This window comes from Populus alba, chromosome 1, assembly GCF_005239225.2.
Source record: "Populus alba chromosome 1, ASM523922v2, whole genome shotgun sequence".
Lineage (NCBI taxonomy): Eukaryota > Viridiplantae > Streptophyta > Magnoliopsida > Malpighiales > Salicaceae > Populus > Populus alba.
Window position 1 is genome coordinate 16,272,066 of NC_133284.1, and position 140,398 is coordinate 16,412,463.

General features: G+C 33.4%; 16 protein-coding genes and 1 long non-coding RNA gene across 33 annotated transcripts in view; 9 read left to right on the top strand and 8 right to left on the bottom strand.

Moving 5' to 3' along the window:
• Window positions 1–9,143: 9,143 nt before the first annotated feature.
• LOC118034916 (uncharacterized) lies at window positions 9,144–15,725 on the bottom strand. Its single transcript, XM_073407112.1, has 10 exons — window positions 15,432–15,725; window positions 14,091–14,217; window positions 13,330–13,416; window positions 12,789–12,874; window positions 12,511–12,702; window positions 10,998–11,182; window positions 10,530–10,688; window positions 10,346–10,426; window positions 10,177–10,231; window positions 9,144–9,589 (listed from the first exon to the last, which is right to left on the bottom strand). Exons 1-10 carry the CDS (start codon window positions 15,540–15,542, stop codon window positions 9,365–9,367), a joined length of 1,308 nt encoding a protein of 435 aa, XP_073263213.1. The 5' UTR covers window positions 15,543–15,725; the 3' UTR covers window positions 9,144–9,364.
• Window positions 15,726–24,470: 8,745 nt separating this feature from the next.
• LOC118034910 (uncharacterized) lies at window positions 24,471–25,243 on the bottom strand. The gene is made up of 3 exons (XM_035040352.2): window positions 25,184–25,243; window positions 24,920–25,018; window positions 24,471–24,632 (listed from the first exon to the last, which is right to left on the bottom strand). The coding sequence occupies exons 1-3, from the start codon at window positions 25,241–25,243 to the stop codon at window positions 24,471–24,473; spliced, it is 321 nt and encodes a 106-aa protein (XP_034896243.1).
• A 2,633-nt stretch (window positions 25,244–27,876) lies between these two features.
• On the top strand, window positions 27,877–28,763 carry LOC118034863 (uncharacterized). The gene is made up of 2 exons (XM_035040295.2): window positions 27,877–27,999; window positions 28,110–28,763. The coding sequence occupies exons 1-2, from the start codon at window positions 27,946–27,948 to the stop codon at window positions 28,476–28,478; spliced, it is 423 nt and encodes a 140-aa protein (XP_034896186.1). The 5' UTR covers window positions 27,877–27,945; the 3' UTR covers window positions 28,479–28,763.
• Window positions 28,764–31,088: 2,325 nt separating this feature from the next.
• On the bottom strand, window positions 31,089–34,609 carry LOC118034862 (uncharacterized). Its single transcript, XM_035040294.2, has 7 exons — window positions 34,254–34,609; window positions 34,068–34,172; window positions 32,941–33,182; window positions 32,660–32,742; window positions 32,292–32,403; window positions 31,819–31,893; window positions 31,089–31,724 (listed from the first exon to the last, which is right to left on the bottom strand). The coding sequence occupies exons 1-7, from the start codon at window positions 34,513–34,515 to the stop codon at window positions 31,542–31,544; spliced, it is 1,062 nt and encodes a 353-aa protein (XP_034896185.1). The 5' UTR covers window positions 34,516–34,609; the 3' UTR covers window positions 31,089–31,541.
• Window positions 34,610–42,222: 7,613 nt separating this feature from the next.
• Window positions 42,223–47,164, bottom strand: LOC118034816 (periodic tryptophan protein 2). Its single transcript, XM_035040232.2, has 7 exons — window positions 45,811–47,164; window positions 44,759–45,010; window positions 44,580–44,672; window positions 43,932–44,303; window positions 43,233–43,577; window positions 42,792–43,019; window positions 42,223–42,701 (listed from the first exon to the last, which is right to left on the bottom strand). Exons 1-7 carry the CDS (start codon window positions 47,029–47,031, stop codon window positions 42,534–42,536), a joined length of 2,679 nt encoding a protein of 892 aa, XP_034896123.1. The 5' UTR covers window positions 47,032–47,164; the 3' UTR covers window positions 42,223–42,533.
• Window positions 47,165–52,536: 5,372 nt separating this feature from the next.
• On the top strand, window positions 52,537–57,560 carry LOC118034885 (uncharacterized). Its single transcript, XM_035040318.2, has 7 exons — window positions 52,537–52,968; window positions 53,146–53,208; window positions 54,177–55,006; window positions 55,418–55,601; window positions 55,676–55,774; window positions 56,032–56,098; window positions 56,920–57,560. Exons 1-7 carry the CDS (start codon window positions 52,537–52,539, stop codon window positions 57,558–57,560), a joined length of 2,316 nt encoding a protein of 771 aa, XP_034896209.1.
• Window positions 57,561–58,186: 626 nt separating this feature from the next.
• Window positions 58,187–62,381, bottom strand: LOC118034909 (uncharacterized). The gene is made up of 9 exons (XM_035040351.2): window positions 61,772–62,381; window positions 61,462–61,576; window positions 60,390–60,426; window positions 60,159–60,228; window positions 59,935–60,039; window positions 59,452–59,602; window positions 59,198–59,280; window positions 58,660–58,753; window positions 58,187–58,572 (listed from the first exon to the last, which is right to left on the bottom strand). The coding sequence occupies exons 1-9, from the start codon at window positions 61,803–61,805 to the stop codon at window positions 58,485–58,487; spliced, it is 777 nt and encodes a 258-aa protein (XP_034896242.1). The 5' UTR covers window positions 61,806–62,381; the 3' UTR covers window positions 58,187–58,484.
• Window positions 62,382–66,976: 4,595 nt separating this feature from the next.
• On the bottom strand, window positions 66,977–70,928 carry LOC118034860 (cytochrome c oxidase subunit 5b-1, mitochondrial). The gene is made up of 6 exons (XM_035040293.2): window positions 70,624–70,928; window positions 70,158–70,243; window positions 69,762–69,812; window positions 68,154–68,220; window positions 67,941–68,020; window positions 66,977–67,487 (listed from the first exon to the last, which is right to left on the bottom strand). Exons 1-6 carry the CDS (start codon window positions 70,769–70,771, stop codon window positions 67,422–67,424), a joined length of 498 nt encoding a protein of 165 aa, XP_034896184.1. The 5' UTR covers window positions 70,772–70,928; the 3' UTR covers window positions 66,977–67,421.
• Window positions 70,929–77,648: 6,720 nt separating this feature from the next.
• LOC118034815 (protein AGENET DOMAIN (AGD)-CONTAINING P1) lies at window positions 77,649–82,454 on the top strand. Of its 15 annotated transcripts, none has more exons than XR_004685087.2 (5): window positions 77,649–77,805; window positions 78,301–78,742; window positions 79,296–81,630; window positions 81,717–81,795; window positions 82,172–82,454. XR_004685087.2 is itself a non-coding variant. In XM_035040231.2 (4 exons), exons 2-4 carry the CDS (start codon window positions 78,338–78,340, stop codon window positions 80,605–80,607), a joined length of 762 nt encoding a protein of 253 aa, XP_034896122.1. In that variant the 5' UTR covers window positions 77,649–77,805; window positions 78,301–78,337; the 3' UTR covers window positions 80,608–82,079. The 15 variants fall into 15 exon arrangements, 2 of the variants coding, with proteins under 2 accessions (XP_034896122.1, XP_034896120.1); XR_012171334.1 differs by having other exon boundaries at window positions 79,296–80,879; XR_012171336.1 differs by having other exon boundaries at window positions 79,296–80,717.
• Window positions 82,455–83,075: 621 nt separating this feature from the next.
• Window positions 83,076–98,999, top strand: LOC118034813 (peroxisomal ATPase PEX1). Of its 3 annotated transcripts, XR_004685081.2 has the most exons (18): window positions 83,076–83,708; window positions 83,826–83,999; window positions 84,070–84,169; window positions 85,928–86,413; window positions 86,615–87,355; window positions 88,240–88,331; window positions 89,736–89,809; window positions 90,003–90,225; window positions 90,476–90,569; window positions 90,686–90,840; window positions 91,713–91,943; window positions 93,597–93,797; window positions 94,899–95,024; window positions 95,106–95,167; window positions 95,907–96,024; window positions 97,930–98,214; window positions 98,308–98,646; window positions 98,743–98,999. XR_004685081.2 is itself a non-coding variant. In XM_035040227.2 (17 exons), exons 1-17 carry the CDS (start codon window positions 83,508–83,510, stop codon window positions 98,344–98,346), a joined length of 3,402 nt encoding a protein of 1,133 aa, XP_034896118.1. In that variant the 5' UTR covers window positions 83,076–83,507; the 3' UTR covers window positions 98,347–98,999. The 3 variants fall into 3 exon arrangements, 2 of the variants coding, with proteins under 2 accessions (XP_034896118.1, XP_034896119.1); XM_035040227.2 differs by having other exon boundaries at window positions 98,308–98,999; XM_035040228.2 differs by lacking the exon at window positions 83,076–83,708 and having other exon boundaries at window positions 83,982–83,999; window positions 84,070–84,165; window positions 98,308–98,999.
• A 3,034-nt stretch (window positions 99,000–102,033) lies between these two features.
• LOC140954343 (uncharacterized) lies at window positions 102,034–104,955 on the bottom strand. Its single transcript, XM_073403660.1, has 5 exons — window positions 104,322–104,955; window positions 104,036–104,227; window positions 103,818–103,901; window positions 102,865–103,007; window positions 102,034–102,411 (listed from the first exon to the last, which is right to left on the bottom strand). Exons 1-5 carry the CDS (start codon window positions 104,953–104,955, stop codon window positions 102,034–102,036), a joined length of 1,431 nt encoding a protein of 476 aa, XP_073259761.1.
• Window positions 104,956–106,011: 1,056 nt separating this feature from the next.
• LOC140955734 (uncharacterized) lies at window positions 106,012–107,459 on the top strand. Its single transcript, XR_012170211.1, has 5 exons — window positions 106,012–106,126; window positions 106,208–106,401; window positions 106,471–106,787; window positions 106,917–106,937; window positions 107,057–107,459. It is a non-coding gene; the product is annotated as an uncharacterized lncRNA (long non-coding RNA).
• Window positions 107,460–113,158: 5,699 nt separating this feature from the next.
• On the top strand, window positions 113,159–113,943 carry LOC118034884 (uncharacterized). Its single transcript, XM_035040317.2, has one exon. The coding sequence runs from the start codon at window positions 113,303–113,305 to the stop codon at window positions 113,696–113,698; it is 396 nt and encodes a 131-aa protein (XP_034896208.1). The 5' UTR covers window positions 113,159–113,302; the 3' UTR covers window positions 113,699–113,943.
• An 8,713-nt stretch (window positions 113,944–122,656) lies between these two features.
• LOC118034901 (protein DUF642 L-GALACTONO-1,4-LACTONE-RESPONSIVE GENE 2-like) lies at window positions 122,657–124,778 on the top strand. Its single transcript, XM_035040341.2, has 3 exons — window positions 122,657–123,000; window positions 123,438–123,950; window positions 124,050–124,778. The coding sequence occupies exons 1-3, from the start codon at window positions 122,883–122,885 to the stop codon at window positions 124,586–124,588; spliced, it is 1,170 nt and encodes a 389-aa protein (XP_034896232.1). The 5' UTR covers window positions 122,657–122,882; the 3' UTR covers window positions 124,589–124,778.
• Window positions 124,779–124,886: 108 nt separating this feature from the next.
• On the bottom strand, window positions 124,887–128,967 carry LOC118034900 (boron transporter 4-like). Its single transcript, XM_035040339.2, has 13 exons — window positions 128,862–128,967; window positions 128,698–128,780; window positions 128,124–128,316; window positions 127,894–128,032; window positions 127,614–127,779; window positions 127,353–127,519; window positions 127,048–127,221; window positions 126,862–126,957; window positions 126,655–126,771; window positions 126,202–126,509; window positions 125,654–125,933; window positions 125,417–125,548; window positions 124,887–125,226 (listed from the first exon to the last, which is right to left on the bottom strand). The coding sequence occupies exons 1-13, from the start codon at window positions 128,963–128,965 to the stop codon at window positions 125,194–125,196; spliced, it is 1,992 nt and encodes a 663-aa protein (XP_034896230.1). The 5' UTR covers window positions 128,966–128,967; the 3' UTR covers window positions 124,887–125,193.
• A 6,023-nt stretch (window positions 128,968–134,990) lies between these two features.
• Window positions 134,991–139,798, top strand: LOC118034904 (uncharacterized). The gene is made up of 7 exons (XM_035040345.2): window positions 134,991–135,456; window positions 136,141–136,276; window positions 136,517–136,598; window positions 137,452–137,627; window positions 139,030–139,167; window positions 139,253–139,392; window positions 139,658–139,798. The coding sequence occupies exons 1-7, from the start codon at window positions 135,339–135,341 to the stop codon at window positions 139,678–139,680; spliced, it is 813 nt and encodes a 270-aa protein (XP_034896236.1). The 5' UTR covers window positions 134,991–135,338; the 3' UTR covers window positions 139,681–139,798.
• Window positions 139,718–140,398, top strand: part of LOC118034902 (protein DUF642 L-GALACTONO-1,4-LACTONE-RESPONSIVE GENE 2-like) — a 1,831-nt gene continuing 1,150 nt past the window's right edge. The window contains exons 1-2 of the mRNA XM_035040342.2: window positions 139,718–139,851; window positions 140,126–140,398. The exon at window positions 140,126–140,398 is cut by the window's right edge and continues 240 nt beyond it. Of these exons, the coding sequence (XP_034896233.1) occupies window positions 139,734–139,851; window positions 140,126–140,398 (391 nt within the window). The 5' untranslated portion in view covers window positions 139,718–139,733. The remainder of the gene's footprint in view (window positions 139,852–140,125) is intronic.

Below are 140,398 nucleotides of genomic sequence, written 5' to 3' on the forward strand. Positions count from 1 at the left end.
TGTTATAAAACCCAAAACCACTTATATCTTAGATAAAAGAAAAGGAAGCATAATTTCATATGTATAAATGACTTCAAATGATTTCTTGATGAATATGCCTCAAATATATCTAGATTGATGAATTTAAATAAATACAAATTGTGTGGAATGAAGAGTCATGATTGTCATGGTTTATGCAAACACTTATTCTAATTGCTTATACGGAATTATTGCAAAAATATATATGTGATCCACTCACAAAGATATATATTTTTTTTAGAGATGTTTGCTTGAATAAGTTACATTCCCACCATATTGAGTAGCTAGAAATGAACATCATTAAGACAATCTACAAACTTGAAATGATCTTCCCTTCCTTATTCTTTGACTCAATAAAGCATCTGCCTATATATTTAGCATATGAAGTAAGAATTTAAGGGTATGTGTAATATAAATAGATGTATTCATTTGAGAGGTTACCTGAAAATTATCAAATAACAACTGAAAATAGTGATGAAGGGTTTTTCGTTGATCATTTTCAATGACAATAGCGATGAAAAATATCAATCTACAAATTCTAATGAAATTACCAACTGAAAGTTTTATGTCAGTAATTAATGATGAAATTTTCATTAGAATGAAAATAATAAAATAATAAAAAATATGTTAGTGATTCTATCAGTAAAATGAAACATCATTATTTTCCTACTTAATCACCAAGGAAAGAATTCCATTGCTAGTGTTCGTTGAAAATTCTATTTGCAAATATAAAAGTGTTATAACCTATAGTAGCCCCATCCCTCTTTCTTTTTCTTCTTCTTTTATCGTAAAAAACATCTCCTCCCCTTATTTTGCCACAAATCTAGCCCCATCCTCACAAATTTCACCACTCAAACACTTAGTAGTGTTAGCATCATTGTTTTGTTTGATTTTTTTTTCTTCTAAATATTCCCTACACCAAGTAAGCAAACCTACCCATTTAAATTTTAGGTTAATTTATTGATATTTTTATATAATATTTATAGTTTGCTTGTATATTTATGTGTTTTACATCCTTTTCATATACAATTTTGTTATATTTAAGTATGATTTGTATGTTAGGATTTGTTTGGAATTTGAAAAAAATTAAATTTGTTTGTAATATGATGAAAGTGACTTTGATTTTGTGACTTATATGTGTTATACTAGAATAAATGATGGGTTATTTAATAGGTATTAATCACATTTGATCAATTTTATTATTAAGTTTAGAATTTTGGGAAAATTGATTTTTTATAGAGTTGATAACAATTAAATGGTACGAGTTTAGATTGAATACGTTTGAATTGAATAAATAATAGATAATTAGTTGGGGGTACCTATTACTTGTTGTTAATTTGATTTATTTAGTTCACATTTTAACATAACTTTGAATTTTATACAAATAATAATTGGTTATTAGTTGGGAATTCATTTTTAATTTCCAAAGTTAATTTATGATTTGATGGTTACATTATTAATAAATGTTGTCATTAATATTCTATATAGATTTTCTAAGTAATGGATGATTGTTTTTGGATATATCGAGATTCACCCCAAAGGTTGTATAGGAAAGATTATTGTAAAAATGTTAATGGTTTTATTAATTTCACACCTTCAAATCTAAAAACTATTAATGGGGGCATAATTAAATGTCTATATGTGAAGTGTAAAACTAAAAAGTTCCAACAATTATATGTTTTGATGATGCATCTTCTAAAAAAAGGGTTTATAGAGAAATACTTGTATTGGTTTGCATACGGAGAACCCCATGTTCCTTATGAGACCATATTAAAAAGGATTGTTGGCTCAACATCTATTTTTAGAAATATACATGAAGGTTTAGATGATAATACATAGTAGTCATTATAGAAATATGATGATGGATGTAATGGAAATGAATCATGGTTATTCAGGTGAAGGTTCATGTGTAAATGAAGAATCAAATATAAATGCAGCTAGGTGTTTTGAACTTTTTAAAGATTTTGATGAATCATTATGGGATGGGTGCACAAACCATAGTAATTTGTCAGCCATTACAAGAGTTTTTATTATCATGTTAGAATATGGGTTAAGTGAGACCCATTATGTTAGTATTATTGAATAAGCAAAAAACATTTTTCTAAAATAGAAAAAAGTTAAAAAAAACTTCTATATTGCAAAATCCATGATGAAACAAACCATTTGGCTTATGATAAATAAATGATATATGCCCAAACTTTTGCATATTATATGATAGTAAAGATGCAGATTTATTCGAGTATAAAACCTGCAGGCATGCTTGGTATAAACCCAATACTAGTAGAGGAAATACATCTATCGCATATTAAGATACTTTATAATCATTTCTAGGTTGTAAAGGTTATTTATGTTTTTGAAGAAAATCAAGCATGTGACATGACATCATACACATGATACAATGGATGAAGTCATGGCCCACCCTTCTAACGATGAAACTTGAAAGCAATTTAATAAGGTACTGTTTTAGTTTTTAATGGAACCACAAAACATGCATCTTAGTTTGTGTACCTATGAGTTTAATATATTTAAGTCAATTGCTACATTTTATTCTTGTTGGCCAGTCATACTAACAATTTAAACTTTCTTTGAGGGATATTAATGTTGGAATTCATGTTCTTATCTATGGTTATACAAGGTCCTAGTAGTTCAGGTAGAAATATTGATGTTTACCTTCAACTATTGATTAATAAGTTGAATCACTTATGGTCATCTAGGGCTTTGATGTGTGATATCTTAAAGAAATAAAATTCTTAAATGAAGACAACTTTAATGTGGACCATAAATAATTTTTTTATATGTTGAATGATTTTTAGATAGAGCATATATGAAAAATTAGCATGTATTGTACTTCACCTTAATGAATGGTGATAAAGATTTTTTTTTTATTTCAATTGCAAGTCCTTGTCAAGTCATCATCTATATAGAAGTAACAAAAAGAAATTTTTGGAAGGTAAAGCTGAAAGAGATATTGCACCACTCGTACTATCGGGTGAAGAATTGTATGATGTAGTCTCGTAGTTTGAAGATATTGTATTTGGTTTTCAATATGGTAAACATAAGTTTTTTAGTTTTGGTGTGATTCATAATTAGGTTAAACAGAGAATTTTTCAAAAGCTTTCTTATTAAAAGATTAATATCATTTGCTATAATTTGGATATCATGCATATTAAAAAAATATGTTTAAAAATATTTTTAACACAGTCATAAATGTCAAAGAAAAAACAAATGAAAATATAAAAGCTAAATTGGATATAACTTATTGAAGCTTAAGTTTTTTAATTAAAAGATGAACAATTGGCCATGTAATTTTAAACACAAGTATATAATAATTTATAAATCTAATAAGAATATGTTTACTTAACTTTTTTTATTGACCGTTAATGGATGTTATCTTTAACCAGGTGTATAATATAAGAGGCAATGCTAAAAGTTTGAAATTACTATCCTTGGATCCTGAAAGAAATTAGTATTATAACGGATATTTCATCAATGAATATGTTTTTCATATTAAAGAGTATGGAGAGGGTGAGAATACCTACAATAATGGAGTTTATGATGTTAATGGATCAATTTTCAATGAGTTTGAATTTGATTAGTATGGAAAGTTAGAAAAGGTGATTTAATTGCAATAACATAGGGCATAAAATATAATACTTTTATTCAAATGCTATTGGTATGATACCTATAGAGGAATTAAAGTAGATTTTCACAGTGGTTTGGTCAAAATTGATAAAAGAGGTAGAGTTATCAATATCAATGATGTTTTTGTATTTGCCAAACAATACCAACAAGTGAATTATACATACACTCATTCATTTAAAAAGAATCATAATAAAGTCGATTGGTTATCCGTTATGAAAACCATATTAGGAGTCATACTTAAGTTGTTAAAAAAGGTAATGATAAACTAATTGGGGGATAAAATGTATTTTAACTTGATAAGTTAGTTGATTCATATCGAGTTGCTCCATCAACCAAGTTAGAAGAAAATTTAAATTTTTATTTCACTAAGAATACTTATGTTCATGTTGATGTTAAATGATATATTGAGTACCAATGGACATATAAAAGTAGATAAAGATGGAAAGATAGAACATCTTCAGTTCAACAAAAAAGATGATGATGGAAATAAAGATGAGGAGGATTCAAATTAAAAATGATTTGAATTGATTTTAAATGTAAATGTCATTGTGTAATTAAGATATTTGATGTCGTTTTATAATGCATTATATATATATATATATATATATATATATATATATAATATTTATCAAGCATTTATTGTTGTGGTTGTAGTCATAATGAATGTTGTAACCCATTTTCGGGTCCCCATAAAAAATAAAATTTTTACAAAAAAATAAAAAAAATAAATAAATAATATATATAAAAATAATAATATAAAAAAAAATAATAAAATAAATAGCCAAAAGAGATTAAAATAATAATAATAATAATAATAATAATAGGAGGCGGAAACACTCAGAAAATGGTCAGAAAAATTAGTTAAGAGGGTTACAAATACAAGATGGAATTTTTGACAGTATATTCTTGAATGATGAGAGCCATGTTGGAAAAGAAAACTTGAATTTTGAGGAGAAAAGTCCAAATTTAGATGTTTATGGACTTAATTGGATTTTATTTAAGGTTTAATTGAATTTATAAGGGATTTGATTGCAAGAAAAATTGATTTTAAGTCAATTTGGGCTTTAATTAGAAGAAATTAAAGTTCTGGGGCCAAATTATAATTTTTAGGAATTTATTAGGTCAAATCAGGGGCTTAATTGCATAAATATTAAAGTTTAATGGCCAATTAGGGACTTAATTGAGAAAATCCGAAACCGAGGACCAAATTGGAAAAGGCGCGTAAATAAAGGGGCTGTAATTGATTGATTCAGGGGCTTAATTGAAAAAATTAAAAGTTTATTGCTCAATTGAGGGCTCAATTGCATAAGTCAGAGGACAAGGACCGAAGTGAAAAACGCAGCCAACTGTAGGGGCGGCGACCGAAATTGGCAGAGGTGCAATTGAATTAATTGTTAAAATCAGAATCACATTGTGAGGACTTAAAAGAATAAAGGATAAATTAAGGATTGATTTGAAAAAGATGCTAACGCCACCTTTAAATGAAATGGCGTGTTTTGTATAAAACGGCGTCGTTTCATGTAAAAAAAAAAAGGGAGCAAAACAGTGTCGTTTTGAGTGACACTGTTCCCCTTTCTCCTTTCCCTAGACGTGCAGCAGGGGAAGGTTATTTTTTCTCCTTTCTTCAACCCCACACGCCAACGCCTGCCACCTCCCGAAACCCCACACACCATCATGATGATGCACTAAGGGAATCGTGCCCTGCCAGCCACGCCCACTGACCAGCCAACCCGGTGTTGTGGCAGGGCAGCCAGACCTCCTCCCCATGCACTGCCATAGGTTGGCAATAAGGACGCCTCCGCTCCCTATTGCCCTATAAATTCCTCCCCACAACGCCAGCGCAAGGAAAAAAGAAAAAGAAAAGGGGAGAACCGAGAGAGAGAGAGAGAGAGCAAAAAGACAAAAAAAAAGGAAAAGGGAAAGGAAATCGGGAAAACACACCGAGAGAGACAATGAGAAGTAAAGGAAAGGGGACCGTGAGAGTTAAGGAAAAACAACATTGACACTGTAAGCATTCGGGTTTGAAAAACCATATCTAAACGGAACCAAAGGAAAAGGAAACGCAGCAGAAGAAGAGGAGGAAAACGCAGGGGAAGGGAAGAACATAAGTCGTTTTCTCCATCGCCTGAAACCGTAACATCACTGTTTGGAGTCGCCGTCCGTGAGCCAAGACACCGCCACCGGCCTCCACCGCTTCACCGCCGCATCGCTAGGAAAGCAGCCAGACCAGCAACGCACCACCACCTCCACGCCAGGTAATCCTTCTCCCCCCCTTATTTTTGCGTTTCTGTTGTTTTTTTTCCTGCATGCAGAACGAATAGCGTTCTTCATGCAAGAGGGTGGGGGGAAAATAATTCCCCCCGCCATCTTTGCGGCTGGGCCAGGCTGATGCTGGCCCAGCGTTAATCATTTTGTTCTTGGGCCATAACGGTTTTGGCCCATTCATTTTGTTTCTGGGCCAGATTGGTTCTGGCCCAGCCCTACTTTCTGGGTCGTGTCTGGCCTAGAATAAAAGGGAGTCTTGTTAGGCCGAGATCGGCCCAACCCCTTTTGGGCCGAGTCCGGCCCAATCCTTTGGGCTAAGTCTGGCCCAGTAAGTTGGGCCGGCCCAACCCACCTAATATTATATATTATTTATTATAATGTGTTAAATTATTTGTATATATAGATATATATCCACAAAAAAAAAAATTTAATTAAAAAATATTCTGAAAAATCCTTGAAAAATATTGTTGATTTTCCTGCATATTTTTATCAAAATGGCTTAATATTGGTTTGTATTTTTATACCGTAAAGATACAAATCTAGTATTAAAATACCCAGTTTTCGTCAAAAACATCAAAAAATTTTTAAAAATAAAAAATATTTTGCTTTCAAAAATTATGAAAAATCCTTAAAAATATTGTTGATTTTCCTGCATATTTTTATCAAAAATGACTTAATATTGGTATGTATTTTTATACCATAAAGATACAAAATCCAATATTAAAATACTCGTTTTTCGTCAAGAAAAAAAGTTGATATAAAAAAAATATTTTGTTTTCATGCATATGGCCTAGTCTCTTCAAAAAAAAGAAAAAATCATCACATCATATTTTTCATACAACAAAAGAAATTTCAAAAAATATATGTATTAGCATGCATTTTGGCTTTAACAACAAGTTTGTTAGAACCACGAGAACTAGGCCAATATTTTAAAAATTCTAAAAAAATCTTTTAGTTTTCTTTTAGTATTTGATATTACGAATTTATACGTAAAACGTATTCCTAATATTAAAAATAAAGTTTTTGTAAAGACGTTAGAACGATTAGGATTTTACCCGATAAGATAAAGACCTCCTTACCAAGGAGGATTTTTCTTGAACCATGGACTAACCAATAACTAGAAATACAATAACACCTTAGCTTTTATTAGACAATCAAACAATGCAGCTTACCTTAGGTAAGGCATATTTGGGGTGCTAATACCTTCCCTTTACGCAACCAGTCCCTGTACCTAATCTCTGAGACCAGTTAGGGTTCCTAGTGACCAAAATACTAGGTGACGACTCCCATTCCATCAATAAACAACAAGAATTTCTTGTCTCCCCATATTTGCCAAATAGAGATAGATTTACATTGTAGATTAAAAAATGGAAAACATATAATTTCGCCGCGACGCTGCACACGTGCGACAATGAATAAGTTCTAAATGCTGTTGTTTAATTAGGTTGGATATGAATTATAATCAATATATAAGAAAATATGTTTTTTAACTTCACCGATGGAATCACCAACATAAAAAAAAATATAAATAATTAAATATTCATTGGTGAATCTGTTGGTGAAGTAAAATAATAGTAAATTATCAATGAACTCATTGACATATGTTAAATGGTCAAAGAATCACATAAATTTTGGCAAGAAATGCATAAAATTGGAATCGATCAATGGAATGACCGACAACATGAAATCTATCAGTGAAATTTATGCTTGCCAATAAACTCATCGATGGACTCTAAAATAGTCGGAGAATTACAAAGAGTTTAGGAAATAATTCACGAATTTGGATTTATTGGTGGAAATAAATATGAATGAAAAATCATTGGTGAGTTTGAGGGGTTTTCAAGATTTTTTAGAAATTCTTAAAATGATCAATGGACTCACTAATCGATTTAAAAATTTATATTGGTGAGTCTGTCGGTGATGTTTTGACATTGTAAATCACCAATAGACCCACTAATAGAATTTTTTATCGGTAAATTTAAACCTAGATATGCCCAAACAATCCCTAATTTCCCCTAAGATTCCTTGTTTTCCCCCCTCTCTCTCTCTCACCTCTCTCTTTCTTTTTTATCGGTGGCTAACCTTCTTGTTATCTCTTTACCACTTAAGGTTTGATATTTTTTTCTTAGATTTATTGGTTTTTTCAAGTTTGCTAATTTATTGTGTGTTGTTTTTGAAATGGAAAGAAAAAAATGCATAAAATAAATTGTGAATACTTTGCTAAAAATTATTAAATGTGTTAAATTTGATTAAGTATATGAGGGTGGAAATTGTTGGATTATATGGTATTGGATATTTTAGATTTGGTACAAGGGTTTGGATTAAACGTGGAGTGATGAGGATTGAATTTAAAAATAGTTGACTAAATAAAAGGTGAAAGGTGTGGGTGTGGGTGTGGGTGTGTGTTGTAATGTAAAATATGCTGAAATTATTGTTAATGTTTCAATATAAATGAATAAGAATGAAATTATGGTTTAATGTATGTTGGTATGTTAGATATGTCGGAAGGTGTTAGAATGAGGTTGAAAGCCATGATATTGAAATATAAAAGGAACAAGTATGAAAATAAAAGATTTAAAGGGTGTTGGTAATAAGAAAAATAAATAAATTGGGACATAAAAACAAGATAAGAACAGTTAGTTTTATAATTGGTAAATTGATGGATATAAAGGGAAAATAAATGGATGCCATAATTTTATATGAATATTATTTGAGATTGTTACTTGCTATGATATTATGATTGGTTATGTACTAATAAAGTTTGAAAATTTATTAATGTTGTTTCATGAAAATTAAATAATTAGTAGTGAGAAGTTTGAAAATGGGTCAATATATTAGAGAATTAAGTGGGTATGATCTTATATAGAAGAAGTGCTACTAAAATCTTATTAAAAATATATAGACACACTAAAACAAAACCTCATAAAATATAGATTAAGAATTTAATTAAAAATGCTTAATTATTTAGATGTCAAGAAAAAGTTTAAAATCGAACAAAACGGTTATACTTCTTAAGTAGCAATGTTTCTAAGCTTGCGTTGCATTTAGGTGCTGATCATAAAAATGGATAAACTCAAGTGGTTGTGCCGGGAAAATTAAGCATGCCAAGTCAAATTCTATATTATATTTTCCGGCTGTTTCACTAGGTCTGCTGGTCGGTGAAAGTAGTAGACATAGCATGGGAGGTGGAGCTCTTACTTGATCATCCAAGAAATTGCTTAAACTATAAAATTACACATTAGTTTCTCCATTTCTTAAATTAATGCATGTCCTATTGAATACAGGTTTGAAGGCCAAAGGAGCACAGGAGTTTCATAATTTTAACTGCATTTGCATCATCTATCAATTACAAATTGCAAACACGAAAACAAAGACAGCATATTTAACATCCAAAAGTCACACTTACAAAATGCATTAAAATGCGGTTTAGTTCTGAGCTCTAAGAGGAGCTTGTTCTGCTTCGGCTGCCAGGGCTGGCAACGGTCCTCGAACTAAAAGATTCTGATGAACCATGAAAGTCCCTCTGACCAGACAAAGCACTTCCTCGAAGTCCAGGAGATGGAACTTGCCGGGGAGATCTGGAACTTGATGGGGATATCTGTAACTCACTCCCTTTAGCGGTTTCCATCTCCAACATCTTGGCTTCATCAGCAAGTGTTGCTAACTGTTTCATAAAGGCAGTTGAGTGTAGAAACATGTAACTTGGAATAAAAGGTATGATGTAATTAAGTGGATCAACACAAAAATGCTGTATGGCACCGAATGTTAGAAGGGAGGGAGAAAGGGATTGAAGGAATCAAAGGTGTGACATGCAAATCATTTGCAGATATATCAGAGAGAAGCAGCTACATGACAAGATACACCAGTTGGAACACAGAGATTGCAACTTGGAAAACTTGGAATTTTGGCCTCCAAAGAAAAAAAGCTCTAAAATCCAACACTGGTCAAACTAAAACAGAGTGTCGAATCTATACAAATTCCATTATAAATGCCATTACTCAGTTACTGTCCAACCAAAGCAGGATCTCTAGAAACATTACTATCTTTCAACACTGTTTGATAAAGGAGTCTGAGGCCTCAACCTGCAACCGTAGTTGCAGCCCAAGACTTTACCGCTGGACAAAAAAATAGTCCTTTGAAATTGAAAAGACTTGCTATAACAATCATAAGCCCCCTTTTTTTTCCTCCAGGAGATAATCATAAGCCTTTCTGATTGCCAATCAAATGCATGCATTTTATTTAATTATATACCCGAATATCATTCTCTCTCAAGCGGCCCTGGAGTGAATTTATGGCAGGACTTAGACTGCAAGTTTCAAGTAAAAATAATATCAATAGAAAATAATATAAACAAAAGTTCTAAAAGGAAAAAGAGTGACAACAAAAAGTTGATTAGAAGGGAAGTTTGATTGTTCCTAACCAGTATTCAATCAATTTGCACATGGAAGCCTGATATGTTGCTGTGTGGTGAATGAAAGTCAAGGGATGTACTTTTCCATTCCTAATAAAATGCAGCACATCAGAAAGAGAATAAATGGTCAAAGTAACCGTACAAACATGAAAAAGAGAAGGTAAACAATAAGTTTCTACACCATCATGATTACCTCATATTCTGCAAGATGGCTTGGTTGTATGCTCCACGCTCCTCTTCATATAACACACGTTGCAAATCACCAAATGACATTAGAGGTGAATCAAGCTTAAGCAGAGAGCATGTGGGCAAAACATGAAGAGGAATTTCTCTTCTGGAATACTCCGCACCACTATCAACATATAGAAGCAATTTTAGAATTTGCAATTGAGGATTGCCTTATGCTAACTTGCAAAATGACAGGACATTGTTAATCTGTGAATATAAAATACCACTACCAAATGATACCAGATAATAACTTCAACTATAACAAAATGGAAAAGAGAAACCTTCTCAATCTAACACACATTATAAGAGAACTGACGCCACTTCAACAACATCAGCCGGTTGCTGTTTTTGCAACAATAACATATAAAAACTTGAAACAATTAGAAGAAAGGGTGTGAGAGAACCAACTGACAAAGAACACACTCAAGAATACCTCATGTCCAAATTTGAGCGGTGCATAGCTTCCTGCATACTCTCTGACATGTCCATGGGGTCTATATCAGTTATCTTATCACCTGAATTGCTGCTATAGTAGTTTCCTCCAATTCTTTCTCTCCCAACATAGTTGGCATCAGCATTAGCAAAGAAATCCCCAAGACCCAAAGATCTTGCCCCACCCTAGTCAATAGTATATTCACAGATTTAGAAAAGAAACTGTGAAGTATAACAATTTTTCTTTTGATTTAAGGGGCAAGGGGGTTCAGCAATGGAGATCACCAAGTGAAAATAGTAGTAGCATTGAAAGATCAGGACCTCTGGAGCATAAATATGAAAAAAAAAATTAATCTGTATCATATCATTCAAAGATTTAAAGCACAAAGACAAGAAAACCTTGTGTTAATTAACACTTTTTTGGCACAGAGAAAGAAATCACACAATCTATTGCAACCCAGCCAGCAACCAGATACACTTAACAAACAATAAATGCCCACTATACCAATTTTTTTTTTTTATCAAATTAAGAATTTTGCAACAAAAGAATACATCGAATACAACTTTTATCTTCTTCTCTTGTTGCCCCCCCCCCCCCCCAAAGAACAACTGCTCTACAAAGCAGACACTTCCATTTCCATCTTTTTTCTTATAAATAACAAACCTGTTTATGCTGTTCAAGAGATTTTCAAACTTCTAATGCTAATCAGAAAGCACCAAATTTCCATTAATAGGCATAATATAAGAGTCAGAAGCAGTTTGTCACATCTCACAATGACCCCCTTTATCTACAGCAGGCCTGACTTGCTGTTTCCTCTCTTTTCTATTTCTCTATGAATTTATATGTGCACCACCATTCCCCTACCTCCCTCCTCTGTATGACAAAGTCAAGCATGATGACATGCAGCAGCCCCTTGAGATGCTACAGTATATGTAATGCTTGGAAAAGAAGAGTATCTAGGCTGGATCTTAAAATAAATAAATAAATAAACCGTTATAAATGGTCTTCATGCTAATGCACATGAGCCTAACCTAGCTGTATTTATACAGCATTGCAGCTTTACATGCAATTATTTAGCAACCTGGAGTAGAAAAACTAAAAATATTTGACAAGAACTTTAATATGATGATACACTGCATATTAGCCAGACTCCACATAGAGTGTGATCCGAGACAGCATAAAAGGGCATAGTAGCTATCTAAAAATGGAAAAAACCAAGTTACAGAGCACTAGGGTCACCAGAAGAACATGTCTGGATGTGTCCGGCAAGAGGAAATTTCCATAGTCTTGGTAGTAGAGAGAATGATGATGAAATTGTAAGAGCTTGGAAAATCACAATCAGTATAATAATGCTGCCCATGTGCAATGCCTTCTATCCAATGTTTAACAGAACACTGATAGAGCATATAGGTAACATCATGAAACATCTACATCATCCATTATTTTTGTGAACTTTTTTATTTTTTTACCAATTAACATGGCCAGACTCAATTTCAAGAAACAAAGATCGTACCTTACTGGATCCTGCAGCTGCTCTTGAATCAGCAGTGTCCAGTTCAGGGCCCTCCAGACTCGCAATATCTGAGGAAGATGAATCAAGCTCTATTATTGAACTTTTATTTACAGGCATTGCAGAAACAGGTCTTAACATGTTATTCTGTTTCCCATCTGAGGACTGGAAAGCAATGACTTGGATTCTTCCAACCTGAAATAATTCAGATTAAGATATGTTTCAGCCAGGCCACAAAAGTTTTCAAAAGACTACCTACATAGCATACATCTAATGCAGACCTTATTGACATCCTCATTAAAACAGGAAAATATCAGACCGATAAACCCAGGATCTAGAAGTTGGTACATTGCCTGGGTCCTCACATCTGCACAGGGTAAGGGACAAGAGCGAGTTAATTTCCAGTGACCATTTGTAACAAGTATAAAACATGTATCAACTAGTCAACAAAAAATTGGGAAATTGTATTATTGCAATGTTTTAGTTGATGAGAAGTAAATCAAGAATAAAGTGTGCTTCATGAGAAAACAGCATGGCGTGCAGTAGAAAATTAAGAATAAAAAACATTAATAAGAACAGCCAATGTTACGTGAGAGATTTATTTGAGTAAAAAAATTACAAATTTAGGTTTGTGTAAATAGTCCTCAAAACAAAAGGCTGTTCTAATAAATTAAATGACACTTTAAGATAAAATAAGATTTTGTGTTTGTCCACAAAAGAGATAAAGCATGCAAAAAAATTAGAATTGGTGTGTGCATGCGTGTAAACAATATTAAATGCTCTTCATGGTTTTCATCCAACTTTGTGAACTTTGAAACATACCAACATGAGAAGGAAGTACAGTAATATGAGGGTGTGAATGATACCACCCTATCACTCTTGTTGTTCGTCCTGTTGATGCAGTCATTCTGTGCTATAAAGTTAACTATACAACATTACCAAAAATCTTCAACATGCCCATGCATATGCATCATGCAAGCTAGACTACCCCTTTCAATCATCAGCAGTAATGAAGCAAAAGCAGATCTAAATGTCAATTTGAAGTAGTGACCCTAAAGGGCATTGTTATCCAAATCTGTGTTGGAAAGTCATGACTCAAGAATGCAAATGAACTGCATGGCTTTAAAGAACCTCTATTAATGTCAAAATTTAAGTTTGCGGCAATCATGTCAATGAAATGACAATCTGTGAAGAATCTACAGAAACCCATCCTACTGGGAAAAAAAAAAAAAACAAGACAAATAGGAAAAATAAAAGGCATGGTATTGCACAGAATTTTGTTTATGGAGAGTGGATTTCATTTCCTGTGACTCGTCAAGTAGACCTTTCAGTAAAAATTCACATGTGACTTATGAGGTCACAAAAAAGAACAATCAGAAATTACTTTGTAAAATATGAAAAGTCTAAATTTATAAAGCAATGAAGTCATAAATTTATAAGCAACAGTGGAAATATTATTGGAAGTTTAAGCTAGTTTCATTTATCAACAGCATGAAGTTTTCCTATTATGGAAAATATAAATTTTCAGGTATATATTACGCCATTCAAAACAGATAGAATTATCACACGAGCAGTAAAGGATATCTCAGCTTGAGCTGATGCTGCAGCCAACTGTTCTGGTTTTGTCTCTACCCGGTCCTTTCTCCTATCAGATCTTGACTGAGGTGAGGCTCCCCATATTAATGCAGTAACATTGCCATCTTTCGCATACTGATATTCCAACATCAAAACCAAACAACCATACACAAAAATATAAGCAATACGATGTACATGTGCACAAACACAAAAAAATGAGCAAACATGTACAAAGAACCAAGCATAGACACAGCACACTTTCCAGATCCTTGAAATAAAAGTAGAATCCTAGTCAGTGGCCTTGGGCTCTAAAGCAAATGTCAAATCACAAGACGAAAGAAAGAGCATAAGTTACAGACATGGTCGTTCCAGAATGAGTATAATGACATTAATATAGGAAAAGGAGGTTTAAAACTCCAAAAATAAATTGCGTCAATCCCAACTTTCAGTCTATTCAAACTGACCCTGAAGTGCTACAATTCCGTTTTCCATGTAACACATTCACAGAACACCTAATAAAAATGTTCAAAATGAAAGGTATTAAGTAGAGACTAATCCAAACTTTTTTCAACCAAAATAAAAAAAAAAGGATATGATTTGAAAAAGAAGAATCCATTAAAAATTTAAAATTAAGCAAAACATAAGCAAAACACACAAAAACAAGACTTTTTCAACAGCATTACAGAGAAGTTTTGGAAAAATTAGCTACAGTTTAAAAAACAGGTTCCCCACTGACAAATAAACAAAACACATTTAGTAACAATTCAAAGGGAGAAAGACGATATAGAGTCGATGATTATATTAAAGAAGGAACTTTTCTACAGTCCAGTTCAATAAAATTGCAGAAAGAGAACAAAAGACTAGAATTTATCAAAAAATAATTGTATATGCATAAAAAAAAGGACTTGACAAGTTTTTATGCAAAAAAGCAGCAATGGCTGAATTTGAGAAATGTATATAATGAGAAAAGGAGAGAATGGAAGGAAAACTAGAATTACAGCTCATGATCCATAAAAACCAACCCTTATAAATCCCATTTCCATTGAAAGAACAAAATAAAAAAGAAATACAATATACAAGACAATTGACAATCTCAAATTTTGGAAAACGGGAATCAAAACATTTGAACAGATTCCTAAAAGCCCCATCAAAGCCCAGAACTAAAAAAAAACAAATTCAATTCCATTTCCATTTAAACAAGTAGTTAAAAAAGAATTACACAATTTCAAAGAATAACCCAAGAACACAGCGCAACCGATAAAAAATACAAACATAAAACACATGTAATAAATAAAGAATTGAAAAGGTAAAGCTTGATTATTATGCAAACTAAAAATAAAAATAAAAACCTCAATATCACCAAGGAGGAGGCCAAGGATTTCTTCGGTCTCGGTAGACAACGCATGGGTGAGACATGTTAACCAGACTTCCTCTGTCATCTTCACGCTCGTTAAAGACATGATGCTTCTTTAAATTGTGTCTTCCTTCTTCTTCTCTTTTTTTTTTTTTGTCTTTTAGAGATTCCGAATAAGGTTTGTTTCTCTAACGTTCTGTCTGTCCTCCACTTGAGAGTAAAGAGAGGGTTTTCGGGTTTAGAGAGAGAGGGAGGGGTAGATTTTGTGTTTTGACAGAGGGGCCGATGATGCAATTTACCATCGACGCTATATAAATTAAATATTTTAATTTATATATATATTTTTTTAAAAAATAGATATTATTAATATTTATTTATTAGCATATATAAATTATTTTCTAAACTCATCTTGATGCTCGACTTGATCCAAATATTTTAAATTAATTCTAATTAAATATCTTTTTAAATATTATAATAGATTCAATTATCACTTCTAATGAATCTATTGATGATATTTGTTGATTTTCATCTATTTTTCTCTTACAACACCTTCATATTTATCATCTCCAAATCTCATATAAACATAAAATGTGCAGGCTTGATTCATCGGATAGCCTGAATAAGGGTGTTCTTGTTTTCACTATGGATTTGTTCTGCAAACATTCGTGATCTCCAAACCCATCAGTCCATCTTCAAAATTGAAAGACTTTAATTTAATGGGGTTTTTTACATAGAATCTCATTAATAATATATTTTTAAAATACAATGCGAAACACTGCCTTACTTCAAAATAAAAACTAACATTCCCTTGATGTTCTACAACAAGACATTTATCACCAATTCACTATTTTTTTTTTTTTTTTATTTCTCTAAAACAAAGCTCACCATCAATTATCCCCACCACTCATGTTTGTGAGCTGTAACTTCATTTTTGGAAACCTAATTGATTGTGCCCTCAACATTATACATAGTCCCTAATTGCAAATATAAAAGCTCTCTCTCTCTCTCTCTCTCTCTCTGTGGGAGTATGATAATTGATGAAAGAAGCACTGAAAATGATATAAGGAAAATAAATGGAGGAAGTTGCTTGAACAACACAAATGTTTTAACCACAGGCTCTCAGTGCTGGTACTAAGAACCTCTTTGTTTGAATAAAAACTCGTTGGCTCGATGAAACCCTAACACATTGTGTTTCGAGAGTGGAAAAAGTGGGACAGAGGAATTAGAGAGGAATGGAGATGACGGTCAAAAGTTACTCTCCATTGTTTGAGAGGAAGGAAAATTTTCCCATGAATTAAGCCACCAAAAATCAATCTCTCCATTTTGGAGAGAGAGTTAGGGAAATATCGTTAATCTAAATTTTGATTTATTTTTTAAAGGGTTTGGGACATGTGTCAACTTCTTATTGATTCCAATTTTAGAAACAAATCAAAAAATATTTTGTTAAAGTTTTTCCCCAAATTTTTATTTATTTATAGATAGAATATATTTCATAAGTTATTTACTTACGTTGGAAATTCTTCTACTTTATTTAAAAAAGACAAAAACAAAATGATCATATCCCTTTTTGTTAGTTTCTCATTAATTAATGCTGGATTTTTCTTAATAAGAAAAATCCAGCATTAATTGATGAATAATTAAAGTTCTTAATTATTTCTATCCTAATATTTTTATTTCGTCTTTGAAAATCGAATGCAAAATCATATCAAAAAATATGAAATAAAATAAAAAATTTCCAGCATAAATTGATGAAATATATATATATATATATATAAATTAACATTTTTTAAATAAAGAGAAAAATTATGAAAAAAGTAATTCCTAGAAATAAATAAACACAAATTTTGCAAAAATTCTTAACAACATTTTTTGATTTTCTAATCAGTTTTTCTATAATTGAAGCTAATATGAAGATGATATGTGACTCCCCTCCTTTTATTAAAAAAAAGTTCATGAAAAACTGAATTGACTCTAAACTTAAAGATCTTTGGTGCATAAAGGACCAGAATATAAGGAATTAATTGCTTAAATTAAATCCATAAGGATTTTTTTTTTTTGTTAAATGGGATCTCAATTGTAATTTAGCTGTTTTCATACTCGTTGAAATCTCAACTTCTTGTGTGTGAATTAAAATTTATATTTTTTAAATTTGGGATAAAAAAAAATTTTAGTTTAAATACTTCAACTAAAAAGAATAATACCTTTTATATATATATACTCTATGTTTCAAAGAAAAAAATCATGTTTTTTCAATGTGGGATAAAAAAAACTTTTTGGTTTAAATACTTGAACTTAAAAGGATAACATAATATTTTTTCAATGTGGGATTTGAAACTCTTTTGTATATATACTCTATATTTCCATGATACTTCAACTTAAAAGGATAATATAGTAGCTTTTCAATGTAAGATTTGAAACCCTTTTATATATCTACTCTATGTTCCCATGAAAGAAATTATGATTTTCAATGTGGGATAAAAAAACTTTTTTGATTTAAATACTTTAACTTAAAAGCTTAACATGATATATTTTTAATGTAGGATAATGTTTTTTTAAAAATATTCTTTTAAACTTCATTGTTTACAATATGTATAACCTATATTTACATGGATTTTTTCATATGAAATATTGTGTATATATATATATATATATTTTCCGAATTAACTCGGGTTGACCCATGAAACCCAGGACCCGGCTTCTTGGCCGGGTCAACCTCCGGGCCGGATTTAATAACTATGCTTCGATCTATGGTTAATCTAAATTTTGATTTATTTTTTAAAGGGTTTGGGACATGTGTCAACTTCTTATTGATTCCAATTTTAGAAAAATTCAAAAAATTAAAAAAAAAATTGTTAAAGTTTTTCCCCAAATTTTTATTTATTTATACATAGAATATTTTTCATAAGTTCTTTACGTACGTTGGAAATTCTTCTACTTTATTTTAAAAAGACAAAAAAAAAAATGATCATATTCCTTTTTGTTAGTTTCTCATGAATTAATGCTGGACTTTTCTTTATAAGAAAAATCCAGCATTAATTGATGAATAATTAAAGTTCTTAATTATTTCTATCCTAATATTTTTATTTCGTCTTTGAAAATCAAATGCAAAATCATGTAAAAAATATGAAAAAAATAAAAAAAATTCCAGCATAAATTGATGAAAAATATGTTTTAAAAAAAATTAACATTTTTTAAATAAGGAGAAAAATTATGAAAAAAGTAATTCCTAGAAATAAATAAACACAAATTTTGCAAAAATTCTTAACAACATTTTTTGATTTTCTAATAAGTTTTTCTCTTTCTTTGTTTTTCTATAATTGAAACTAGGCTCCGTTTGTTTGCTGGAAAATAGTTTTCTTTTGGAAAGTGAATTCCGAGAAAATATTTTTCGATGTTTAGTAGTGTAACGGAAAATGAATTGGAAAACACTTTCTAGTATTTGGTTATGTCATGGAAAATGAGCTGAAAAATAACTTATTAATATTTTATTTTTCTCAAGTTTATTAAAATAATGAGGAACAAATCTTACAAATTAAAAGGTTGAATGAGAATGAAATTGAAAAAAAAATATAATTTCATAAATTATCTCAAATAAAATAAATAATAATTAAAATAATAGAGATCAAATCTAAAAGATTAAAAAAAATGAAAGATGAAGAAATTAAAATAATAATAATCAACATTTCATAAATTATTTCAAATAAAATAAGTAACAATCAAAAGAATGAGGACCAAATTTGATAGATAAAAAATTTCAATAAAAATATGATAAGAAAAAAGCAAATAACAATTATAAAAATAAGAACCAAAGTTAATATAAAAATAAAATTTTAAAAGATTAAATTAAAAAATAAATATTCAAAACAAAATATATATAGCAATTAAAAGTTTGAGGATCAAATTTGATATAATCAGCAAATAATTACATTTTTAAATTTTTCATAACTTCCGGAAAGTGTTTTCCCCCCAAATTTTTCAGGAAAATACTTTCCTGAAAACCAAGTCAAATTTTTCTTTTACTGGAAAGTGTTTTCCATTGACTAACTTTCCTACTGGCAAACAAACACAAGAAATTTTAGAAAGCAATTTTCCGGAAACTACTTTCCAGAAAACAAACACAGCTAAAAGGAAAACACTTTCTTGAAAACCAAGTCAAATTTTTCTTTGACTGAAATTTACCGGAAAGTGTTTTCTGTTAACTAGAAAATATTTTTTGTTGACCAACTTTTCTAATAACAAACAAACACAGAAAAGTTTAAAAAATAATTTTTTAAAAACTACTTTTTGGGAAAAAACATATACTAATACGAAGATATTGATAGGCGGCTCCCCTCCTTTTATTAAAAAAAGATAACGAAAAACTGAGTTGACTCTAAACGTAAAGATCTTTGGTGAATAAAGGACCAGAATATAAGGAATTAATTGCTTAAATTAAATCCATAAGGATGTTTTTTTTTTCGTCAAATGGGATCTCAATTGTAATTTAGCTGTTTTCATACTCGTTGAAATCTGAACTTCTTGTGTGTGGAACGCAGGGGAGCTAGCACCCAACTTCCCTGGACAACCTAGAATTGTTATGGTAGTGAAAGGATTATGAACTCTCATTGCAGATCCATGTCCTTGTCTGGCACTGGACTGGACCTCTCAACTTCCCTATAAAAACACTTGAAGATCCATGTTTTCATGAATAGATAATTTCTTAAGAGCTACTGCTATGGGTTTGGCCGAGCTCCGTCGACATGGGAGTGCGATCGAGGTTCACAAGGTAAGTTCATGGAGAGGACTTTCCAACACAAGTTAACAAGCCAACCATTCCTTAATTTGGGATTAAATGGAAACATCAAGCAGTACAAAATACAAATTAACGAGAGAGATATTCCCTTTTATTCAGAACTTCTTCTTCTTCGTCTTCTTCTTCTTCTCTGAGAACTTTTATTCATGCTTATCTATTACTGTATCCACGAGTGCAAGAGGAGCGTGAGCATATAGTTTCATGGAGACCCAGTTGTGGACTGAGTTTGAATAGGAGAAGCACAGCACTTGTTGCAGCAGGACCCTCGAGGTGGAGGTGTGCAGCAGACACAAGCTGGACATATTGGTCGGGAGGTTCCAGCGAGACCTACATGCATAAAACTATAAACCAAAAATAATCTGCAGCTGGTAATGAATTCAAAAACAGAAATGAATCGGAGAGAGGACGTTTATGCTTGATCAACTAGACTACGTACCTCGATGATTCAGACGGCCGGCTTCAGCTGATGGCATTATTGGAGAAAGTACCATGGCGAAGATGAAGAGGCTCGCCAGAATAAACTTCAGAGAATTTCCTGCCATATCTGTGCCTTGATCTTGTTGAAGATATGAAGATGACGTTCTGATAAGATCATGGACTGGGAAAGGATGTTTATATAGGCCTGAGGATCTTGGACCTCGACATACGTTGTCAAACATGGTTAACCACACAAAGATCGGCAGAGTCGTAAATGGTTGCTACAGTGCAACTTGAAGGCATCTTAATAATATAATTTTATAAATGTATCTTAACTATTCATGTCTTAGTTTTGTTTTTTTAGATATTATTAATTAATTTAAGAACTACTAAAAACTTATATATTGATTAACTTTAAGAACTATATAGTTATTAATTTTAAAATTATAAAATTAATCGAAGTATATATAAACTGGTCTGAACATCTTCATTAATAATAATAATAAAAAATAAATTCCCAGTCGGCTTTTAGTTTATGAAGATTAAATATATAATTCATGGAAATATGAGGATTAAATAATCAGTTTTGCTAAATTATTGGTAAAAGAAGGCAGCTTGAGAATCTTTGACTTTTGGATTGATCGTTTTAACTGTCCTGAATAGGCAAACTATTGGCCATCTTCAGCTGTTTAAAAGTTTATAGAGTCAATGCTCAAATTAAAGTTCTACCAGCTTTCTCAGCTTACCAGTGGTAATTAACTGGTACCAAAAGTCAAGGAGCCATCGATATTGTTGGAATTCTTTTACTTTGGCTATATGCTTGTGCATGGTGTTTTTCCTTAATTTCTTTGGGAAAAATATTTTGCAAAATTGCAATGACAAAAAAAATAAAATAAAGAAATAACATGGTATGCTAAACACTGCATATCAAAATTTTTTTAGAAATGTGACATTTTAATCAAATAGTTAAAATGGTTCTCACACATTTTAAGAAGGGAAAAGATTAAAAAAAAAAAAACCCTACAATGCGCACTAAAATTTTGTTGATGATATCTTATGTACTATTATAATGATATTGACAAAACAAATCTAAAAATAAAAAATAAAATCACAAAAAATAATTGAAATGAACCACACGCTATTTAAAAATGGTGGATGACTCATATATATATATATATATTATTTTTTTTTTTGTTACACATGTTACCCACTTTAATTATGTTAACCAAATTATGCTATTTTTCAAAAGTATTTTATTTTCCTGTTCTAATTTGCTACTTTTTAAAATGTGCAATTTGTTTTTTTTTTTTTTTTGCTTGTATAGCTTCTGAATCATGATCTTCTATTATATACATTATTTACCAACACAACACGTACGACATGTATAAGCACATATGAAGAAATTATATATTTCTTACATTTATCTTTCTTATATTTAAATGGAAAATATATACGTGCTCAAGTGATAATTATCAATATTTACAAGATAAGAAATGGACAAAAAGTGCAGAGAAAAATCACATTTAAGTTTTCTAAAACTGATAAGAATATCTCTCTATTCCTAAAAAATATATATATATTTAATTCCCTTTCTTATGCTTCTCTGCTCTATATGGTAAATATCGGTAGTTACAACTTGAGAATCTTAGAATTTCTTCACAAAAAAGATCTTAGAGAATTTGTTTTATATTATCATTATGGAATCGGCAAATGTAAGGCTACAGTTCTCTTTAGTTTATGTCATCTAAACCTGTTTGAAAAGGTAATTATAATTATTTTTTAAAATATTTTTATATTAAAATAATATATTTTTTTAATTTTAAAAAATTATTTTTAAGATGAATACATCAAAACGATTCAAAATATATAAAAAATAATAATTTAAATAAAAAAAATTATTTTTTTAAAAACATGGATACAACCGCGTTTCCAAACGCTTTATTAATCTGATGTATTTTTTTAATTTTTCATTAAAACTTTAAAGTATGTTTAGATAGTAATTAGTGTTATTGAATTAAAAATTAACATTATTGAATCTTTAAAATATATGTAATTCCCTTTCTTATGTTTCTCTCAAGTATCGGTAGTTGCAACTTGAGAATCTTAGAATTTCTTCGCAAAAAAGATCTTCTTAGAGAATTTGTTTTATATTATCATTATGGAATCGGCAATTAATGTAAGGCTACAATTCTCTCTAGTCTAGGTCATCTAGTCTGATCATGAACATTAATTAGAGCTTACTTGATTTTTCATTAAAACTTCAAAGTATTTTTATATAGAAGTGTTATTGAATTAAAAACGAAGAAAACTTTGGTATCTAAATCTAAAACCACCCAACAAAAAGACTCTTTAAATATAAACAATGAAATGGAGATTAGATTTTGCCGAAGTCTTTGGATTGTTGTTTCTTACAATGACATGGAATGATCATGGAATTTATGCAAAGAAATGTATTGTATATGTTTTTTTTTATACGGTTTGGCCCATTTAGAATGCTCGTAATAATTTAATCTTCAATAAAGTGTGTGTATATATATATATATATATATATATATATATATATATATAAAGTTGGAACATGGACAAAATATAATGATAGGAGTTTTTGTTATATTAGATTAAATTTATTATATTTATTAAAATACATCAACAAGGCAAGAATATAAAGTGAATCATCTTGATACCTCCTCCAACATGTATTTTAATTAAAGTGAAATATAAATGCATCTTTAAATGTCAAACTACGAACTTCAAAAACTAGTGTTATATTAAGAGATCATATAAAGGAGAATTTCTATGTATCTTCTTACATCCTGCAGGTATTAAGGAATTCAATGAGAAAGTAATTATGTAATAGATTATATATTTGGCTAAGTAGAGAGTTCATAGGGAAGTTAATTTAGTTGTGTGGTTATAATTTTTATTCATAATTTTGTGTGATTGTGTTTTTTATTTTATTTTAGTGGCTTAATAGGGAGATTTTTTACAAGTATTTTGACTTTATCTTTGTTTTCTTTCTTTTTTCTATTAAGTCATGTTGTTAATGACTATAACAAATGCTTAGTAAAATTATTGTTTTTTATAAATAAAAAATTATATAAAAAAGTTATTTTAAATTTAAAATCTTTTTTTATTATTATTTTTAAACGAAGTTAAGATATTTAAAGTTCAACATTAACTTATAAAGGTTTCACTCAATGGTTAAATTTTGATTTCAACTTGTATTTTTTTTATTAGGTGTTAACCCTTATTACCTAAATGAAACCTAATTAACTTAGTTATTTGGTTAGATTAATATTTTAAATTAAGTTTTAAAACTATAATACAAATAAAAATATGTTATTTTTGAGAAGCGTGCAAGTTTTTAGGAAGGATTTTGATTTTTTCAATATTTGAAATTTCATAAGCTCTCAATTTTCTATATTTAATTTTTCAATTCCAATATTTTTTTTTATATAGAGCTTGAGCATGCACTAGCCTATGTGTTTATATATAAACCATCTTTAACCAATTATTTAAATTAACCTGACATAGGGCAACCTAGCTATTAATATAAAGCGAAGACATCTCATTCAAATTGATGAACACGAATCAAGGAAGGATAATTTCCATGAATCAAAATGTATTACAATTGGAATGAAGAGGCATCATCTCACCACCCCCTTTTTTTCTTTTTGACCCAAAGAGAAACGTAAAATCAACAAGAACAAACGTAAAACCGCCTTCTCACAAAAGAGAGGCAGCAAATGTCATAACAATAACTTAGGAGACCAAATTAAATACTGCTAAATCATAGCAAATCATGGTGTTCAACGTAGAAAAGCCTCAAATCCTAGTAGATGGGTTGCTTGGATTGCTTGGATTGCTTGGGATTGGGTCGTCGAGGCTGCTGGTATTGGTGGTGGGAGTGTTCTCTGTGTTCATCCCCAGAGTGTTCTTCACTGCTTCAGCTGCTCCCTGAGCCATGTTCTTCACTTGCTCCCCGGTCTGCAAACAAATTAATACATTAATCGCATTATTCTTACGTACTCTTAAACTATAAAAATAAAACAACTAATATTTGCCGAACCATTCCAAATATAATCAAGGGCTCTAATCTCTTCTGGTTGTTTTTTGAGAGAAAAAAAAGAGAGAGTAAACTGTAACAAAAAATGCTCTTGTACATTCGTGAATTGCTTGAATATGATAATAATAATTAATAATGATGATGGCTGTTGTGGTGATAAATAATAGCACTATATAGGAAAGCAGAAAACAGAACAAAGAAGTTGTGCCTGATGAATAAAGCTGGAAGCTTGGGCAGTATAGGAGCTGTCTTGGGTGGATTGGTTAAGCCCTTCCTGGCACTGGTTCATAAAATCATCCTTCTTCGCCTGTAAACAAAAGTAGATTAAATAACGTGAAAATCAAGTACATTATGGTGTGTAAAACAAGAAGATTCTAACTCGTATATATCTAATTAATAGCTAGAGATGAAGCATAGCAGTTTTCAGCTATCATTCTTGTAAAATATGCACAAAAAGAAACCAGGAAGTCACCTGAGCTTGACCGGTTAGTTCGCCGGCGCTGTAAGTGATGTCATTACCTCTGCTATCCATTCCCTTTCTTTCTTACTTCTTTTATGGATGATTTAGTAATGCAAATTGGTTGAAGAAATGAAGAGAATGGAGTGAAATTTATAGATTAAAAAAAAAAAAAAAGTGCACTTCCCTTGCCACGTAAAGTCCCCAGATCACAAGGTGTTACAAACACGTGTCATGATATAACAGTTTGATTATGGGGCGTGGAATGTTTCAAAGGAATTTGCTCAGTCAATTGGGAGAAACCCTTGGCTTAGAGTACGGATAAATCTCGGCTCTTGTGATTAAATTGGTATCTCTACACGACACTTAGGCGTATTTAAATGCATTAATTATCTGACTAAATCGTGGATTTTATAAATAACAGTGAATAAAAAAAATTAAGAAATGGATGTAATGGGTTCTGTGACGAGTGGGATTTTTTAAAATCGATTAATTTGACTTAACTTGTATGTTTTATAATTTTCTATTTATATTTGATATTTTATAAATTGAATATTTATTTTTATTTTATTTAGAAATGTTTGGATTTCAAAATTTTTATTAGTGGATTTCCTATTAGATTTATTTAATATAAAAAAACTTATTTATTTTTTTTTTTTGGAGAGGAAAGTAGAGATAATTAGAATTTAATGGTAGTGTAAGGTACAGAAATTAAAACTAACAATAGGGGTTTTATGACATCTATATTTTATGCTGCAAGTCTGTTTATAAATAAAAACTAATAAAAATTAACAATATAAACACACCTCGTAAAAATATATGTAATATCCACAAGAAATTTAGCATAATACAATATACTCAAACCATCTAAATCTAAAACAAAACTAAATTAGTCGGGTTTAAAATTTATAAAATATAAAAAATCAGATTAAATATAATTAAAAACTTACACTCAAATACCATGCCAAAATTCATCATGTGTCTTGTTAGGCTATTTATCTAAAAAGAAATGAGAATAAAATTTATGTTCTAATTTCTAACACATGATTTTAACTCAATATTGTCGAGTTTGTTACTTGAACTAAAATGACATGTAGTTTAGTGGGATAATAAAATTGAAAGCCCACCATGCAGCTCCACCGCTACCCTTTTCTCACATCACTGATGACAACAAGAGGTGCTCGTAGACACTAGAGGTCTTGGCCCAACGGTTGAAGGGGTTTATTCCCTTCCTTTGCATCATGGGTTCAAACCTCATCGTGCACGTCTGTCACTTCCGCGATGCCTGACATGCTCACTGGGTTTGCAGGATGTTCAGCGAGCCGTGAGATTAGTCGTGATGCGCACAAGCTGGCCCGGACACCCATGTAAATCAAAAAAAAAAAAAAAGGTGCTCGTAGAGATAATAACCATATCTTATGCAAGTCTGTCTTCAATTATTCAAATAAAAATGAGCATGGAGCTGAAAAAAAAATGTAATGTGGATGTTTGAGTCAGTATATATGTATCTTAATTAATTTTATGGGTTATGAAGTTAATGACCATATAAACCTTTACTGACTATCATATTAGTAATCTCATAACTCGAACTTGAAAATATATGAAAAACAAATCTTTTAATCCCAAATTTTTATTACTGAACCATCTATTATTAGATGGTTACATATACCCAATTTTTTATTCATGGAGATGGAGATTAGTAAAGGTGGATTAAATTGTCTTACCTTTAGGGTATGATAATAAATTTGTATCATTTGAATTATATATATAATTTATTATATGTATTGAAAAAAAATATGAATTAATTCACTTTTAAGAGATAAATGACTTATCATCTTTTTTTTTAATTTGTTGAAAAAATTAAAACACTCCTGTATCACTGCGTAATGATATATTATCTCAAATTTTTTATTCTCAAAGTAGTCTTTTAGAAAAACAAAAGGTTTTATTGAGAATCAAAGAGATATTAATTAAGAATTTTTCCTACAAAATATATGATCTTTTTTGAAAAATGAGTATTTAAATGTTTTTCTTAGAATTATTTTCCTTTCACCAATAAGATTGACAAAGATTAAAAAATTAAGTTTCTTTCTAAAATTTAATTTGATTTTCTTAAAAGAGTTTTAAAAAAACACAACTATGTGCATTTAATGAGAAGGGAGAGATTCCAACACACACAAAAGAAGAAAAAATAATTAAAAATATTGTATTTTAGTTAATTTTGACTTGGGTTTAGAAAATTATGAAAAAAAAAGAAAGAGAAAATGATATTTGAAGATAGAAATTATTTTTTGGAGAAGAGAAAATTTATGCTGACCGAGAAAGAAAATTGAAAATTTTCAAAACTTGATAAATAAATATAATTTTCTTAAATTAAATAAAAATAATTTTCGACTTCCCGGCGAAAAAAAAAAACTAATAAATTATATACGCCAGCAAATCAAACAGCAATGCATGAGAACTCCAAAAGCGTAATCTGCTGACACGTTCGAATTCAATATACTGAACGACCACGTGCCACTACCTCACAGGCAGTGTCTTCTATAAAAAAACATCAAGCCGACACATAAAGCAGGGATTGCTCACAAACGCGAGGCACGTACCCTACAAGTGTCAGCAAAGAAGGACACGTGTGAGTCATACAGTAACCATTGTAAGGCTATAAAATTTCACGCAAACAAGAAGGGTTCACATTCACTGCAACTAAAGCTCGTTATACAGCTACTTAAGAAAAACGAGGCTAGCCAGAGAATTACCTTTCAATTTTCAAGAGCAAAATGGCATCTCATGAGCAGAGCTACAGAGCTGGTGAATCCCATGGCCGAGCTGAGGTATATATATATATATATCATATGATCAGTTTATTTCTCGCATCAATGGCAGCGACTTTCCTGATATAGTGATATTGATTGCTGATGTATTAAAGTTATTGCCTGAACAGGAGAAGACTGGTAGAGTGACAGGTAACATGAAGGAAAAGGCCAGGGAAGTGAAGGACAAGACATGTGAAACAGCCCAGCAAGCCAAAGAGAAGGCTGGACAGAAGGCTCAAGAGGCCAGGGAGAAGACAGCAGAGACTACCGAGACTGCCAAGCAGAAGACCCAGGAAGGCAAGGAGAGCTCCAAGGGGGTTATGCAGCAAACTGGGGAGAAAGTGATGAAGATGGCTGAGAGCGCTAAGGATACTGTGAAGCAGAGTTTGGGGATGGGTGGCCCTGGTGAGGATGAGGATATCTATACCAGGAAAGATGAGACGGAAGATCCTGCTGGTTATAAGAACACCACCACCTATAAGGAGACCAAATACTAGTGCTATATGTACGAATAAGAGCATGGGATCATACATCCATATATAGCTCTGATCCTTTGAATTATGTTCACGTTTATTTGGGCATGTTTTTTAAGTCCTTAATATCACCTTAGCTGGGCAAGCTGCTAGCTAGATAGGGCTCCCTTTGGCTTTCTAAAGATCCCGAGTTTAGCAGCTTGGAACGCTTCGAGTCCAAAAATAAAACAGTCAGTACTGTCGTCTTCATGAAGGGATTCGTTGTGATTTTCACTTTGCTTGATCGATGAAGTAAAATCTTGTTTTCCCTCCCCTTGTTTCTTCGCTTTTGCATGATTTGGCTGATCGTGATGATCACATCAAGTTATCAAGCCAGGACTGACAGAGAAACTTTTACGATTAATCAATCATTAAGGGAAAGAAAAAGAAAACTTGAAAGAAGAAGCAGTTGACATTTGCGTGAAAAATCGAAAGCTAGAATCCTTGCCTTTTTTTTCTTGAGAAAAAAGAAATCAAAACCTTGTATATGGATAAGTTGGTTCTGGTTCGAAGGCGTAAATGTTTACATGAGCCTTCAAAACCTTGGTAATTTACATAGGTTTTGTCCTCTGAATTCACCTTGTTACGCTGATTTTTAGACCAACTCGTTTAGCTGACACTAGATTTTTTACCTCAACTGTAATCCGGAGCATTCAGCCCGTGAGAAGAACTAAATTGAAAAAAAATAATCTAAATTATGATCCGAATATAAAAAAGAAATGCCTATGTGATGCTAGTTAAGTTAGGTTAATTTAATAATATAATTAAAAAATTAACAAATTAAAAAATCCAAGATAACCTAAAAAAATATTATAGAAAGTCACCAAAAACATTATACAGCTCAATTTTCAAATATATTATGGAGCTCAATTTCTAAATAAATCAAATATTAAAAAATAAAATTAAAAAAAATACGAGTTAAAAAAAAACAAATGAAATTTTATTTTGAGCTACGCCACAGGCCAGATATTTTTGTATAACCTTTAAGAAAATGTTTTTAAAAAATGAAGATGGTGACATTGGACAATACTATTTAAAACAAAAATATTGAGCAATTAATTTAATTCAATTCAATTCAAAAAAATCTTTAAAAAGAGGATAAATTTTACAAAGAACGACAAATAAAAAGAACTCGAATAATCTATGTAATTTTTAAAATCAATGAAATATTCTATATAAGGAAAAATAAATAAATTACGGAGCTCGATATCAAATGCTACATGATGAAACTGAAAAACATGACTTTTTTTTAAAAAAAAAAAAAAAAGTTGGGTGAATCTCCTAAATATGGGTCACGCTCTCAAGTTCGCAACCTCTTAAATCTTAGACTAGAGATCAATCATGAAGCTCAATTTAATATTGTAAAATGAAATAAAAAAATATTAATTTAAAAAACTTTCCAAGGAAAAAAATACAATAATCTAAAGAATGATGCTAAAATCTAATATGTAAATATGATAAATAATGATGAAATCATTAAAATAAATCAATTTTTAAAACTATTCTAAATAAAATAAATAAAAATCAAAAGAATAAAAATCAAATTTGAAATAAAAAGATGATGGAGGATAAAATTGAAAAACAAATTCAATTCTATAAATTCATTCAAATAAACAAAATAACAACTAAAAAAACAATGACTAAATCCTAAAAAAAACAAACTCAAAGAATGATGTGAAATGTTTTAAGGTTAAGCATGAAAACCAAGAAAGAGGAAGAAAAAAGGAAAAAAGAGAAGAAAGTCAATTACACCAAATCTAAGATAATCTAGGAATATGCACCACCCAAAAAGATAATGCCCGACATGATGAATCGACATAATGTATCAAATAAATCAAGAAAGCCTATTTTTCACTTTAATAAGCCATTGTATGCACCGTTTGAAGATGACGAGTCGGCTTACTTGTTGGTGCATTTGTGAAATGTGCCACCAACTTTTTTTAATTTTAATAATTAAATTGTTGAATTATATCTAGGATCACATGGTTATTGCAAAAAAAAAATAAATAAATAAATAAATAAAATAACTAATATGCCCCTAAAGTCAAGCTTAAGAATTTTTAACTTTAAGGGTAATAAAACAATTACACGGTGCAGAGCAAAAAGAATTGTTGAAAAAGCCCCAAGTCCAAAGTTTTTTTTTTTGTTGTTGCTCTTAAGAATAACCAAGTAATTTAATGGACCCTGTAAAAAAAACATTTTTACCCTTTAAGACAAATTCATTGATTTTTTTTAGTGAAGAACAAAAACATTAATTTACTATTATAAACCACAGTAAAACAAAGGCAAATGTACAACGTTTTTTACCAAACCAAATAAGTTATGTTAATAACATATTTTGATTTTATGTGTGTACATTTTTATTATTACATTCCCAAACCACAGTATATTTTTATCAAAATCCGCCTCTGCAAATTTCATGCAAGTAGAACCCAGGTATTAATTATTATTATTATTTTTTCCAATCAACGTCAACAGATTCAACACTACGCTTGCAATGGGCAGCTCTTGAGAAAGTAGACCGTTGGTGGACATGCGCTCTACCCAAAGCGACGAATCATCCTGCTCAACGAAAATATCAGTGATGCCCAGAAATTATCAAATCTAATTCCATTCAGTCTCTGATCTCTCTACTTGGGACTGCTATTTTCTTGATTTGCAAAAAGAAATCATATCTCACGACTACATGAAATGATGTTGCAGTCTCTGTTTCTCTAAAATTACTTGAAAAGGAGGAAATGCAACATTTTGGTGTGGTTTTCTCAAAATGTCAGCGAAAGGAAAACAAAATTGACAAGAATCAAAGCCATACAAGCAAGGCTATGGTGCACTGTTTCTCTCGCACAAACCAACAGAAAAACCGACATATGCTTCTAGCCATCTAAGAGATTTCCCAATCTTTGTACTCCCCAGGAAGTGAACTTACAGTAGTTAACTCTGAATCTGTCAAAGGATGCCCTGGACTGAAAGAAGAGATCGTCTTCACTGAAATTGATAGCTCTTAATCCTTATCAATGCGGCAACCAAAATTGTGCTTGAATGACACTATCACTCACTCATGCCATCGCTTCCTTCAATATCAGTAAGTCCATCAAGTGCTTCCTCCTCCCTGCTACCTTCATCGTTTTCCATGGCATCCTCAGATTCCTCTTCCTCCTCGTCACTTTCATCATTGTCCTCGTAAATTACAGGAGTTATTGTTTGATTTTCATCCAATGCATCATCAACGACCTGATTTAAAGCAGAAAGAAAGAAACAAATCACATTATCAATAATTACAAGCTGCTGCAAATTCACTAACTGCATAATATCACAAAAACAATACCCCTGCATAGAAGATGTCTAAGCAACTTGACAATTGAAGTGCTGACTGGAAGGTTGCCACTCGGGATTCGATGAGCTGATAAACATGACATACTTCAAATTAAAACTTTAAGAGGAATCATATATCAATTATCCAATTTAAATTCACTAGAATATGTGATAATGCAAGTACTACCACATCGAAAAGATGTGAGATACACCACAATCTAACAATTATAATCTCAGTAGATGAAACTCAAAACAACATCAGCAAAGACTAGTCTAATCTCAGCAATTAAATTTTTAAGGAAAACCAATATTATCTGATTGTCTCAACTATATTCCAAAAGACAAACTTGATATCCAGGGAAGGGCCAAAATGATAATAAAAAAGTTCATAAAGCATGAATGGACATGAATTTTCAGATGAAAAAGACTTCCATTGCTATACATCACTCTTCAGAGTCTTTCCAGGGCGAGGCTCTCATTTTTCACCTGATATAAGGAATTCAAAGCAAGTAAAGAAGATTCCTGGGACATTATTCCAGTTGAATGTTGAAGAAGTAAACTTCTTAGCCAAGGAAGAGCACATGCCAAGATTGAACCCCTGCAACAAAAACACATTTCGTAAGACCTCGTTGAAACATATGTTTGGGTCGAATTCAAATAATACTTTTGCTTCTGCCTTTAAAGAATCCAGAGATTAAAAAGTGTTGAATGAAAATCCACAAACTATGGTTATTCAGAAAAAAAAAAATTATTGCTGTAAGGTACAAATTTGAAAAACAAATAATGGACAGATAACGCAAACATGATCTGTCAGATTCACCAGACAAATCTTGATAAGACAAGTAACTGTCCACCTTGAGTGAATTATGGATTGAAGACTGTGTAAAAGCTTGAGAACATCAGATGGATTAAGCAGCGAGATTGAATTTGCAATAACCTGCAAACAGAAAATATTATGAGTTATGTACCGGTATATTTTGTTTCTTGATAAAAAAGTACTAACTGAAAACAAATGTGAAAAGGAATGTGCTGTGCACAAGTTCATGGGAAGCATAATAGCAATTAATTTAGTACTAAAGTAAAACCTCCTTTAAGGAAAGTTCAGCATTAACAAATCTAAAGAAAAGAAAACAACCTTCTCATCTTGGGTGTATAAGCAATCTAAAAGAAGCGCACGATCACCAGCACGCAATGCTTGCTTAAGGAGAATGTTAACTGAATCAGCACTTGGTGGCTTTGCGCTAGGAGGTGATTCTTGCATCTCATGGCTGCTGGTTTTATCATCATCTTGTAAAGTTATACTAGCAAGTTTTTCACCCATGGTCAGCTCATTCACATCATGCTCAACAAGGACACCATCAGTGGCTTCACCATGATCTATATCAGAGGGGTGAATGTGTGAGCATATATAAACATTCAATATAGTAACACTCACAAAAGAAGAGTACCACCATAACAGGTGACATCTCAGAAAATCCAACACCACTTAACCAAACAAAAAATGGAGAATTACGCAATCAGTAGCCAGAAATTTGGGTCACACCACCACTCCTGGTAGTTCAAACTAAAATGATAAGACACTAGGAGGAGCCAAATGTAAGTATTTGACAATAATCGGTATCATCACGCATGCAAGACTGCGTGCGTGCGTGTGTGCCTATATATATCAGGAGTGGGTTTGGTACCTGGTTTTTTGCTAAAAGTACATGCTTGATAGCGACCAGTACAGTGATGGCAGAGTGATATCAGTTACAAGGCTAATTTCAATATGGGAATCAATAAGAAACTTGAGGACCTCATCCCACTATAATCCTCTTTCTCCAAATGTTCATTGTTGATTATTTAATTTCTATTTAGTTTATGAAACTTGTTTTCTGTCAAAGCTAATTGCCCTCAAGGAAAAGTAACTATTCCTAAAATTTTCTATCACTGGAAATCCTCTTTCTCCAATCAGAGCCAAAATTAAAAAAAAAATGATCTTTCAGTAAAATGGCAGACATAAGCTGTATCATAGGAGGAGTTAGGAGCAAACCGTTAGCTCGAACTGTATATTATCTGCTTTAATCAAGTTAATGAATACTTCAACTAAATCCAATTACATAAACAAGGGAAAAAACCCATCATCTTATCGAGTAAAAACATTTATCTTTCTAGTGCTAAACACAATGAGCCATGTATTGTGTGAGTTACGCAAATCAATTGGGACAAGACAAACAAGGAGCAGTAACTATAATTAAAAAACAACTGTATGACAATCCATACCAGTATCAATTGTGTCTCCTGTGTCAGACGCAGCGCGTTTCTTCTTCTTTGTTTTTCTAGCTTTCGTAGAGGCAACTGGTGTTTCCGATTCTAGATTTTGGACATCTGCAACACAGTTTCCTCTTATTGTAAATACCAGACACCATGAATGAACGATCTTAAGCATTTCCTATCAAATGATGTTACCTAGCTGTTTTGGTGGAGCATCAGCGTCGTCAACCTGGAGCAGAGCAAGCTCGAGGGGTTTATTTTTCTTCTTCTTGCGGATACTGAAGTCGGCAAGGGCTTGGCCATCTTCCAGCTGTTTTCCTGCGAAGACTAGGCGTTGTTGTTCGGGTGGAATGCCTTCCACGTCTTTGATTTTTGCCTTTACATAGTCGATGGTGTCTGAAGACTCCATCTCCAATGTTAGGGTCTTTCCCGTTACCGTTTTCACCAAAACCTGCATCTTCCACCCGGTTTAAATGAACTGAGAGGCAACAGAAAAGGACCGAGGGTTTCTCCGGCTAGGGTTTTAAGTTCTAAGTTCTAACCATGTCTCCATTTGAGGGGTTTTACAATACTTCGGAAAATCACACTTGGATTTTGTATCGGTTTGACAAATGAGCCCCTATAAAATGCATTTTATTAACTATACTCTTTATTCTTCAAATTTAATCTAATTGGAATGAATCGTAATACTAAGAATAATATAGCCTCTACCAATAGGTTTAATTCATGGCATTGTGATTACTTATTGGGTTGAATTTATAAAATAAGACGAATATAAAGTAAGTCTGATGAAATATATTTTGAAGTGGCTTGCTTGCTGAATTGAAACAAAAACGAGGACTACATTTGAAATCTTTTTAACAATTTTCTTCATTACCTATTGGGTCAAGAATTGGGCCTGAAGCCAGGGATTCAAATACACAAGTATTTGGGCTGGGCTATACCGACTACACTCTTTCCTTCGGCTTGTTGCTGTGTTATAAATAAAGGAAACGTAACACCTTGTCTGTGTCTCTCCCGAATCTTCAAGTGACATGACTTTCTCCCTTAATAGAACCGTGTCTCTTAATGTTTGCCTGATGAAAATTTGATCGCAGGTTCTTACGAAGACAGATTTTCAGAAGTTCCTCACATGAATATTTTTTTAATATTCTTCGTGTTTTGACTTGGATAAATATATTTTTTCTTATCTCAAGGGTATTGCCTATTTGGTTATTTATTTATCATTGTTTTGTGCAATGAATCTAAGCACAGCAATAGAAGAGGATATAAACTAAGATATAATAAAATTCTTACATGATTATTATAATTTATAATTATATTCCATAACTTCTATGCTCGTTTATTGTTGCTGAGCCATGTTATTATCATCCTCATCGAAGAGTTACAAAAATCCTTCATGCAACATCAAAACAACTAACAAGCATTTAGTCATTGAATTTCCCATCCCAAAAATCATTATCTCCAACACTACTAAAAAGGAGGGCAATTAGCATCAGATGTTAGCATCAAAATAATTTAGATGTAATTTTAGTAACAGATTAGCAATGGATTAAATATATATTAATTCTTTAATATTAACAACAAATTCAGCAATGAAAAATTAGATATTAAAAAATAAATTAATATATTAAGAATTTGCAACGGATTTGCCATTGCTAATATAGTTGTTGATATAAAAAGGTTTAAATTTTGACTTTTGTAAAATAATAATAATAATAATAATGACGTGTTGTTTTTTTATTGGTCTATATATCTATTCCTTGAAAACAACAAAAGAAGAACCTCACACAGCTGCAAAATTTATTCACCCTCAAAAGAACCCAATATTGTGTCTCCTTCTATAATTCTCCAAACACCTAATTAACCCATATCTCTCTTTTTCTATTCCTTCTCCAGGAGCCAAACTCATATATCTCTTTCAATTCTACCTATCTTTGTCATGCTGATTGGCAACGGTTATTAACATCGGATATTCCTTTGATGATCATTATTATGGAAAAACAATCTGCAAATCATGGCATATCAAACCATGCAATCACAGACCACAACAAATCAACAGATGAAATTACACCTTGATATTGCAGCTTAATTATAGGAGTTAAATACTTGCCTTTCATGTATATTTCATTGACTACACAGTTGTAATTGATTCCCCTGATTGTACTACAATCAATATCAATATATATAATCTCTCGCTGAAGAACATACGAGAGTTTCTTGCAGTTTCTGAATTGTTTTACGGTATCAGAGCAAAACATAACCTCTGTTTTTCGATCCACTATTATGGCTTCTTCTTCTCCCAACTCCGTCACTCCTATCAATATCCATAGCCTCGTCACAGTCAAACTTACCAAGGATAATTATTTACTATAGAAAACCCAAATCGTTCTCTACCTACGTGGTCAACGTCTCTTTGGTTTTGTTGATGGAACTATCTCCAGTCCAAGCCTCACTATTATTAATCCTGAAGCAGCAACCTCCCAAACCATTCCTGCTGAAATATCAAATCCCCACTATTGTACTTGGTATGATCAAGATTAGGTTGTGCTAAGTGCACTGGTCCCCTCTCTGTCTAAAAATATTCTAGCACAAATGGTTGGCCTATCAACATCCAGAGAAGTCTGGATTGCTCTTGAGAGAATGTTTGCCTCTCATTCTTTTGCTTGCGCCATACAAACCAGACAATTCCTAGCCTTCACCAAGAAAGGTAACTTGTCAATCTTTGATTATTTTCAAAAAAAATAAAGACCTTCTCAGACAACCTAGCAGCCATCAAACAACCCCTTCAAAACCATGAATTTCTAACTTATCTTCTTGGTGGTCTTGATACTTCTTATGATGCTATTGTCACCTCAATTTCCACTCAAGTTGACAAAATGACCTTAAAAGATATTTTTAATATCTTCTTGCATTTGAACTACGTCTGGAACAACAACAAGTCTCTTTTGATAATTCTGTTAATTCGGTGAACATGGCCACAAGAAATGACCATAGATCACGTGTTGAAAGATGTACATAACACCAACATCTCCCTCAGCACCAGTCTTATGGCTCCAACAACAGAGGAAAGGGACGTGGCTATAAAGGAAGAGGTCCATCTCCCAATTACTCCTCCAATCCGAGACCACAGTGTCAGGTCTGTGGCAAACTTGGTCACACGGCCATCCAATGTCATTACAGATTTGATCATGCCTACTAAGGTACCTTTCCTCACATGGCAGCTTATATGACAACTTCCTCATCACCTCATGATACCAACTGGTATTTGGATACTAGTTCCACAAATCACTTCACCAACAACTTCAATAACCTGTCTCTCTAGTCAGATGCTTATCTTGGCAACGACCAAATTCATGTTGGAGATTGGGCAGGTTTGCCTATAAAACACATTAGCTCTACAACTCTCTACACATCGACAACTTCTTTTATTTTAAATAAGTTGTTGAATGTGCCTCAAATTCAAAAGAATTTAATTTCTGTTAGTCAATTCACAAGAGACAATAACGTTTATATTAAATTTCATTCTTCTTCTTTTTTGGTGAAGGACGAAGCAATGGGGAGAGTTCTTCTGCGCGGCAAACCTAAAGACGACCTTTACGTTTTTCCAACCTCCATGTCATTAATAAACCGTCCACAAGCCTACTTATCTGAACGAGTCCCCCTTAATGTCTGGCACTACCGAATGGGTCATCCGTCCTATCAAACTGTCCGTTATCTCGTTTCAAAATTTTCTTTACCTACTTCGTCTAATAAAATTCCGAGTATCTATTCAAGTTGTCAATAAGGAAAGAGTCATTGCCTTCCTTTTTCTAGTTCTCAATCAATTTCCAATCAACCACTAGAATTAATTTTCTCTGATGTGTAGGGTCCATCTCTTGTCATGTCCACAACTGGAAATAAATATTATGCTTCTTTTGTTGGTCATTTTAGCAAATTCACATGGCTGTATCCAATCTCTGATAAATCTAGTGTCATGCCCATTTTTCACTCATTTCAAAAACTTGTTGAATACCAATTTAATTGTAAGATAAAATCTTTCCAAACCGATTGGGGTGGGGAGTATCGCTCCTTTCACACATATTTTACACAATTTGGCATTCAACATCGAATCTCTTGCCCTCATACTTCCCAATAAAATGGATCTGTCAAACGAAAACACCGTCACATCGTTGAAATGGGTCTCTCCCTCTTATCCCACAATCATGTTCCTCACATTTATTGGGATAATACTTTTATCATGGCCACATATCTTATTAATCATCTTCCTACTTCCCCTCTTGGCATGTCCCCATTTGAAAAAATCTACAACTATGTTCCTAATTTTTCATCCTTAAAAATTTTTGGGTGTGCTTGTTTTCCTTTTCTTCGTCCTTTTAATCGCAACAAACTTGATTTTCGTTCTAAACGTTGCATCTTCCTTGGTTATAGCAATTCTCACCGTGGATTCAAATGCCTTGATACATCTATTGGCAAGGTATTTGTCTCAAAACATGTGGTCTTCGATGAAGGGTATTTTCCCTTTGCGAGTTCAAATACTTCCCCTCCCCAGTCTTCATCAACCTCATATACAACTCTTCTTATCTCCCTTTTAAGAAACAATGTCAATCATACCCCGACAACACCTTCTTCCTATCCTTAACCATTCTCGTCATTCTCATCAGTCCCTGCTCCTTCCCAAAACATACCATCACCCGACCTAAATTCCTCCAACCTTTCCAATGACTCTGCTCCCACACCACAGCCAACCCAACACACGTCCATTGCTGCAGAACTCCCTTTGCATCATCCTCATCAGATGATCACACGATCTCGAAACAATATCGTTAAGCCAAAGAAGAATCCTGATGGAACTGTTCGGCATCCTCTGCCACAAACCTTTCTTGTAACAAGTACCATTCCTGAATCACCAACCTGCTATTTAGAAGCTTCAAAACATCGTGAATGGCGTGCAGCGATGGATGAAGAATTTATTGCACTCATGAGAAATGGCACATGGTCCTTAATCCCTGCCACACCTGGTCTCAATGTAGTCGGCTCCACGTGGATTTTCAAATCCAAACGCAGGTCAGATGACTCTCTTGAACTACGAAAGGTGAGACTTGTCGCCAAGGGTTATCATCAACAACCAGGAATTGATTATGATGACACATTCAGCCCTGTGGTAAAACCCACCACCATTTGCGTCATGCTCAGCTATGTTGTCTCCAATTAGTGGCCGATATATCAGATTGATATACAAAACGCCTTTCTCCACGGCCACCTATTTGAAGAAGTTTACATGCACCAACTGCTTAGCTATGTGCATCCTTGATTCCCCAACCATATTTGTTGACTACATAAGGCCCTTTACGGTCTCAAACAGGCTCCACGAGCCTGGTACCATTGATTACAAAAACACTTGCTCTCTTTTGATTTTATGAACTCCTACTCCGACACTTTTCTTTTCATCTGCAGACATGGTTCAACTTCATTATTCCTACTTGTTTATGTCGATGATATCCTGATCACTGGCTCAAATCCACTGGCCATCTCCCAGTTGATCACCAATCTCAGTCATGAATTTGTTGTCAAAGATCTTGGACACCTTAAATATTTTATGGGCATAGAAGCACATCAGCTGGCCAAAGGTCTCCTTCTCTCGCAAAGCCAATACATCTTCAACCTTCTCCAGTGTACAAATATGGTGGATGCCAAACCGGTCTTTTCACCAATGTCCTCCTCTCAGAAACTATCCTTGGTCGTGGGTGGATCTTATTCTGATCCTTCCAATTATCGTAGTATTGTGAGAGCATTACAATATTTATCCCTGACTCGCCCAGACATTTCCTTTACAGTTAACAAAGTCTGCCAATTCATGCACCAACCTACTGATGAACACTGGACAACTATGAAGAGAATCCTACGATATCTCAAGTTTTCAATTCATTTCGGGTTACTTATTAAGCCAAGCACCTCCACACAGCTTTCCATTTACTCTGATGCTGACTGGGCGGACTGTCCATATGATCGCAAATCTACCTCAGGGTTTTGCCTCTATCTTGGTGACAGCCTAATATCATAGAGTTGTGGCACGATCCAACACTGAAGCTGAGTACTGTGCAGTTTCACATGCCACTACTAAATCTCTCTGGGTGCAATCCTTGCTGCATGAAATTGGTATTACTTTAGTCCAATACTATGGTGTGACAACATCGGTGCCACATATCTCATGGCCAATCCAGTCTTCCATGCACGCACTAAGCACGTGGAGATCGACTATTACTTTGTCAGGGAAAAGGTTCAGCAGAAAACTCTTGATGTGCACTTCATCTCCAGTAAAAATCAACTTGCTGATGGGCTCACTAAATCAATTGTGTTTGCCTGATTTGCCTTCCTCAGAGACAAGCTCAACGTGATTTCATCCCCATTAATCTTGAAGGGGCATATTATGGAAACACAATCTGCAGATCACAACATATCAAACCATGCAATCATAGACCACGACAAATCAGCAGATGAAATTACACCTTGATATTGCAGCTTGATTATAGGAGTAAAATACTTGCCTTTCATGTATATTCCATTGACTACACAACTGTAATTGATTCCACTGATTGTACTGTAATCAATATAAATATATGTAATCTCTCGCTGAAGAACACATGAGAGTTTTTTGCAGTTTCTTAATTGTTTTAATCAGCAACGGAATATTCGTTGTTGATCAACAACAGTCATTAACAATGGAATATCCGTTGCTGATTTACATATTCAGCAACTGAATTTCAGCAACGGATAATCCGTTGCTAAACAAATCAATATCTATTATTTATATCTAAAATTATCTGTTGCTAATTCTGTTGCTGAATTTTATCCGCAACATATTTTAATATTATTTTTAGTAGTGCAAGTAAAAGAAGATAGGGCTCCTTTTCTTCCTCTACAAGCCAAATCTCCTTCCTCGACATCATAATACACGTTTAAATGCCAAGATGTTGCTCATACAGTATCCTTAATAAGCTAATTCTCCAGTAACAATAAAGCCATTAATCTTTCCTTCGTAATTTCTAACATCATGTAGGTAACGTACAACTACCATAAGTACTGCGACGCTATTTAATCAATTTAGAAATTACGAACATAACTAGTTATTATGTGATCAACAGTCTTGTTTTTTAATCTGAATTCAATGCTTTCTTGACAGTTAAATTAGCCCGTATATGTAGAAAATACATGAATGATCTAAAGATAGTTCCTTTCTCTTTAGTGGGAACCAGGAGAGCATTGGTGGCCTAGACAAAAGACATTTTGGGAATGGGTAAGGGCCAGGGGCATGAGAACTTTATAATGGCCAAAATTGGTTTTGTTGCACTTCCTAAGGACTTTTCTCTACCGTTTAGAGCATGTATGAGAGAGGATTTTTGTGGTTTTCCTGAATTGGATCCTTTCACAAAGCCTATGTTACGAAACAAGATTGTTTCTCTACATGCGTTATGCTCACTTGTCTCAAGAATTAGAACAAGCAAGAAGATCATGATTGCAGCACTGAAAGAAATAAAGGGATTACATGAATGATTGCTCATTTCCCAGCTGAGATTTAGTCAGGTCAAGAAAGCACGGAATTAGTGATTCACAATGTGATGATCTTTGGAATGATAGAAACTCAAGTGTTACCTCTCTTTGGCAGCCGAAGATTCTTCCATCTTTATCTCTTCCATGTCATAGTGCACATGCATGGCTTGACATAGAAGTGCATTACTTTCTTTCAACCGTAACACAGTTAAAATTGCTTGGCAATATCTAAACATGTGCATGTCTAAATGTCCAAAAGCAGCTTATATCTAAACGTGTGCGTATCTTAATGTAGAAGTGCGATTATGTTTTCAGGTCCAAAAGCAGCCCATGTCTAAACGTCCCGTGTTTAACTGAGAATTTTTGGTGATTTATTAGTCATTTTGTTATTAGCTGGATGTGCATGTTCATGTGCAGGTGCTTCGGATGCATTTGTCAATTAATTTGACAATACTCATTAAGAATGGTTACAGAAATTAAGATACTAGCCTGGAAATAGGTTATTAGTTGGCCATGCGTGATTTGCTTTTTGTTGTGTTGCCTTTCTTCAATGGAGAAAGAACACAAAGCAACACAACAAGAACCGTTAACTTGATTGTCTAACAACAGCATATTATACAGCAACCCTCATCAATCATGTCATGGACCTGCATTCATCTTTCCTGTAACAAAATTGCATTAAAAACAGTTCATGACAATTTGTCATGTATATGAATCAAAGTCATGTTACATTTCCCAATAAACTACAGATCAAATCCAGCAAACAAGTGCTTACAGTCACATGAACCTTGCATCAAAGTATCCGAACCTGGCATGTTGTCGACAGCTATGGGCGTGCCTGCTCCGCTCCCTTTTCACAAGAGAATAAGTTATATTACCTTGTCAGATAATAGTGAGGAAATCCCGACCACTGATAGTGGTTCATCATTTGTTGGTGCTTGAGCATAAATACCGGAGCATGTATTCATTAGACGAACAAGTATCTGCCAAATCCTGATGTATTCTAGTAATTGCTTTCTGCAAGGATTTTAAAGCGGGAAGAAGATTTCTGGAATTTTGTTGAATTGAATTTCCATGAGCTTTGCAAAGCTCCTGTCAAAAAAATAATCACAAACAACGAATTAGATCTGAATACAGGACGACCTCTGATGTCATAGAATTTCATAAGTTGGCAGCAAGTACCTGACACCAACGGAGTAAAAATTCCAAGTGCGGACAGCTTTCCAAAAGATCAGAAAATGCTTCAATTAATCTCTGCAGATATCTGTACGGGACTGAGGAGGCAACAGCTGGTATATCCAATGGACTGACAGAAAAAATGCACTTTTTTATTAGTGAATCCTCATTCAGACGAAGGCTGAGAATTAAAGCTCTGTTTGGTTGATCTTCATCTAATGCATCTTCAACTGTCTGCACACCAATGTAGTCATCAAATAAAATCAGCAGGAGAAAACACTACTATAAGTCAACGAAGAAAATTTGTTATTTCCAACTAAGCAGATACCAATCATCTGACAGCCTTATATAACATGCTTTGAATTCTCCATGGTAAGTACTTACAAGAGAGAAGAAAACTAAAGATTTACTTGTTTCACAGAATTTTACAAAAAGAACACAAGATACCTCTGGTGTAACATCTATATCTAGATCAGTGGGATCAAAGATAAAGGATTCATCAATTGAATAAACAAGAACCCCCTCTGTTGTTGCCGCTGCAAAGCTTCGCCCAGTGGGTGCAATTCTCAGGCATTTGGTTCTAATAATAGGCCTTCCACGATTGGGCATGGATCCTGGTAAATCATACCCCAACTTTCCTCGAGTTTGTTTATCAACGCCTTCTTCAGTATCAGAGTCATCATCATCAATTAAATCAAGTGGACCTGCATCTGTCATTTTCTTGGAGTTCAAGAAATCCAGCACCCCATCTAGTGAGAGATTGTGAGTTATTTGGAAGCGACGCAGCAGAACCTGCAGTTCATACATAAATCAATCCACTACTTCAAACATTAAGAGAGATCTACACTGGCAGACCAAGGAACCCATCCAAACAATGTAAAATGGAAGAATAAGCCACTAGGTAATTAAGCTATACCATTCCTTCAAAAGTATATCCAACATCCAAATAGTTATCAATCTAATATCTACATTCAACTAGCTTACGCATGACAAAAACAAAAATGTTTGAGCTTTCCAGTGATTGATAGAAACATGTTGTGATGAAATTCATGAAATAATAAACTAGATAATTAAACTATTTGAAACATTTACCAAATTAAAATGTCAAATGATAAGCATGAGGTTATACATAAGATTGAAGCAAACCTGATCAGCGACATCATACATACAGATGTACTTGCTACTTCCACCAGCTAATATGTAACTCCCATCTGCAGAATAGCACAAGGTTGTGAAGCACTTTCCTGCAGTCGAGTTTGCCGCTGATCTACGATCAGTCATGAGACGCCCTCCAGCAATATCCCTGCGGCCCTCAATGGTGTACATTAACAAGCCATCAATTGGGTCCCAGAAATGAATTTGCCCATCTAATGTGCTGCAAGCTAATTGCTTTCCATCTGGACGATAAACCACAGTAAGAACATCGTGTGTGTGAGGGAACGTTTCAACAGCTCCCTTTCCTTCAAAAACATCCCACAAGCGAACAGTTTTGTCCCATGATGATGAAGTTAAGACTGCCTACAGGAAAAATAGGTTTACTTCAGAAGCTACTCATGAATCAATAGGTAATGAAAGCTGACTATAAACCTTACAAATTTGTTCATGTGTATGCTATTAGTTAATTTACAAGAATCCAAGATTTGTTATATGCCAAATGTAGAAGGGGGATCGAACATCAAAAGAAATTCATGTAAATAAGCCACTTTGGACAAAACACAGAAACCAAGAGGAATTAACACAAAATAAGGGATGGATAACCAGAAAGTGCAGATACAGCTATCAAATGCAACTCACATTTGTGGGAGAAAATATCAGCCCATGAACAGGACCTCCATGACCGCTAAGGATATCCAATAAACGGCCTGTCTTCATTGACCAAACAAATATCTATTGCAAACAAAAATTAAGCACTCTGTCAGGGAAAAAAAAAAACAGCAGATTGGTCTCAATGCAGCAGCAAAAGAAATTAGTACCTCAAATGAATCTAGAGTTCCAGCACAAATTACTTCCCCACTTTGGTCTGCTGCCAAAGAGACAAACTGCCTTGAAGAAGGGGTGGTAAATGTCCTAAAATTTCTATAACGGTACAAATCCCATGCACGTACTGTTCCATCAAGAGATGCACTTAAAAGACAATGGTTGTTAGCCATAAAATGAAGAGAAGTCACGGCATTAGTGTGCTCCGAGAATGTTACAAAGCAAAAGCCCGATGAAACAGTCCACACCTGTGACAAGCAAACACAACACATTCATATGGCATATAGGTACAAAAATAAAGGAGTCAACAAAAAGACAAGCATATAGCACATTATCAAAAGCTTAACAATCAGATATGAGAAATAGATCATCAAATTGTGAAAGTACTATGAAATAAACATGCACAAGACACTGTTTAAGATACCATCATAGGAACTGTTTAAGACAAACACGGTCAGTATGATCACACACTTACCAAACATTACATGCATACATTCGTCACGTGCTCCCTCATCATTTTAAATAAAATTTGTTACCTTAGAAAAGGCCAACACTGCAACAACTGCAACAGCAGATGGGCTATAGGACCAAAGCCATATAAACAAATTGAAATTTTAAAGGACCATGAACAGAATATGTAGAACAAATACAGTGTCCAACTAATTGCATTTAACAAAGACGTGTACATGCACACAAACAAATTCACAGCCTATGAATATAACATATAGACAATAAACAAAAATCATAACATTTTTGCAAATGCATCAATAACATTTTTCCAATATACTCTCCAGAATATAGATTAGCAATTGCATATCAAACAAATAAGCATAACATTTTTGCTACCAAACGTCCACACACATGCACATAGCAGCACATTTCTTTCAGACAATCCATATATACAAAGTAAGAGCACCTAAATATCCTTGAATAACCTAGCCTATTTCATCATGCCGACATTTCCATAACAAATTCAATCTAAGAACAGCACGCTAAGTAACTACAGCTTCCTAAAAACATAAAACATCTCTGTATGCTCATTTTGTACCTTTACTTTATTATCATCTGCCCCAGTAGCCAGCAATTGTGAATCTGGCGAGTAAGTCAAGCAATTCACATCGAAGTAATGCCCTTGTTGCTTCAACACATAACTCTCTGACCGCCATTCCCACACAAGCAACTGCCCCAGCTTTGCACAACCAAACACCAACCAATTCCCACTCTCATTGAACACTGCAGCAGTAATCTTCTCCCTGGAAATTGACAACAAGTGCATGCAAACAAAATCTGGCATTTGATATAACCCAAAAACACCATTAGAAAACCCCACCACCACCATATCAAGCCCCCTATGGTAAGCACATGCAGTTAACTTCGCCGGTGATTGCATAAACCCATCTTTCCTTAACAGCTCCCATTTCCTCTTATGCAAATACCCCTCTTCTCCCAGATCTTTCCCATCAAAATCCTTCCTTTTTTTAACATTACCCAAGCTCTCACCATTCACATTCCCTTCCCCATCCCTCTTTGGCGTCCCTGGAGAAGCAGGCTCTGAATTTCCCTCGTCGTTTTCATCAAAATTACCATCATTATTACCACTATAACCCCAGCTAAAAATGTAACAATCACGCGTAATTGTATAAACTTTATTAACCTGATCAGTATTTTTCTTATCATAACCAAAGAAACAACCAACGACATTATCTCTATGGCCTAAAAACAAAAAGGGCTTATTCAAAATCCCATCTTTCAATTTCTCAACGCAAAAGAGGCGTGCCACTAAATCCTTCGAGCCAACAAGCAAATACTTACAGTCTAAGCTCCAATCAATCGCGGTAACTGTATCCTCGCAATCTGCTATGGTCCTAACTAACTCGAAAGCGAAAAATTCCTTTTTGAACCCCGGAGACCGCCAGATTTGAACCAACTTTCCAGCCGCAACAGCAATAAATTTACCATCAGGGCTGAACTTGAGGGCATTGACTGTATTCTTGAAGTTAATACGGTGGAGGATGACGCGGCGGGGGATGTTGATAAAGTGGCAGCGGTGGTTCTCGTCGACTGTGAGGAGGAAAGTGCCATCGGGGGAGGCGGCGATGCGGCGGATGTTGGAGGAGGATTGGAGTGGGAGGGTTGTGGTTTGGGATTTGAGGAGGTCGGTGATGGAGACTCGGTTACCGACAGGTGAGATAAGTTGGGTGTTTTGAGTAATTACAACGTTGCCTCCCCTGTACGGGGCTCCGAGCAGGTTTTGAAATCTGTAATTCATCCTCTGTGTTTGTTAAGTGCAGAAGAAAGCCAGCTCAGTTTTCCTTTGCTTTCTTAGGGTTTAGGGTTTAAACCCTGGGCTAAAGCTAAAGCTAAATAGAGCGCGTAAGCTTTTTTATTTGTTTGTTTTTGTTGTTTTGCCTTTGCCAGAGAAGAAAATATAAACAGCGGGCCTATAATATTGTGACCCAATCTAAACTATAGTAGCCCATTGAGCCCCAAAACACTTGAGCAAGCTCTACGTGGTCAAGTGTTTTTCGAGAAGGATCGGGAAAGTCAACGATGGATAAAAGAACAACCCTCTCACTTCACTATTTATATGAGAGCACTTTTTTTTTTTTCAAAAAAAAAAATTCTATCCTTTAGTTTTTTTTTCAATTAAATTATTTTTTTATATTTTTTTAATTTTATCCTCTAATATTTTATTGATTCTGAAATATTTTTTATAATTTTTTTTAACTTATTTTCTATAATATTATTGTTGTCTCAAATAAATATCTTGATATTTAATTGATACATTATTCAAATAAATTATTTTTATTATTATTTTTTTAATTTTATCATTTAATATTTCATTGATTTTCAATTCATCTTCATAATTTATTGGTATACTTTATATAAGGTTATTATAATTTCAAACAAATATCCTAATATTTAATTGATGCTCAATTTTATGAGCACTTATAGGTGTTACTAGTTATATGCCCCGCACGATACCGCGGGTCAATTATTTTTTGTATTTCAAAAAAAGCTAAGATCTAAAAATGTTAGTTTTTTTTTATAAAATTATACCCAAAAGTTTTAGGTTTGGTTGCAACGCTTGATCCAAGAGTAATATTTATAATATTAATAATAACATTAAACTTGGGTTAACCCTTAGCATAAAAGTGTTTGGACTGCAATACCAGACCCAAAAGCATTGGACGTGGGTCTGACTGCAAGGTCGTGTCATAAAAGTGTGATAATTAAATGGATTAGTTAAAAAGAAAAAAACTAATGAAGAAAAAAATATATGAATTAATTGGGTTAACCCGTCATACCTTGAATTCGCATCGTGAAAGTTTGATAATTAAAAATGAAAAAACAAATTAATGGGTTAACCCAGAATTAACTGAACTAACTTGTTAAACCAGGTTAACCTATCAAACCCGGAATCCGTGTTTGATAATTAAATAGAAAAAACATTTAACATCAACAATTTAAATTAAACGAAAAAAATTAATTTAAAAGAAAAAAAAACAAAAAAAAAATCAGGTTAACTCGTCAAACCAAGTTAACCCGTTAAACCCCGGATCCTTGTCATGAATGTCTGGTAAATAAATAAAAAAAATAGTAAACATTAACAAACTGAACTAAACGAAAAAAATTAATTAAAAAGAAAAAATCAAAAAACAAATCCGGGTTAACTCGTCAAACCATGTTAACCCGTTAAACCTAGGATTTGTGTCATGAAAGTCTGATAACTAAATAAAAAAAATTTAACATTAACAAACTAAATTAAACAAAAAAATTTATCAAAATAAAAGTAAAAAAAAAAAATTGACGGTTCAACCCAAAATTAACTGGTTCTCTAGTGAAACCAGGTTAACCCGTGAAACTCGAGATATATGTCATAAAAATCTAATAACCAAATAGAAATAAATTTAACATTAACAACTAAACTAAACTAAAAAAAATTAATTAAAAAGAATAAAAAGCAAAAAAAAAATATTCTAGGTTAACTTGTTAAACCAGGTTAACCAGTTAAATCTAGAAAACGTATCATGAAAGTCTGATAACTAAATAAAAAAATTTAACATTAATAAACTAAATTAAAGAAAAAATTTTTGCTAAAAAAAAAAAGATGCAAAAAATAATTTTCCAAAAGGCATAAAAAAACAGCAAAAAAAAAACAACTTAAAAAAAAAACAGTAAAGCAACAGGGATAAGAAATCAATATTTTACTGTGAACTGCACTGTGCAGTTCACAGTAAAACATTAATCTCTTTTAGCTATTTATAATAGTAAATAGAGCACAAACATTAACAAATTATATCCTAAATCTAACCCAGAATTAACTATGTGTATGTATAAAATATTTACATTTTTTTAATTTAATATAATATTTACATACCTCAAAATATGCATTATCTTTTTATTTTATGTTGAGTAATAGATAATAATCAAATATTCAAAAGTAATTGATACATAAAATATAAGTTTCTAAATTTTTCATCTAATAAATATTTTACAAATAATAAAAACTTGATTTGTGGGTATTTATATTTTATGTTGAGTAATATATTTTTTCTTCTTTATTTCCACGAATTAAGTGCACCATTTCAAGTTATTTTTTTTATTTTTATTTTTAGTTTAACGTGGGTGTCCGGGCCAGCTTGCGCGCACCTCGACTAATCCCACGGGTCCTGAAGTTAACGACCATGTATGCCTCTAGTGGCCATCATATGAGCAACCTAGGACTCGAACTTGAGACCATAGAGGGAGCAAACCTCTTGGTCCCAAGTTCTTACCACTGGGCCAGCTTACTCTTTATGTTTGTTGATTTTGTAAAATTAAATTAGTCACATCTTATTGCAATCAACGTATTTATATCTATCCACGTGAAACATAAAATTAGGTGGAATTTAGTGGAAAAATTGCAATCAGTGTTTTACTGTGGACTGCACAGTGCAGTCCACAGTAAAACACTGATCTCTTTTAGCTATATATAATTTATACCATTAAGTGAAAAATAGTTAGAAAAAAATAAAGCTGTTAAAACCAGTGGAATTCATGATCCAGATTATGAATTTAACAAGATAAGTTGCAAAACATAGATCAATCTAATATATCATCATCTTAATATATATATATATATATATATATATATATATATATATATATATATATATATATATATATATATATCATCTTGAAATTTTTTTTAAATCAGACCACTCTTTTTACCTATTGTTCGAGTTACTTTTGAACCCATCAAGTCAACTAGCTCACGCCGAGACAACTTTTACATAAGTTAATTATAAACCCATAAGTTTTGTTAGTTGAGCTGTGAAGCTCATGTCGATTCAGTATATTGTCATTTCAATACTAAAATAAAAAAATACATCATCTTTGATTTCTTTTAAATTCAAACCATTTTTTTACCGATCATCTGTATTCTTTTGGACTCGTCAAGTCAATTAGGTCATATTAGGACAACTCCAATACGAGTTAATTTTAAACTCGAGCTAAGCAAGAAATTGGATCAAGAGGTTTCAAGGTCAAGATTGACCCGCTTGGTCAAGTTTATTAACAATAACAAATAATCCCCTATGACCTAGATATTTTTTTCACATTCAAAATTTTTTGATCCTACCACAACGTATCGTGAGCTAGTAAAATAGTACTATCTATTTAATTATTTAATTAGATCATTGGCCCATAGCTGCAATTCAGATCAATTTTGTTAATTTAGAAAGTTCGAGCATTGCTGTGTTTTCTAATAAAAAAGCAATTAATCATGAACTTAAAATATAATACATATTAGAAAATATCTTTTTAAAATTATTAAAACTCTATGAGTGTCTCTTAAAAGTGACCAACATGAAAAACTCTAGATATCTCTCTTAGTTACTCTCTGTGATGTGGGAAGGTCTACAATTTTTTCAAACATTAAAGTCATTTGACCTGACTAAAAAGTATGCAACCTGATTAAAAAAATTTATATAAAAATATCAATTTATACAAAAACATATACATCACACATTAAAACTTATCTACTTGCGCTGTAATTTTCTCAGACTTTGTTTGTCACCTTTGAGCTTACCTCATCCCACCAAAAATATTTACTTGAAATCATTTTAATAAAATAATTAATTTTCAAATTTTAAAAACATTTTCTATCCGCTAAAAGTGTTAATTATATATCAATTTTGAACTCCTCCCACCAACCCTTAACCATAAACTTCCATTCTGAATGATCATTAAGTTGGCTCTATTAAAAAACATGCATTTTTATCAACGTTTTTATTATTGATGTTATTATTTTCGTAGCTTCTATATTTGTGAATCTAAAAATAAAATAATTAACTTCAATCTATATAAACCATAGTTGTTAAACCCGGTCTGAAAATTAACTTGGTTAAGAAACTAGATCTTGGGTCACACAGGTCTTTCGATATTGTATAGAAATAAAAGAATGAAAGTTAGAAGAAATATCAACTTATAAAATCATAATAATATAATTTTAAGGAATGAAATTATAATTAAAAAAGTTTGATGAGGGAAATGAAAAAAAGAAAAAGAAAAAAGACACGGTCCATGAACAGGGTCTATCCCATTTCTTCCATCATATATGATAATGATAACGGTAATAATTATCTGATAATGATGTATTTGCTTATGGAATGGGCTTATTGGATTACTATGGAAACCCAGTCCCTACTAATAATTAAAAAAAGTAAAAAGGAAAACAAAATTATGTTCCCGCCTACTAGGAAGGTTCAAAAAAGAAACGTCAACAAAATCCGCACCTGATTATGCTGTTCTTGTTATTGTCATCTTCATATTCCAAACCAAAACATTTTTTGTTCGATGATGGTGGTGATGTTACAAAACCTTCTTACCACTACTGTTTTAAAGCAATAATATGGATTCTCCTGAACCCAATCGCATCATCCCCTTCACGTCCTCATCGCCTGCATCCTCTCCTGTGGCCCTCTAAGTATCTGTCTTTCTTCCACCTATACCCAAGAAAACACATTGTTTGTGCTTTCCTTTTATGAACGACCCTTTTGATTTGTATGGCAATCACTGTTTCTTGTTGTCAAGTTTTTGATCTGGGAATTTGGGGATAAACCAACTTCTCAAAGTTTTTTTTTGTTTAATTTCCTTGCCAGTTCTTAACTTTTTACGAAAATTTGTTGCAAGTACTTGAGCCATTGTAATTTTTTTTTATATTTCAGATGGTTTAATAATTCGGTTTTTTATTATGATTGTTTTCCTGACGCTGAAATGGACTTGTCTCTGTTGCATCTAGGTTCTTTCATTTCCAATGTTTCTGTTCACTTTCCGAATTTACATGACTATTATTCCTGACGGGATTTTATTTTTCAAACGATGTAATCTGTTACTTTATTTCTTTGCTTCCTTTTCATTTATGTTTATTATTGTTTTCTTCTTCATGTCATAGTGTCATTGTTATAATTCTATAGTGAACATTATAGGTACCCCTTTATGTTCTCCTCCCATAACTGCTTGGTTAGAGTTTATAAATTTGGAAACAGTCTGAATTGTGTGATTTCTTCTGTTTAATTTCTCTGTTTTTCTTTTTTCAATTGTAGGTATTTCGTTTTAATTACCTTAGTAATCTCTCTCCCATAAGATCTGTCAGTGTAGATCTGCAGCAACACAATAGTTTCTTTTTAAGGTTTGAGATTTATTGATGTTATAATATTCTACCGTTTTCGTTTTGTATATGGTGTCGATTTTTGTTATTGAAGATTTTAATCTGTATGTTGTCAGCGAGATGCCAGGTTCAGATGTTTATAGACAAAGTGATATTCAACCGAAACCTCAGTTGATGCCTTGCTTTCAAAAGGAAGTTCAATCATACAGTTCTTCAGGATGCATTGACGAACATCTGGCTGATCCTTTCAAGGAGGACAATATTATGAACTCTTCAATGAGTAGCCTTACAGGCCACAAAGAAACCACCACTAAAGCTGATGATACTAACACTGGCAATGGAAAGGCTACAGTGTTGATGTCAGACCAAACTGGAGAGGAACTCCCTTCTGTTTCAATGAATTTTTTTGATGCCACTGCACGAGAGAAAGAAACTGAGAGGTTCGGAGAGTTCCTGCAGTGTTTGTCTGGAAATGTTGATGATCATGTCGAGTCTGATATATTTGGGGGCACCTTTTTTGGAGAACAGCACCATGAACTATTTTCACCTCAGGTGAATAAATTGATTTGGGTTCATTATGTGCATATTAATTTAAAACAAGAATTTCAGTATGAAATTTCAGTTGGTTTCCCGTTGTTGTACCTTCCTCAGAATATTGAGTTGCAGGCTGCAGCTGGTCAACATGATAAACTCGGTGCTAGTTTTCAGATATTTCCTGAATTTTTGCAGAGAGATGAGGCATATAAATATTCTAAAGAGAGTTTAGGATCGCTATCAAAAGAATCTGTTAAGGTAAAAAATGATTTCCTGTTTCTTATACATCATCGTATAATACAAAACTTGCGTAGTTTATTTCTTGTTCAAATTTATAGCTTTTTATAGTGCAGGAGATATTGCTGCTTTTTTCTTCTCGCTTTGTTCAACCTAGTTATATTCTTTTAGGTAATGTTGACCTTTTGGATTTAAGTTCTTCATCTGTTTTATCGAAATTTAAAATTATTTGGTGTGAAGTGGAGATCTACGTACTGTCAGCAAGATAATATGATTGCACTGGATACTTTTAATTTCTGTTAGGAAATCCTTTACTATTATAGTATTTGAAGCTGTGCCCTGTGACGCGTTCTTTGATACGGACAATACCATTCAAGTGTCTTGTTCAAGTGCGTCAGTGTCATTGCAGGCTTCCGTCCTGCTTAGGGTTTCCCTAGATTTTCTTTAGCAGAAAAAGTTTCTGAGTCCTGGTTGAGACTCAACTGAATCTTACTTGACTACAAAGGTGCAACTTATTAAATTTAAATATCAAAGATGGTGTCATATTCTTCTACTTCAGAACACTTGGTTCCACGATCGTCCTTTATCCTGGGAAAAGACAGTAGGACCTACTAGAAAAGGCGATGCATAATTGGAGCACACACTTTGTTGCAATCAAGAGGGTTTTCAAGCTTAAGCTTCAATGACTCGAGTTATTATGCACCAATCAAGATTTTGGTGCTTTATGCATTGTGTGTTAACAGAAAAATGTAACATGAAGAGTTTACTTAGATGCCAAGAAATTGTGCAAAATTTAATAAAACATGTAATTTAATTTGTACTCCCATTTTTATTTATTTTTATTATCCTTGATGAATTGTGAGTTTAAAGAGATTTGTGAAGTTTCTCTTGCAAAAACAATAACTTCCCATTTAATATTTTATTTAAGGTATTGCCAAGAGTAATTCATATCCAATTTCTTCAAGAGTGCAATGTTATCTTCAATACAGGAGGCCGATCAGCGCCATCGTGGCATACGTAGACATTTGCATTTTGGGGCTGCAATTTCCTGCAAACATGAGGGTAATGGGACTCATGAGACAGCCAATTTATGCTTACCAGCCCGTCAGACAGACTTTGAGAGTTTCGTTCCACCTCATGTTGAAACAAGAGGAATCTCTGGCATTTGGCAGGCCAGAAGTTGTTCCCAGACTGCAACATTGTGGTCCTCTTTCTCCCCGTCTGCATGTGAATCTGTCAGATCAACTCAAAATTATGGAGATTTGCATTTAAATAGCTTTGTCAGATCTGAGTCCGCGGGCTCAGAATTTAGTACAAGTAAGAAATTGGGAAGTAATCCACACCAACAAGAGGAGACGTTAATGTCTGATAGGGACCATTATTTATGCAAGGAAATAGACGGTATCCCAGTCTTATCTTTTTCTGGGGAAATTTATTCTCACTTGGGATATGAACAGCAGGAGAGTCAAGCTGCTGTGGAAGCAGGTTCTTCCAGTTATCAATCTAGTAGTATTATGCAGTACCCTCCATGTGATTCTCTGCATTTGATACCATATGAGCAGCAGGCATCTCTGAGCAAGGGGACAATGCCTTCTTCAGAATATGCTGACATAGTTGAGTTAAACCAAATGAGCCCTGAGAGGAATAGGTGGAATACCTTGATGTTTTTTATTCAAACTTTCCGACTCTCAGTTATACCCTTTCAAGTTGCTTACGTTTTGTATTTGTTGGTGATGTTAATTAGGAAGAAGGCAAAATACACCATCAAGAGTGAGGGTTGTAGACGTTGCACCTGTAAGAAATCAAGATGCTTGAAACTGTAAGTGAACAGTAGCTACGAGTTGAGAAAATTCTAGATTTTGTTTTGTTACCTGCTTTATTTTATTAAATGAAAAAAGAGCATCGACATGCTTTTGTGGCTCACACTTGTCCGGTAATTACAAATGGTGCATTACAGGAGGGCAGGTGATATCTTTAATGCCTTTAAAATGAAAAACTATGGAAGTTTTTTGAATTTTCTAGCTAGTTCTATGAATTGCTTACGCTTTCAGAAGTTGGGGATGACTACCGCCTTTCATAATGGTCCACAGTCCCTTAATTTTCCATGTATAAAAGAAAACGAACTAGTTCATCTAAGCTTGCGAACTACCTCAGGTCTCATTGAAAAATAGAAAATCAATAATCCCTGCTATTTTCGAATGTCTCACCTATAATTTTTGTTATTGGGCAGTTATTGCGAGTGCTTTGCCGCTGGAATTTATTGTCTAGATACTTGTTCATGTGAAAATTGCATTAACAAGCCTGAATACGAGGACACAGTTCTCGATATGCGACAACAAACTGAAGCTCGTAATCCTCTTGCTTTTGCTCCAAAAGTTGTCAATAAAGCCACCAACTCTCCAGCAAATATGATGGTAATCTCATTTTTCAAGTTGCTCATCTTGTTTCTTTGCCTCAACTTTTTATTTGAGGTGAAAATGATATACAGGAAGAAGGAAAATGGATGAAAACATCCTCATCCAGGCACAAGAAAGGGTGCAACTGCAAGAAGTCAAAGTGTTCTAAAAAATATTGTGAATGCTTTCAGGTTTGTATCAACATTCCTGGCAGTATTTCTGCAAAAGAGTTTCTAAAAAAGTTCTGTTCCTTTTCATTTCTAGTTTGGATGAAATTGATTTCACATAGCATTTTCGGCATTGGTGTTATGATTATTTTTGCCTTCGAATTAAAAAGGTAAAATCAACCAGACTTGTTCAATTAGGATGGCATATTTAAACTGGAAATTATATGACATATTCTATCTTTAAGCTGTTCTTATTTTGTAAACATTCTCTGTATTCTAAGGGTGGAGTTGGATGCTGTAATGGATGCCGATGTGAAGGATGTTACAATCCTTATGGAAACAAAACAGGTGACACTTTACCATATTGATTAGCCATTTTCAGTTAGTTTGATCATATTCTGAATCCATATTCAAACATTGGCTTCGGAAAACAAAGAAAAGAACCAATCTCCTACTATCAGAAATGGAACTTGTTGAACTAATAATACTTGCATTTTATTTTCTCACGAGCAATTAGGGTATGCGACTTCAAACTTAAATGGGCTGCAAGAGTACTGTAGCGATATTAGCAAATTGTAGCCTCATGTCAATTTCAAGACTGATTTATTATAACTTTCTTGGTATCCACTTTTAAAATGCACGTTGGTACTGCTTCATTTCTTGTGATAATGACATATTTTGATATCTCTGAGTTTTTTCAAGCATAAAAATTCGTTGAGAACAATGTTGCAATTATCAAATGGTCAAATGCCTTTCCTCAAATGCTTTCTCGAGATATGTACGGTCATTTTTACATCATCCTTAACCTAATACTTTCAGACATATACTCGGAACAGTCTGAAAGTTTAGAGCGGGAACAACCTCTCTCATTGGCAACATCATTAAAGCCTGAAATATCTATCAGTAGTCGTATGCCTTTGATCCCATGCATTGGACGACCACTGAAGGTTTAGGCATCTTTAAGATTTTTACATTTTGTAGACTCAAATCGATGGCAATTGTGGAGGTTATTGAAATTTGCTGTTTCCTCATGTAAATCCTCATTTGGATTTCGGATTTTTTTGGAATTCGATCTAGGACAAATACTTTGGATTAAACTATGAATATTTCTATTGGCCTTTTTCTGAAGTCATTCTCAAACTGATTTCTACATGACGATGAAATTGCAGAAACAGTTTATAGAAGAGCTGAAAGATGGAATAATCCATCTCAGGAGCAGCAGGATACTTTGGGGAGTCATACTGATTCCATCAAAGCTGAGAGACCTAATCAATTCTCATCAACATGGGAAGAACTTGCTGATATAGGCCATCTGACCCCACCATCACATTGTCTCTTAGGTGCAGTGGCCTCTTCAGGTTCTCTCAACATAAGGGACTGTTCAAAAAAATTTCTAGGTCAATCACAACAAGAAAGCAGCGTCCTCTCACCATCTGGCTACCTTAATTGGCACCATTCGCCTAGTAGTCTTACTCCAAAATTATATGGATGTGAGGCTCTGCCTGAGCTCAGTTCTGACAGCTTTTTCTGTAACATGATGATGGAGGATGCTACGCCTGAGACACTCAAGAACACCTGTACCCCCAGTACAGAGGGGGTGAAATCTTGCTCACCTAATCAGAAATGTGTGTCTCCTCCAAAAATTCGTTCACATGAGTTAAGATCAAGCTCGTCACAGGGGTTGAGAAGTGGATGCAAATTCATTCTGCAGGATTTGCCTCCTTTCCCTCCTCTTACTCCTTATAGTAAGTCACAGGCTGCAATCCATCAAAATGATGGCGATCATAAAGGTAGCACTGGCTACCAATGACTGGAATATGCTAAGTGTGGTTTGTGATAACTTTGTTATATGGATTTCCATTGCAACATGTCTGCAAAATATAGGTTTTTTCTTACTCAAAGCTGAAGTGAGTTGTGTACTGTCCTGCAGGATATATTACAAAATTAACTGCTCACAAGCTCAACCATTTTGGCCAAGAAATCTGGGAAGCATAATTTTCTCAATAGTGCTAAACTTTAACCCCTTTCTTCACCTTTGTTTGGTTAGATAACATTACAGCTTACCGGTTGCTACTTAAATTTACAACTTCAAGCAATTTTTAAATTCTCGTTGATCACTCTGTGATCATCTGCTTATATTACTCTTGCAGGTACTATTACGGGATTATATTTTATTGTTTCTGAACGAGTACTCTTGTAGGTTAATAATCTCTTTTTGTGCATGTGCATATACATGAACGCAACACTTTGCTCCTTTCTCCTATTTCTATTTTTGGGATACAGTACTGAATCCAAGATCAAAGATCTTGTCTTCCGTCTAGCCTGGTTAAGGGAAGAGGGAGCGCCCTTCCTTCTAACCAAGTTGTGGTATGGAAACTTGAATGGATAACTGAAAACTCAAACAGTCATGCTTTCACCAGAGAGAGGAAACCATAGTAGGCAAAACTCACTAGACTGAATATTAGATTAACCAATACAAAATGCTGAGAAAGCATAAGTGATTAGACCCATCACTGCTAAATTATACAATCAAAATGAAAACGTGCAAGATTTATTTTTAAGGTCAGGCAAGAAAGCAAAAGGGAATTAGGAAGGTTATATTATCTATACCATATACTCCATAACCTGTTCTATTACTACCTACTTGTACAAATCCAGTCATCCTCTTCCCGTTATTGTTTTCCCTGTTCTTTCTCCTAATAAGCTCCAACCCGAAGCCGATTCTGTTCTGCAACTAAGAGCGGGAGCCCTCAAGCCCCAGCCTGGCTGTGAGCCAATTGCGAACCTCATCCATTTCTTTGGGGACCGTGTAATGACCAAGCCTGCAACCAAATTAAGCCACTCAAAAACTGCTTCAAGTTACATTCACCACTAAAAGTAACTCCTGCTTTCAGAAGAAATTTTTTTACCCCTCATAAGATTTGAAAATCAGGTTTCGGAATCCTGCTGTATTCAAGCTGTGAGCAGATTTCTCTCCGTAGTTATAGGGGACTACATCATCACCTGAAAAAGGAATGTTACTGTCGCATTAATTGCATATTCAATTGGAAAGGAAAACATGTATATCCTATAGTGATAGCGATGGAAATAGCTGGTTGATCAAGGTGAAGAGTTAGGTCGATTTCAAGGCATTTTCACCGCTATGATGGGTTGTAGACAAAGCTGCTAATTCCCTATATTTTTATAGACATGCTGAGTAATAACATTGTAGATTAGAGGAGATCAGTTGCACAGGGCCGTATAAAATCGTGATAGCGATGAAAAAGGCTTCAAAGGGTAAGTAAGTTCTTATGAAACTCCTGTCACCAGAGCAAAGCCAGCTATTCATTTCAGCTTCATAAACTGTCCAGATTGTTGAAGTGCCACCACCATTTATATTATGCTAGATTGATATCTTAGTTAAAAAAAATGAAGCATTTTAGAGACATCAAAAACTGGAGTGCATACTTGTTCCATGGCAAAGAAAAATGGGCAACGATGCAGCACGCCTTGCAGCCTCATGTGACCCTTCGACTTTGCTCCTTAAGCTCCTGTATGACAAAAGGCTCTCTTAACTAGAAATATGTGAAGACTTTGCAAACAAGTACTGAGCTCTATAGATGCTCTCCTTAGATAACAGGAGGATCCACCGATCCCTCATCAATGTAATAGCTGGAGGATAAAAGGGTTTACACAAGAAGGAAAGCTCAGCATGCTCATACCTTGAACCTGGAAGCCAGCCACTTAGTCCAACAACTGCTCTGAGGTTGATAGGATACGCGTTACCGTTACCATATTGTCCCAAGGCTGCACAAGTTGCAGAATAAAGGGCTGTTGCAGCACCCATACTGAAGCCTCCAATAGCAACTTTCACTGTCACAAAAGGTGTTGCAAGAATGAAGTTGCTAATATTTGAATCAGATAATATGGACAGAGGTTATGCATTACATCGATACTAGATGACTTTAGTAGAACATATATGATAACTGCGACTTGGAGAACTGCACTGAGAAGTTCAACCTAGCGGACGACATAAATATCAAAGGTGCATAATCCAGTGTTACAGTTTGGAGTACATTGTTACAGGCTAGAAAGCATTGCTTTCATATAGTTCAGATGGACTTGAACTTCTACTTTTTGTAATAAGCACACGGTACTTTTTGTAATTAGGTAGATGTTCACAGAAAATAAAGCCTCGAGAATACCATCAGCTGGCTCAGTAGACAGTAAATTTGCTATATGTGCTGCTGAAGCATCTAAACCCTCCCAGTCATCCGGGCTATCTTCTGAAATTTCTCCAACGTCGGACCCTGTACAAATTTCATAAGTATAATAGGTGAATGGATTCCGTCATGAAGTATTTGAAGATGGAAGTGTAGTGCGTGATGGTGATTAAATTAAAAAGAAAAAACAAGGCGATCATTCTTACATGCAGTGCAAGGAAATCCACCCAGCAGTGCCACAGGACGAGTAGGAGCAGTTGGGCAAATCCATTTAATCTGCATCATAAGTTTCACTCCAAGCATAAGATACTGATGGAGGAGTAAGACTAACAGTTCATCCACAAGGTGATAAATAAAGCACAAAAAAAAAAGAAACAGAAATTTATTCAGAGTGCACAAATTAGGAAGCAAAAAAGAAAACAAAATGAATTCCTTACATTTGGAAGAGGGAGATTTTCCAGTAGCTGGGACCAGCTGCAACCAAACAGAGATTAAAATGAGAAACATGTTTGGTTTTAAGATATAAATTATTAATAAACATCTGCAGTATTTTTTCCAAGTATGATCACAGCATTTGAGAAAAAGCATCTTCGAAGTTTTCAACAGTGAAAGAACAAAGCAAATTCAACATGGGGCATGGATTTGTGTTCATTGGCCATCCCATAGGATTCAGAGATCAAAGATGATCTCTAGAAACAATCTATTGCTTGAGTGCATATGAATATCCTTCAAGAAATGTCTGCTTATCCTTGTTGGGTTGCATGCCAGAATTAAACGAAGCGGTGGTCACCTATTCATGAATATGGCATATACAAGTTATCCAATTAAAGCCTACCCAAATTAAGAACAGTATCAAACAAGACAAAAACAGGAAAGGACGAATAATTTGATCAACATTATTTCACGGCGCTGCTGCTCTCCCCATGGAATTTATTCTAAAGAGAATCTCAGTGAAGGGAGATTAACATTGAAAATATGTGACATCGTACTGAACCCTCCAATAAAGAACATGCCTCTGTGTTAACGTTTGTGAACTCCTTTATCTTATCCTTGTCCTTCATCAGACCAAAAGGTCCACCATATTCCAACACAGAATTTGTATGTAATACAAAAGGAGGAAAAGATAAAAAAAGCATAAATCATTGTCGGCAAGTTATGGAATAAGCAAGGCATGTTTACAATTAATCATTGAATTTCCACTACCCCAGTTGGACTGTTTATCACATGAACTGCACAGAAAAACAGTGATCAATAGCTTGCTGATTAGTGATATGCTACCGACAAGATGATGTTTGAGTCTGAAAACACTTAATTCCATGATGGACTTGAATGTAAAGAATATCTTGTCTGCAACTTTTACAAATCTAAGGAAAAAGTTTCTTCTATGCATCTATGGGGGAGGAGAGTTTTGGAATCTGAAACTTCGTTTTGAATGGGTAGAGAGCACTATGCCAATGCAATGAAAGAAAACAAAAACAAAAAAGGGAAAATAACAGCTACAATTAATACCTTGAACCATTATCACCAAGACCATGTAACCAAACTACAGTGGCCTGGTGTTTTCCTTTGGGCCTCACCACATAAGTCCTCCCAAACTCAAAGTTTCTTCTAGCAGGTCTACTACCTGAATATTGAAGCGATGAAGTCACTTCTCCGTTCTCATTTACCATGAGGTTGAAAGAGCAGAACCAAAAAGAAAACATAAATCTTGCACATGAAACCACGAAGATCAACATTCATTTAACATTGCATTGATAGAATCTAAACTATATTCAAATTGAAATGAACACAGGCAATCAAGATATGGAAGGAAACAAACCAGAACCCATAGAGAAGTGTTGTTGGTAGCTCATTTTCGAGGATGGGACCAAACACCTTAGTACACTTCCTATATGTTAAAGAAGAGGAGCTACTACAATGAAGAAAACCTAGAAAGACAATGTGTATTTATAGTGTGGAAAAGGAATAAGACAAGTGAATATGCATATCTTTCACTAGTAAGATTTTTATGTGTAGTGTGTGCACTAGCTACAAATTAGAAACTGAAAAAGGGAGAGGCAAGGCATCCAGGAAAAGGAGAGGGCGAAAAAGACAAGGAAAGAGGAAAAAAAAATAAAAAAAAAGGAAGAAATCTTTTTAAGAGCAGAGAGAATCAAAGCAGAGAGGAGCACATTCATCCATTTCTGAGCCGCCCAGCTAGGAGAGAGGGAAGGCTCTGCGATTTTGCAACATAGAGAGGAATCTAATGCTTGTGGGAAGTGGCTAAAAAGAAATCCAAACAATTAACAACAACAACAACAATCAACAACAGCTTTCAAGAATATTACTGAAAACAAGATAGAATAAACCCAAGTCAGCCTTACGAAATATATTTTCTCAATCATTTGTTTATGCATTTCTGATGATCGACAGATTCCCATTAACCACAGACTTAAAGAGAAGTTTCAAGTGTCCAATTTATCGATGACAGACAAACAAAGTGTGATATTCATGGAACTATTATTGCTCAGCAACAGAAGGAAATAATGATGAGAAGTTGGATTTTCTTTATATTTATACGAATGTACTATATACAGGTGCACAGAACATAATAATATGTCTGCCTGAATATGTGTCTCTGAATTTTCATATTAACAACCTGCATTTTTCATAAGAAAGAGACACATGAAAAAGCATGTCAACTTTTTTCTCTCCTTCCAATCCTCTTTCTTGCTTTTCTGTTTCCCACCATGATAGTTTTTGGTAGCTCAAGTCCCACCAATAAAATTTTTGTTTGTTTATGCTAGTGTCATGGGGGGAAAACATGAGCACAGTTCTTTTCTTTCTCTCTTTCTTTCTCTGTAAGAGCCTGTCTTGTAAGCTATTTCCCGAGATTTCTTCAAAAAAAAATCTCAAGTGCTAATTTATAAGCGTTCATGTGTGTGTGTGCGCTAGCGCGCATGCCACTGATGCTCTGATGGTCAAACATAATGCACCTTCCCTTTTGCAGAATGCACTATGGATTCACGGTAAGGTTTTCAGGAGGGATTTTTGAGTGTTTTGCGAGGAAGAACTTTCTCTAACTCACTGTGAACTTTTTCCTAGTGCTGGAGTACTTTAGATTGTTATTATAAATGTCCATCCCGAGGCATACTTTTACGAAATCGCAAAGCATTCGAGGACCTACTCCAATTTCAGTTCATCTCATTTCAGGTTGAAAGTTCTCTACACTCACACAATTCCTTTGATAAATGATAAGATCAGGAATCTCTAAAATGGGTGTCACTTCAATCAACACCACTAGACATCGCAAAGAGTTCTTCAGCTCCTTTTTAACTCACCTAAATAAAATTCCCTTTGCACCTACCACATCTTCCATCACAAATCGAGATCCAAATGCCAGGATTGGAATATGATTTGCTCTATGTGATTGGCTACTAAGTTTGTAAACCAGGGCCAGCTGTAGCATATATCCTAGCTAGCCTCAGCTAGATAAGTAGTCTTGACGTGCAGACCCACCATCAAGTGTTTCACACTTTGAGTACATCACAGAGTGAAATGCCAAAGGGTCTTGCCCTTTCATCATAAGATGTCACTTCGTAGGTCACCTGGAAGACGCAGCAGCCTTAACACAGGACGCAATGGTGGAAGAATTTTTATGCTTTCTATGCAGATGACATCCATTTACAGTTGTTCCCAACCCATGTTTCTTTTCTCCTTCTTAAAACCAGGAATTCTTAGCTATGAACTTCACACACGAGGCAACACACACGCACAGAGTCCCACTCGCTTTATAGCTTTAGCCATGGTGATATATAATTAGTCCGAAGGAGTATTCTTTTTTAGGGTTCCATGAACATTTCAAAAGCACTTGCTCTTATTCAACTAGTTGACTAAACTCCAAAGAATCAGGCCTACATGGCATGGCGTAATTCGTTATTGCAGTAAATGCCGCACCCATCAAAAGCTCTTACCTTCAGTGTCAACGCTCGAATAGGGCAATTTCCCTCGTTTGTGGAGGGAAAAGAAAATAAATTAGGGCAACTTTTTTGCTTGTCAACTCCTAAATTCCATGGCCCAAGTTCAGTAGGGAAAGAATCAGTCTCAATTACGTAAATGGTTATTTTAATTTGTGGGTTTGCATATTAAACCGCAGACGATATATGTGCTGTTGCCAGGAGAATGAAATAGATGCATAAAGCACTCAGGTTACCAAATTTTCATAAGGGTTAGAAACTTAGAATATTCTGATAAATTACACGAAGGAGAAGACAGGATTGTCAGGGATATAAAACTAAGGCAACCTATTTTATATAGAAAGAAGGCTTTAGTTGTTCCTCAGCTGGCTTCCAAATGTATTAAAGCGAGCTCTACAAATAGGAGACAACAAGGTTCCAATCTTCAACAATGTGAATAAAGTGCAAAGGCATAATATTTTCTAGGTAAGAAGCTGGTGATCACTTCTTGACGAGACATTTGTGAACCATACCATTTTAGCTTAGGTTTCCCTATGATCTACATTTTAATTGTATAAATTAATTAGTGAATGTAAATTAAAGTAGCAAATGTAGCGATAAAAAATTTGATGGGACATGGATTAGATAGATTAGAAAATATATTGAGGGCGTTTGTTGAAATGAAAAAATAAATAAAAAGAATGGTATAGTACAAATATTAAAAGATTTGAGGTGGAAACTTTTTTATATACAAGTAATAAACTGCCTTAAATCTTTTTTTCTTTTCTTTTCTTTTTTTTTCATTCACATCATTTTTTCATTAAGTTCGTTTACTTTCCATTTAACAATTAATTATAGTTTAGTTTTGTAAAACTAACACTAAGTAAATTATAAAATAATATTTGAAATCATAAAAAAAATTAAGGCAATGCAAGATTGAAGAAATTTTAAAAAATAATTGTAATAATACAACATAGAAGAAAAACATGGTTTATTGTAAGTTGCAATAGTTACTCACAATGCTTTTTTTTTCATGTCACTTGAATTTTTTATTCTTAATTTAATCATTTCATATTAAGCGGACTTGAGATTGAATTTGATGTTTTGTTTTAGTTAATTTTATATGGGGTTCTGGTAATGTTAAAAATAAGTTTCGATGTTGAGTTAAAGCTTGATTTAGTAAAATAAATTTTAATTTTATTGATTCAAACTGATTAAAACTTTAGAGATCTAATTTCAAATTGAAACAAATATTCAATTTATTTTTTTTCTAAGAAATGACATCTTTATCTAAGTTTAAAGACTCAATTTTTTGTTGAAATCAATAAATTTATTATCATTTATTAGCATATATAATTTTCTATTTATTTTATTAAACGCACGTATAAACTTTTCAATTTGCAGTTAATTTTTTTTTGTTGATGATGGTAAAAAAACCATAAACGCCTACTTTTTTTTATGCCTTGAAAAATAAAAAGTTCTTTTTGTAGAAATGGGGACTCTAAAATGCTTAGATATCATTTTAGAAAGAAAAAATGTAATGATATTTTAGAGAGATGGATTTTAAAAATATATATGCTAAAAATATTGAGAATAAAGTGTTTATAAACCTGAAGTTTAAAGGATTTATGAGATATTTATAACTCATGAGTCATGTTTTTTGTGGAGAAAAGAGGTTGGAATGTCATTTTATCATGATAGCATTAATGAGAAGTAAATATGTTTTACACAAATATTAATATAATAGAAATACAATAGGTCCTTGAAGATTTTTTATACATCTAGAGATGCATGGAGAGTAAGATTTAAAATATAGTTAAGCTCGTGAGGACTGCGCTTTTTTTCTAAGCTGAGCTTTTAGTGCCAGACTTTATTTTTAGGTTGAGCCTATAAAAATTGGGCTCATCACCTAGACTAAATTTATGAGTTGTTAGGCCCAACATGTTGCTTATGATTAATTTAAAGTTTTTCAATTACTCAGAGATTTTTAGATCGATAAATTTAGTTATATTGCTCCAGCTAGAAGACAAAAAGCTAAGAATTATAAAGCATGCAGTTATACCATTATGTAAATTGTCCCTTTGAATTAATTTAAATACACCATCAAACATTTTCTTTTGTCATGAGTATTGACCTAGCAGATTTGTAACGGAGGAAATTTCATAAATTTCAAAACAAGAAAGAGCTATTTTAAATATATATATATATATATATATATATATATATTTAATTTTAATATATCAAAACAATTTAAAAACACTTAAAATATATTATTTATCAATACATGTTATTTGAATATCTTGTTCGAGAAAAAACTTTAGGATCATGATCATTCTTTATTTTTTTCAATTATGATTTTCATTCTTCATTACAATATTAATATTAAATCACTTCTAAACCATCTTAAAAACTCATCTCTATATTTGTATTCAAGAAGAATTTACAAGATTAAATATTTTCTCCAACAATTTTAATCAAGGACTCACTTATACCTTGACATGGTAGATTTAATAAATAAATAAATTCTTTCGAAATTGATACTAAAATTCGAATTCAAAACATGATTGAGAAGAGAAATCTCATGCTACCACTTGGGATTATCTAGTCGTTTAATTGATAAAACTTATTTAGCATTATCCAAAGAAATCAAACACCAAATCACCCACAGACTAACCCGAATCTCTTTATCATACTTTCAAAAAAGAAACGTCAACCTTTTATCCAAATAGGAATAAATTCATTGTAGGATACTCCAATACACATCAGCAACAATAACAACAAAAATAATTTTTTTATGGATATTTCTAAAAAGTTTGATTTTTTCTTTTAAAATGAATTTATTTTTTATATATTTTTAAATTATTTTAATGTATTAATATTAAAAAATAAAAAATTTATTTTAATAATTTTTTATTAATAAACTGATGGGCTTCCATTTTCCGGTTTTCCTTGCATACAATACATTGATGCAACGATAACGTGGTCTCACGCACCGCTTTCTCCTGTGAAAGACTCGCATAAATGATAAAACAGCAAGAAAGACTACAGAGGTGAGATTCGAAGGTCATGGCTGATGGCCCCCTCATAAATATCAGAATCCAAGTTTTGATTGATAAAATTCATTCGCTATTCGCGATACATCATTCCTAATTATGCAGTGGCACACGCCAGTAATAACATTGAATACTGTACTGGTGATGGAGCAAGAAGGGCACCATGTCACAGAACTCCAAAGATTCTACATCATGAAGTTCCATGAAAAACTGGAAAGAATGTACGCCATTGATTATTTTGCAATGCATTAAAAGGGCCTAACAAAATCCCGTGATCCAGTAATTGAACTGTCTGTGTCTACATAACCACAAATGAGATTCCATTCCAATTGTTGCCAGAGCAACTGCCAGAACGATAAAGGACCAATCAAAAACAAACAAGACATTATGAAGCTTTTGAACTTCGACGCTGCATTGTATACTGGGAATTGTCTCATCATCTTCTCAAATTTTATTCCAACAGCAAAATTGAAAGCTGCAATTAGTGATGATGATCATCGTCGTCACCGTGTCCATCAGGCGGTCCTCCAGGGCCCACAACTTCCAGCTGTCAGACACCAACAACATGATCAGGAAATTTCAGCACTACTCAAAGCAACTTCTTGTTATAGAAGTGCAACCAAAGACAATTCAGTGAAAAAAAGACACTTGGTCTATTTGTATGGAATTCAATGTATCTGGACCGGAAGATAATTATTTGGTTACGCATTCTGTTACTTGAGTTACCCTAAGTCGTGAATGGTATGATAGACAGCACATTGTGATCCAAAAATCAAATCCAAACAAAGTCCATAGACATCACTTTGTAATTGAACACTCAACACTGAATAAAAACTGCAAAGCCTTCGATGCTCAACCACAGGTGCATGTTCACATGCATACAAGACTAGATCTAAGGACCAGATTCATACATACATATTAACATTCAAGTTACGCTTGGTACACTTCAGAGAATGCCCTACAAATTGCTAAGTAATTTTAATTCAACTCTTCTACTTACCACAAAGTTCTGTGTGCACACAGGGCATTCATGAGGCTTGCCTTTCTCCAGCCAAAACCACACAACATCATGCTCATCCTCTGCAACTCAAAAACAAGAAAATTATGTGAACTTCATTTGTTCAATGTACTGCAATAAATTACCTTTGCTTTCAGTGAAGATGCACTAATCAGCCCAAACAAAAATGGAGATATAGGAGTGATAGAAGCCAACCTCCTTCACCTCCAGGGCATCCAACTATTCTCCTGTCATAGTAGGACTTGATAACAGCAGGCTTTTCCTACAAGGGAAATATATAAAGTCAAGATCATCACAGTTCTGAGCCATGAAAACAGAGGGTAAAATACAGACAAAAAGAGATAACAACTTGTCAGCAATGAATGGTTGACAATTCAAAAGGGCCCATATTATAGGCAGTGATTCACACATAAAATCTACATTAAAAAAGGACCTGCAAGCATTTACAATGTAGAAAATCCAAAGGGCACCCATTTGAGGTTTGCTATTATTGAACTACCAGCAGATTCAAATGGCAGTTTAGCAGAGTTGTGCTTGCAAATAAAATCATAACAGCAAAAGACACATACATCTGAAAGAATCTAATATAAATAAACATAATGTATACAAACGGACATCATATGTAAAATTAGTGAAGAAGAATATGATGCCACTTGTCTACAAATATATGTGTGTGAGTGTGCGCACGCGCACGGGGTGTAGGTTGGACCAAAATATGGCCCTAATGAGAACTGAAACAACCCAGGCTAACATGAGCCATTAGATTCTGCTTGTTAACCTTCCAAGAATGGGAATGAATGTGAATAAAGGTTATTAAATTAAACCCACTCATTCAGTGATTAACTCTGAGTAGAACTTAAAAAAAAAATGGAATCGGAATAGTCCTTCTAGATATATAACCATGGGATGGGGGTTTCAGACACAAGGAATAGGAATGATCTTGAAACTTTTACCATAGCCACCCTGATCAGCACCTCCACTATCAATGCCATCATATCTACCACCAAACCACCTACTGCCCCAAAACATCACCCCTGCCACCTTCACTGCTGCCAGCACAGCCACCACCACCAATAACAATTAATTAACTATTGTTGTAAAATATTTTTCTCATCTCAAGTCTGTATAACATAGTAACTGTCTTTCGTTCCCATTGGATTCATTGGTTTTTCTCGTTCTCATTCTGATTTTTTTCTTTTTCATCATTGATTACTAACCATGTTCTTAAGTACATGATGAATTCTGTTTAAATAATACTTACAATTTAAAAAACTACTTTTAGAGCAATACAAAGGTCAAGTGACTCAGCCCTTGGCACAATCTCAGAGACCTCAACACAGGAGCCATGCTAATGATCAAGTTTAGACAGGGATCCATTTAATCTTTACTTTAACCAAAATCACAGTCAAAACCACTCATTGTGTCAACCAACTTTCACAAGAAACCTTACACAATGACATTCAACCATATAATGAAACACAACAGTGAGAAAACAAAAACCAAGCAACCCGAAGTTTACTTCTTCCTCATGCCAAGTTTGCATCCTAGTCAAGAAAATGCTGTCACCATCATGACTGTGTTTTCATTTTTTTTCAGAACAACATATGGTAAGGCATGAACCATTTTTGTCACACAAACACAAAGCATTACAACCAAGTTACATGAGAACGCAGCTCATAGCACAAATGAACAGCAGACAATAATAATATATAAAAGCACACATAGAGAATGACCTGATCTATTAAAAACACAATACTAAACCAGAATCAACATTCTTGAAGTTGCAAAGTGCAAACCACTAACCTTTGTGCCAAAAGGGCCATCTGGATAGTCTATATCAAGAAGTTTCTTTCCCTGAATAGAAAAAACAATTGAAATCAGAATGATCTCTTACCCACTATATAATTAAACCCGAGAGATAAAGTAGACACTGGTTGATGACTACTGGAATTAAAAAAATGCATTGCATTATCATCATAAATTATCATAATTTGGTCCAAACAAAACAAAGTTTGAACAAATGCATGTGACACTGCACTCAGCTCCATTTACCTTCCCATTTCATGCAAATCAAAATGACAAACCAAAAATCAGAGAACTCAAAAGTTCATTTCTCCTGTTTTATGAACATGATTGAAAACACAATTCCCTTTTCCTTTCCTCATTTTCCAGGAGTGGGGGGAGGGGGGAGAAGATTACCTCAAGCTCAGCTTCTAGCTCCTCCCGCTCATGTCCAGTAGCAATAGGCATTACATCCTCAACTCTCTTCTTCACGGCACCATTCACTACAAAACAAAGCAGTTCTTCATAATTTATTATTTGATTTCAATTTCCACAAGTGCATTCGCACACCATACATGACGCAGATAATATAAATTCTTCAGCGTTAAACAGCAGAATCATTTATCGGAAATCTATTCCAACTCAATCCAATAGCGGGCATAGAAATTAAATTAAATTTAAAATAATTCAAAGATTTAAAATAAATCTCATCTCCCTAGCACATACTAAATAAAGTAAAAAATCAAATACTACCCTCGAAAACCACAATCACAAGGGAATAGCGTTGTTGTAATTGTGTGTAGGTGAAGATCTGAGAGGAGATTATAATAGACTAGGCTAGACAGTCGAGAGAGAGAGAGAGAGAGAGAGAGGGTTAGATGACCTGAATCGGCGCTAAAATAGCGATTGAAGAGAGAAGTGGAGGGCGATGGAATGATGATTGATCGATTGAGGAGAAGGGATTGAGTGGATCGGGCGGAGGTGGTGGTGACTAGGGTTCTGAGGTGTGAAGAGGCCAGTCTTCTCCACATTGTTACTTGTGAATGTGTTCTCGTTTTGATGTGAGGTCACGCCCTGTTCGTAATCTACTACGACTTCTCTTTCTGCTGCTGCTATTTATTTTTTATTTTATTATCAGTAAGAAAGAAAGAAAGAAAATGGAGGAACGGAATGAAATGAAATGGGGGTGGCGATGGGGTTCCCGTATGGGAACCGAGGCAGGCGTGTGTGAGCACTGTTGGATTCCCTTCGCACGTGACACACTTTCCCCACGTGCGTAACTTGGTTTTTCCCTTCCTTCCTTTTTTTTTTCTCCCACATTTTTATTTTTTAAAATTATATATATATATATATAAAACGTAAACCCACAGTTCCTCAAACGTTTTATCCGAACGGCGCAGGGTCTCTTCAGCTTGGCATCGCCGAGTGAGTTGCGCAGCCTTGGGTCATGCGAGATGTTGCTCCGCTGGCTTGGTTCGGAATTTGGTTTGGCTTCATTTGGGTTTGGATTGTCGAGTGTTGCAGGATTGGCGTAATATTTGTTCTGCTTCGCGCGCCTGGTTGAGTGGCTGGAGCATTTGCTTTCATTTTGTGGCAAGAGGGTGTCGCTTGGCTACGTTGGCTTGGGATGTGACTGTGGAGTTCAACGGGGTGGCTTGCTTTAGTCTTTGACCATGGGATATGGCTGGGTTTTCGTAGCTAGGGTTCTCAAATGGCTTGCATGAAGAAAATTCTTCGAAGTTGAAGGTAAGAAACAAACAACACTGCTGGCAAACCTAATTACTTTTAAAGGTCCAGAGAAGAAATATCCGACCCACAATTCTCACAACTATCAAGTCCGATGGAGGATACCTTAGAATGGAGTTTTCCCACCCTCCAGCCTGCCCTGCATGAGAGAAAAACCATCTCTCCAGTCAACACAAAAACAAATGCAGGGACGGGTCTGTCTATGCCTAGAATTAAAACAAAATCTAAAAAGATCATAAATTTATTTACATGGATTATAATAATAAAATTATCATTTTACCCTTCATAATTTAAACCATATAACTTGTTTTTATGAGCAAAATTGTTTTTTTCATTATGCTCATTTGTCATTACTAGATTAAATGAAAAAGTAATGATTTTTTAATCTTTTATTTGCAATAAATAATATTTAAAATACTCTTAAAAGTTAAATTTGCTTAAAGTATTTTCAGTTTTTTATCTTTCTTAGTACAATGTAATTAATAAGATGTCCTTAGAGGAAAAAAATCTCATAAATTAGATCAAAAGGCTTTTTTTATTTTTTATTATGGCTTTTATCATATGCATTAGGGTATTTAGATTTTTTGATAAATTAAATTAAAAAAAAAATAGTTGTCGGCTCGCGTAGCGCATGCATCTTTTGGGCGGCACCTCCTAGCATCCACAACGATTAGTTGTTGGCTTTGATGTCAATTCACATGAAGTCATATCCATGGGAGCAATGTATGTAAGGCATATCCAAGATTTGGATTACAAATTTATCATCTTTGCATAGATTAGGCTAGAGATTTTTATTTATTTTTTCGATTCTTTTTCATCTTCATCCTTGGCATTAAGGTTTAACTTAAGTTAATTTTTTTTTGTTTTAAAATATATTGGCAATATTTTAACTCAACCAACAGTGAAGTGCAAGCCACCTATCTATTATCTAACTATCTAACTATTATGCCATGCCATGAACTTCATTAGATTAGAAGATGCTCCTCCTTCTCTTCAATTATGTATGTCACAGCCTTCCAAATCAATTAGGTTATCAAAATTGCACTTGAGATCTTGGCCAGCAGTTTAAGGGACTTGTTTCCTTCCTCTGCATTCTGGGTTCAAACCTCACCGTGCACGTTTGTCATCCCCGCAGTGCCTTACATGCTCACTAAGTTTGCAGGATGTTCAGTGAGCCGTGAGATTAGTCATGGTGCGCGCAAGCTGGCCCGAACACTCACGTAAATAAATAAATAAAAAATATAGGTTATCAAAATTACTTCTAGGCAACTTTGATGTTAGCTTTAAGTGATTTGTTTGTTAGGTTATTAGAAACATATATATATATATATATATATATAATAAAAACAATAAATTTAAAATTTTTCAGGAGAATTCTATTAGATAATTTTAGAATTGTTTAAAATTTATACGAAAAATTCATGAAAATCAGATGTTATTTTCTGTTTTAAATAATTACTATAATTATTAGAAGAACACGTCAAAGGTGATGAATGTAACAGTGGCTAAAATTATTAGATCAATCAGCTCTCAAATACCATTCAAAATTCAGGTTTTGTCTCGTGATTAAATATTGGTCAGTATTCATTAAGCTGAATTAAAAAAAATAAACTCAAGTGCTCCATTAACACGATTATAATGTCATTTCTGCGAGCTTGTTAGCTTTTACATGTTAAAATGTGTTCATTATGAAAATCCAATCACTTCCCCTGTGACCTTCCCTCTATGCAGTCTGCGATAAGGCTATGAAAAGAAAATAAAACGATTATGTTCTTTGCATGATCCGAATATCATGACCACTTGAACGAGTTAACTTAATAGACAGCAGGCAGAACCTCACGAGGGAGAGGTAGAAAGTAGCTTTGAGGTCTGGTCATGATTTATGCCTATACAAGGTAAGTCCGATTTTCGACTGGACTAGTCCGACCTTGATTCCAAATCCATACAGGAAAGAAGTACATTGATTAAGGCAGTGTTTGGTTGAAATCATATTTTCTAAATTATTTTATTTTATTTTATTTAAAATTATTTTTTTATGTTTTTTAATTGTTTTAATGTGCTGATATCAAAAATAATTTTTAAAAAATAAATAAAAATATTATTTTGATGCATTTTCAAATAAAAAATACTTTGAATCGCAACCATTACTACACTCTCAAACTTTGAGACTGGACACAATTTTTCTATCTTTTACATTGTGGTTCTCTTTCTTTTTTTGTCATTCTAAAACAATTTAAAAAATTAATCTTGTTGAATTAGGTGACATAAGGATTAAACAAACAAAGTGCGAGGATGAAATCTAAAAGAAAAAAGACAACATAAAAAAAGGTGAGAAGCAACTTCATTGTTTATATAAATAATGATGCTACCTAAAAGAACTCTTGTTCTTTTAGTTGTTTTACTAGCTAGGTGGTTCACGCTATGTTGTAAACATAGTCAATTTTTTAACACAAAAAATGATGCTTAGGTGATGCAAACATTTTTAAAGGAGTAGGAAAAATTTAAGGCCATATCATTGGTTCGAATTGATTCAATTAGATTGGTTAATTTAACAACATGATTATATTAAAAAAACCAATGATAATTAAAAAAACAATGTAATGACTAATAAAAAATAAACGCTCACTGATATTATGAAAAGATACCTTTTAAATATTATTAAAATATATCAATGATCTCATTTGATAAAAAAAAAAAAAATGAAATGAGAACGAGATAACTTTATAAAAAGAAAAAAAAATCAAAAGCTCAATTAGAAGCAAATCAAATGCTAAAAACCAAAAAATAACAATAAAAAAATGAGGGACAAGTATAATAGACAAGAAAATTCAAGAAAGATAAAATTGAAAAAAAAAACTTAATTTTATAAACTAGTTCAATTAAAACAAATAGTAATAAAAAGAAGAATGATCAAATTTAAAGAGTTGTTTTTGGGCGAGTGTAGAAATCAAGGGAAAATGAGAAAAGAAAAGAGAAAAAAAAGGTTATCGGTATTAGATCAAATGTTTGTTGGCCACCATGTCGGCCTAGGATGAAAAAGCCTACGAGATGATTCAAATGACATCTTAAATGCAACTATTAGACCACTGAAAGACCCGTCAAGCACCGCTTAAATGGCAAGACGTCACCTACCCACTGACACATACTATTTTTTAAAATAATATTTTATATTTATTAAAATATTAAATGGCTTATCTTTCAACTTGATTATAACAAAAAAAAATCAAGTTAAAAAATACAAAAAACCCTTTGCACGCTTGCTTAATAATTTTTTATTCCAACAATATATCTGTTATTTCACCACGCTTAAAAAACAAAAAGAAAAATAAGCCCTTGGATTCTAGTTTTTAAGGTTAATTAAGTAATTTTATTGTGTTGACAAAACACATAAAAACAAATTAGTCCTTAAATTTGGTAATTTCTAATGAGTCATATGAAAAGAACATATTACTCCATCAACAAGTATTGGTTTTTGTAAAGAAATGTTAAAATATCATTATGTTTAAATTCACAAATATTTTGTATTTTAATCTACCATGAAAACCTGATTTCTTTTAGTGTTCTGCTAATATAATATTATATATTTTTACATTTCACATGGATATTGGATTTAAATTTTTAATTGCTCTTGATATCTAAAATAAATTAAATATATTTGAGAATTATTTATAAATTGGAATTGAACTATGAAAATCCATATTTCCAAATACAATAAAACGATATTAGTATATGGATATATTATATATTTTACATTTGAGATGGATATTCAATTTAGATTTTAAATTGCTCTTGATTCTAAAATAGATATTAGAAATTTAAACTACATCGTTTGATATCTTAAATCTATTAAAAAAATGGCTTAATCAAAATCTAATAAGAGTGAATTTAATTAATAATTCTAAAACTAAATAATTTTAAAATATGAATCCACTATAAAATAATAAAATGTGTGGAGAAAGGAAATGTCATTTCTGGCACCACCAGCGGTAGTACTGTTTTAATGCAACAGAAAATATCAAATAAAATAAATTCCATTTTGTTTCCTGAAAATTAGTTTTTGGGTAACTATTTTCTAAACTTTTTTGTATTTATTTGTTATTATAAAAGTTGGTCAATAAAAATTACTTTTTAGTCAAAGAAAAATTTAACTTGGTTTTAAGGAAAATATTTTCCTGAAAAATTTGGGCGAAAAACACTTTTTAAAATTTGTGAAAAATTTAGAAATATTGTATTATTTATTGATTTATATCAAATTTGATCCTCAAATTTTTTATTGCTATATATATTTTGTTTTGAATATTTAATTTTCAATTTCATCTCTTAAAAATTAATTTTTATATTAACTTTGGTCCTCATTTTTATAATTGTTATTTGCTTTTTTCTTATTATTTTTTTATTGAAATTTTTTATATATCAAATTTGATCCTTATTCTTTTGATTGTTACTTATTTTATTTGAAATACTTTATGAAATATTAATTATTATTATTATTTTTATTTCTTCATCTTTTTATTTTTATTTTTAGACTTGATCTTTATTATTTTGATTATTATTTATTTTATTTGAGATAATTTATGAATTTTTTTTTTCAAATTCATTCTCATTCAACTTTTTAATTTGTAAGATTTGTTTCTCATTATTTTAATAAACTTGAGAAAAATAAAATATTAATAAGTTATTTTTCAGCTTATTTTTCATGACATAACCAAATACTAAAAAGTATTTTCCTACTTATTTTTCATTACACTATCAAATATCAGAAAATAATTCACTTTTCTGAAATTTAGTTTTCAAAAGAAAACTATTTTCCAGCAAATAAACGGGTCTAAATATACATTTCTTTTCTCCCCCACTCGCATGAATATTCAAGAATCTTTTTTATTTTTTGTTTTAATCCTTCCATTATTTGAGTCAGCCCTAAATCTATTATTATTTTATAAAAAACCTCTTGAACTCAATTTTAATAAAAACCCATGTTAATTTAAACTTTATTTAGTCTGGTATTAAAACATAAAATACTAGCAATTTCTCAATTGCAAGATTAATGTAGTTTTTATTATATTCAAAATACAAACTTAATTTTCACGTACAAAACGGGTAAAAATATTACTTGATTGTGATATTATGGATATTTTACTCTTGGCTGGATTTAGAAATTTGTTCAATAAATTAAAATTATCAAATCAATAAATTTATGTGGTTTTTTTTTATTGGTGCACCATGCTCTTGAAAAAATTATTTTTTTTAATGTACATAATATATAATGAATTTTATTAAAAAAATATTATTTTAATAATTTTTAAATAAAAAAAAATATTTTTTAAAATCACTAGTTTTTATTATAATAATAAACATTTCCAAAGTCGCCATTGATTTGGTCTTAACTGACAAGCCACCAACAAGTGATGCCGTACCGATGTTCTTGTTTGACCAAGCTTGGTCCAACAACAAGAATCTGTTTTTTTTTTTTTTTTTTTTTTTTTAAAGCGCTCATATTTGGACTGCAAATTGATTATTTCTTTTAATCAAGCGGGAGTCTGTACTAGCTTTTATATATATATATATATATATATATATATATATATATATATATATTAATTCTCACATATTTTAAAATTAACTACTAGAAAAGCTTTCAGTTATTATTAATATTAGCAATTAAATGATTTGAACATGAAAAATCCTAAATTTTTATTACTTATCACCTATTAGATGGTTATGCCAAACATGAGTTGGCCTTTCAGCTAAAGTCGGTGGATTGGTTATTGATAATTACCAAAGTAGCCAAAATTGGTGGAATAATAATTGATGGAAAATTGAATCCTACCGAAATACTTGCCTCATAAGCCTCAAAATCACAAGAAACCTTTAGTTCAATGGCGCTGTCAAACAACTCTTTAGTTCAGCAAGAACTTAATGTACATTATGATATATATATATATATATATATATATATATATATATATATATATATTTTAAGAAACGGGCCAATTTGGAAGTTTTATAACAGGAGCTCCTTTTGTTAAAAAAAAGAAGTTATATATAAAAGGAAGATTTACGTGTAGCAACCTCATTGGCACAGACACCCTACATCTCCGCGCTAGATCCCGCTTTCTTAGTCATCAAGTGACGCTTAATAGCCGTCTGATTATATAACTTTTAAGTTAAATAAGAATTTTGAAAACCCTAATCATTCGGCTTCACCATTCAAATACAAACACAAACACAAACAACAAACAAAATCTCAGTTTCTCTATCTCCTTTTGTTTTAAGAAAGAAAGAAATCCGAAAGCAGAAGAAAACAAACTCTGCGAAAAAGGTTAGTAAAAAAATATAATCCGCGTTTGATTCAGTGATTTTTGGTGCTTTATACATCATTGTTTTGCTCTTATTGATTTTGATATTCGGTTATTTTATATGGTTTTATTTATTAATTGATGTTGAAGAGAAACAATTTATCGATAGTTAATTTTCAAATACACATCTTAATTTAGGGTTTTCTGGTCACTAAGCTTGAATGAATAGATGGTTTGTTAATCAATTCTATCTTTTCACAATCTTCTTATCACTTACACGTTGATAAGATTTTTTAGGTTTTTTTTGCAATTTTTTTGTTTACTATTATTTTCCGGTTAATTTTATTACCTCTTCTGTGATGGCTGATTTTATATGCAGAGTTATAATTTCATGGTTCTTTTCTGTGTAATTTTTTTTATAATATTTTTTCTCTTGTTGTAGTTGATAACGTGATTTGTATGATCTTTCTGTTTCTGTGAAATTACTGATTTGTTGAATTGAATTTTTGATACGGCAGGTTGGTAGAATCTTGTCGGTATTTTAATTTAGCCATCATGAGATTCAAGGCAGGTATGAAAGTGGAGGTATTAAGCAAAACGGAGGTTGCAACGGGATCTTGGCTTTGTGCCGAAATAATCTCTGGGAATGGGCACACGTACAGTGTGAAGTATGGCTGGTTTCCAATGAATAATGATGCAGAGGCAGTTGTGGAGAGGGTGCCTAGGAAGGCAATTAGGCCTTGTTCGCCACCGATGGCGGGGGATGATCATTGGGTCCCTGGGGATCTTGTTGAAGTGTTCCACAATTCTGCTTGGAAGACAGCAATAGTAATGGAAGTTATGGGTGATAAAAGCTTTTTTGTTAGGTTACTTGGATTGTGTGGAGAATTCATTGTCCATAAATCTCATTTAAGAGTTCGACAGTGCTGGCAAGATGGCAAATGGATTGTCATGAGGAAGGTAATATTCAATCTGCATTTGCTTTGTTATGTTTTGCTTTCCTTTTGATTATCCAGTACAATTTTAAGTGCACAAGTATGGTTCTTGAATTGGAGACCTGAGAGCAGTTGCCTCGAGCAAAATTTGCTAGCGTCAAGACTGTGCCCTAATCATCTTTCTTAGGACCCTGTTTATATGGATTAATAGCTGGATTATTCCTTTTTTTTTTTTTTTTTAATTCATTACCTCCATTTATCCTTCTATGCACCCTAAAACATGAAGTCTTCAATGCTTGATTAGGTCCTTTTGATCACTAAATATGTATGATTGTGAACTGCACTTAAATTGCCAGCCAATTTTCCTCATCTTGGAAGTAATTAAATTGTTGTAGCTCATGATCAAGTTGCTATATGACTGAATTTGATATTCTCTTTTTTTGGAGTTTAATCTGCTTAATTTACATGAATTTTGTGTTCCAAGTGTCACAAATTGATGCTATGTGTAATTATGTTAGTGAGTTCTTATTGTTTTACAATTCCTAATCATTATTTATATGTGTGGCATTTTGCAACAGGGTTTGGAGAATTATGTTGTGCCTATGGGAAAAGGACTACCGGATACAGGGACACACCTGTCTGCCGACGATGATTGCTTTCCAGTGGAGAAAAATTTTGAAGTGCGAAGGTGCCCTACGGTTTCCTCTAGAACATTGAAGAGAAGGTCAACATTTGGCAGTGATCTTGAAACATATCCAGTTACTGCTCAAAAGAAGAGACTGATTGAAAAAAATGGTAGTCATGAACAAATTTGTTCAGCTTATCCATCTCCTACTTTTGATAAGGTAGACACGCTTTTTTATCCAAATGAAGTATTGGGTGAGAATTATGTGCACTCTTCCTTTCATGTTGGAAAAGTTGAGCTCTCTAAAATGGATGTAGGTAGGAATAATGATGGTAGTCTTGTAGAATCCTCAATATCTGTTGACACTGATAGTTGTATGTCCTCCGTTGGTAGTTGTAGTGCTGTAGGCAGCTATGGTCACAATCTGCCCTGTCCAAACCTATGTGATAAAAATTTAGAGGATTTGCATAGTGATGCTGAATCATCAAATGGATCAGAATATGAGATAAAAGATTCCCCATCCTATGATGAGAAATTTGGAGTTGAAGTGCATAGGTCAAAATTACATGCCTATTGTTCTACTGTTGAGGCATTGTATAGTGCAGGGCCTTTGAGTTGGGAAGATGAAGAAAATTTGACAAGCCTACGCGATGAGCTCCACATTTCAGATGATGAACACTTGATGGTGTTAAGAAATTTGACATCTGTTAATAGTAGGATTGTTAGTAGGTGATTTTAGGATTTTGTCTGTCACCATTATACTGTAACTTTTCTTTGACAATGCGTTGTAGAGTCCATGGATAAGATGTGTAGCTGCTCGACATGTATATCTTTTCTGGTTATTTTGCAATGCCTCCCTCCCCTTCCTTTTTTTTTTTTGTATCCAGTTCTCTGAACCAGAACAGTCACTCAAGGAATTGTTTATATTTGATCTTTTTCAATTTTCTAGGCAACAACGAACTTGAAATTGACTAGAGTTTTATTAGAAGTAAACTAAGACCTTTTGTTCTTGAACAGGGTAATTTTGAGTGGGTTATTCAATTATAGAACACATGGTACAAAAATCTGTCATTGTCTGAACGTGTGGGAAGAAGATTTTTTTGTCTTTTGCGTTGTGAATGTATATTTTCTCTACAACTTTTCTGAAAGATCATTCACATCCATGTATTTTCCAGCAGCACATGGATTTTGAGTTGACTAATATGCTGATGCCATGTCGGAACGGCTCATGGCCAATATTGAGGGGTTGCATTCCTTGTTTCTAAAAGTCTCAAGATGATGATGCATAAAGTTTACTGCCATGCTTGGTAGGCTATGGGGCAATATCTACACCTGATTCCTGACTGGCTCATGTCTGGCTGACTTGGCCATGGGTGTGAGTTTTTGATTAACTTTTTAATGCTTGATCATATCTAGCCATCTTTTTCATAATTCTGTTTTCTCCTCTCTAAATGGGTTTTTTTGATTGAAATTTGAAAATATAAGGTCAACTTTGATCAGTTAATTCTACCAAATTTCAGGTGGTCAAGGTCCAAGGGTAAGTGAAAGTCCTTTCCTCCTTAATAAATGCAGTGATCTATACGAGGCTGTTTGTGTGTTCACAGATGTTTTGGATTTCAGGTGTTCTTCTGTTGAAGAAAATATCTAATACCAACAAATTGATTTTGTTAATGTGGTCATTTATGGTTGTTCGAACATAAGTGGCCTTGATTGATAATTAGGTGAAAATATTATGCAGATTGTTGTGGGAGAGTGATTTTATTGAAATTTTTTAGTGTTATTGAAATTTAATGTTTCAGGATGATTAAATCTTTTAAATGACTTAATAGTCTTGTTTTAATGGGTGAAAGAACTCACTTACCAGAACAGAATCGTTCTGAAAGGATCGTAATTTCTTAGAAAGTCCTTCAAGTGCAAAGTTTAACACACAATATAAATGAAGCTGTTTGATGTGGCATTTCCTCGCCAATTGCCTATGATGTGGCGCGTTGACGACATTTCTTAACTTGAAACAAATCATAGGTCAGGAATATGCATTCTGTGCTTGCTTTATAAATGAAGCGATGCTTCATTGTGTCACATTGCTCTAGAATTCTATGACTCAACAAATTATTATAAGTTGCTGTTGATTTTATGCATCCTCTGATGGAGGTTGGGGTATTAGCTAGTAGCAACATTCATAATATGTCCTGACATGCTTTGTCCATGTTCATTTGTATGACGAACAAGTATTCAATGTAGATGGATGTTGTCATGGTTAAGGGAAATCATGCCCGTCATTGCCTCTGGTAATTCCTTTAATATGGCATGTCTGAAAGTTGATTAGTAAAGCCATTACTTATTCAAGTTCATGTTTGTTTGCATGACAAACAAGGATTCATTGAAGATGGATGTAGCGGTGGTCAAAGGAAATCATGCCTTGCCTCCGGTGGTTCCTTTGATATGGCGTTTCTGTAAGTTGATTAGTAATGCTATTACCTCTTCAACTTCCGTTTTCTGGAGTCAAGTTTCTATTTATGGTTTTACTATGTTGGCGTTGTGTTGTGGCGTTAATGGGGATGTTGAAAGCATGATTTTGCAGCCCGTGTGATGTAAACTTTGGAAGCAGCTCAATAGATATTCAAAATCTTGAGAATTATCAACTTTCAATTTTTTGTAAAATCTAAAATGCAATGCCCACTCACATGGCTATAAATAACCATGTCGTGATATAGATGGAACCATTGGAGCCTTTTTTATTTATGTGTGTGTGTGTGTGTGTATGTAATCTTATTTTATTTGGAAAGTTTAATGTGGATTAAAATCACGAAATTCTCATAAATTTTATAGTACGTGCTGGAGCTTTTGCATTATTGACTGGTATAATTTGCTTCTTGGGAAGCATGACGTGGATACAAATGTCTCATGACGTGGCTCGCCAAGATCCCCAGTGATATAAGGGAGAAATGGCGTTCATATAAATGGAAGGATTGTTGAAATATTTGCAGGGTAGTAGCTTGGTGAATTGATAGCCTCTGTATTGGGGTTGATGTATAATCTTCGCAGACACATCTTTAGCTTAGCAACTCGAGCAAAATATTTCAATCAATGTTTATTTTATTTATTATTTTTATTTTTCTGTGAGAATGCAGTCAATGTCTGATTGCAAAATGGGATTAGCCTGTGGAGTCTGGCAATCTTCGCGCCTATGAGCTGGATGCATCCACCACCACTGAATCAAAGCAGTCATGAAATGTTATTGAAGTACTTACTAGCAGTCCTGTGATGATTTGAACTGCAAAACCGTGAATCTCAAATATGGAGAGAATTGAAAAAATTATTTTAAAATCTATATTTTTTTCATTTTTAATAGGAATGTGATTTTTCTTTTATTTCTTTGTATTTCTTGAAGTGAGTAAGTACCAATAACTATTTTAAGGGTTATAAAACTCTGTTATCCATCACGAACAACACTTTAATGGTAGACAAGGGGAGTCTTGAGTGGGGATAAAAAGAAGGGAGAAGGCGTGTAAAACCGGTTGATTTTTTAGAGGTGAGTGGAAATGAATTATTTTTATGATTTTGAATTGCTTTAATGTTAAAAATAATTTTTTTTTTAAAAAAAAAAATTATTTTAATATATTTCTAAGAAAAATAACATGAAATATCATTATTATAACAATTTTAATCACTTGATATTATTTTTTAAAATATTAAAATAATATATTTTTTTATTTCTATAACATCAAAACAATAAAAAATATTAAATAAATATTAATTTGATTTAAAAAATAACATTTATTTTTTCACCGGAGCTTGTTGGAAGTCATGAAATTAAAAAAAGAAGAGAAAAGACGGCAGTTCTCGAAGAGGTCACAACTGAGGCAGTTCTACCAGTATCAAGCGTCAGTTGTGAGAGCCATCTTTTCCTCTTGTTCACAAGTCGTTCCAAACTCAAAGTCAGTAGAAAAAAAGAAAGAAGCAAAGCATCGAGAAGCGCCAAAAAAAAAAAAAAAAACAGTCAGCTCATTAACCACCTCCTCCTCTCTCTCTCTCTCTCTCTCTCTATATATATATATATATATATATATATATATCTTCTTCCAGCTCTACTCTAATTAACTTAAAACAAAACACCATTCCATAGCTCTCTTTCTCCATCCATTCCTCCTTGAGTTATCGAAAAATGGAATTCCAAGTGAAGCACGTGGGCGGTATAGAGAATTGCTTTGTCTCTCTTCCTTTCAACCTAATCCAAATCCTTGAATCCACTCGCCGCCCTGCTCCTCTCCCTCCACTTCTCACTCTTGAACTACGTTCTCCTTCCGCCAACCGTCACTGGACCGTCGCTTGGTCCGGTGCTACCTCCTCCTCTTCCTCCATCGAGGTACCTCAATTTACATCTGATTCATTTTAATTTTTTTAAACTGGAGCGGTAGTTAATCTAATTGCTGCAAATTTCAAGGATTAATTGCTTTTTATTTTTGTTATCTGTGGGGTGAAGGTTGCGCAACAATTTGCAGAGTGCATTTCATTGCCTGATCATATTAGTGTTCAAGTCAGGGCTGTTTCTAATGTTGTCAACGCGACTTTAGTAACCATTGAACCTCATAGTGAGGATGATTGGGAAGTTTTAGAACTTAACGCTGAACAAGCCGAGGCTTCCATATTAAAGCAGGTATTTCTTGCGCTATTTCTTTTCTTTTCTTTTTCTTTTCTCCCATTTGAGAAATCATATCTGCTTGCAGGTGAGGATTGTCAATGAAGGAATGAGATTTCCTTTGTGGTTACATGGCGGCGCTGTCATTACATTCCTTGTGGTTTCAACATCCCCCAAGAGAGCGGTGGGTAAGATTATGTCTGCAACTTTCCACTCAAATTATAGTAGCTTGATGAAATTGGTTTAGTGATTACCAGCCTTGTTTTTTTTTTTTTTTTTTATGTGAGTTGTGCTTTCTAGTTATGTGGTTTAAGGAATTGCATTTTTGTTGTTATCAATTTCTTATTTTGTATAATTTAGTTCTGGAATTAAACACTGATTTATCAATTCTTGAAATGATGCTGTGCTTTTGGATGTACATTAAAAAAAAACGATTTTATTGAACTCTAATAATGATTCACATGAAGCTATTGAAGTACAAAAGTTGAGGTCTTACCACGTCCTATTACCAAACTGTGACTTGTGATCTTGATAAATTTAACTGTAACACATTGCTTACCGAAGAATTGCTACTTGTTCCCCTTTTGTTAAGTTGTATTCTGCATCTGCTCAATATTGTTATGGTATATTGTGAATCTATGCAGTTTGTTCGGGATTGCATTTGTATTCTGACCTCAAGGTAATTTTGGTGTAGAATTTGTCTATTTTTTAAAGGTTTAAAGGGCCATTAGATTTATGAGATAAGGTGTATCAGGAGTCTAAGAAAATGATATTTAAAAGAAAAATCTGGTTTGAATTCAATGTCAAGTTTGTTTGTGTGGGAGTATGTTTGGATATATTTTAGATTTCCCACACACAACACAGGTTAACTTGTTTCCAAATTATAGGATTCATAATACCTTGAAGGCACATTTGTTATGGTCTTAATTATGTATTTTCATATTAGAGTTTTGGTTAATATAATGAAACAAGTGTATATAATTTACGTTTTAAGAAAGTGATATTTAAAAGAAAAATCTGGTTTGATTTCAATGTCAAGTTTGTTTGTGTGGGAGTATGTTTGGATATATTCTAGATTTCCCACACACAACACAAGTTAACTTGTTTCCAAATTATAGAATTCATAATACCTTGAAGGTACATTTGTTATGGTCTTAATTATGTATTTTCATATTAGAGTTTCGGTTAATATAATGAAACAAGTGTATATAATTTACATTTTTCCTGTCTGCTACCCCCCCCCCCTCCCTAAATTTGATAGATTTTACCGTGTAAAAAGAGACAACAAGCAGTATAAGACATTCTCTGACCTGGTATAAGAACATGTATAAATACAAAGCACTTTCCAAAAGCTTTGATGGACACTTAATAATGATTCTAACCCATAACTACTCCCAGGGTCAAATTGACATAATCAACTTTTTTAGTGGATGCCTGTTTTATCCATATCTAACATCTTTTTTAGAAAATTTCAATTAAGGACATTCAATTCGGTCACATCATTTCAGCATCCTTATCATCTGCAGTACATGGCTAAAATTTTTGCAGGAGGTTGGGAAGAACTTCATTCACCATGTAACATATTAGCATTTTTCTTCCACTTTTATGTGTCTTCTATTCTACCTTGTTACTGTGGAGGCAAGCTGCTGAAATTCTGCTGCTTTTGGCAACTTTATATAATGGATGCATTGATTTTTCTCATGCTATGCTGTCATATGATCCTTAATTGAGCTCAGCATCCAATGTTGGAATTCACACCTGTATCAAAGAAATCTCCTTTTATACTCGTTGCAAGTCTGTGCCTAAATATTTTGTTACATAATATTCCTTTTCTTTTTTATATGCTTTGGTTTTTGATATCATTGGTTGTTGTGTGGACAGTTATGTTAAATTAAGGTCTGTCATGGACTACCAGTGTTAATCCTGACCTATGAGATTGTTTTCAGTTCAACTTGTTCCAGGAGCTGAAGTTGCAGTTGCTCCAAAAAGACGCAAAAAGGTTGTTAATAAACAAGATGCCACTGTGCAGTCTTCTAATAAAGAAAGTAATATGGCAAAGGCCCTGTTGCGTCTTCAAGATTTAGACAGAAGATTGTTTCACAATTGTGATGTCAAAGGTGTTGAGCTGGCCACCGCACTCACTTGTGTTGCTTATATGCATCCTGAAACTGCTCAAAAGTTTTCTTTAGATTCTCTGCAGTTGGTCACACTTGTTCCAAGATTGTCATCAAAAGATGGTGTAAAGACTCCTGATAGCGATGCATTGAGAGTGAAAAGTGCCTCTCCCAAGGAAGCTAACAATGGAACTTTAACTGACAAGAAAGAATTTCGTCAAGCAATTGTCCGCCTTTTGTTTTCTGATTCAGTGGCTAAAGGACATGTAATGATAGCTCGATCCCTTCGTTTGTATTTGAGAGCAGGGCTGCACTCATGTATGTTAATTATTCTGAGCACATATTGATCATATCTATGTTCCTTTATACTGTTTTATTTGCTTTTATGTGAACCTTCATTATTAGCTTTAAAATGCTTCAATAAGGATTTTGTTCCTCTCTTAACAATTATGACTCCACAATTGATTTTTTGATGCCATACTGTGCGGTTTTGAATTTAGAATATTCTTCTGTTTTCAGGGATTTATTTAAAGGGATGCATTACTGATTTGAAGGACATTGCATCACTTTCACTTTCTCCCTGTTACTTTAAGATGCTTGGACAAGAGAAGCCCGTTGAGAAGCCTGGTCTAGAACTGATTGACATCAATAAACTTCAGAAACCAAGAAAAACTAGCTTGGACACCTATATGGATGCTGTAGATTGGTCAATCCATGACAAAATTATTGCTGCTCTGTCACAAGACTTTCCTTCTAAACAGGAAGAAGAGACTGGTTATCTGCCTGATAATAACAAGGGATTGAGAAGACTTCTTCAAGCATGGTATCGTGCACAGCTTGATGCTATTGCTTCAACTTCTGGGGTGGAAGTTAATTCATTAATTTTAGGTAAAGAAACTTTACTTCACTTTGAAGTGAAAGGATATGACTTTGGGATTGATAGGAAGACTAGTGAAAAGGCATCTTCTTATTCAAATGGATCTCTAAAGAACAGAAATAAGACTGGTGAAATGCAACTTGAATTCTTGTATGTACTGAGTATTCCTGAGGAATCTGTGCACGGAATAAAGGTGAATGCATACAGTCTTGCCTTCGATGAAAGAAAAAAGGATAATCTTGGAGTAGGGTTGTTTGAAAGGCTGAAACTAGGTGGCCCTATGTCCTTCTATTCTTTGAAGGAAAGTAACTCTTTTACAGGCTTTAGTTCAAATGCATCATCTTTGAGCTGGATGGGGACAACTGCTTCTGATGTGATTAACAGTAGGTACTTTCTCTCTATGCTTCTATTTGCAGTGCTTGAAGTTCTCAGGGAAGCCTTTATCATGTGGAATTTTGTAGTTCATGAGCATAGAGTGTAATGATCTACATTCCTTTGTTATATATGTTGCCCAGATGCTAACAGAACACATATACATGATAATGAGGAAATAATGACAATCACTACTGTCATGTTTGTTAAGACATGGAAGAATCTCAAGGTGGATGTTTAAGCCAGTTTCCCGTGCACAATACTGGATACCTTCTTTCTACATGGATATTAACTTTTCTTAGCATGTCGAACTGGGGTCAGTAATTGTCTAGTTGCACTTTCACCTTGATCTTCTTCTGTTCCTGACAGAGTGACTGTTTGAGTAAATATTTATGTGGTGCACCTTTTCTGTGGTTTTGGTGAATTGGAATTTTCGTAGAGCCTGTAATCATGTGTTCTATAATTGTTGTTTGATCTAAAAGAAAAACAAAAACAAAAAGTAGAAGAAACGTTTGGATTGTTAGTGATTGTTTATTTTACTAGCTGGATTCGTGTATACAGTCTATCTAAAGTTTTGTTGTGGCTTTCTCCTGTTTTCTCTCTTGGTCTTTTTTTTTAATCACGATGCTTGATTATTTTGTGTTTGCATGCATCTTTGTATTGTGACAAAGTAGCTTGATGAAACATCTATGGATTGATTTTCCAATATTGTTTCCATAACATGGTCATGCCAAACTGCATTGTGTGCTCATGCTGGCACCCCATGCAGTTCTCAATTTTTGTTGTGCTTAATTTTCCTACTACTGACACGCATAACATGCCCTACCAAGGTGAAAGGAATTTTCTCCTTTCCCTGTAAATAGTTTAAGTTGATTACAATTTTATTGCAATGCAGGAATGATGGTGTTGTTATATCCTCCTTATAGCACGTGGTTTAATACATACAATCTTCCTCTGCCTGGGCACGTTCTGATATATGGACCTCATGTGAGTTTTATGTCTTTGATTTTAGTAAAGTTATCATAATTTGATGTGTGATATACAAAATATGCTCATTATCACTGTCAAACCAAACATGACTGCACTGCTCACAATAGTTTTATCATCCCACATTGTCCGTTTGGTTCAATTGGATGGAGATTTTCATCTTGAAGATGAATGAACTTCGTTATAGGTGTTAGATGCAGATTATTTGTGTCATATGTCAGGGAACATGTTTAAATCACATGGTTAATTTTTGTCACCCTATGCCTAAGGGAATCAAATGTGCAAGCTGCCGGTTTAAGATGTGTAGATACGCTCATTTTGAACTATCACTTAGATACTGAGAACCGACAATATTGTTTTCATCCATGAAATAAAAAAAGACAATACCTCTATCTGCTTGAAATTATAACAGTTATCATTTGAATGATGGAAATGTTGGACATCAACTAGTCTCTGCCTATATTAATAACACAAATAGATGAACGGGTGCACATTGACTTTCTCTGAAAAAACTTTATTGTTTATGTTGCATGGTGTACTATGTTTGGATGGTGACTGGTGAGAAGTGTCATAATCTCTAAAAATGATTATTGCCCCTATATTATTTTGGGATCAAGAAGTCTTTTTGGCATGTTTTGATTTTGAGCTTCAGTTGCATTTAGAGGTTTTTATTAATGTACCAAATGACAGTGGATAGATGAAGAATTTGAGGGTAGTGAAGATGTCATGGGAAGAGGTAAATGGGAGAAAAAGACCAAAAGAAAAACATCAGAAATAGGAAAAGAGAAATGTAATGTTAAATCTCACGTCAATAGCCAATCTTGAAAGAGGGTATGCCAAAACATATGATTAGATGTTATAACGGCATCAAGAACCTAATAGAATTTCAAATCAAGTTAGATTCTGATTATACACTGGAAAACATGTCCATGCCACTAAACTGGAAATACGTTATTAAGGAGTTCCCTAATTACAATTTAAAATGCGAGATAATCAAATAAAACCAATTTTGTCTTAATAATCCTAAATCCTACTTTGCTTCTTGTCATGAGAATTTAGTCGCATCAGATCTTTTCTTTTCTAGAGAATGGAAGATGACCTTAATTTTTTTTTATCTCTATTTCCTTCTCTCCTTGTTTCTAATGATTTATTCAAGTATGAAATTCCCCAAAAAATCTAAAAATATAAAACAATCAAAAGTGTAATCAAGTTCATAGTCCTTGACTGTTCACCAATGGAACTAAATCCTTCATTTCTAAAAAGTATCTGGATTCTGGCATGTTGATAAGTCTATATGTTCAATTGTCTATTTTTTTGTCATTGCTTTATCGTACAAATCAAACATATTATCCCACGAGTCATGTATCAGTTAATACAAGAAATTGATATGTGTTTGCTTTTTAGGGTTCTGGAAAAACCACTTTAGCAAGAGCTGTTGCAAAATCCCTTGAAGAGCGTGAAGACCTCTTTGCTCACATGTGAGGAATTCTTTTTTTTAAAACACATATATGCAATTGTCTATTTTTTTCTTCCCTTTAACTGGTAATTGAATCTATCAAATGTTTGCCTGTGTTAATTCTTGTGAACAAATTTAATCATAACAAGGCATAAGGGTGGCACACACAAACACATATCTTTTTGTATTGCTCTAATTTAGTTTTGTGCATGCAGAGTTTTTGTAAGCTGCTCTGGACTCACCTTAGATAAAGCCTCGGCCATTCGTCAAACCCTTTCCGCTTCCATATCTGAAGCATTAGATCATGCACCTTCCCTTGTCATCTTTGATGATCTGGATACCATTGTGTCATCCTCTTCTGACTCTGAAGGATCACAACCTTCAACATCGGTTGTTGCGCTGACGAAATTTCTCTCAGATTTTATAGATGAATATGGGGTAATAAATTAGTCATGGTCTTTCCCTTCTTCCTGAATTGATAATATTGAAGCCATTGTAAATGTGTGTTCTGTTTTACTTTTGCATACAATGTGCAATTGGTCGTTTCTAATGACAGTGCCTTCATATGTATGCATAATTATGATTGATTGGAAGACATCCACACTAGTAGAGGAACATTGGTTTCATGTGACAAATAACACAAAATGGATCTATTCTGAACATGAAGATTTAATATGGCAATGTACAGGAAAAAAGGAAGAGCACATGTGGAATTGGCCCGATTGCCTTTATAGCCTCTGTGCAGACTCTGGAGAATATTCCACAGTCATTGAGCTCTTCAGGTCTGTCACTTTTTGCACTTAGAAAGAATGCCGTGAAAGGTTTCAGGTTACTAACACTTCCCTTTCTCTTCAGTTTGTCTTTTTTATACTGGTTTTGTGTATTTGGATGTTTTCAGGAAGGTTTGACTTCCATGTGCAACTGCCTGCTCCTGCTGCCTCAGAACGTGAGGCTATATTGAAGCATGAAATCCAGAGGCGTTCCTTACTGTGTTCTGACGACATTTTGCTTGATGTGGCTTCCAAATGTGATGGATATGATGCATATGATCTGGTATTTGTTGTGATTCTGGATTTGGGATGTATCAACATTTTGTTCCTTTACTTTCTTCTTCTTCTGTTTTTTTTTCCCTTGCAAATATATCATCTAAAATGATGATTTTGCAAGACAGTAAATCATTAGAAGTGGAAAAATCAACAATTCATAGGAAGGAATACCTTTTTTATTAACAAAAATTCATGAAAGAGCATGAATCAAGTGCTAACATTCACAACAATTTGAAGCTCATTTATAAGTCATAGGAAAGAAGATGATGGCATAACACAACAGATATTCATATGCTTGGTTTTCCTGAAACAAGGCCATCATCTAGCATCTTCAACTACCAAGCAATTGTGATAAGTAAAACAAAATACTCAAATCTTCTTGGATTGAATTGGCTCATGATCATGAATTCTCTACTCAGAAGGCAGTTTGATACTGTTCTTAAAGTTGGTTGATGTGAATTTGGGTCTCTCCTCATTTATTGGCTGTCTCCTGTGCAATAGCTAGATTTCAAAAAATTTAGTTCTGGAGCTTCATGTTTTTTGGCACTTAACATTTAATTTTATTATATACCCTTCCATCATTCTTGTAATGAAACTTGCATGTTAAGTTTCTTCATCATTGTCAGTTCATCACCATTCAAGCTTGTTTATGCTCACCTTCTCCATGATGAAGTGGGACACATAATTTTATCAATCTTGCATAGGGCACATAGCTATTATTGCATTTAAACTTCAAATTTGTTGTCTTAAGTCTGTTGTGATGCTTCTAAAATTGGTTATGTTAGCAAAATTCTTGGGAGTGAAAAACTGTGTTTGAAGCTGCTTTTGTTGCACATGCATGAATTGTAATTTCTGATATGAAGCAGTTCAATGTATCAGGAAATATTGGTAGATAGAACTGTACATGCTGCCATTGGCCGATTTTTGCCTTCTCATTCTACTTTTGAAAAGCATGACATACCCACATTAATCAAGGACGATTTCTCTCGGGCAATGCACGAGTTCCTTCCAGTTTCTATGCGTGACATCACTAAATCTGCCCCTGAAGGTGGCCGTTCTGGGTGGGATGATGTTGGTGGTCTTAGTGACATAAGGAATGCTATTAGAGAGGTATGATTTTTGCTTTCAACATGTTTAATGATGAAAAATGATTTTAGATTAGTGACTATATCATTTGCAGGTTGTGTTAACTGTTAATTTGTTGCTAACAGAAGGTCAGCATTTCAATTATTTGCTTTCCCATTCATCTTAACTTCAAGTTGTAGGCTGTTTGAATATTGTGAAATGAGTATCACGCTAGTTGTAAGAAAAAAAGTGAGGCTTTGAAAAAAAGAAAAAAGCACCTCTAGGCTCTGTGGATTAATTAAATAAAGAGGAATGCAAGAACTTCTAATGGAATTGTGTCATCATAGGAAATCTTTTTGGTTGCTCTGGAGCTAAATAGTTCTCTAGATTGATGAGACAGTTCACTGCCCAGTAGTTTCAAATACTCATTTTATTCCTCACCTTAAGGTGCATACTGCATAGACATATGGCCTTGGTAAAGGTGTATCACTCAAAATAGAATTTATTTTCTAGCTATTATCAATTCCTGATATGCAAAAATGCAGTCTTCTATACAAGTTTGCTCACACTTCAGACCAATGAAAAACTGGAAAGTTTTTGGGAATACTATTAATTTGAGTGCCGAATGACCCACAATACCGTAATTAAAACTAGAAATGTTGCCAAAATTATAGTTGTCATAAAATTGAAAGCATGATGAAGAAGTATATGAAAAATATGAATATAACAAGAAAACCTTATGTTAACTGTGAAAAGAATCATGACCCTCTCGGCCCATCCTACATAGAAGTTGTGTTTAGTCTTGATTTTATGATGGGTGAAATACTGGGGTTGGAAGACCTATGAACATAGGATCTTACCAATGAGAAGTTGTGTTTCCAATTTTTTGACCTTTCAGGGCTTTTAAATTTGCATCACAAATCTTAGATAACCTGTGTGCTTATTGTTAGATATTGCGTTTTTAGAGATTGCCACATCTCAATCACTGTGTTGCTGAAAATTGAGTTCATTGAATGGATTTGAATAGCAAAACACTTCTCTTCCCCATTATCCTTAATCCTTGAACTTGATACATGATGCTCATATTAATACTAACAACTAGGCCATGGAGAGGGCTGGTATAGATGATTACCGTATATAGTATTTCAATTTATGCCATATCTGTAGTTGAGAAACTCCATTCTTATATATCCTTCGTTTTTTTTGCAAAGTTGAATTTGATTACAGTCTCTCATGCAAGTTGAAGGCAGTGTAAGCAACAAAAATAGATACATTTGTGTTAATGACACTCCTTATCCTTCTAAAGGACATTTCTCTTTAGCAATTCCTTTTTATGTCAACTGTTTTGGCTCATCTGATTCTACATTGAATTTGTTGACTATGGTACTTAGGTTTGTTACACACTCCATCTGGTTTTCTGCTATACTGTATAAGCTCCTTGCTCTGGTGATTTCTGCTTTGAATAGGCTCCTTTTGTTTCAATAATTTTTTTACTGATAGCGCAAATGTTTTTGAAGGATTTGAAACATTGTGTAAAACACTAGCCTTTGGACTATCCAAGGAAACAGTAATTCATTTATTTGTCTGGTGCTTTGTCAAGTGTTTGCCCTCTAAACTTGTCTGTGCCTTTATTTACCTTTTCTTTTCCCATGCTCATTCTATGGTAGGCTTGAAGTTGTTATTGTTAATTCTATGCAGATGATTGAATTGCCTTCAAAGTTCCCGAACATCTTTGTCCAATCTCCTTTACGCTTAAGGTCAAATGTTCTCTTATACGGTCCTCCTGGTTGTGGCAAAACTCATATTGTTGGTGCCGCCGCCGCCGCTTGTTCTCTTCGATTCATATCAGTGAAAGGACCTGAGCTGTTGAACAAATACATTGGTGCTTCTGAACAAGCTGTAAGAGAGCAATTAAACCTCCTTCCCATTTTGAAATGAAAAATAAAATATATTTTTTTTAAAATTAGCCATTCTAGAACTTTTGACACTTCCATTGCATAATTTTCCTCATATCTACATCCCCTAGCACAGTGCTGTAGTTTTTGTCCTTGTCAAGCCAGAACGGAAGCTCCTAAAATATTATTGGAATGGTTGTGAATTCACTTTGTATTGGGTCAATAATCTTATTTTCTTTCTTCCAAGTGAATTGAAGTTTTTGAAACTTTTTTTTTTCATCTATTTTTCTTTCCATGTATACACATACATTTCAAAGGGTTTGCCACTGCATTGTTTTGGAATTCTCTTCCTTGCTTATTGGTGTTGTTCAATATAAGAGTTCCTGGAGTGTATTGGATGGATAAGAAAACTCTTTGCTTGCTTGAAGTCCAATGCTTACCCAAAAATTTATTCTTGATGCATTTTGGCATACTGCTTTGTGAAGATTGTTGCTTTGAAAAACTTTAGCTTCACACTGTGTAATGATGCTTGTAAGCCATGTCCTTTTGTCAAAACAAATTCACACCACAAACGTTTTCCTTGCCAAACATTTTGTCTTCCTGTTATATCCTCTGACACATCACTACCATTTATTCTTTGTTGAATAGTCTGCAATTGTTTGTTACATAGGTGGTAAGCAATCAGTTATGTATTGCACTCACTTTACATTTCCAGTATGGCTTCAACTGAAGAATACTGCATAATTTACTGATAATTTCATTATTAATATTCACTGGTCATTGTTTGCCATAATTGATCAAAGAGTATGTGGTATATCATGGAGATTCATAAATATGTTTATGGAACTTGTGTGGATGCAATATTTTATTATGTTGAAATTGATTAAAATAAGATATCATTATTACAATTGAGTGTGAACTCCTTTCCTTCTTTTAGTTGAATTCAATAATGTGCTTTGATGGTGGTCTGCATTTGGTTGTGTGATTTCATGACCCAGAAGTGAACTTGAGACCATAATAGGTTCCTGTATTGGAATATGCCTGTGTTTCCTCCTTGTAAAAATTTAATGCATGTTGACTGCTGGCAACCTTGCTTTCACTACAGGTTCGTGATATTTTCTCAAAAGCTGCAGCTGCAGCACCATGTCTTCTATTTTTTGATGAATTTGATTCCATTGCCCCAAAACGAGGGCATGACAATACTGGAGTAACTGATCGTGTTGTTAATCAAGTTAGTTTCTCATTTTGTTTTTTCCATCTTATATGGTTTCTTTAGCAATTTTTCTCACTTGTGAATTCTTCCTTCTCCCAGTTTCTAACTGAATTAGATGGTGTAGAAGTTTTGACTGGAGTTTTTGTTTTTGCTGCAACAAGGTTAGTTTCAATCTGGTGTAAATACTTATTTCTGGTTCAGGTTCCACTCCAGACATTAATTACTTGGTGCTAACAAGAGAGATTTTCTGCACTTGCAATCTATTGCATATAATTTAGTGGATGGTTTTGCTTGTAGCAGTCCAATGCATTTCCAATTTCAGAAAGCAGATACCAAATGATGGATACCTTTTTTTGGCTGAATACTTGTGTTAGCTTCCTGTGCTGATTAGAGAATGTCTTCCCATCCTTATTGTATTTTCTTCTCTTCCTATTTTCATAAATTTTCCTTTCGTCCAAATGAGAAGGTGAAAGGAATTGGGTGCCATAAAATTACATGTTGTAAAATTTTAACTTCTGCTAATGAAATAATAGAATTATTATAAGGGATATAAAGAAATTGTTCTAGATTTGTTAATTTCAATGGAGGATTGCCACTGATGATTGGCGATGCCAGATAGATGTGTTGCTAATGGATTCTTGTTCAATTGCATAAATTTGGTTCTAAAATTGACTGTAATCATGTATTTCATTCAGCATCTCATGTCGACTGGATATCCAGTGCTCTAATTTTTAGCATTTTGTGGGAATTTGTTATTAAATGTTTACAGCTCCATGATTAACATTGATTTTGAGAAATTTTTGTTCCTTTTGTTCCCTGGTTTGTTAATTAGATTTTAATGACTCTTTGACGACTAACTTTCTACTATTCCTGTTTTCCCATTATCAAATGATGAAGCAGTAGACCAGATCTACTTGATGCTGCCTTGTTGAGACCTGGTCGGTTAGATCGCCTTCTTTTCTGTGATTTTCCATCTCGGCAGGAGAGGCAGGAAATCCTAGCAGTTCTTTCTAGAAAGGTGAGTAATACTGCCCATTTGTAAACTTTTTGTTTTAGATAAGAAAAAAAAATGTATCAATTGCAAAAAGAATTACGAAAGCTCGATGAAAATTGCAACCTCTCTTAGCCCCCCCCCATCTTGTCCTTTTCGCTTTCTAGATTCCTCCTGAATTCTACGTACTTAAATGAGAATGACCCTTAACACAAACTATAAGAATTGCCCCCTTTAATGTTAGAGAATTACTTCATTTGTGTCAAAAAGTCAATTTGCACATTGTGTTTTATTTTGGTCAATTCACTTAATTTGGCCCGAATATGGGCCAGTTTACTGCAATTAAAAGAAAGTGCTCGTTAGGTATTGTTGACGTGAGTTTCGCTTGACAGGCTAACTTATTTTCTTATAGAATTAAATAAAATGTGAGTTCAAACAAGAAAAATAGATATGAATTCTAAAGATACTCCATCTAAGGTAGGGTGTGCTCTTCCATTCAATTAAAATTTTTGAGAGTTTCCATTCTGATCTTCCCAAAGCTTTCAATTACCACAACTTTCCATTCCATCAGTACATAACAATAATCCACACAATCTTTTGCTATTGAAACTCAATGCTAAAACCCATTTTTAAATACAATCTCAACCATCTGTCATAATCTAAAATCCATTTCAACTCAAGTCTCTGTATATTATTGCCGCTACCCATGACTTATCCATGATCTAACCTCCACTGCCATTACAATGCTGTCTACTCCTCTGGCAACAACGTGTGAAGTTCTTTCAAAATCAATGTTTTTTAAATCAGCATTTCATCAAACTCAAAGAGTGCAACCCGTGAGATGAGAGGATAAAGAGAAGCTAGCAGAAAGCTAAATTATACATTTCCACAACAAAGAGTAGAACAAAAACCAGCAACAAAATCACAGCAATGCTTGAGTACACATTAGAAAAAGCTGCTCAGATGAAAACCCAGCCATGTAAGAAACGGTGAGGTTGAAAAGTACTGTTGAAAAGGAGGGGATACGGAGCAGCTGATTGGGGTTGTGAGGAAGATGCAAATGAGGTCATATGGAGGTGAGGTTTCACCACAACTTTGAAACTTGTTGATGGATTTTCATGCTGTTTGGTTGATGCTGACAATAGCTACAGAGGCTTCAGGACTTTGATATTCAAGATTTTATACCCAACAGCAGAGTTTGATTTGGGTCTCATATATTGGTGCTGTTGTTGTCTTAAAGCTTGGAGAATTTGGAAGTGATCTGAGAATCCAGAATTTAGAAATAATGATCAAGAGAATTGGTGTAGAGTAGGATTGGAAGAGATAGGTTGTGGAGTTTGTTTAATTTTAATTGACTTGGTTTTGTTTAATCAGAATAGTTCTTTGGATTCTTAATTAGCTTTGTTATGCATAAATTAATTTCTCTCAGTTTTTTGTATATTTCTTTTGTCTACATGATGTAATTAAGTGACCACATGATGCCTTTATTAAACTGGAGCCAACGGGCATTACTGACTGGGGGAATTGGCCCATAGTTTGGCCAAATTATGTGAAACTGACCAAAAATAAACATGGGGTGTGCATTAACTTGTGGAAAAAAACAACGAGGTCTAAATTGAGGTCTTTCTCTTAATCTTATTGCAATAGAAACTCTTTTGAAAGAGATCAATAGTAGATCAAATAGTATGCTGTATTTGTGGTAGCTTTTGTGTCCGTATAAGGTGAAATAGAAATTATGTTGCTTTTTGGAAAAAAAGAAGTGTAATCTTTGCCGCTAAGCTTCCAGAAAGACCAACTGCTGTTTGGAAATCAACATAAAAATTGCAAGGGTTCATTTTTTATGTTCATGTTGTTTGATTTTTGGCATCAACTTAGGTGCTCCATTTTCATATATCTGTATTCTCAAACTTTGCCATCTAAAAATCAATGCAGCTGCCTCTTGCCAATGATGTTGACATAGAAACAATAGCTGGTATGACAGAAGGATTTAGCGGTGCTGACCTACAAGCTCTTCTCTCCGATGCGCAGCTTGCAGCAGTTCATGAACATTTAAGCAGTGCAGACATGGGCGACCCTGGTAAAATGCCAGTCATAACTGATGATCTTTTAAAGACCACTACTTCCAAAGCAAGACCATCGATATCTGAAGCTGAGAAGCAAAGACTCTTTGGTATTTATAGCCAGTTCTTGGATTCAAAGCGATCTGTTGCTTCACAGGTTCCGCTCTCTCTCTTGGAGTCCCATCTAGTGCACTTCTCATTTTCTGTTCTTTCAATTGAAGCTCAGTACTAACAAATTATTTGTCTGCAGTCGAGGGATACAAAAGGCAAAAGAGCTACTCTAGCATAAGAATCTTCTGAGGGCCAAACAACAAAATCAGTCATGTAACTTATGCAATCTTTTCCGGAAAAAAGTTTAAAATCAATGGTGCAATTTGTTCCCATTTTAAGATCTAATCAGAGACCTATCATCCTCGTGACTTTCTCTATATACTATATAGAATTGGGTTGTTCATTCTTCGATAGTTAATAGACATGTTGATGTATGAGTACTGTAAAGTGGATATAGCATAGAGCACTTGCTTATACAGTTCCGTCCATTATTATGTACAACTGTGGACATAACCAGGAACAAAGGCACGTAGCGAAGGTTTGCTCAGCACATACTTTTCTCAAACGCGCACCTGCACTTGACTCGGATGATAGGGAATAAGAGAACTAAGAAGTCCATTTCTTTTGTGCTTAGGAAAGCAAGAAAAGTAAGCACATGGGAACGTGATGGGATGAAGAAACTGGGAGGCTTTCCTTGCAATTTTAGAGAGATCTCATGAGGTAATATTTCAACTATCTTTTGTTGATGATCTAGCATCCTTATGAGTGACAAGGTTATAGTTGAGACTTGAGCAGTTATCTTAATGGAGGTCTTTAGAGACTTATTTTGACGATCAACAGGTTTTGTGAGTAAAACATTAAGAGGACAAAGGTCGTTTTCCCTTTTTATCATTTTCTGATAGATTTTATTAGTATGCTTCTCCGATTGGGGTTTTTATCAAGGGTTCCATCGTTGTCTTTATGAACCCGCGGTCAGCCCCCCCAATTCCTTGACCTGGGAATTTTCAGAGGATAAACACCGAGGAGCTCAAACTAAAACAAAGGTTGATTTCCTAGCTATTCAAAACAACGGGTATTTTCCGACCCAAGGCCATAGAATAATAATCAGTTCTTCCATAATGAGCTATTTAAAGAGCAAGGTTACGTATTTGCTGGATCAATTACTTTCAGCTTATGGATGTAATGCTAGTTTTCAATTGCTAAGCAGCAAGGAGAACATGAATGAAAGCTCAAAATACAAAAAAGAATTGCTTTAACACATCCTAAAGATGGAAATATTAAAGAAAGAAGAATGTTCTAGTTTTGTAGCCTGATTTTGAATGGCTCAACTTAAACAATATTCTTAGAGGTTGAAAAATATGTTGAAGATAAAAGGTAAGTATTTAAAATATAGTATTTTGATGTCGACTTTTAGGATAGATTTCATGAATGATTATTTTGATGTTGACTTTTAGGATAAATATTATTTATAGTGTTCTTCAAATTTCGTCAGATGTTTCTTCAATTATATATACATATAGAGAGAGAGAGATCAGAAAGAATTGAATAGAGAGACAAACTAACGTTGTTTAAGATAATGGAGTTCAAGTGTTTGATTAAAGAAAGTATGGCAGGATGGAGTGAGGGGTCATGATTAATCTTTTTGGATAGAACTGAGAAATTGATCTAAAACATGCCTGACTGATCCACTTCATTCATTTGACTTGATCCAAACAACTCCACCATACACAAATTTCTTTTGCCCAGCTGATGGAGGATGGATAAGGCTCCACATTTCTAACTTCAATAGACCTCCTACTAGGCTGGTGTCCTGTTTTGCCACGAGCTTAATTTGTTTTTTATATAACAAAATAATATTTAAAGATTGGAGTTCCAATACTAATAAGAAAGATGGCTAAACTACTGTAATTTTCAGAGAAAAAAAAATAACCAGCGACAAACCAAACCACCAATGCCTACACAAGCTGTTCTAGATAAAATAAGACGTTGTAGCGCTTCTAATGCTAGGATTCACCGCATGTGTCTTTTGATGCCCTGCTTGTGCCTATATTTTTTTAGCCAAATATCAAATCCTCTCTCAATTGACTTAATAATTATACAAAAAATACAAAAAAAAAAGCCTCTTGACTCTAGGTTTAAAATCTTGGCTTTAAAGAGTTTTTTGGGCGTCTCATTATATATTTTAATTGTTTTATTTTTTTATATTTACATAAATATCAAATTACTTTTTAATTGATATTATAATAATAAAAATATTATTGTGAAAGTACAAAAATACTTAATACCATGTTTAGTTTTTTTTACTTTCAATAATATTTTAGTTATTTCACTATACAATTAAAAATATAAAATACTTATTAACTCCTATAAATTTTGCAACTATAATTAGATCATACGATAAAACTTCAATATTTTTAAAAGTTAATATTAAATGTTTTAGGTGGGGAGAAAAAAAAATCAATATTCTAGTGGACAGTTTATTTTTGTAGTTCGGAGCTAGAGTGTTTTCCGAATGAGTTTTAGCTTCTTTTAGTATTCTTAGCAGTGTGAATTTAATTAAGACATCTGCCAAAAAAATAATACCTTTTTCCCGCTTCCACATCTTTCCATTTGTGTCCTTCCCCCTGTAATAAAAATTTAATTTTTAAAGATTATTAGTTAAAGTGTTATAAATTTTAGGAATACTAGAAATTTATATGATTATTAATTTTAAAAATTATAAAAATTAATTAAAAAATATATAAACTAATCGAATACTCTCAATAAAAATAAAAAACTAAGACGGTGACATGCACATGATATTTACAGGTTTATTCAACAAGATCAAGAGGCTTGGAATCCACATTCAGTGTATATATTGACATTGGGCCTCTTTAGCTTGGAATGCCCAACGATTCAAGTTGTCAAAAAAACACTACAAAGATGTGTTGTCTAGAAAGTGAAATTTGATTTTGTCGCCGATGACCTAATTTTGTTTTTTTGGGGGTGTCGCTGTTCATATCAAAATTATTTTAATCGTGCCTTCTAGTTTCATTTTCTTCAACAGCAAAGATCCAATCACGATAAATAAAATGATTGGTGGTGACTCTTCATTTGTTTTTTTCTTAAAAAAAATACATTTTTTTAATTTTTAAAAAACTAACCACGAGGATTGGATCTAAGTTGATGGGCAAATTACTTCAAAAATATGATTATTATTCTTAGACAAAAACAAACGAAAAATGCAAGTATATTCGCATAAAGTAGGTATGGAACTTCCATTTAAGGTAATTTTATATAATATTTTGCATTTGTTTTTCTATGTAAGATTAATTATTTATTGCTTATAGAATTCATACTTTAGCATCAATCATTTGACAGAACAATTTGTTTAAGATTTTAACTTAAAAAGCTTTATTTGTAAATTATATTTCTTAAATAGGTCTTTTCTTCCCTCTCCCCTCAATTTTATTTGTTGTTTTAACTTTTTTTTATTGGTTTATATTTTAGTTTCACTAAGATTATGTTATCCTCTAGAAAACAAATTCCAACATAATGGATTAAATTGAAATCTTATTACTTCTACTGTCTTTAAAATGTTGTTTTAATTTTGATCTTCTTATCATTTACTCTCTTTCTTCAAAAAATAATATGGAGAGTTATGGATGCACCAAAATGAAGAAATATGGAGCTTTTAGTTCTAGAGGTACTGAAACCCCATTGTAAAAGGGCAGAGCTGAGCCATTAAAACCACGCTCGTGGAGCTTGTTTCAGACCATATAAGGCGTTCTTTAATCTACAGACCTTGGTGGGAAACCGGAGATCTTCATATCATGGAGGTTGAGCCATATAAACTTGTTCCTCTAACCCCCCCATTTAGAAATGCATTTTGAACATCAAGCTGACGAACTTCCTATTGAAAGCTGATTGCAACAGTTAAGATGATTCAAATAGTGGCAGCCTTAACAGTTGGACTAAATGTTTCAAAATAATCAAGATCAAGAGTTTGATGGAACCCTTTAACCACAAGTCTAGCTTTATACCTGTCGATGATCCTATTTGGCTTGTGTTTCAACTTGTAAACCCACTTACAACCAATTATATTAACATCAGTAGGTTGGTCAACAAGATCCCAGGTATGGTTTTTATGTAAAGCAGCTATTTCTAGATCCATGGCCTGGGTCCAATTAGAATCTGTGAGAGCTTGACTAAGAGTGTGTGGTTTTGAGAGTTTTGTAGCAGATATATGAAACATGGTCTTTTTCTTGGTGATACCATACATCAATCGTGTGGTCAGTCGTGGAGCTGGAGCAGAACAGGTATCCTGAACATCAGGAATTGATGCAGATTCAGAATGAGAGACAAGAATAGGGGTGGAAACACTGACAGAGTGTGGACTGTCACTTGGGAGGGGTAAAACAGACTATGGTGGTGAGTGGCTGATGCTTGTAGGGGGAGAGTCTGGAAAGATAAAATTGTTGGAGGGAGGATATCTGCTGGGGAATCACTTGGAAGGGAAGGTATGAGTGAAAGGAATTTGGTTTCATCAAATACAACATGGGGTGTGACATACACGTCTAGTCAAAAGATCAAGACACAAGTAACCTTTGTTTTGGAAGTTATACCCAAGAAAGACACACTGAAGAGATCAGTACTGTAGTTTGTGATTGTTATAGGGACGAATGAGTGGATAACACAAGCAACCAAACACTTTGAAAGACTTGTACTTAAGCATTTTGTGAAAGAGAGTGTAATAAGGGGATTCATTGTTTAGTACCTTACTTGGCATGCGATTGATGAGGAAAGTGGCTGACTGGAATGCATATTGCCAGAACTGTATTAGTAATGAGGCGTGAGATAGTAAAGCCAATCCAGTTTCCATAACATGCTTGTGCTTCCTCTTTGCTCTCCTATTTTGAGCTGAAGTATAAGGACAAGAAAATCGATGTAGGATGCCAGATTGTTGGAGAAAGTTCATAAATGACCGATATTCATCGCCATTGTCAGATTGTAAACATTTTATTCTTGCATCAAACTGATTCTCTATTAGAAGTTTGAACTGTTTGAAGACTGAGAGGGCTTGATCCTTGGTTTGCAGAGGATAGAACCACGTATAAAGTGAATAGTCATCGAGAAAGAGGATGAAATATTTTGCACCTGATGTAGACTTGAGCATAGCAGGTCCCTAGATATCAGTATGAATGAGTTCTAAAGGTTTGGAAGCATGGGAAAATAAAAGATGAATGGGCAACCTGTGACTTTTAGCCATTTGACAAGAGGGACAAGCAGTGAAGCAAACAACAACTTTATTCCTTTCATAAGAGATATTACAGCTTTGCATTACTTGAACTACAATGTTAGTCATAACATGGCCTAATTGGTGATGCCAAAGTTCAACTTTATTATGAATATGACTTAGTCTATGGGAATGAAAAGTAGAAGTATTATGAACTCCAACATACACCAGTTTCTTGTTTTTGTGCAGCACTGGAAACTTATAAAGCCCATTCTCAAGTTTGCCTTGCACTAGCAACTTCTTCATATGCAGATCCTTCACAATGAAACTATTAGACCGAAACTTAATTAAGGTATTATTGTCTTAGCAGAATTTAGCAACACTGATCAGATTGACTGAGATAAAAGGAATATGAAATACTTTTCTAAGCTGGAAAGAATGTGAATTAGAGACTTGCCAGTGAGAGCCAGTGTTGGAAATGGATAGATGCTTACCATTACCAACTGTGACTCTGTCTGTGCCTGTGTAAGGTGCAAAATTGTTGAGGTTCCCTTCATTCTGAGTCAGATGATGACTTGCTCCAGAATGAAAGTACCAATCATCATTTGCAGAATTATGAGAAGTTGCAACCATAGCAGTTATTGTGTTATGATTTCCAGTATTCAAAGAGGGAGTACCATTGTTTTGTGAGGTTTGATATGAGATATCAAACCGATGGTAACACACATAGGCAGTATGACCAAACTTGCCACATAATTGACATTGTGGCTTTTCAGAGTTGGTTGAATTGTGTCTCCCATTATAGTTATACCTACCCCCACGATTACAACCCCTATAGGTGTAGTTGCTGGTATTTGAGGTATGGCTTTGTCCTCAGCTGCCATTGTACTTTCTTCCACCACCTCTATTATTGGAGGAAGAGGCATGACAAGCAGATATAAGAACAAGATTAATTGAGCTTTGTTGTTCAAGACGATGCTCAAATGCTAGTAGTATACTATGAACTGCTTCAATAAAGATCTTATCATCTCGAATGTTGATGGCAGTGACTACTGCATTATAGTCAGATTTAAGGCCTCTAAGGAGATTCATTATTTGATCTTGTTCTAACACAAGTTCTCCAATGGTTGCTAGATTGTCTGCAGCGCCTTTAACCTTAATGATGTAATCTATCATGGATAGAGATCCTTTCTTCATGGATTGCAACTCAAGCCTGAGTTGCATGATTCTAGCTTTTGAGGAAGAAGAAAAGGTTTTCTCTAAGGCATTCCAGGTAGTGTGAGAGGTATTGTAGTCAATGATCTGTGCCATGATAGCTGGCATGAGGGATGAGTATATCCAGCTAAGAATTGTGCTATCTTGTCTTCTCCAAGCGACAAACAATGGATTAGTTACTCCTAGACTTAGCTCCTTTTCTGGACAGATAGTTGTGCCATCTATGAAATCCTCAAAGCCATTGACAAAAACAACATAATCAATTTGAGACCTCCATAAGACATAATTCGATCGATCAAGTTTCACAGGTAGTGTATGATTGAGCATCTGATGTGTGGGGATGGATGTCACAGTTGTACTTTGTCCAGAGCCAACCGGACCAGAGGTAGATGATGATTGATTAAACGCAGAAGCCATGGTTAACAAGGAAATAAGCTCTGATACCAAGATAGAATTTAGGAATATTAATCTCTGTTTTCTCTACTGTTGCTAGAGCAGAGATCATATATATATATATATATATATAAGGTGTTTGTTACAAGGGGAGGACGAATTGATAATACAACTGGCATAACTAACATAATTGCATAACTAACTTTCTATTATAGGTAACTAATGCTAATTGACTTGCTAGTTACGTAACCGAGTCTACTTCCTCTACTATTGTTGGTTTATCATCCCCCCGCAAGTGAAAGGGTCTAGGAACGATACATAGTTGAGACTTGAGGAACAAGAACCTTTCACTTGGGAGATGCGTGGTTAAGAGATCAGCAGGCTGTTCTTCAGTGGGAACAAATTGTAGCAGTAGCTCTATTTTTAAATAGCTAGAAACATCTAATTAAACTAAGTTTTGGCTTTGTTATTTTAGCTTACATCAAAGTTTTTAGAGGCGACAGCGGCAACAACAACAGCTCTGATTCAAAAAGTTCTCGGCAAAAGATTTCTGATCGCCAATACAAAGAGGACTTTGAGGAGATTCAATGTCTAGGTAAAACATAAATTTACGTTGTTGTTGTTTTTTTTAGTTTGGTTGTTCTTAGAATGTTTATTTTTTTTTACATAGGCAATGGCACATATGGAAAAGTAATGAAATGTAAGCATAAGCTTGATCTTATGGAATATGCAGTAAAGAAAATCAAAATTGGTTACCATGATAGGGAAGTGATTTTAAGGTATTAAATCTCTATTGTTTTAATTTTATCTGTATTGTGTTGTGTTGTGCTGTGTTGTTTTATTTTATTTTAAGGTTAGCCTTTATAACTCTTTTTTTTTTATGGGTGATTATTACACGCTAAAAAATCTGTTATGTTGTAATGTGCAGAGAAGCATCTACTCATGCTAAGATGCACCATAAACATATTGTGCGGTACCATCAGGTATTTTACTGTTTGGTATTCAAAATTCTAGCTCTCTGATCTCTCTTTTTTATTTTCAAATGAGTTTAGAAGACATGTTGACAATTTGTCTTTGTCTATCAGGCCTGGAAAGAGAGTTTGCAGCCAAAGAGTGATCATGATGACATGCGTGGCTCAAGCTTTGCTGGTGAAGATACTACGACGCTGTTTATTCAAATGGAGTGTTGTCCGATGTGAGTGAAATGGCATGCATTTTTTTTTATGTTCTTCTTTTTTTATATACAGTTGCTTACAACATTCTATTTTTATTATAGGACTCTTCATGATCTGCTCTCTAAAGAGACGGGCCTCAAGGGACACTTCATGATGGCCAAGAAAATCGTTAAAGAAGTGTGCTTCATCAACGCAAATGAATTTGTCCATAGAGACCTTGCCATAAAAAACATTTTTGTGGGAGTTTCTCAAGCTTAGTATGAGAAGGAGATAAAAATAGGAGATTTTGGAATTGGTGAGCGATTCAAATTTAAATGTTTTTAAATGTGATAGTTTATATTTCTTATTAATCTTTTTTTGGCAGTGGTCTTCTATAAGAAAGGTGAAAAGGTTCAGGTCGACGCAGAGGGAAACAAAACATATAGGGCTCTTGAGGCGGAAAAGGGACCCATCGATGCCAAGGCGGATGTATACAGCTTAAGAATTATTTTATTCATGCTGTTACACCCCATAACATCTGGCACAGAAAGGAAAAATAGTTTAGATAAATTAAAAAGAATAGAATTTCCAGATGCGTGGGAAAATAAGAGTTACAAACCTCTAAAATCTCTTCTCTCAAACATGCTGTCTGAAAACCCTGATGACTGTTCTTCTGCTGAAGAAGTTCTGCCCCGAGTTCAGGTAATATATTAACCAACTCCAAAGGCATCTTCAATTGTTTTTTTCTTCAACCTTTTATAGGACTGTCATTTTATTTTCATGTTTAATTCATCAAATACTAGCTAATATCATTCTTTGCTTTCGTCATAGGATCTCTCTCCCCTCTTCAAGGTATGCTCATTACTCATTATTCCTGCCTGCCCTATGCCTGTCTGTTGGGTTATTGAAGTAAAAGTAATTGCATTTTCATATGACATTTATTCTCTATTTATGAAAAATTTGTTTGACAGTACGACGAGTCTGTGCAACGTAAAGAAAAGTAGATGGATGGAAGAGTTAACAAGGAGGAGACTGATGAAAAAGTTGACAAGGAGGAGAGGACTGAAGCTGTTGGAGAGGATGGTGGGGAGAAGGAGGAGGAAGCTTGAGCTTGGGCTTTAGCAATAGCACTTTCCAATCTTCCAGTTTATTTTGATCTGCCCTTTCTGTTATATAGTAGCAGATACACCAGTTTGTGTTGCTGCAACAATAACTTTTGCGAATTAGCTATTAATATGTGAGACATGAAGGGAATGTTTAAATGAGGGTGAAATTTCAAACCCGAAGGTAGTTTATGTAGTACAAAGCAACTTCCTAAACTGGAAGGTTGATGCATTAAACTAAACCTCCATTTTAGATGGAATAACATACAATATAAGCGTACAATAGTTTCAGCAATCCATAGTATATGTGTGTTTCCTCCTGGGTGCTTGGTGCAGATCAAAATGCTTGTTATCATAATTTTTACTTCAAGGGGGCTGCATGTCATTCAAGTGGCCCGCGAGATCTATTTTAGTGCAAAAGCTTAATTACTTTCAGCAAATGACAAAACCAGAAAAATAGTAGTAAAAAAATTTGAATAAAATTAAATTTCTCACCGTTTGCTATCTCCATTCCTTATAGTTAACTGGCATCAAGCTTCCATGAGGGAATAAAATAGTGTTTTGAAATTGTTGGCCATCCATGCCAACGAGTGTTATTTTCCTCGCCTTTTTCCGGGACACTACTATAAGCTATAGGGAACAACAGTACCCCGTATGTTTTAAATAAAAAATATTATAATAAAATGGAATCACATACACACACCAGAAAAGCTAAAGCTAAAATTAACTCTTTAAGTTTTGCCGCCAATCGATCACCCTCCTCTCTTTCCCTGCATCTCTGTCAAATCCTATTACCAACCGAAGATGAAGAAGAAAAGGATTGATATGAGATTCAAATTAAGTAACCGTTAGTGGATACACATCGTTTTATTAAGTCATTTAAACTGCATTGTTTTGTATTTCCTTTAAAACACAACATTTTGATTAAACAGAATAATTACACCAAGGGTAGTTGAGGGTAGTCTTCAACTATATATACCTGTAACAGACTGCATGAGTTTTTACGTGAAAAGAAATGAGAAATGAATGTCTCTCTTGCAATTAAGGATTGTTAACAAACTACCCACTGTAAACAAGCTACCCACACCTCTGCCATGTTCAGAGGCTGAACCGTGCTAACCTTCCCTGCTAAGCACCCTTCCTTCCCAAACCTGCCAAGTAGTGCCAATACTGTTTAGATCACTAAATATTACACACATACCAAGTGGTATCAGAGTAGACGTTTCATGGCTGACAATCATGCCATTGAACACTAGAACCACGAAGATCAAACACATAGAAGACTCTATTGCACCAGTCAAGTAGAACAGTGGCCAGAAGCATGAACAGTTGGTAGACATCCTGAAGGGACAGAGTCTAAAGCTCGATCAAACCATTGAGAACTAAGGGGCACAGCTTAATGATATAAGGCACATGATGGGAACCATGGCACAACAAATAGAATTTACCATGTTGAAACTCTCTCAAGCTCTAGGAAGCTCTAGTCACAACCCTGAGATGCTAGTACCCAATATGGAGGGAATGGACGTCAGGAACAAGGAACCTCGTGAGGATCGAATGTCATCCTATAAGGTACACATACCCAAACATTTTTTCCCTAGTGCACAAGTGGCTTTTTAAATGCACACAATATTTTAAGATAGAAGAGGTTGTTGCTTCAGAGAAATTATAAATTGCATCTTATTATCTTGATGGAGTTGCCCTTTATTAGCATCAAAACTTCTTTAAGAGTTTGGGAAACCAAAAGTCCTCTTGGGAGGATTATGTAGAAGCCATTTGCTACCGATTTGGAGGCCAACAAGACCCTCTAGAGGAATTGATGGAGTTGAAGCAATAGGGAGAGTTGGAGGAATACATCCAGGATTTTGATATTTTGTGGAACAAGACTAAAGTAAGTGAGAAACAAGCCTTGGTAATCTTCTTAAGGAGACTAGAAACAGAGATTAAAAACACAGTCAAGATGTTCGAACCAAAAACCCTTAGACATGCATATAACCTATCCTGATTACAAGCAAATACCTAAACATACAGAAGATCCCCAGCCTATGTTAGAAAACCACCCAATGTATTCCAACACCACAGTCTTGTGCCAACCACGACTACTTGTCCACCACAATCCATGACCAACACTACAAACCCTCATGCAGCTCCACAAAAACCCACTCCTACTCCATGGATTAATAACCCTAGCAATAGCTACACAAAACCTACACCAAACCCACCAAATCCATTCACAACCAATACTTTAAGGATAGAAGACTGAAGAGGCTGTGTTTTTGGTGCGATGACAAGTTTGTGCCTGGACATCGATGTAAGAATAAAAGGGTATATTCCCCAAGTGTTCTGGAGGAAGAAGGAGTAACGGAGGAAAAGGTGACCGAAGATAGAATTAATGAAAGGGAGCTCACACCTCACATTTCCTTAGATGCCTTGGAAGGAACCGTGGGACTAAACACTATAAAGGTCAATGGCAAAATAGATAAAACTACATTTTGTATTCTGATAGATTCAGGCAGCACCCACAATTTCCTAAACACCACCCTAACCCTTAAACTACAGTTCTAGCTAACAACCATAAAACCCATGATAGTGCAAGTAGCCAATGGGGAGAAGATGGTATGCAAAGCCATGTGCAGGGGACTCAGGTGGAAGATGGAGGGGATAAGTTTCGAAACAGATGTGTATATCATTGCCCTCAGCAATTGTGAAATGGTATTGGGAATACAATGGCTATCCATGTTAGGAGACATCTTATGCAACTATAAACACCCATGAATGTCTTTTGATTGGCAAGGGGAGAGGGTCTTACTTAAAGGAGAGAATCCACCCAAGTTCCAAACCATTGAACTAAAACAGTTGAGTTCCTTAGTGGGCAATCAAGGGCAGGTGGCAAACTACTTCTTATGTAATCTCATGACGGTTGAAGATGCAGAATGTCTACAGGGGATGAGTTTAAGACAGCCTTCAGGACTCATAGTGGCCATTACGAGTTTCTAGTTATGCCCTTCGGCTTAACCAATGCCCCCACCACCTTTTGGAGCCTTATGAATGAAGTCTTCATAGATCATTTAAGGAAGTTCATTTTGGTGTTCTTCGATGACATATTAGTTTACAACAGCTCCTTAACCGATCATTACAAACATCTAATGATAGTTCTGGAACTATTAAAAGGGCATCAGCTAGTTGCCAAGGCTAACAAATGTTTTTTCAGCATGAGGCAGGTAGAATACTTGGGTCATATCATTTCAACACAAGGGGTAGCAACCGACCCTCTCAAGATTCAGGCAATTCTAGATTGGCCAATTCCTAAAAATCTGAAACATCTAAGGGGGTTCTTAGGGTTGACAGGATACTACTAAAGGTTTGTTAAGGGGTATGACAGCATTTCTAAGCCCTTAACTAATCTGTTGAGAAAGGAGGCCTTGGGATGGGATGAGGAAGCTACACAGGCATTCACACTCTTGAAGAAAATCATGATAAGCACCCCCGTATTAGCTCTACCCGACTTCAACAAGCAATTTATGATAGAGACAAATGCGTCTCTAACAGGGGTCGGGGTAATCTTAATGCAAAAGGGCCATCCAATTGCTTTCATAAGCAAATCCTTGGGTCCAAAACAACAAATCATGTCTGTCTATGAGAAGGAAATGCTAGCAATCCTACAAGCAGTCACTAAATGGAAACATTATTTGTGGGGAAGACACTTTCACATCCGGACTGATCATATAAGCCTAAAATACTTCCCACACCAGAAACTAACGACTCCTGCTCAGCATGTATGGTTAGTCAAACTCTTGGGTTATGACTATGACATAGAATACAAGCAAGGAAAGGAGAATGTCCTTGCATACATCACTTTCTCCTGATAGCATTAATGAAAAGTAAATATTTATTACACAATATTAATGAGAGATACATATCCATTACATTATATTAATAAGGAATAAATATATCTTACACAATTATATTAATTCCAAACCTAATATTATTGGGTTTAGCTGCACGCTGAATCCAAATACATGTAGGTCTGAAGAGATACCAAATTCAACATCTTTGGGTTCAGCCGCGTCATGAGCCCAAGTACATGTTGGTTTGGTAAGATGTTAAACTCAATATTTTTTTTGTTTGGCTATGCGCTAAGTCTAAGTATATATGGTTCTAACATTAATATTGTTGTGTAATGAATATCTATTCCTTATTAATGTGGTGTAATTGATATTAATCTTTCATTAACATTATCATGAGAAAGTGACATTTCAACCTTTCCATTTAAGCAACTTTACAAAGTTCAAATGCTATATATCCTCTAAACTACTCGGGTAAGAGTTCATAATTTTTTCTACTCTTTAAATATTTATATTCTTATTTATAAAATGTTTATCATACATAACTAAAAACAAATATTTTTGTTATTAAAACTTAAAGCTCATTTTCTAATATGTATTAAAAGTCTCTTATTTTTCACTTACTCTTTTGCAAAAAAAATAAACTATATTCTTGCAAGATGGATTTATCAAAATCCTAGTTCTATCTCTTACAGCTCAAAAAATCTCGATTTCATGTCTATAGTTCTTAAAAAGTTTTACTTGTTTCCTTCACTATAAAATATTTATAACAGACAAAAAAAGTACTTATTTTTATTTTATTTTCCTTACTTTTCTTTCATTTTTTTCTTATTAAATTCTCATTTATGCTGTAACATCTTATGAAAACACTTAACACACAAAACAAAACTCAAAAACCAAATTTAAAATAGGCTATTTAATTGTAAAGGGTAAGATAAAAATAAATGAATAACATTGAGAATTTTAAACTAGTTGAATTGTTTATTTTAGTGAAAAAAAAAACTAAAAATACTCATTTTGTGTAGCATTGTAAATTAAAATAGTGAAGTGATGATTTTTTCCCTTCATAAAAAAAAAAAAAAGAATAATAAACTGGTCATGAGAGCATAACAATCTTTTATAGGATCTATTTATTATTATTATTATATTGAATAAGGACACATTGATATTTTTCTTGCATAATAAAATAACTAAATAACTTTAAAAACAAAAAAATAAAACTGGGTTCCAAGGGATTTTTGTTCTTTCATGCTTTGTTGGTGACATATAATGATTAAATTGCTCTTAAAAAAAAATTAAAATTGGTGTACATGAGAATTTTTGTATTTTTTATATAGATTTTTGTTCCAGTTATAATCAATTTAAAAAAAGAAAAATTCAGCTCTTTAACAAATATAAATATAATTAAAAAAAATAAAAGTAATTGACGGATGCTACAAACTCTCTAACAAATGACAGGCACATATATTTTTTGAACAATACGTGCAACTCCTCTATACAGTCAAACAATGCCTTTAGCAGCAACAATGGAAGCTTCGTTTCATTCTCTTCGTGGTGGTCAAGTGTATGGTCACGAAGAAATACCAGTTAGGTTTTAATAGATTTTTTTTTCTCTGCTAGTTTTAAATTTTATGTCAATTTTTATTTTTATTTTTTTAATTGGTATTTATTTTTCTTGTAATGATTTTTAGAGTTGTTTTTTTTATTATTTTAATATATTAATATTAAAACTAAATTTTAAAAGACATCACGGGGTTAAGTAAAATGATATTATCATAGTATCCATCTCTTGCTTCTCAACTCCGCCACGCATCACTCCAATTTTTTTCCAAAAACGACCTGAAAAAGTGCACCCTTTAACATCCTACAAAAGCGAAAAAGGCCCCAAATTTGACCCCTCATCTTCCTTTCTCCAACAACCTTCCACGTGTTCAATCTTATCCGCTTCTCCCCTATCTTTAATCCTCTACATCCCACCCCACTCACCACAAATCATACTCGGTTTAATAACTGTACCATAGACCTCAAAACAGTGCCGTACAAGCTCATGAAGCTATACCCGTAACAATAAATGCATACACTTAACCGTACGTGATCATAGCTTACTGCCTTAAAATTTTATCCTAGACCTGCTCCCAGCTTTATTTGTTGTTTCCTTTTCTCTCCCCGTCTCCAACGCAACACTCATTAAGTCTCTCTCAAACTTTCCTATCATCTTTACAGACTCTCTCCCTAGAAAAATCTAAAACTTCGATCAATTTTTCTCATCATGGCCTCTGTACTCACTTTCGCTTGCTCCGTCCCAGCTCCAGTCCGGGCATCATCCGGATCTCCCAGGACACCCGACCCGTATGGCAAGAAATCCAGTTCTTCAACCTGGTGGTCCCCGCTTTTTGGTTGGTCTTCCTCTCCTGATTACCTTAACGGCAATAGTAGTGCTGGTGGCACAGGCGATGATGTACCCGATAAGGAATCCGGGTTATCGGGTTCGGACCAGGAACCAGGTCGACCCAGATCGAGGTTCGCCCTTGGATCGTTCACTGAAGAGAAAGCGAAGCAGCTTAGAAGGAAGACTTTGGAGGGCAGTACGTTCCACGATATGATGTATCACTCGGCGATCGCGTCTCGTCTGGCTTTGGATGGATCGGGTCGGCAGGAGAAGTAAACCGGACCTCCGGTTGGTAAGTAAAAACCGGGAACCCCACGTTTTAATTGTGGGACCCAAAAATTTGTCGAAATGAATATTTAGAACGTCTATTTTGTACATGGTGATGAACTGGCTTTGATGGCGTGATAAACTGTCGTTGGATCTTTGCCGTTAATAGTAGTAGATGAATGACATGGCAAACTCTTGATGCATTTGATGTCATGATGAAGAATTGATGTGTGATGTGTCGGTTTGTGATCTAAGCACGTGTTAGTCTCTGTTTTTGTTCCTTGTTAGAACCAAAAGATCTCTAGGGCTACGCGATGAGGGAGTCCATCAATCAGGGTCGAATCTGATAGGAAGTCCATCAAACATTGAGAAAACGAGAAGCACTCTTAGAATTTTAGTTACTTGTTTTTATTTGAAAATATATTAAAATAATTTTAAAATATAAAAATTTAATTTAAAGTTAATAATAATTATTATTATTATTTTAAAATATGGATGGGTGATATAATGTAGACAGAATGATGTGGATATCATCGAAATTGAATTGTTTTTCTGCTATTTCGTCTACCACTGACCTAAGGACGGCTACACATGCTGGTGTTGCTTAGTGGACTATAGTAGGGTTAGGATAAATTATAGTAGGGTTAGGATAAATTATTCGGTAGGTTTAGTTTATCCATGGAATATTCCAATAAACCGTATAATAAACACTAAATCCATACGTCGTCGTCGTCGTCGTCGTCGTCGTCGTCGTCGTGGTGTCATCTAGAATCTATTTGTAAATTATAATTACTGTTACAAAGAAAAAGAAATCTAAAAGCCAACAAAAAAAGTGAAGAAAAAATTGTAGTTTCCTGTTGGGGTGTTTTTTTTTTTTTTCATTTATTAATTAAAACTTGAGATTGATAATTTATTTTGATTAGTTGTTATTGGATTTTCATGTGTTAAAAAAGTTTTGACATTCAGTTAATGTGTAATTCAGCAAAATAAATTTAGTTTTTTATTGAATAAAACAAATAGAGATTGAAGGAATCAAATTTGACTCTGAAATAAGAAGTACCTTTTTTTCCTTTTTTTTTTTTATAGAAAAAAACCTATTCATGAGGCGTGAATCTTGAAATTTTAGTCCTGATTTTTTTTGGTTCATTTTTATCTCTTTTCGACATTTTAGTTTCACATTTTATTTGTTTGTATTTCGTCCTTGGATTTTGTGAGGAGTGAGAGTTGTTAAAAATAATGAAGTCGATTAAGTAGATTATAGAGGGAAAAAATAAATTTAGTGTCAACATGTTTTTCTTAACTAAAATAGTGTCATTTATATATTTTTGAACTTTTGTATCGATGGGAAAAGTTGATAATGGTTGAGAAAGGAATTTATTTTATTTAATTTTGTGTTTTTGAGTTTATTTAGGGGTGTTTTACATTGAAAAATTAGTTATAGAGATTCTAAGAGTGTTTATTAAATATTTTGAAGTGAAAATAAATTTAAAAATAGTTTTTTAGGTTTGATTTTTTAACCAGTTTTTTTATAGTCAAAATATAAATAAGTAAATAAAATGTCATCTGTTTTATTTTAAAAATAAAAAATAAAAGGGTGGAGACCTCTAGAATAGTAATAAAAATAAAAAAGATCAAGCATGTAAGCCTAACCTTACATGTTTATACATGTTGGGTTTATTATTTGTTGGGTCAGGCTTGTAATGCTTATTTTTTCTATGTTATTTTTTTTAATTACAATGCATTATATAAAGAAATGTGTAACATGATATTAAAATTATTATTCAATTTTTTCTTGATTCCTAAAAATTCATATTATATATTTTTAAGGGAATGTTTGCAATTTATTCCATATATATATTATTTTAACTTATTTTTAAGATCATGATAGATATTTATTTGAAAAGCAATATGTGCTATTAAAAAATATGTTTTCATTCAATAATAATTAAGAGATGCTTTAATAAAAAAATAAAATTTAATTGTTGCTGCATTTCATTTAAGTTTTTATTTTTCTAAAACCATTTTTTTAGAAAATCATAGTATCTCTCTGTTTTTTAATAACCCTTTTGTATTTCAACGGGTTAGCTAATATGAAAAATAAAGATATGTTTGTTAATAATAAACTCAAGGATGGAGATCTACATGGTAGCCTTAAGTACCTAAAGTTTGAGACATTGCCTTTTTAAAGGTACAATAGTAAACTACTATTTGGATATCAACCATGGTGAAAACAATAAGATATTTTTCTAGTGATGATTTGATATTTTTTGAAAGTATTCAATTTAATTTCGTTACTAAATATATTATAAAAATGGTCCTAACGGGTCCCACTATCCCAATGATCAAACCAACAAGGATAGAACTCTTTGAGACATGGGCCAAGATCAAATTTTGCCACCTCTCCAAGTATTAATATTTTATTAACCCAAGCCCAAATTAGGTGGCCCATTAGATATAGACCTTCTATGCTTCATTAAATATTCATCATGGAATTATCCTAGCCCAAAGGAAACAACTTGCCTTTACGTCAGCAAGGAGAAAAAAAATATAACATTAAGCTAATAGAAATGTTTTTAAAAAATATTTTTTATTTTAAAATATATATTAAAATAATATATTTTTTTATATTTTAAAAGTAATTTTTGACATCAATACATCAAATAATCTAAAAATATCAAAAAAATATTAATTTAAAGTAAATGTTTTTTAAAATATTTTCAAAATATAATACCAAAAACACACGTGTCATTGCATTAGTAAATATACCGCGTGAGCTCTTTTCTTCTCCTTTTATTTCTCTTCTATTTTATTTTTGGTAGTATGATATTTTTAATGACAAATATGTTGGAGGTCTTGTTTTATTTATAAAAAAAAACCATGAAAAAAAGGTTTCCGTTTATACATGTTCCTAACATAGTTAAAATAGAAAATAAATGCACATAGAAATTACACAAGAAAACAACTTTCCCTAATATTCACCTTGTTCACACCTTTTTTTATATATATATTTTCAATGTTTCAGCGAGAAAGTTGTTTATTGAGTCAAATTTATATATTTTCTAAATTAAAAATAATTTCTTACAAACATCAAAATAACAACATGCATGAATTGGATTTATTTTTTTTTTCACTTTCATTCATCACCCTCTCATGTGAATAGATACATGCATGATTATCATCACCTCATTTATTAGCTATATATATATATATATATATATATATATATATATATATATATATATATATATATATATATATATATCAAACAATTAATTTAAAATATATTTTTTTAATTTTTTAAAAATATTTTTAAAACACAAAAACTTTTTTAAAACATGACACACATGCATATATTGATGGAAAGAAACATAAATGGGCTAAATCGTGGGAAGAAAATTGAAGTAAAGAATATCTAAACAAACGTGAATGTATTAAAATGATGTTTTTTTTTAAAAAAAAAATTATTTTTAAAATTAGCGTATTAAAACGATTTAAAATATATAAAAAATAAATTTAAAAAAAAATAAAATTTTTTTAAATAATACTATTTGCATCGTATTTTTAAAATGATGCCTTACTTGAATGTTCTCCCATTTAACTCGAAGGGCCAGACATGAATCAGTCCAAAATTAAGGGAAACCATGTTCTCCAAATGAACAAGAAATTTATGTATTTTTTAAATTACAAATAATTTCTAAGGTTTCTCAGCTTTGCTCAGCTCCTTCTAGTCTAAGCTATTGATAATATAATTCAATATTTATTTCATTGACATGTGGTTTCAATTGCATTATTTAACTCAAAATGAATCAACATGATTTTATTACATATTATAAGTACAATGTAAGTCTTTTTTTCTTCTTTTTTTCTCTTACCAAATATTGGCAATTGAATTTTGAGGGAATAATAATTTTAGATGCATGAATGATCATGTTCGTCTCTCAACGTGAGAAAATCCAAATTAATCTTGCCATAATTTGGTGCTTCACTCATAGTATGGATCTTTGTTATTTTAGTTTTATTTTTTTAACGTCAGAATTCAACATAGATTTCTGAACATCATAGTATGGGTTTTATTTGATGTTTGCACCACATTAATTATTAATTAACAAAAACTAAACGAGGAGGAGTTCCCCTCCTCTCAAAGCAAAGCTTACTTATTATTATTGTTATTTTTTTAATATTAGATTTTTTTTTTATTTTGATATAATTATCCGATTTACGAGTTTAACATATTAATTTATGTATTTTTTTATTTGTTTTCTATGAGGTTATTTCAATCTCGTTATCAAATTTTTTCTTATTTTTAAAATTTTTTTAAGGTTTTGTTTTTTTTTTTTCAATCTTATCTTTTAATATTGGATTTTTTTTGCCCAACCTCATCACCTGGGTCAAAGGATTTGACATATTAAATCGGATATTTTTTTATCCTTTTTTGTTGATTTTTTTTTAATTTTATCATTTGATATTTGATTGATTTGACATTAGGCTTCACAATTTTTTTCCAATTTACTTTTTATATGGTTATCTTGATCTTATTACTTGAATCATGAGTTTGGTAGCTTAACCAAGTTGACTCAGGTTACTTTTTGTTTTTTCTTTTAATTGTATTTTTTCAATTTTATCTTTTAATATTTGGTTTATTTAAAATTAGGCTTCATAATTTTTTTTATTTCCTTTCTATGAGTTTATCTAGTCAAATAATCTCTATTGTGAGTTTGTAGTTAACTCAAGTTTTTTGTTTTTAGGTCTTTTTTTAGTTGATTTTTTTTTTTAAAATTTCATCCTTCAACATTGGGTTAAATGAGAATTGAGTTTCATAATTTATTTCGATTTTCTTTCTATAGGTTTATCCCAGTCTTATGACATGGATTGTAGATTTGACAGGTTCATTTGAGTTGACATAAGTCGATTTAATATGTTTTCGTATCAATATTAAAAGAAAAGGATGTCTTGAAATTATTTTAATCAAACTATGTTTTTAATGATCATTTTGCTTGTTTTTGGATTCATCAAATTAACTAGAACATATTATGTCAACGCTCAAACGTTTTAAATGTTTTTCTTATTACAAAACACATTAGTGACACTTGATTTTTTTTTTTACATTAAAAATAATTAATTTAACCTACAAAGTAGCGCGAGTCAATAATTCAGTACTACACTAAATACTTTAAAATCATTTGAACACATGTATATGTATCCCGTGCAAGCAACATGTCATGCCCTCCTAACCTAATTGATTTAGGTGGTTCTGACTAGTACATTATGGATTTGTCATAATTGAACTATGTAAATAACCCTAGAATAATATTTATAGATCAATGAAATATGACTAAATAAAAAAAAAATATTTGAGTTGTGTTGAATAATCATAACTTCCAATCAAACCATTACATCATGCTCAAATTTAGTTAAAAGATTTTAAAGGCTCAAATCTATAGCTATAATCAATCAAAATCCAAATGGATACCAAATTAAGCCCGTAAGCTCTCTTTTGGGTTAGTTTTTATTATTATTATTATTTTTAATTTAGTTTGTTTAGAACTTTTATTGGTTTTTTACTTTCTGGGTAGAACTTTTATTTCATATTTTGTTTATGTTAGTTTTTTGAGTTTATTTAAGAAATTGTAAATCTCGTAGAAAGAAATATAAAAAAGTATTTGATAATAAAATTTTAAATTAGAAATTTTATGTGGTGATAAGGGGAATTATATGTTGTTTATACTTGATGTTTTCTTTTCTTTTATATATATATTAGAAAAGAAACACCAAAACCCATCAATCTTTTACTTTAAGATAAGATACATTGAATCATGGATTGCTACACTCCAATGACATCTTTGCTCTTCATTATACAAAACAAATGGCTTTTATACGAGATGAGATGGTCTTTTTCAGGGAAATCATTTGGTTTTATGAAATTAATCAAGGGTAATTGTTTATCAATTTTTTTTTCATGGTTAGATGATATAAATATCCTTAAAAAAGTAAAGAAAAATTTAAAGGATGAGAGGGGCTTTTGTGCGATTTTATTTTTTAAAATAATAAATTATTTCATTGTAAAAAAAATAAAGGAGGGGTCAAGAGGTATTTTGGTATTTTTATCATTGTTTTTCTGTTATAATCTATTTGAATTAAGGGCAAATTAGTATTTTAACAAATAAAAATAATAATAAAAAAATAGATGGGGCATGTATAGCTCATGTTAGCGAGTAGACGTTGTTTGCACCATTTGGGCAGCGCATGAGACATCTTTTGGCGGCAGAACAAGTCCAAAGTTTTTATTAGTGGTGCTCCTAAGGGGGATGTGCATGTAACGCAACTCATGACGGTTTAACAATTGTGAGATTTTTTTCTTCTCCTCTTTTCTCTCTCATCACCTTGAAATTCTTACTATGTTAATAAAAATTTAGAGTTGTTCTTCTATTTATTTCTTATTTCAATTGTGGTCTTCTGTTTTACTGGTCTTTGTTTGTCTTGGATTTTTATTTTAAATTTCACCCCTTTCCATTTGGTTTTATATCAAATAAGATATTACTTCATTTGATTGTTGTTTTTTTTTAAAAATTATTTTCTTGATTTTTTTTCCTTCAATTTTATCTCTCAATATTTTATTTGATTTTTTTTTATCTAATTTTATTTGTCATTCTTTTAATTGCTCCTTTTTAATCCCTCTTTTAATTTGTTTTTTTTCTTTCTTTCAATTTTATCCCTTAAAATTTCATTCATTTTTTTAATATAATTTAGGTCCTTTTTTTTAATTGCACTTTTTTTTTCATTTTATTTTTTTAATTCAATTTTTGTCAGCAATCTTTTATTTGCTTTTTTATTTTTTATCATTTTCTTATTTCATGGGGTCATACTAAATTGTAAGTGAGTCAAGTTAACTTGAGTTGTTTTGAATTGTTTTTTAGTGGTTTTTTTTTATTTTTTATTTTTTTTATCAATGACATCCTTTGACATTAGATATTAGGACTTAAACTTTTTGATTTTTCATGTTTTTTTTTTATAAAATTATCCGAGTCTGCATATTAATCAAGTTAACTTGTAGTGACTTAATTGTTTTTTATTTATTCAACTTTGATTTTTTTTTTTCTAGGTCATTTTAAAAAAAACAATTATGTGTTTAATCTTGAATTCATGTCATGTCATGGAGTAGAGTAAATCCAAGTTGCCTCATGTTTTTTCTTTAATATTTTTTATTTAAAGCTAAATTATTGTACTTTAAACTTTAACTTTGTTATTTGTGTCGCTTTTCATTCAATAGGCATCCCAATCTCATCTCTCATATTATCATTGCATTAACTTCTTTTCTATTTTAGAAAGAAATTGATTCTACCTGGAAGTCTAGCGTGGAACAAGAAATCTAATATATATTATATATCGCGTCTTCAATCCCAATGCATTCATTGACTGCCTGCACATGCCGCTAACTATTAAGATATAGTATGATTGCCGACCAAAAAAGAGCAGGACCGGATATAAAAACTATATTATAATTACAAAATGTACTAAATTAAGCTGGCCTGTAATTATGTCAGGAAACGGAGTGCATACTCATCAAGATACTGCATCTTTCGCACATGGGTTGTATAATATAAGATCTGAATTATGCTTTATTCTAATCCACATGATTTGTCACTCACATCTGATTCTGAGATGTTTCTGCTTCTTCCACACGTGCCATCATATTAATTAAGTTAATCAGCCTTCAAATTAGTAGATTAAGGTTGTTTTTGTCGATTGATGCATCTGCAGATCATGGGCACCGATCGGCTTCCCAGAAGCGGCCGATGCAGACAACAAAACATTATGTAAACCACGTGCTTCTCCATACAATCAACTCAGACTTGCTTCAGACTCTTACGAACCATTCCAATTTTGATTATTATTATTATTATTATTTAAAAAAAAACAGAGACTCATTGGGTCGTCTTGGATGATACAATGTTTCTATTTAGTAAAAATCTCAGATTTTAGTAGATGGATTGCTGGAATTTCTTTTTTGAATGTTGAGTTTTATAGAATTTATAAAAAAAAATTGTTTACTTTGAGTAGTGAAAAATAAGTTAGAAATTATTTTGAAGTGTGTAACTATGTTGTAGAAAACAAATTGAATAATAAGTTGAGATATTAACTTCTCTAAAATTAGAAAATTTTTAAATGGAATTATCAAATATTTATTTGGTATTTGATAAATATTAAAAATAATTTTTTTCTTGGTATATTTTCATAATGAAATTCTTATCATTCAATATATATATATATTGTAGTAGTTGGTTATTTTCTTATAATATTATATATTTTGAAGTACTTTATTAATATATTAATTTTATATATAAAAAAGAATAATGAGGTGTTGTATCAATTTTTTAGTTTTTCATAAAAAAAAAATATTTTTCTCTTTTTTAAACTAGAAAACACCTTTTCTTTCTCTAAAGCCTCAAATCTTTCTTTAAGTAAAAAATAAATATTATTGGCCAATTCTCAAAATGCAGCTTTATATCAAAAGGTAAAAAAAAAAAAAAAAAACTTTCCAACAAAAAAAAAAAAAAAACACTCAGCATTTATGTTAGTGATATTATAACAATATCTTAATTTAGCGCGTGGCTTTCAATACCTTCCCTCTTCAACCTCCACCAGAAGACGACCAAATCTTAAGATTTAGCTCCCCAAGAATATTCGATTCTTATATCATTCTCAAAATATATATATAAAAAAAAATGCTGGAATTGTATTCTTTAAACTACATTTACTCTTACAGTTGAGTTGATCACGGTTTTTTATAATTTAATTTCTGTCCTAACTCTTATTGGATGTGTAGAACTGTAAGAAGTGTACATTTATACTAAGTTCTTGCATCTACGTATAGGATCTTGTATTTTTTTCAATTATATATATTTCTAATCAAATTATATATTGAGTTAAATTCATATTCTCAATTCAATAAAAGAAATAATTCCAGATGACCATGAGAAAAAAAAAAAAACTATAATGACGTAAAAAACAGTGATTTTGAAACATGAGAACGTTTTAAGATTAATCCACAATGTCAGTGACTTTATGTCTTCAATGAAGATGACCAGCAATAAGTTGTAGTGGCACTCATGTAGTTTTGACCAAAACCGGTGTCTTTCTCGTGGACCAAAGCAAATAAAACCCAACGCACACGGCACACCTACAAGCGATCTCCATGCCTAGCATCTCCTTCCTCCCTCTCTCTCCCTGTAAATTAAACGCAATGTACAGAGCCACCGTGCTGTTAGTGTCACTCTGCATCACCTGGCAAGTCGCGTTGTCAGTCACCGATGGTAAGTCCTCCAAATATTTCTTCGTCTACTCACAAAGTTTCAGCTTTGATTTGCTTGCTACCACATCTTTGCTGGTCACTTCCTCTTGGTTCCTTGTGGGATATAATACATGTATGATCTGCCATTGTTTGTTTTTTCTTCGGTTCCTTCTTATCGTTGGATCTGAATTCAAGACCCTGCTTGTTTTTTTTTTCTAGTCTGAGAATCAGCTTCTTATTTGCTAAAAAAAATGTGAAAACGAAAATGAAAAAGAAAGGAAAAGAAATAGCTTTCTATTAGTGAACAGACCCTTAATTTTGTGAAAAACTTATTCACTTTTTCTATAAAAAAATTGGTTTTAGCTTGCATTTTCATATCAATCCCAACATGCAGCATGGCGGTTACATGCAACATTTATATTTCATTTGCTTGAGTCAACTAATGGCCATTGATTTCAGGTTTATTGCCCAATGGAGACTTCGAGTACGGGCCAAAGCCATCGGAGATGAAAGGAACGGTGGTGACAGCCAAGAATGCAATTCCTAACTGGGAAATTTCCGGCTTCATCGAGTACATTAAATCAGGGCATAAACAAGGTGACATGGTGCTAGTAGTGCCTGTTGGAGCTTACGCAGTCAGATTAGGGAACGAAGCATCAATTAAGCAAAAAGTTAAGGTCACACAAGGCGAGTTCTACTCTGTAACCTTCAATGTGGCTCGCACCTGTGCCCAAGAGGAGAAACTAAACTTGTCTGTTTCACCAAATTCGGAGCCAAGAGATTGGGGAATCTTGCCAATGCAAACAATGTATAGCAGCAATGGATGGGATGCCTATGCATGGGCTTTCCATGCTGACGGACCTGAGGTTGAGATCTCCATCCACAACCCTGGTGTGGAGGAGGATGCCGCCTGCGGCCCACTTGTTGATTCCGTCGCGTTAAAGCTTTTGTCCAATCCTAAGCGTGCCAGAGGTAACAAAATTATCAAGGAATTGGATTTCAGCTTAATTAACATGATTTTTTCTCAATCAAATCTTAATCTGATTTGGATTTCTACTTATTATATCGCAGACAACCTGTTAAAGAATGGGAATTTTGAGGAGGGTCCGTATATGTTTCCCAACACAGACTGGGGTGTCCTAATCCCTCCCCACATTGAAGATGATCAATGTCCTCTACCTGGATGGATAGTTGACTCTCTCAAGGCAGTAAAGTACATAGAGAGCGAGCACTTTGCAGTCCCGGAGGGAAAAAGAGCTGTTGAACTTATAGCAGGAAAAGAGAGTGCTATCTCGCAAATTGTGAAGACCATAATCAATAAGATCTACGTCCTCACATTCAATGTTGGTGACACCAGGAACTCATGCGTGGGATCAATGGTTGTAGAGGTATATGCTGGCAAGGACAGAACTCAAGTTCCTTATGAATCTAAGGGAAAAGGAGGGTTCAAGCGTGCCAAGTTCGTGTTCAAGGCCGTGTCAAATCACACAAGAATTACATTTCTTAGCTCATTTTACACCATGAAAAGTGACAACTCTGGTTCTCTATGTGGCCCGGTATTAGATGATGTGAAGCTGGTTAGTGTTCGAAATCCAAGGCGTCATCTGTGATAAAGTGCTAATTGCATTGCCTGTGCAAACCACATTCTTTCATCTTGATCATCATGTATGCCTTTATGTACTATAGGTTTCTTGTAACGGAAACAAGAGGGGCTTGAGATGAGTTTGATTATAATGTTCTCTTGATGTATCTATGGTTTTTTCTACTGCAAGAAATTATAGGAGCTTGTTCCTCGAAAAATGCCTATTATAAGCGTCTTCTGCATTGTTGTGGCCTGTGGATCCCATAACTAATTGAAAACTTTTCCCGGCTTTCTCCTTAATTTTGCATAGAGTTGGATTCAATTGGTTCGATCATTTTATGAATTTTTTAATGTTAGAAAAAAACTGGTCAGCTCCCCAGGTAGCAAGAGACATCCATCTAGTAATCTCAAAGATAAAGTATACTGCAAATCTTCTCTATTGCTTTACTAAAGCTAATTTGGATTTATATACATTGAAGGGACTAGAAATTAAAGGATGGGATGATTCTGACTGGACAAAACTTAATGATCTGTTCTTGGCTTCTTTCTGTAACTATTATGATGGAATTCTTCTCTCCTAACTGTAAATGTCGTCGTCGTCGTCGTCATCTTCCAAGTACAATTCATCATCTCTCATTCTGGTTGGACAGCACCATTGGAACAGACCTGCAACGACGACATAGAAACCTGTAAACATCAATTTCTTATGCCAAATATGTGAATAAAATTGATAGAGAGAAATTTGAAACACATTTATGTACGTACTGGAACGTGCACTTTTCAAAAGCAATATAGCACCAATAGTCCTAATCTCTTGAGTTCTTTGTACTTTCTAAGAATAAAGAAACCAGAATACCTGAGTAGCATTCTCTTCCCTGAAGCTTACAGTTCTAAACTTTAACTCCCCTCTGCTGGTAGTTAGCTCGTCTAATATCTCAGCATCACACATTTCGCCTTCCTCATTTCCAAGAACAGGTGCTTGTCGTTCCTGATAGAACACGTTCCTCATAGAATGTCACATGAATTTAGTATTAGCACAATAAAAACTACAAAGAATCAGCAGATAGCAAGAGAGGTCTGGAGAATAATATGCCTTGAAAGAGAAGCTGACAGAAAGTCGTGGGGCGCCGGTAATCTCCTCATATTCGGCTGCATCTAGTTCCCGCAAATGATTTGGACGGAACAACTTAGGAAGGATGTGCTGTCTGATGCTGATGAGAATAAAGAACGGCAGGGGGAACAAGATTCTGGCTATCGGAATCCAGGTCACACCAAAACAGACCAGGAAATAGACAAATTGGAAGATGGTAAATATGGCGATGTATTTGAATGGAGTTGATTCCACAAAGGAAGCATGAATCCCCTCCAGGACCCTGTCAAAAGTGAATGCCAGGCACAGTTGTAACTGGTAAAATCATAGGCAGCTAATAACAATACATGTCAGAATGATAAAAGTAGCATACACTTGCAATCAGGAAGCTCTTAAAAACATTTAACATTTATGATGCATTTAAAGAGATAGATATCTTGAAGAAAATGGGAAAATTCAAGGTTCAATCCCCCCCCCCCCCAAAAAAAAAAAAAAAAAAAAAAAAAACAGAATTTTCTGAAATCATGAGAAAAAATTGAAAAATAACTTACTTATAGCGCCGGCCAGGTGCAATGAATAGAAGTAGAATTCTCTCCCAGAACTGGTTCCCAGGAAGACTGTCAATTGCCATGTAAGCAAAATATCCCCAAAGTACTGATGTCGGAATCAGCTTTATTGCAGGCATAGCACATACTGATGCTGCCACAAGTAGAGACTGAAGAAAATTGCTAACTCTTTGCTCATTAACTCGGACAGGCAAGTAGGCATCAATGTGCTTCTCAGGATCAAACGTATCATTTGGATCTTCTCCTTTCATGACTGCCTCTTTCAGGTCTTCCAGCTCTTTAACTACTGCATTCTGCATATCAGAAAACCATGGTGTTTGGCATTAATATGCTGCGAAGATTTGGGAACTTTACCATCATCCCAGAGACAAGCTAAAATTCTTAAAACTTTCGACATATGGACGGACACTTTAAGTTTGTATTGATCAAAGAACTCACAATTGGAATGCTGTCTATTTCAATGAACACAGCTTGCATATTGCCATAGATTTCAGAGTTGCTAGCTTTCTGTTTGATGCTTTCTTTGGCACTTGCCACCATCTTCCTTCGAATCAACTGCAAATGATCAACCAGATTCTATTAGCATCTAAAGGCTGCTAAGCTAATTAGCTTAAGAAGTTTTCTATTGAAAATCTGCAATTTGACCTGTCTTTTGAGGACAGCAAGGCTCTTAGTATGCATAGGAGACTGTGGTAGAACACCATTAGAAGGAGGTAGCCCAATTAATCCACAAAGCAAAGTCTGAAACCAACCAGTCAATAGTAGAACACAAGTTTTTGAGAAGCATGATGATAAGAAAAGCCAGCTTTAACATATGTGGATGATACGTACCATAAAGCCCAGTAGCAAGATGTCATAATGGTACGCAGAAGGATTTTTAAGATTGAACTCCTTTTGCTGTGCCATCTGGGATGCAACACTGTGGTCAAAAAAGTAGAGCCCTGCTATCATCACAGCGGGAATAAATGCAGCAAAGATGTATGCTGGAGGGACATTTCCCATATCCTGTAATTGATGAAAAAAATAGATATTATCTGCAAGTGTCTTGAAGCTGACAAAACAAGTCATTAAGCAAAAGAATGATCCATTTGTAAAAAAAAATGCTGCCTTAGAAATTCCAAACAAGGTTTGGTTACCTTGATGACAGTCCAGTGATGTAAGGATGCAGAGTCCCATGGAAGAGGGCTAAAAAGTCTTCTGGGAATCCCTGAAGGAACTTTGCTTGGTGTGCTAAATGAAAGTCCTGTCCATGCCACAACCATTAAAGGAACACCATAGTCTGCAATGAAACTTCTAAACCACCCTGGACAACATGGTGCAAAATTTTAAAAAACCTTGTGTTCAACCTATGAATGTCTAACCAGAAATGCAAAGTTACTAAACGTTGCTACACAAACCTGTGCCATACCACCATGCTCTTGCCCTTCTACTTTTTAAGGCAGTGTAAAGAAGTCCAAAAGTGAATATGATACCCAAAAGTCCATTAGTGTAAAGCCAATGAAATTGATACTTATCTAACTTCGGGTCCTCAGATTTGGGAACTTCAAACTCGCTGACCATGCCCTGTGATCCAAATATGGTGCAACATTTTTAATTACCATAGAATCATCACACTCATCAAGTTTCTGTTCACTTACACAAACTTTTTTAGTTCTTTTTTGTATTTATTTTACTTACCTTGATAGCCTCTTGGATGAATAAAACAGCGATCAGCATGCCAAAAAGTTCGCCTGCTAACCGAGTAAACCGATTGATTATAGCACAAGCATTGAATATTGCAAGAAGAAACAGCAAAACAGCTGTCCAGACACAAACCCTGCAGCAGTCATCAGAAAAAACGAATACATAAAAAACAATCCAAATATAAGCAACAGTTTTGAGCAAGACACAAAACGAATTTCCCATACCATCCAGCCCAAGCCAAGAAGAGTTTTTGTCCTAAATGTTCCCTTCCTTTAGCAAAGTTGTACAAATAAGTGTACATTATAACAGTTGGCTCTGCAACTCCTAAAAGTAAAAGAGGTTGGCCACCAAGTATTGAGTGTATGATGCCACAAAGAGCAGTAGAAGCTAATGTTTCTACTGTGCTCAAGCTTCCATCTACAAATAGTAAATTGAAAAAGTTGCATTACTTCCAAACTCCTTAAATAAAATTATGGAACCTGTGATTAGATAAAAAAAAAAGTGAAGCAAATAGTGCAAAGATAGCAAGCTAATAAAAAAAAAAAAAATTTAGCCTTAAGAATCCATTTTAAAGGTCTACTTTTTTAATTTTTATGCACCAAGCTGCAATATATTAAATTCTGAAATTTATCAGAGGTTGTGCTTCTCAGGATTACCATTTCCTTTTCGTAATCTTTCATTTTCTAAAGTAAACAAAAGGAATCACTGCAATCTCTACAAGTCCGAATATCCACCTTTTACTGGGCTATACTTTTCTAGAGAGGATAGCATGAAAATTTAGAGTTCAAAAGAGGCAACCTGTATCTCTACTAAGTTGCTCTCCGAAGGCAATAACAGGGAGGGCTGAAGCGAAGAAGATATATGTAGTTGGTGCTAGTATACTGTCACAAAAGATCGAAAGAAAATTTAGATAAAGTTTCAAAGACAGGATGAGAAGATTATGCTACTTGAGTAATAGATACCCGAATCCAGAATGAATTCCAGCAACCCAATCTTGTTTATAGCAAGCTATTCTTCCTTTAACATCGTTTAGGATACCTCTAAATGGGGTTTTCATGTACTCCATGATCTGAGTTACAATATAGTATCAGTAGTGCAATTACAATCAGAAAAGAAAAGATACTGAAGACGAACCACTTAGAAAACAGAAGAAAACAGAGGTGTGGGGGAGAGAGAGAGAGAGGAAGATTTGGAGAAAACAGAGGTTTAGGAAATTATATCAATTAAATATTCTGCTATACCTGTCAAAGAAACTCCTTAACCAAACTGTTACATCAAAAGTGAAAAATGAAAGGACAAAATGGAAAACAGAGAAATTTGATTCTTTCTAAAAAAACAGAAAGGAAATCTTTGACATTCAAAGCTGAGGAAATGAAATACAGGGAGGATTGATCGAGCAAAATCTCCCTTTCCTTACAAAGAAACGAAATCAAGAAAGGAAAAGAAATGTAGATTCGTTTCCTTCGACTGCATGTCATCATCAACCAACCACAGATTTTGTTACCAAAACAACCGAAAGTCAGCTTTTCATTTTTCTTGCACAGCCAAGAAACAGAAAGAGAAAAGTAAGCCCAAAACAAGGAAGCCAAGATTACATGAAAGCCACAACAATCAAGTCTTGAACAAGAATGGCTGAAGCAAGCAGGGATGTGCCTGTTTGTATGAGTAAAATACCAGACAGAATGCTGGTTAGGGAAATTCACCAGGAATCTCGGTTGAGAAGACAGAGACCAAGTGTGTTGTGTGTGAAATGGCACTTCTTCTCCAGTTGGCTGCTTGTAGTAGAGGACTTCGCCATCTCTTTACACACAGGGAGTCAACAAGCTCGGTTGTCCCTCTACTATTCAATGTTTGTTAGTATGGTCCCTCATCGTATGCTTTATCTTGATGCGACCCTTCTAAGATCTTTTTGTCTTTTAAACTTCCGTCCGATTCCTCCGAGCTTACTTTAACGATTTATAATAAAGACGACAAGACAGCAATAATCTTTTCATCTCAACCTTTTCTTGTGTTCTTTATCATTACATGACACCGATCCTCTAGTGTCCCTCTAACACAAACAAATTCATACACATTAGAAATAATCACAAGCATACCCAATATCCAATCCTATGCTCAAATCAAATCCAAATCCAATTATCTCATAGCTTTTGGCGAGGGGCAATAATTTAGACGACGAGTTTTATGGATGAGGGATGACGATCCGGAGTTGGTGGCATGCAATTATCAATGTCATGGGGACACGCCCAATTAAAATAATTTCTTCGACTGAGAATAAAAACTAGATATCCTTTTTATGTTCTTAAACAACATTATCAACTTTAGAATTAAACTAGAGCTTGCAATCAAACTAGTTTTTTAAAGCTTACCTCATATACATGCGCGCGCGCGTAAATGCATTTTTAAGTTTACAATCTTGATTCCTATATAATTACTAATTTATTTGTGTTTTTTTTCTTACATTTTTTAGTTTTTTTTAATATATTTTATTTTAAGCATTAAAAAATAGGAATTCCCAAATAAACACTAATGGAGAGGAATGGAGCCAAAGGGCAAATTAACCGATGGAAAGACAGTACAGGGGCTTATTTGAGAGAATTATATGATGAGGTACCAAATTAATAAGAATTGAATAGTAGAGAGAGCAACGAGGTAATTGTTCCGACACCCACGGAGACAGCGGCAAAATCTGAAACACGTCTTCAGAAGAGACCTGCGCGAGAGACTCTCCAAGTGGAAGTAGGGCCACGGATTTCCTTCTTCTTTCCTGTCTTCAAGTTAAAAAAAAACGGATGCCGCTGTGCTTTACGGCATTGACAGGCAATTCAGAATGTAAAATCTTTATTTTAAAACAAATTATTTTTAAAATGTAAAATTAAACAGGCTTTATATATATATAATTAATCAACCATCCATTATATTTTGTATCTAATTTTCTCATCTGAGTCCATTACAATATAATACCAGATCGGTGACGATGGAATGAGTACGGTTAGGACAAGCCATGATTTGTATATACGAGGACAAAAACATTATTAAGAATTAATGGTTGTAGTTTCTGTTTAATTGACTGCTTTTATATCAGGGCAAACTATGTCTTATCATCCCAAACAAGTTTGTTGGATCAAAAAAGAAACCTTGTTTGTATACCTAGAGGAGGCTGTGGATGCTAAAATTAACCAGTCATCATGTCAGCTTTGGGTTGCTGAATAATTATCGTCTAATATTGTGATGAATAACGTTTCTTATGTCTGTGCTGTCGTTTAGCCTGGAAGTTATGCTTATATTTCTCTTTTCATTTTGATGTCGTAGCTGGAGGGCTGTGAAGGTGGGGAAGAAGGTTGGAGGAATAAAGATAACAAGGGAGGGCATTTCTCTTTTCATTTTGATCACTTTTCCATATTTGAACGCTCAAACAATTCTCAGATAATTTTGGGAAAGAAATATAAATTATGGAGATCCCGAATGGAGGCATTTGGAAGCATTTGTAGCCAAAGGTGTCGAGCTTTTTAATCTCAACTTAAGCACAAGTTCTTTTTAATCTCAAGAGATTAATAAAGTATTTATCTTTAGAAAAATAGATATTTTTCTTTGTTAATTTTATATTTTTATTTTATAATTTATATTATTATGTTTTTTTTTTATTTGAAGGGAATAATTTTTCTAATTTATTTTTCCTATTCAATATTACAAGGTTTTTGTTTTTCCTATGAAAAGAGTTATAATATATAGTATTTTGACAAATAAAAACATGAATGAATAAAAAATAAATATTTTAGTTATCTTCCCTTATAATTATGATATATATATATAATCTTCGAAGGTTTTCACATGTAATAAACTCAATTTACCCTTCGCTAAACAGCTCCTTTATCCTTCCTTTACTCTGATCTGCATCACGGGGTCTCCAAACAGTTCACCTACGGTCCAACCAATCCAACATGTGATCATGCAAGCTCGTCCCTTTCATGAGTTCCCAACGAAATTCTGTGGTGCAAAACAATTGAACTAAAATGAAGTTTTTTGAAGTTTCTAACAAGTTGTGATGCTGAATTGTTACAAATTAGGGTTTGAAGGAAAATATACATGGCAGCAATTAGCAAACACGTGCATATCCCACAAAGTTGAAGGATGGACCAATGGTGATGATTTCTTTAGAACATTTTTTTATGGAAAAAATAGCTTAGGAATTTGTTTTCTTCTTAATTTGCTATGAGATTACGTGGGATAATAAAAAATGCAATGAACTTAAATTGATCTCAAAGAAAAATAAATAAATAAATAAAATATTGGTTATCATGATATTTGGGATATACCAGTTAGTGTATATATATAGTATATACAACGAAATTAACCCTCCCACACTCTCAGAACAATCCACACCTTATCTTTTGAGTTCAAGTAGTTCTAATTGAAGACATAGAATAACATGCTAATAGCAAATTAAGAAAAAACTAAAATATGGAAGGGGGGAAAATAATGTTAAATATTATAGCTCTAGATTTATTTGGAACGTGGATTGAAATAGTAAAATCATGTTTTTACTTTTCTCATAAAAAATATTTGGTTTGGATATCAGGAATGATATAGTATTTTTATATTTTTCTCCACAAAGAAATATTTGTGTTATCATTAAGAGCAAAACATTATTGAAGTAATGTCCAAAGACTGTTTAGATTTTTTATTTTTAAAAACACAATAAAATAATTAATTTACCTTTGAAATAAAAAAATCATATAACTTTCATTTAGGAACTTTTTTTTTTAATATCTTTTTTATCACCTTTATATATATATATATATATATATATATATATATATATATATATATATAATCAAGTAGGTTGTGGGCAAACAAGTATTTTAATAGATAATAAATATTATTAAAAAAAAATGCCTGACATTGCACACATCAATACGTGGGTTAACTCGTGCTTTTCGGATGGTGTGTGTGATATCATCTAATGAGCTATCGTTAGTTTTTAAAGTGGTGTTTGAATTACATCAGATTATAATAAATGAGAAAAGTTAATAAACACTCATTTTTTGAATATAAAACTTTCTGTTGTAGGTGTCAACGGGTTTTATATTCTTAAAAGAGTTTCATTTAGGTTTTTTTTCTATTTATTTTGCCTAAAAGGTGTCTAAATGGTGATTTAATGCCTAAAATAGATTTTTTAAAGGTTCATATAGTGTTTCTTACATGTTTTTGGCTGAAAAAATGGGTCAGATGGGTTCTTAATTCCTATGAGGTGGCTCCCTGATTTTATGGGCACCATTAGTGGCTAAAATCTGTAATAGCAAGTGAAAGTTACCTAATATTTTTTAATAAAAAAACTACTAGTTGGATAGACGACATGTTGTCCATCCCTAAAAAATTTACAGGCGCTGACAGGTGGGCAGCAAAACCTAGTTAGATCAAATATTAAAGTTGAATGTTCAAGTTGCGAGTTTAGAAACATAGAACACAAAACCTAGGTAGATCAAATATTTCACCATCTTAGGAACAGTTTATAGAATTGCAAGCCAATATTCTTCTATCAACCAAATGCCAAAGCTCTTCGAACAAAATCTGAAGAACATTGTAGACAATTAATCTGCAAAATCAACTGTATGGGACACCAAAGAGCCTTGAGATCTTTCATTCATCCACTGCAAAATCTCCGAGCTTCAGTAAAATTTATCTAAACAAAAAACAGTTCAAGGCTTTTTCATCAATCTGATGAGACCTAGAATTCACTCTTTCTGGGGGCTCCAATCCATCAATAAGGGTATGTATGTTTCTATATTTTAAAAATATTTTTTAAAAAAAATTTAATTTTTTTTTTATTTTATTAACTTCAAATTAATATATTTTTAGTATTTTCAAATTATTTTGGTGTGTTAATGTCAAAAATAAATTTTTTAAAATAAAAAAATATCATTGACATATATTTTGGCATAAAAAATTATTTGAAAATCAACCACAACCAAACTGCCAAAGAAACTCTAAACCCACATGTACTTGGGATTACTTGGCTCCATATTTGCGGCCCGGAGTTTTAATAAAAAAAAAAATTATTGTATTTCTAAATGATTTTAATAGATTAATATTAAAAATAAATTTTAAAAAATATTATTTTAACATATTTTAAATACAAAAATAATTTAAAAAACATCCTCAATTATACAATAATCCAATTGATACAGCTAACCCCGGCCCAGATAAGCTGAAAAACTCCCAAGCTACTAGTAGGACTGGATTTTGGTTCTTTGGTCAACCTAAAATTCTTCAAGAAACGGGCTTTCTCAACTTAGCCTAAGAACTTGAAGCTAATGCAGATTAACTCAATGGAACCAATTTCTTTGTAATTAATATAATTAAACTTTGTATAGGTCAACCATGACTATTTCTATGTAATAAAAGGTAATAAAAAAAATACTTTTCATTACTAAATATAATATACCAAAAAAACCAATAATGGAAAATGAATTCATAGCACCATTTTGTGTCAAAGAATCCAAAATCTATTTATAATACCCCCTTATTATTATTATTATTATTATTATTGCATCTAAAACCTTCTTAAAATTTGATATTATTGTAACTAAAAAGACTTATAAAGAATTACTAGTATCATATATTATTTCATGAAAGTGTAGTGATAGTTGTTATTGAATATAACATCTAAATTATTTATGCTAACATTGGACATGTTTTTTTTATTATTATATATCATTCTATGCTCCATTTTTTTAATTAAAGAATCATTTGATAATTATTTTCAAATTATTTTTTAAAAATAAAAATCTCTTTTTAAAAAAATCCTCAGCTAAAAAGACTACATTATATATTTTTCTTATAAACTATGCATTGCTTAAAATCTTCATGACGTGATTATGATAGTGTTATCTGCATTACAAATTTTACTGATATGAATATAATGTAGAGTGTGGGTTTAATAGGCGATAGTAGAAATAATAGGGGGTTGAATTTATATTTCCAAGAGAAGCAGAGCCTTAATGCAAAAGGACCGAAAGGAAAAGGAAAAGGAAAGGGGGAAATCAACCCTATAAATCCACTCCCCATCCAGTTCTAGTCTTCTGCGATTAGCCCTCACATAGTAGTAGCTCTCTATCTTTTCTCTTCTTTTTTTTAATTTTCATTTGATTTTTGTTTCTTTTTAATATATCACTAAAACTCTGTTTCATAGAAAACAATTTATATAGCCTTAACAAGAGTAAATCATAGCTTTAGCCAGCAACATTCCCTGCAATATAGAGAGAAAAGGAGATTAATTCTGACGTCAAACTTTGTTGTGTAGTTTAAATAGGTGAACTGGGTTTTGTATCAGTGCTTTTTTTTTTTTTTTTTTTTCTATATAATTCTGTCTCGTTTTGGGTTGTTGGATTCTTGATCCATTAGGGTTTTTTTGGGGTTTGTTGTTGCTGAGGGGCAAAATGGACAAGAAGAAGGTGGCTGTGCCATTAGTGTGCCATGGACATTCACGTCCTGTTGTGGATTTGTTTTACAGTCCTGTCACTCCTGATGGCTTCTTTCTCATTAGTGCTAGCAAGGGTATACCTGCTCTCTCTTTATTCTTCTTAAGGTTTTCTATTGTTTTAAGCGGTGAATTTTATCCATTCTCATTAGTGCTATCAAGGTTATACCTGCTCTCTCTTTATTCTTCTTAAGGTTTTCTATTGTTTTAAGCAGTGAATTTTATCCATTTTCATTTGGGTATCTGTTGTTAACTGTGATTTTGGATTCCATTAAGCAATTGGGTTTCCTTTGAATGGTCATTGGTCATTAAGGTTGTTACTTCATTTCTGTTACTTATGCCATTGAAATTTGAATTGTTCTTACATTCATCTGATTTAGTTGAAAGATTGGTCTAGGTTTTATTGACTGCTGTAAGATGTGAATTTGATACTGTAGATCTTTTTGTAATTGTGGATTGGGAATCGAGATTTCAACATTGATCATTGTTATTTCTCCTATTTACTATGGCAACACAGAATCAAATAGTCGTTATGTTTATCCCTTGTTCCACCACTTCTTCCAAATGCAAGATAACCCCAAAGGGCTGTGGATCATTTTATTGTCTCTTTGTGCTAATGTGAATGTAGTCATGAAATTACTGAACTAGGACTTGCACAATGATTTATTCGTCATTTGTTAACTGAAAATTGGGGTTGAACCTCTATTCATTGAGACTTTGTAATTCCTCACTTCAAAATAACGTTATCCTTTGAAATTCAGATTCTAGTCCCATGTTGAGAAATGGGGAGACTGGTGATTGGATAGGAACCTTTGAAGGGCACAAAGGTGCAGTGTGGAGTTGCTGCCTGGACACTAATGCTTTGCGTGCAGCATCTGGCTCTGCTGATTTCTCTGCGTATGTTATTTAAGTTCCTTCCTTTTATGTTTTGAAATTCATGAATATATATTGACGTATGTATTCCTTTCAAGTGACCTGTATACTTCCTTATTTAGGCAATTTTCTTTTAAGACCCCTCTCTCTTTCTCTCATGTTTGTGCACACGGTGGCAAGTGGAAAGATGCTAAATGATCAACATATCATAAATTCAATCAATATAGAGGGGTTTCTATAATATGTCTGGTATATTGTTTGCAGGAAATTGTGGGATGCATTGACAGGGGATGAATTACAGTCTTTTGAGCATAAGCATATTGTTCGAGCATGCGCCTTTTCAGAGGTAGAATTGAATTTTGCTTCTATTCTATTACTTCTTTATTTTCTTGAGCCTGATTTGTTTTGTTTATTTGTAATGTTTCATTATAGAAGGTATTGTTTGTCAATAGTACAAGAAGGGAACATTTTTATCAGTCTTTAAATGTCCAAGTTGTCATAGTCTTCACATTTAATGACAGAGTGACATGCTATTCAATGTAAGAGTCAACATGCAATTGATCCATCAAAAGGAGATGCTTAAACCAAATTCCAAATGATTGTAGCAATTTAACGATATTGTTTTCTGATATTTGTTTGAAAGTGCCTTCAAAAGTTTCAACATTGTCTCAATTGCTGTTAAAATTATTCAATTAAGCTGATTGTTTATACATTTACCAAGTTTTTATTCTCAGCGGAGTATTGAATTGGGTTTCTTGCCTGACATTACGGGCCTGGTCCTTGTTCTGGTTGTGTTTCCTTTTTGTTCTTTCTGTATTTTGGTGCACCTAAGTTCTGAGACATGTTAGTTTGAGATAGATTATAAGTTGGTAGCTTTAGTTGTAGTGTCTTTCAATTAACTTGTATGTAACCTTTTATTTTTGCTGTTGGGTCTCCTTTCCTTCATTTGTATCACTTCCATTTGATTTTGCTTTCTATATCCACCGTTTGATTTTTCCTTTTTAGAAATATATTATTTGGTTCTGGATTTATATAATCTGATTCCTTTGTATTATTTGCATTATTATGCAATCATGTAGGTGAGTTTAAACATTAATAAAAAAAAAAATATTTTCTGAGTGAAAATATGTATCTGTTTCTATGGCATTTTCCTTTTTTTCTGCTGTATGCATCCAATAACTAAGTTGTCCTTTGTGCAGGATACTCACCTTCTACTTACTGGTGGATTTGAGAAAATTCTTCGCATATTTGACTTGAATCGTCCAGATGCACCCCCAAGAGAAGTTGACAATTCACCAGGTTCAATCAGAACTGTTGCATGGCTTCACAGTGATCAGACCATATTAAGTTCTTGTGCTGATATTGGTGGTGTGAGGTATGGACAGTAATAAATGATCAAGCCTGATCCCATGTGATGTCATATAATTATTTGCTTTCATTTGTGGCTGCGCTTTGTTGTTTGATTGGTTGAAACGGGGTATTTTGTGCTGTTATATTTGAGATTCTACTTCATAATGAACTATCAATATGCTGTGTGTGTCATTAAGCTTAGTGCTTTTTAAAGATATGGGATATGTGAACACAAGCTTGTCACATCCTTACAGACAGGTACTTGTAATAGTTATCTGATTTTGGTTTTTGTTTTTGTTTTTTAACAAGAAAACCTTTATGAAAGTTCCTGTTGGTTTCTTTACATTATTTGGTTCAATTTAGAGCCATGTGGACATATACTCTTAAAAAATAAGATAATAAAAAAAATAGGAGAAATTTTTGGGGTTATGTGAACTGAACTTAATTTGATGGGGTTTTTTTTTTACAATTCTCTTACATGTTGATGCATTTCTGTGTTATTAGAAAGTGAACAAACAATAAGAATTTACAGTCTTTGATCAGAGACTGTTCCAGTAAAGTCAGTTTTTTACAATTCTCTTACATGTTGATGCATTTCTGTGTTATTAGAAAGTGAACAAACAATAAGAATTTACAGTCTTTGATCAGAGACTGTTCCAGTAAAGTCAGTAAGAGGTGGTCACTCAATAAACCTACCTATATCATTCTCAATTCTAATACTAGACGCTGCGTTCAGCACTTAGGCAACCACACTAATACTAGATGCTGGGTTCAGCACTTAGGCAACCACACTAATACTAGATGTTGGGTTCGGCACTTAGAGTTACTATCTCTTGTTGTTAGATTTAGTAAGAAGATGTTTGTTTTTGCGTTTTAAAAGTACTTTTGAAAAAATAAAATAAAAATTTATTTTCTTCTTTGCTCCAAAATAAATTATTTTTGGTGTTTTCATATCATTTTAATGTGTTGATGTCAAGAATAAATTTTAAAAAATAAAAAATAAACACTATTTTGATGCATTTACAGGTGAAAAACATTTTGAAAAGTAACTACTACCAAAATACCAAAATACCAAATGGACTCTTAGTTTTGGTTTAGTGTCATCATAATCCTTGAAGGAAAGCAGCTAATTATTGTGTCTTTGTTTTCACCTTGAGTAATCTATTGGAAAGTGTGCTTTATTTATTTATTGGTACAGAAATCCCTCTTCTACTTTATTGTTATCATCATGGAAGGAAAAACAGTTAATTAATTGTCTTTATTTTCACCTTGAGTGGTTAATTGGAAAGTGTGTTCAAGAAGGGCTATATATATATACAGCCCTTCTTGATTGAGTTTCGCCATAGATGTATTATTGGTACTGAAGTCTTTCCTCGACTCATCATTGTATTGTTGTACTCCTTCTAATTTGATTGCTGACTCTATAGGTTATGGGACATACGAAGTGGCAAAATTGTTCAAACACTTGAAACAAAGTCACCTGTAACAAGTGCTGAAGTGAGTCAGGATGGTCGTTATATAACTACTGCTGATGGATCTACAGTTAAATTTTGGGATGCGAATCAGTAAGTTGTGGTTTGGATTCTTCCTTTTGCGCCTTGGTTATTTCATAGGAATTGCCTTGTAACTTTTCTCATTTTTGTTTTCCAGTTTTGGATTGGTGAAAAGCTATGACATGCCATGCAATGTGGAATCAGCTTCATTGGAACCAAAATTTGGCAATAAGTTTGTTGCTGGAGGAGAAGACATGTGGATCCATGTGTTTGATTTCCATACTGGAGAACAGATTGGTATGTGTAACTGCTCCAACTTTGTTTTTTTTTTTTTTTTTTTTTTTGAAGAAAAAGTTCAACATCTAAACCCAAAAGGTTGGTTTGAATCTCTGTGCTGTATATTCTTGTTGAATGGGAAATTTAGATTTCATAAACGACTTCCATGAAACTTTCATGATAAAATTGCGTGTTAATTTATGTTTTTGAGGAGCAATGAAATGCAGTTTTTCTATCAGAATATCTGTTGTTAGCTAATGCCTTGACCTGAATGTTCTTTTACCAGTCTTCAACCAGGCGAGAAAATGATGGACCTGAGCTGAATATATGAGTAGTAGTTGGCACGCCTACAAGCGATCTCCATGCCTAACATCTCCTTCCTCCCTCTCTCTCCCTGTAAATTAAACGCAATGTACAGAGCCACCGTGCTGTTAGTGTCACTCTGCATCACCTGGCAAGTCGCGTTGTCAGTCACCGATGGTAAGTCCTCCAAATATTTCTTCGTCTACTCACAAAGCTGAGAATCAGCTCCTTATTTGCTAAAAAAATGTGAAAACGAAAATGAAAAAGAAAAGAAAAGAAATATCTTTCTATTAGTGAACAGACCCTTAATTTTGTGAAAAACTTATTCACTTTTTTTTTTTTAATTTGGTTTTAGCTTGCATTTTCATATCAATCCGAACATGCAGCATGGCGTTTACATGCAACATTTATATTTCATTTGCTTGAGTCAACTAATGGCCATTGATTTCAGGTTTATTGCCCAATGGAGACTTCGAGTACGGGCCAAAGCCATCGGAAATGAAAGGAACGGTGGTGACAGCCAAGAATGCAATTCCTAACTGGGAAATTTCCGGCTTCATCGAGTACATTAAATCAGGGCATAAACAAGGTGACACGGTGCTAGTAGTGCCTGTTGGAGCTTACGCAGTCGGATTAGGGAACGAAGCATCAATTAAGCAAAAAGTTAAGGTCACACAAGGCGAGTTCTACTCTGTAACCTTCAATGTGGCTCGCACTTGTGCCC

What these genes read in the sequence shown, in the direction of transcription:
- LOC118034910 (XM_035040352.2), bottom strand. Translation starts at nt 25,243, where the DNA reads ATGGATAGCAGAGGTAATGACATCACTTACAGCGCCGGCGAACTAACC. An exon ending in AACTAACCGGTCAAGCTCAG is followed by an intron (nt 25,019 to 25,183) that starts GTGACTTCCTGG and finishes TTTTGTTTACAG; the next exon opens with GCGAAGAAGGATGATTTTAT. An exon ending in CTTCCAGCTTTATTCATCAG is followed by an intron (nt 24,633 to 24,919) that starts GCACAACTTCTT and finishes ATTTGTTTGCAG; the next exon opens with ACCGGGGAGCAAGTGAAGAA.
- LOC118034813 (XM_035040227.2), top strand. Translation starts at nt 83,508, where the DNA reads ATGGAATTCCAAGTGAAGCACGTGGGCGGTATAGAGAATTGCTTTGTC. An exon ending in ATCCCCCAAGAGAGCGGTGG is followed by an intron (nt 84,170 to 85,927) that starts GTAAGATTATGT and finishes GATTGTTTTCAG; the next exon opens with TTCAACTTGTTCCAGGAGCT. An exon ending in CTGATCGTGTTGTTAATCAA is followed by an intron (nt 95,025 to 95,105) that starts GTTAGTTTCTCA and finishes TCCTTCTCCCAG; the next exon opens with TTTCTAACTGAATTAGATGG.
- LOC118034815 (XM_035040229.2), top strand. Translation starts at nt 78,338, where the DNA reads ATGAGATTCAAGGCAGGTATGAAAGTGGAGGTATTAAGCAAAACGGAG. An exon ending in AATGGATTGTCATGAGGAAG is followed by an intron (nt 78,743 to 79,295) that starts GTAATATTCAAT and finishes ATTTTGCAACAG; the next exon opens with GGTTTGGAGAATTATGTTGT.
- LOC118034904 (XM_035040345.2), top strand. Translation starts at nt 135,339, where the DNA reads ATGGACAAGAAGAAGGTGGCTGTGCCATTAGTGTGCCATGGACATTCA. An exon ending in GGCTCTGCTGATTTCTCTGC is followed by an intron (nt 136,277 to 136,516) that starts GTATGTTATTTA and finishes TATTGTTTGCAG; the next exon opens with GAAATTGTGGGATGCATTGA. An exon ending in AAATTTTGGGATGCGAATCA is followed by an intron (nt 139,168 to 139,252) that starts GTAAGTTGTGGT and finishes TTTGTTTTCCAG; the next exon opens with TTTTGGATTGGTGAAAAGCT.
- LOC118034860 (XM_035040293.2), bottom strand. Translation starts at nt 70,771, where the DNA reads ATGTGGAGAAGACTGGCCTCTTCACACCTCAGAACCCTAGTCACCACC. An exon ending in AGCTAGAAGCTGAGCTTGAG is followed by an intron (nt 69,813 to 70,157) that starts GTAATCTTCTCC and finishes TTTTCTATTCAG; the next exon opens with GGAAAGAAACTTCTTGATAT. An exon ending in TGTGCACACAGAACTTTGTG is followed by an intron (nt 67,488 to 67,940) that starts GTAAGTAGAAGA and finishes GGTGTCTGACAG; the next exon opens with CTGGAAGTTGTGGGCCCTGG.
- LOC118034863 (XM_035040295.2), top strand. Translation starts at nt 27,946, where the DNA reads ATGGCATCTCATGAGCAGAGCTACAGAGCTGGTGAATCCCATGGCCGA. An exon ending in AATCCCATGGCCGAGCTGAG is followed by an intron (nt 28,000 to 28,109) that starts GTATATATATAT and finishes TTGCCTGAACAG; the next exon opens with GAGAAGACTGGTAGAGTGAC.
- LOC118034900 (XM_035040339.2), bottom strand. Translation starts at nt 128,965, where the DNA reads ATGGAGTACATGAAAACCCCATTTAGAGGTATCCTAAACGATGTTAAA. An exon ending in GCAACTTAGTAGAGATACAG is followed by an intron (nt 128,317 to 128,697) that starts GTTGCCTCTTTT and finishes TACTATTTGTAG; the next exon opens with ATGGAAGCTTGAGCACAGTA. An exon ending in CTGTCAGCTTCTCTTTCAAG is followed by an intron (nt 125,549 to 125,653) that starts GCATATTATTCT and finishes GTGTTCTATCAG; the next exon opens with GAACGACAAGCACCTGTTCT.
- LOC140954343 (XM_073403660.1), bottom strand. Translation starts at nt 104,955, where the DNA reads ATGGCTTCTGCGTTTAATCAATCATCATCTACCTCTGGTCCGGTTGGC. An exon ending in GCCTATGTGTGTTACCATCG is followed by an intron (nt 103,902 to 104,035) that starts GTTTGATATCTC and finishes TTCATTCTGGAG; the next exon opens with CAAGTCATCATCTGACTCAG. An exon ending in TCAATCGCATGCCAAGTAAG is followed by an intron (nt 102,412 to 102,864) that starts GTACTAAACAAT and finishes CCTGATGTTCAG; the next exon opens with GATACCTGTTCTGCTCCAGC.
- LOC118034862 (XM_035040294.2), bottom strand. Translation starts at nt 34,515, where the DNA reads ATGCAGGTTTTGGTGAAAACGGTAACGGGAAAGACCCTAACATTGGAG. An exon ending in TGCTCCACCAAAACAGCTAG is followed by an intron (nt 34,173 to 34,253) that starts GTAACATCATTT and finishes ACTGTGTTGCAG; the next exon opens with ATGTCCAAAATCTAGAATCG. An exon ending in TAGACATCTTCTATGCAGGG is followed by an intron (nt 31,725 to 31,818) that starts GTATTGTTTTTG and finishes GCTTTAAATCAG; the next exon opens with GTCGTTGATGATGCATTGGA.
- LOC118034909 (XM_035040351.2), bottom strand. Translation starts at nt 61,805, where the DNA reads ATGAGCTACCAACAACACTTCTCTATGGGTTCTG. An exon ending in ACACTTCTCTATGGGTTCTG is followed by an intron (nt 61,577 to 61,771) that starts GTTTGTTTCCTT and finishes TTCAATATTCAG; the next exon opens with GTAGTAGACCTGCTAGAAGA. An exon ending in ATTTTCAAATCTTATGAGGG is followed by an intron (nt 58,573 to 58,659) that starts GTAAAAAAATTT and finishes ATTTGGTTGCAG; the next exon opens with GCTTGGTCATTACACGGTCC.
- LOC118034885 (XM_035040318.2), top strand. Translation starts at nt 52,537, where the DNA reads ATGCCAGGTTCAGATGTTTATAGACAAAGTGATATTCAACCGAAACCT. An exon ending in ATGAACTATTTTCACCTCAG is followed by an intron (nt 52,969 to 53,145) that starts GTGAATAAATTG and finishes GAATTTTTGCAG; the next exon opens with AGAGATGAGGCATATAAATA. An exon ending in TATCAAAAGAATCTGTTAAG is followed by an intron (nt 53,209 to 54,176) that starts GTAAAAAATGAT and finishes TCTTCAATACAG; the next exon opens with GAGGCCGATCAGCGCCATCG.
- LOC118034884 (XM_035040317.2), top strand. Translation starts at nt 113,303, where the DNA reads ATGGCCTCTGTACTCACTTTCGCTTGCTCCGTCCCAGCTCCAGTCCGG.
- LOC118034816 (XM_035040232.2), bottom strand. Translation starts at nt 47,031, where the DNA reads ATGAATTACAGATTTCAAAACCTGCTCGGAGCCCCGTACAGGGGAGGC. An exon ending in GAACTCTAGATTCATTTGAG is followed by an intron (nt 44,673 to 44,758) that starts GTACTAATTTCT and finishes TGTTTGCAATAG; the next exon opens with ATATTTGTTTGGTCAATGAA. An exon ending in TGATATTTTCTCCCACAAAT is followed by an intron (nt 44,304 to 44,579) that starts GTGAGTTGCATT and finishes TTTTTCCTGTAG; the next exon opens with GCAGTCTTAACTTCATCATC.
- LOC118034916 (XM_073407112.1), bottom strand. Translation starts at nt 15,542, where the DNA reads ATGTCTTTAACGAGCGTGAAGATGACAGAGGAAGTCTGGTTAACATGT. An exon ending in TGTACTTCCTTCTCATGTTG is followed by an intron (nt 12,875 to 13,329) that starts GTATGTTTCAAA and finishes TACCCTGTGCAG; the next exon opens with ATGTGAGGACCCAGGCAATG. An exon ending in TGCAAATTGATTGAATACTG is followed by an intron (nt 10,232 to 10,345) that starts GTTAGGAACAAT and finishes TGAAACTTGCAG; the next exon opens with TCTAAGTCCTGCCATAAATT.
- LOC118034901 (XM_035040341.2), top strand. Translation starts at nt 122,883, where the DNA reads ATGCCTAGCATCTCCTTCCTCCCTCTCTCTCCCTGTAAATTAAACGCA. An exon ending in CGCGTTGTCAGTCACCGATG is followed by an intron (nt 123,001 to 123,437) that starts GTAAGTCCTCCA and finishes CATTGATTTCAG; the next exon opens with GTTTATTGCCCAATGGAGAC. An exon ending in CAATCCTAAGCGTGCCAGAG is followed by an intron (nt 123,951 to 124,049) that starts GTAACAAAATTA and finishes ATTATATCGCAG; the next exon opens with ACAACCTGTTAAAGAATGGG.